At 41.9% G+C, this 144,179-nt stretch overlaps 1 long non-coding RNA gene across 2 annotated transcripts; it reads left to right on the top strand.

Annotated features, from left to right (window-relative positions):
• Positions 1–21,957: 21,957 nt before the first annotated feature.
• On the top strand, positions 21,958–118,530 carry LOC136789783 (uncharacterized). 2 transcript variants are annotated; one of them, XR_010828727.1, is made up of 6 exons: positions 21,978–22,546; positions 98,550–98,665; positions 101,006–101,286; positions 102,691–102,785; positions 102,884–103,018; positions 110,109–118,530. It is a non-coding gene; the product is annotated as an uncharacterized lncRNA (long non-coding RNA). The 2 variants fall into 2 exon arrangements; XR_010828726.1 differs by having other exon boundaries at positions 21,958–22,546; positions 101,006–102,785.
• Positions 118,531–144,179: the final 25,649 nt, after the last annotated feature.

The raw sequence follows: 144,179 nt of genomic DNA on the forward strand, positions 1-144,179 counted from the left end.
ACCTTGTCTATTGCCTTATCAAGGCTAAAGTAATATTTTTCTGATGTACTTAAACTCCCCCACCAAAAAGAAAAAAAAAAGTGATGGTGGGGAGAGATTCACATCTTTAATGCTGTGGATCATATTTTTAAACTTGAAAATCTAAAAGTGTTAAGATAAGCATTCCTAGCTATATTGTTGGAAACAATGAGACTTTTAATTTTAGTATAGTTACAATTTGAACAAAATTTGCACTCAAGAGCTTTGAAATGACAGGCTGATTCCACTCACTATGAATTTAAATTCTGATCTGCCACCACGGTAAGAGTCAAATAAGTCTGAATTAGTCAGCCCTAAAACTTGTGCTTCACTGGATATCTGAATCTGGTCCTTTTCTCAGTCATATTTGGTCCCCAGGTTTATCTGAAGCCCATCTAAATATGCAGACAAATATACAGTCATGTAACCCTGTCTGAGTATGCAATGAAAACATACAACTTAGAAGACTTGAGATCTGCCCTGCCCTGCCCTGCCTCCATGGAGGCTTTTTCACATATTTTCCAAAGACAAGGGAGGTTTCATACATCAACACTGTGACTGCATCCAGCCCGTTTGCATGGGCCTCATTGCTGTCTCCTTCACCCAGGGAACCACTAAGAGAAACCTGGTTGTTCTGAAAGTGTACAGTGCAGCCACAACTATCTAGTCTTAGGCAAGCAGTTGAGTGTTTCTTCAGTCTTCCTGTCTACAAAATAGTTTCATGTGTGGAACTCAAAAATGTCTTCGTACTATTGTTATACTATCGTTGAACAATTTGTTATTATGAAATCAAATTACAGTGGTTATAAAATTCCAGAAAATGCTTGCAATGTAACATAACCTAACATAAAACAATTTCTGAATGCATGAAGAAAAAATATTAAAATAAAAAACAATGGACATTGTTTCTCCACAAAAATGGTGTATATTAGTTTGTTAACTTCTAGATTCAGGTTTCTTCATATTAAAGAAGAATGAAATCATTGAGGAAAGACAAGTGTAAACCAGAACTAACCTAAAGATGTCTAACTGTTCTAACTGTCAATATCCAGAGACCACTGACAGCAGCAGCAGTTCACAGCTGTTCATAAAATCATATTTCTTCTTCTTCTTCTTCTTCTTCTTCTTCTTCTTCTTCTTCTTCTTCTTCTTCTTCTTCTTCTCCTTCTCCTTCTCCTTCTCCTTCTCCTTCTCCTTCTCCTTCTCCTTCTCCTTCTCCTTCTCTTCCTCTTCTTCTCTTCCTCTCCCTCTCCCTCTCCCCTCCCTCCCTCTCCCTCTCCCCTCTCCCTCTCCTCTCCCTCTCCCTCTCCTCTCTCCTCTCTCCCTCTCCCTCCTCCTCCTCTCCTCCTCTTCCTCCTCTTCCTCTTCTTCCTCTTCTTCCTCTTCTTCCTCTTCGTCTTCTTTGCCTTTTGATTTATAAGACTTAGTTTCAGATATCAAAAAGGTGAAATGATATATTTTAAGGTGATGAGAACATTGCTTCAAGCCACTGTATAGGAAGAAGGCTAAATGTAAATAGAGCTTAGGAGGAGGACATTCAAAATAAGCTTCTAACTTTGAGCTCTTTGGAGATTTTTCCCAGGAAAAAAAATGAATTGCTGAATTCTTGAGACTTTTAAAGGTGATCTAGATGAGACATAGAAAGTACAGGAAACAATCTTTCACTGGCAGGAAAAGGAGGAGATGACTTTTTCTTTTCTAGTGATTAATTCTGCTATTTTAAGTGGTTTCTCCATCTAAAGGACACAAAAGACAGCAATCATGATAAGCTACAAGATAATGATACAGGCCCTGTTTTATTACATGGTGCTTTTTCTCTAATAGGTAGCAAAAAGACAAGAATTGAGAAAATTCTTGCTTTAATGTTGCTTTAATGCTTTATTCATGAAGGACTTCCTGATGATGAACTTTGTGAAGAGCATCCCCTGTGCTGCAGAGACAGATGTTTTCTGTGGCCCTGATTCAATAAAGCAATCCTATTCAAGAAAGTGGTTAAGCCAGAGAATATCCCAACAACCTGAGGATGAGAACATGACAAATTTTCAGTACTAAAAGATCTAAAAACATATGCTTTAATGTGACTTTTTTGACTGACATTCAGCTTCCCTCAGAATTATCCGGGGAGGAATTGAAAACAGGTTAACTGGGGGCCTGAATAGATGTTCAAGCTTTTATGGATCTGATTTTTCCATTACCTATGAACTGCACCAAATCTCGGACTAACTTCAGGTTAGATTATTGCAAATTTGGCAATTATTTCTCTTGATCCAGTTCTAAATCTCCAGCTTGAGGCCTTCCCTGATGTGGATAATCAATGTCCAAGTGACTTGTGACTGCAGAGCTTCTTACTTTGTGTTGGCTCTTCTGAGTCCAAAATCAAGAGCTGGATGACTACACACACTTCTGTGCTGTTGCGATTGATTGTAATTCTAGGGCCTGTGTAGGGATCTGTGCATATGTCTATAGAGTTTTTACTAAAGGTTTTCTCATTTTTATCTTTTGAGCTCTGAAAATTTCAGCTGCATTGCCACAGCTGTAAGAGGACCAAGTCAAAGCACATTTTTGTGATCACTTTTCCAGCAGATTGTGCCATTGACTGAAAGACCTCAAAAGGAGACGACATAGCCAAGATCCAGACCCCAAAAGTTTCTGAGTACCTTCTGCTCCCAGCACCTGCTTTGGAGGATGAAAATATTCAGCACAAGAGAAGGCCTTTTCCCTTCCATAGCTTGTTTGTGGATTGTCGTTCTTACCACATATAAAAACACAATAATTCCTTTCCCTGCCTTAAACACATTTGCCTTCTTATTTCTATGGGCCAGAGCTGATGCACTTACTACTGCCAAGTTGGAAACATGCTGGCAGTGGCCGGTCTTGATGACTGACCTCTGTTCTGTTACAAACTTCATTATTTCATACGGGGTCCATATGGCAGTTTTCTTCCCTCCCCTTCCCCTTTTCCTTCTTCTGACTCTCCAAAGGTCTGGGGTTTTGTATGTCTTTTGCAGTGTCTCCCCATGAGTATTTCAGTTCTGTTGGCACTTTCCATAGCAGTATTAATAATGACATTTTGCTGGCACAGGGCCAGCTGTAAAAGTTTATGGAGTAATTTTGTAATAGAGCTGCAAGAGCTTAGCAAAAACCCAGCAGGTGAACAGGCTTTCTCCCTCACTCCTTTAAAATAAAAGCTCTCCCATTCCACAAGCTTTGCAAAGCCTTCGCACCACAGTTTCTTGGAGGCAAGATGTGCATATTTTAACATGACAGGTCTAGCAACCAGCGTTCTCCTGTGGCACTCCCACCTCCAGCTGCAAGGCTGTACCCCTGGTCCCCATCCCGAGCCATGCTCAGTGCAAACATTGAATATAAAATTGCTGCTTTCCCCTTGCCCTCCACCTTCCAGCTGCATATTCCCACCCTGGTTCCCTGCTTGGAGCAATGATTTAATAAATATATCTAAAATAATCATCAGTGCCTCTGTCTGCCCTCCCCCTCCCAGCTGCAGTTTCCCACCCTTATTTCTCTTCTCTGCCATGATTAGTACATATGTTTAAAATAAAACTCATCGTCTCCTTCTCCCTTCCTTCTCCCAGCTGTGGATTCCACCCTGCCTCCACCTTACCCAGATTTTCAGTCCTGGTTTGTAGGCATATTTCACAGAAAAACAGCCTCTGACAATACTCCCCTTCATGCTGACTGCCATTTCTCCATTTCAATTTGAACAGTGGGCTTTAATATGAAGTCAGATCATAGCCTTCAGTGTTGCTGTCATCAAGCCCATGAGCAATCTCAAGAGAGCAGAAAGATTCCTCCATATTCGACTCTTTTCTGCCAGTGTCTTGGCTGTGAGATCCCAAAAGGCGAAGCTGTAGCTTGGATTGCACTCCTGTGTGAAGGATGTGAAGGCTTTCCTGAAACCTCTTGTTTCAGCTATATGTGACCAATTTACAGAATCACAGAGTAATAAAATAGCTGTGGCTGGCAAGCACCTTTGGAGATCATCTGGTCCAATGTCATGCTTCAAGTGAGATTAGCTACAGCATGTATCTCAGGGCTGTGTCTAATCAGGTTTGAATATCTCCAAGACTGGGTCCCTTTTGGAGCCATCTGGAGCTGGCTCTGATCTGATATGGGGCAGCTGCTGGGCTCTGCTCACAGAAGCAACCCCTGCAGCCCCCCCCAAAAAAAAAAACCTTGCCATGTAAACCCAATACATTTCCAACCCAAGCCATTCTATGATTTTATGATATCCTCAGGATGCATCTCACCAGGTTCCATGGACTTTTGCACCTTCTGGTTCTTTAGATGATCTCAGACCTGATTTTCTCCTACAGTGGGTGGTTCTTCATTCTCCCAGTCCCTGCATTTACCTTTTGAGACTCGGTCATTGTGGCTAGAACACTTGCTGGTGAAAACTGAGGCAAAAAAGTCATTGAGTACCTCAGCCTTCTCCATATCCTGGGTAAACTGGTCTGCTGCTTTCTTCTGGAAAGAGCATTTGATATCTTTCAGTCCTTAGGAACCTCCTCTGATCACCATGATCTTTCAGAGGTAATTGGCAGTGGCCTTGCCATAACCAGCCAACTCTATGAGCACTGACGGATGCATCCCATTTGCTCCCATGAGCTTGTGTATGTCCAAATTGTTTAAATGTTCCCTAACCTGATCCTCCTATACCTAGGATTAGTCATGATAGAACACAAGGGAACAGCAAAAACCTGTGCCAGGGGAGGTTCAGATTGGATATTAGGTAGAATTTCTTTACTGTGAGTGTGGTCAAACACTGGAACCGGCTTCCTAGCGAGGTGGTTGATGCCCCATGCCAGTTGGTGTTCAAGAGGCTCTTTGACAATGCCCTCATTAATGTGCTTTCACTTTTGGTTAGCCCAGATGTGTCCAGGCAGATGTAGTTGATGATCTTTGTAGGTCCCTTACAATTGAACTATTCCACTCCATTCCATTCCATCCCATTCCACGTTGGTCTGCCTTGTAATCCTGACCCAGCAGCTACCAGGTGATCATCATCTGGCCACAGCCAGAGCTTCAGGTGATCCATGCTGCTTTCTTACAGAAAGAGCAACTCCCCCTTCTCACCCTCCCAGCCACTCCTTACTAAAATTCCTGCATCCAGCCATGGCAGTGCTCCAGTTATTTGAGCTATCCCCCCATGTCCTTGTGGTTCCATTGAGATTGTAGCTCAACAACTGCACGCAGACTGCTAATTCCTCTTGTTCTCCATGCTGCTTGCATTAGTGCAATGCACTAGTGCACTTCAGAGAGGTGCTCAGTCATGCTGATTACCCAAAAGAGGAATGAGAGCTTTTCACTTAATGCTGTCCTGAAGGTGCTTTCTTATTTACATGCGTATACTTGGGGTGGAATCACTTCACCTGTTTTGTTGATTACATTTCGTCAGATGTATCCCATCCCGTCCTAGAACTCCTTGATTGTTCCACGACTGTAAAAAACAGATCTCTGTTGTCAACACCAGCTGTTCAACCAGTTGTTGACCCACAAGGTCTGTCTTCCCTTATTCAAGCCCATGGCATATGAGAGTGGAGAGACCTAAGGAGCTTTCTTCTGGATAATAGTCAAGGATGAAGCATGTGAGACATTTTATGAAAAGCCTTATGAACTTGCTGTTGCAGGGAACACTCCCAAATTCCCTCAAAGTACACACACATACCAAGGAAGGGGCCTTCTCTTTCCTACACACCGTGCTTTGCAAGGACTCTAGAAGGCTGGTGAACTTTTAGGCTAGCACTGAACCAGTAGGAAAAATTGAAACCCAGAAATCTCTGTTCAGATTTTGCAACAGTAACACTCCTAACTAATCTCTACCTAACTTACTCTGAGATGCTGATAGCATGTGTCAAGCCAAGCTCTTTGTGGTAGGCACTGGGATGGAGCTCTGCACGATGCAGATGAATGAGATGAGTTGCATGTACAAAGGGACTTTTTGGGGGTGCAACAATCACTCAGGAATAATGCTGAGTCCACAGAAAATTTGGTTTGGGGTTAGATATGACCGGAACAATTTGGGGGTGTCCCAGAGGGCTTCAGTGCCTACAAACTGGGTGATCTATCTAGTGCTAGTGCCTTTTGGGAACAATCTCACAGAATAATAAGGAAAGCGCAACTATGATACAGTTGCAGAAATATATTGGTGTTGACGTTGATGATCAGAACCACACATAATTCAAAGTTCTTCACCCGTGCAGTTTATGTACTGTCCTCCAGATTTTGGGGAACGACAGAGCTGCTGGAAGCATGATCCCTGAACGGAAGCTGGGCGATACCCACAGCTGTGTCCCATGAAGAAGATCTGCTCTGCTGACATTTCTTGGAGTGGGGCCACAATCTCCTTGCCTCCTCTGGAGCGGCCAGCATTCCTAGTGCTGCTAATAAAGAAAATCCAAGACATTTTGCCCGCTGTATTTTATTGCATTTAATCAGTGCCTTGCAAAGTAAAGAGGGGCTGAAATTGCACACTGCCAGACAGTGTTGGGTGACTTATTATAATTGTTATTTAAAGGAACTAGTCATTAAGAATTAAAGAAAAAGAAAAAGCTTCTGTCCCAAAGTGTTTCTAGTGGGCTGGAATAGATCAATGTCTCATCTTTCACCTAAATAGGAATCCATAGACTCCCTCTACTACTCTCCTTTCTGAGTCAGTCTCTAGCTGAGACAGCATTCCAGAAAAATGATAAAATTATCCTTGATCAAAACAATGTTCTTATTCTCTACTCTGGCTGGACAAGCTCTTTGGAAGAAGTGTCTGCTGAGAGAGGGAAAGGAGAAATGCCAACATTATCCTGCCTTGGGACCAATCCACCTTCTGGAATGGAGAAAGCTGGAACAGCTCAGTGTCTTGCAGAAACATGCATTCAGTTCCACTAGCCTCTGCCGGCCGTACCTCACCTCTCCCTTAACATCTTTTCAGTGCACTGTTCTCCAGACCCTTAACCTGTGCTTGTGGAACAAAGATTGAATTAATGAGCAGACTTATGCAGTAAGCCCAGACAGAAAACTGTCTAATATTACAGTTTTCACCACAAGAGAGACCTTTGACTGTACGGTCCAAGTACAGCAGTGGAACAAACATTCAGTGGATGCAGAAAGCTGCAGGTCAGGGTAACCACAACGTATAGAAAACTCACCAAATAGTCATTAATCAGAAGCAAAGAGTCTTTTTTCAATGACCAGATCACTGTCATCTGGTAGAAATACTTAAAGTCCATCAGTATTTGTTACTTGTCAGTAATTTGTAGCTGGAAGAATAACACCTGCAATAGCTAAGGATGAACTGCAGCTCATATTATAATCTGCTTTATGGTCTCATCCAAAGCCCATCAAAGCTAGGAGGGAGTCTTTGGCTTCAACTGTCTTTCAGTCAGGTGTTAATCTAATGGACCATAACCATCTCAAACAAATTATTTTATATCAAAATGCCCTCTGAAACTGTCTTTTTTGTTTGTTTGCTTGTTTCATCACAGTACATCCAGCTGTTCCTGTGCCTGTATCAGCAAAATTTGACCCAGACATTCCAAAGGAAAGCTGTATGCGTATATGTGAGTAACAGCTGAATCAATTTTCTTCAAACTTCCCTTATTTTAAATCTAATGGCAATGTGGAGAATATGATTTTCTTGTCCTAACTTAATTAGCTTACTAATTTTAAGATTATTAACAATGGGCTTTTTCAATTCTGCTCAATATGTTTTGAATTCCACCTCTTTGTTTATAAAAAAAAATTAAGCAATGGGTTTTTCTGAATTATAAATGTCCAGCAAACTCTAAGTACATATTAGGGTAGCACAATGCAAGAGAAAGTGGCAGTGATCTCTTCACTACTTCCAGCTGCTATTGGCCACATGACATGATAATAATAGCTTGCATTTCTGTAGAATATTTAGCTTCAGGAAAAAACTTGAAGGATGTTGGGCTGCTCTTGAGTAATTTATGAATTCCATATGTTTATAAGTGTCTTTAAATACTGTGAGGGATTTACAGTACGAAAATGTGTTTGGTCCTAGGAGGTGCTGACTGTCCGTGGGCAAGGAGAAATACAATTGTGTTTAGGACTTGCTGCAAATGCCATCTGCTTTGATGTCGTACATCTGTGCAGCTGTTGAGTTCAGCAAACTCTGCCCACTGGGGCAGGATGTGTCACAGGCAGGATATGGAGGAGAACCAAAACTCCAGGCAACTGAGTCAAACAACTTCTGAAGGAGACAAGAAACAGGATTAAAAGAAAGTGACTTGCTGGGAAAATTAATAAAGAAATGCCATCCAAGTTCTCTGCTGAAAGATGGCAAACTTCTAGATAATGTAGGCTGTCTGCTATAATCTACAGGAAACCCACTGCTTTCAGAACCTTTTAATCTTTTATTCTAAATGATTAAACAGTGATGTGGTGTTCATAGAGGCAGTATTTCATGGTATTGAAAGTTCATGGCATACACACATGTATTGCTTGAAATGAGAAAATGCTTCATTTTGATCCTTTCAGTCAACGTGTTTCATTGTTCCTGTTCTCAAATGAAAACATTTTGGTTTGCTGAAGTGCCTAGACCACCTGAGTTAACGTTCACCTACATTTCTGGATGATACACAGAGTGCTGTATCATGGATGTTGCGGGCTGATGTTCACCACTGTGGTTTCAGGCACCCAGCCTTGTGCTTGGCCCTGGAGTCTGCTGGCTCCTGTGGGTCACCACAAGGACTTCTCAGAGGGGTGGACTATTCCCATTGTTGGGAGGGTGATCTGGCCAAGGGAAGCCAGAGAGAAAAAAATAGAGATGATCTGGTTTAAAAAAATCAGAGATGATCTGGTTTAAATTTCAGGTCAAATGACATAGACAAATATATTTCCAGATACCAATTGGATAACAGCAAAAAGCATCACCTACCATTTTTTTTCTTGAGTATGCTCTGTGAATAGGTTCCTGGTCCAGGAGTACAGAGGTTTGGCTGCCTTGACACACACTGTTCCTGCCCCTGCTTCCCCTTGCAGAATTTGTTCTGTCCTCTCCTGGAGGCAGCCACAGAGCTGAAAATACACAGGATCTCTAAAATGATGAGCAAGTGCCAAAGACAACTTCCTAGACAATACGGAGGGAGCTGGCTGTCATCACAGGTTTGAGATCTGAAGGTTACCTAGCATGTTCTCCTGTGTTATGGTCATGGTCCTCAGACATCTTTAAATTTCATTTTCTTCCCAACATCTTGTATGTGGGTTTTGCATACAAAACATTTTTAAAAGCATGAAAAAAGATATTACAAAGCCTTGCAGGTAAACTCAGGGTTTACTGGGACAGCTAGGGATTCCTCCAGCTCATCTTTCATCACCTCCTGCTGGAGTGTGGCACATCTGCTCTCCTCAGTTTGGTATGTTTAGGGTGCAGAGAGGGCACTAAGGCACTGGTGAAGATATTTTCTTAAGACTAATCTATTGCATGTTAAGTCAATCTACGTCCAGAGGGACACAGCTACTAGTCAGTCTTCTAAAACTACATGGATTAGCAACAGATGTTTTCTCAGTTGTACAATGGAAAACATTTTTTTTCTTCTTCTTCTGAAGGAAAGGACATATTTCTCTGGACTTGGTACAGTCTGTTATGGTTTGGGTATGGTCTTCATCCACAATAGCTTTGGTAACAACACATATAATATAAGACAACAATCTTGCCTTCAGTTATTTAAGAGTAACCTGACTCCACTCCTGAGACAATATAACTCTGGCCAAAGGAAGTTCAGTTGGCTTCTTCTTTCTCTGAAAAACAGACCACACAATTGTGGTGGATGAAAGAGTAGCCAAAAAATTAAGAGATCATTTTCAGACAAATATCTTTTTTTTTTCTCCCCCAATTCAGTATTTTTTTTCCCAGTCCTCCCACTCTTGCAATATGAACTACTGCATATGCTTCATGAAATTACCATCTACTGCTCAGTTGTTTATTTTTGTAATCACTGTATTTTATTTCATTTGTTTGCCTTTTGACCTCTTTTGATTATTGAGAAATTTAATGATCAAGGGATCTCTAGATTAGAGTCTCTTTAATGCAATATGCTTCCCACAGAAAATGGCAAGAATTTCACTGACAGTATTGATACTCTGATTTATTCCCACAATCAAACAAGTACTAAAGTTACAAGTAAGGGATTTTGAGTCCTCTGCTAACTTTCCTTCTGATGCTGTTTTTCTATCACATCACTTCTTTGTGAAATTCATTTAAAACTTGAAACCCAACAATGTGGTTTATCTTTTCTTTGTTGTTGTTGTTTTTTTAATCTATCAGCTTGGTTTCTTCCAGTAACTTCATAGCTGAGACAAGTTTGTTGACCCTTGTAGCTGCTTTTTGTTAAATAATCTGCTGAATTGTAGAATGCACATTTGAGCAAAATGTTAGACTTGAAATGCCACCAAGTATATTCTGTTTCTCAAACACCCTGGTATTCTAAATCACTCAGTGATTTGAAAGTCAATGGAATGAAACTCAGGAGAAATGAAAGAACTAGATTTACTGTTAATCTGATATTTGGAAGTGACATTTCATTCTGTATGTGGATGCTGAAAAAGCTGCCAAAACCAGACTTTATTAAAACATCATAATTACTAGTTCCTCTAATCCCCAAATACAACATTGTTTGATGAAAACAATATAATCTTCTGTCCCTTTGCTCCACCAGCTATTGTTTTATACCAGTTATTTATAAAAGGAAATGTCTGACTTTTAAAAATGGAATAGTTGGGTCACTATTTGATTAATTTCTTCTCCCTCTGCATTATCAGTCTGGATTTAAACAGCAGGTCATTGTGCTCTGATTATCTCATGTTTTAATCCTTTTGCTTTGGTCTTTTCTCTATCAAAATGAACCTCATTTCTCCCCATTAGAAACTCTATACTTGCTACTCCACTGTGCTCAAAAAGTGACCCTTGTCCCGTTTGGCATACCAAGAGGAGCCCTGGGTTAGATGGAGTCTGAGGCATGTCTGGGTGCAGATGTCTGTGGCCAGACCCATTGTCTTGGCTGGAAATCATTCCGACCCGAGAAGCCTAACAGTTCGCTTCCTTCAGTGCTAGCTGATAGCACTGTGTGACAAGGGCTTCTGCCCAATAAGAAAACTGGCTCCAACTGAATTCTGCAAGGGATTATTAAAGGTAGATAAAGATAGGCACCCTCTTCCTCCACCTACTGTAAAAATTACAAGAAGCAAAATGTAGACAACACAAGATGTCAGGCAGCCAACCAAGCAGCACGGTTTAGTTAACCTTTGGAGACTGTGGTGTTGTGTGGAGCCCTCTGTACCATGTCACGCTGTGGGACACAGCTATCTGAATTCAATTTTGATATTGTTTATACGAGACTCCCTTGGGCGAGACTGTCAACCCTTTGCCCTACACTTCCTCGAGGCTAGTGGTTTTCAGGTCTCACCTGACCCTGAGTAACTGGTATCCGATGATATTATTGCTGTATGTGACCAGTGCTTTCTGCCAGAAAAACAAGACCATGCTGATGCTGATAGCAGGGCCTCACAGGTGCCTTCTGCTGCAGTTCTCACGCAGCAGTTCTGGCCATCGTGGTCTCCCTGAAAAGAGACAAGGCTTTGACTCATCCGGTTGGATATTACATAGGCTGTTTCAGACTGAGGACCTCCACATTTTTGTCAAATGCTCCAGACTATTCCCAGGCTCACTGGGTTTGTGCTCAACTGCAAAACAGTCCTTGGAAGCTGAAAAAAAAAAAAAAAGCTCTGTGTGTTCTTGGTGAAGGGCTTGGCAGGGCATAATTTGTAACAGCAGCATATTGTTCTTGCTTTGAGCAACTTCTTCCTCGAGCAAGCATCTGAAACCCCAGAGCCTGGGATGAAAGATGATGGCCCTCGAACATCTGATGGTGTTTGGTGGTGGTCGTGGCCCGGAGCTGATCACCCTCCAGTCTGGACCTGCTTGCTGTGAGGGCACTGCGCCAGCACCATGTTCGCACACACACTGGCAAGTCTGATGGACATTTAGTGCTGGGCTGCCTCAGAACAGAGCTCCCTCTAACAAGATCATTTTTCCATGTTTTTTGATAAGGTATTTCAGCCATACATTTATTTCCAGTGCTCACTGCTATGAGGAATCTGTCTATCCTCTGCTTGCTGGGGCAGGCATGTTAGTGACAGCCCAGCTACACTGAAACCTGTCTGTATGCTATGCTGTCAAAACTTCTCCTCCAGGTGTGCTATTTTCATTATATAGTACTTAGATTAGTGTTACTGTTTGTTTAATTTCTTTGCAGCAGATCTAGTTATTTCCAAATTTGCTTGGAGCCTTTTGTCTTGTTATTTTACTATTTCTCCTCATCTGTTTAGGCTTAAGCACTCTGTATATGATAAAAAATTGTTTTATTTTCCTGTAAAACACCTTGGATACTGAATACAACCCATATGGCAGTTTGAGGAAACAGCATCTCCCAAAGAGGGTGTTGAATGTGCACAAATATGTGCTTGTTTTTTGCTAAGGGCACCTGCCAGAACCCTGCTGACACATCAAGTGTAAAAAAATATTTGGCACCAGTAATCTCCTCCAAAATTTCCTTGTAGATATTGGAAAATACTCTCTTTTATGTATTTATTTAATTCTGCATGATATTTCCTGGTTCTCATGGCCACATCTATATTGGAAAAGTTAAACGTGCCAAGGCACGTTCTCTGGTAGCAAGGCCAACTGGACTGGTATGGCCAGAGTCTGTGCTGTTGAATTTGCTGTCCCTCAAAATAGTGGCAAGGTAGTAGGGACAGATCCTGAAATGATTAAATCTATTTATATAAACATAATTTGAAAGGACTAAATCAGAAGTCAGGCTGGGCACTAGTCGGCTGCCTTATAGCAAAAGGCAGGTGGCAAGAGCAAGAAATAGGTAGGAGATGGCAGGAGGAGAAAGGAAAATGAGACAGATCTTCATGTAAGTGGCATCCTCTCCTCCCCCAGCATGGAGGCAAACTGGGACAGCCTCCATCACCCTGAGCATGCTCGTGCTGCCTGCACATGGCAGGTGGCCTGCTCCACCGTGGGAGCAGCCATATATAGGTACCATTAGGTCTACGTGGTGACTCAAGGGACAATATAGGCCAGGGATAATCTAGGCAATGTGTAAATTCAGCTCTTATTTCAGTCCTTGTATTTATAGCTATGGGAACTTTCCTAGGGCCTGGCTTGTGATGTTCCTTCATCTTTGTTTTATGACACTATATCCTAAAAGTTTTTCTTAATCTCCTAAGAATTTTGTTCTTTGGCCTCTTGGTGAGACCAAGAATTTGGCAAATTTTTAAGCCAATGAAGGTTTGACCAAAACACAACATATTTTAGCTAAAAATGTTGAGTTGTGTTCTGAGTGCAATATTTTGCTGTTTTGCTTTTTTTTTTTATATCAAAATGTATTAAAAATAAAGTGCAATCAAAGCAATTCATGTTAAAACAATTTATTTTCAAGTAAGAGGTTTGATCTAAAACATTTGTTACAGTTTTTTTAAAGTAACCTTGCATACTTTATGCAAGACTGACTAGAATGTGAATAGGCATTGATTTAAACATTAACTCCTTTCATTCTGTTTCTCTTTTGTACTTCTTATTGTCTAAATGCCTCTATATAGATATTCATTCATATTGCTGGCAATCACCGAATAAGAATGTAAAACTACACACAACGGAGTTACACTTGTCATTTTAAAGTGGCTACTTCTAGTAGAAATCATTTAAGTAATAGTAGCTCTTACATCTAGCCACATAATTTTTTGGTGTAGCCCCACATGATGATATTCAGCCTCTATATCCAAGGGGCTGGATATAGCCCAGTAGCCCGGTAAGGCATGCACACCAAGCCCATCACATATGGGCACCTGAATCCTTACTTAAGGCAAGCCCCAGAAAGCCCTGTTTGCCCCACTTCAGGTTTAATAATAAGTGTTGTGGAGGAGCAGGATGCTCTTCCCAAAATACTGCACCTGTTCCAGAGTTGGACTGGGAGCTACCTTGTGCCAAGCCTGGGGTCACTCCTGCACTGCGGCTGCAGATAGTGACTCCTCTCCCAGAAGCGGGTTCCTGGAGGGGCACCTGAGGTCCCCCTGGGACAGTCTCCATACACAACCCCATCTCTGCCCCACTACTCCAGTGTGGCCAGCAGCGTGGGCTGCAGCCCGTGGCGGCGGTGCTTAAGGTGACATAGGCTGTGCAAGCTCTGGGGCTGGAAGCAGCGCCCAGGAGAGTCCCTGAGCAAGCAAGGCTTGGATGGCACAGCCTGGTGTGCTGGGCTGCCCCACCTGCGCCATGCTCAACGCGGGACGATGGTGTGCATTTTCCCTCGCTCCATTCCTTAGGCCGTACTCCTGTTTCCCATACATGTTATTCGTGAGGAGACATCATCTTTCTCTGACTGGTGTTTGGAATGGTTTCAGCCTGGATGGGTAAATGCATTCTTCATGGAGACCCAGGACTTCTTATGGAAACTCACATTGGCTTCTACCTACTAAATCACAGATAATAGGTCTAATACTAAACAACTATCAGTACCATCAGCTATTCCTGACCCAGAGTAACGTGAGACAGGAATTTAATCCTCCCCTGCAAGCACGAGCTGCTCCTCAGCCCTGGTACCTCCACTGCTGGGCTCAGAGCAGACTGCTGAGCTGCGGCGTGGTCTGTGGGTCTCTGTCTGGGTGTCTTGTCCAGCTGCCAGCATTCACTGACACTCTCTCCATAACCCTCAGCAACACATTCAGCTCTTCTGCTTTTCTGGGCCCTGGTTGCTTTGATGATTTAGTGTCCTCTTTGATTCTGGCCCCAGGCTTGGAAAAGTGAATGCTGCCAACCTGCTTGGAGCCTACAGGGTATTTTACAATTAATAGCATCCCTATTGTTTCCTCAAAGACCACTTGGTATTTTCAGCCTGAACTTATCTTTGCCATTGTTTCATTTCCTCTTTGTTTCCCCTAACAGCCTGTTTTGATTTAACTCTATGTGGTCAGGCATGACATGGATTAAACTGAGTTGTGCAAAACATTTGAAAAGAGCACGAACAATTGTTTTTATGTGGTTGCATTTTGCACACTGATACCTGCTTTGCATATTACTCTAATTGAATTGCCATCAAACCCACACCTGTACTTCAGCTCTAGCTGGAAACCTGTGCGTTTGCACCTCGAAATGCCTGGCAGCAAGCAAAAAGCTGAGCTAGTCAGTGTTTGGGCTGATTGCTTTCTTTTAGCACTTTTTCTCTAAGGAAAATTGGCTTTGGTCTAAACATTTTCTGGGAATGCCTGCTTTTTTCAGAGACTTTTATTGAAGTTTATTTTTCCCAGTTTTCACCACCATTACTGCTCACTTTCCAACCAATATGAATCACCCCCAACCAAAAATACCGACCTCAGCCCTTGAAAGCATACCCCCTTAGGTGTCTTCTTTATGAGCTACGAAAATCTGCATGAGGTTGCCCAAACATATGTTTGTGTATTTAACATCTTTCAAACCCTGGCAGATGTTATCCGCTCTATCATGTTACAGTGCACAGTTTTCAGGTGCAATTCCTACGTCTGGAAAACTTTCCCCTGCATGAAGTGTGGGCTTGCAGCAGACCTCAGGCTGATCCTTTGCTTGCGCGATCTAGTGCTAATCTCTTGGCCCACGTCCACGAAGCTGACCAAATCACGGAGTCCTCTCTTAGAGTTATTTAGTCTGTTTCTTTAGTGAGGGATAATTAATAGGCTTTGGATTCCCACCAGACACTGGAGTGAATAGAAGGGACAGCAGGAAATAAGGATGAGTAACGCCGGAGTCAGAAGTTCTTAGAAAGAGAAGTCCTCTTCTGTTCCGACATCGTTTTGGTTGCTTATCGCTTCTTGATGTACAAAAACTGGCTTCCAAGCTATGATGCTAATAAAGGGCTGCATTTTTTTTGTGCCTCTAGCTCCCCTGGCTTTTTCTGAACTTCCACCAGGGATTAATTTGGCCCGAAGCATCCACTCACAACTCCGATGGTTGCGGGGGTAGGCAGGCTTTCTGGCATGTGCTCTGCCGAGTCATTACAAATGTGGTCTCTGGGACACAGCTGTGCTGGGGCTGCTGCTCTCTCTCACAGACACTTCATGCTGCCTTAGGCTGCTGACACTGCTCGCCTCCTCATTGCATTTCTACCTTGCGTTCCCTTGCTGGACCAAAATGCAGTTGTCCTTCTGCTTTTTCTCCTGCCCTTCTTCATGGTGTCAGCAGCACAGATTGCAGGGCTCCTGCACTCAGCCAATTTCTGAGACAGCCCTTCTGTGATATAATTTGTTTTTATATGGAAATCCATCGTGATCTTGATAAGAAATAAGTCATAATTTGAGCAATTTGTTCCCAGCATTAACAATTCTAGATTAAAACAAAAAAAACCCAAACCCTTAAGAAGTTTACTGCTATAGTAAAACCCATTAATTCTTCAAAAAGTAAACAGCCCTTCAGATTCTATCAAAATCTCTTTACCACTGGGGAGAAAGGAGGGAAAGATGAGGGAAAGGTATGGCACTTCAGACATTTACCCTAAGTTCAGTGGTGGGGAAAGAATAGAATTAAAAAGTAACCAACACTACATTTCCTTGATCTGAGGGTTTACATTAGCAAAATCATAAGTTCTTCCCAAAATTTTTTAAAATTGCCATTCCCCAATTTTATCTACTTTTAGTTTTGTAACTTTTCCATTGTAAAGCCAAATTTTGGTGGTAGAAGAGAAATCACAGTGCTTTCCCCAGACTTTCTCAGATGTGCAGGTAAGACCCTCTCTTAACTAAATGCTAATGATGACACCCTCTTAATTAAACTGTGACCCATGATCTCCTCAAGTCATGGGTGTTAGTCACCACTATATATTGCCATGTGAATTACTACAAACACAATTTATACTATCGCTTTTCACAGAGATCATGGAAGAGAAGGAGGCAGCAGTCTCTGAAGGTCACCACTCCTTTCCAGGGCAGATGCCAGCATTAATACTCTTGCTTCGTCATTTGACTTTGTCAAATGACTTCCTGTTATGAAGATGGTAGGACAGGGTCCTCACCTGTGCATGTCGCTTATGTAGCTGTGTCACATATAAAAGCCAACCAGCCACTACTTTGACATGCAGTTCTCACAGTATGTCTTGCTGTAAGGATCTAGGAAACTTCTCTGCAATGTATTTGTGCTACAACAAATCATCTCATTCTCTTTCCTCTTCCTCCATCTAAAATATAAAACGCCCATGCAACCCCAGCATAAATACCCATGGCACCAGGGCCACAGGCTGCAGGCTACAGTGGCAGGTTGTGAGCAGCACATTCTGTTTTCCTCATTTCTGCTGCGCGGAGATTCTTTGAACAGAGTCTGTGCCTCCAGAGTAAAACCTAAGATATGTCAGGCTAAGTTAATTTGTGGGCTAGACGAGCTTAAAAGTATCCCTTTAAGGATTTTGCACAGAATGTACTGGTGTCTCCAGACTTGGAAAGAGTTCATTTTTCTGAGTCAGGCAATGGAAGCCAAATTCAGATGTGAATCTGAGTTCTGCAATTCTGGAGGGAGTCTGTGTTGGTGTATTTTACACCTTCTTCCGCCTCCCCTCCTCCCAGGAGTGCATTACACTGACCCAGCTTCCCTCAGACTGAGTTTTCATTTATGTTCACTGAGATGCACTCAGGCTCACATCCACCAGCCACAGTATAAATCCCTTGGCTTCTCACACGAGCTCTGAACCTGGACATCCAAAGCTGCATTTAAGGAATTTAAGGAAGTCTTAGGTTAGTTAACCCCCCACCTAATGGGAGGGAGAGGAGCAGAGTAAGAAGATCAGCTAATAAGAGAGCATAAGTCAAAATTTTGAGGCTTCCTGGCTCAGCTGCTCCTTAACACTGGTGAGTGAGTATTGTCTGGCCTAAGATATTTGCATTTACTCCTAAAAGTATTCTAAGACTAATTCTAAAATGTGGAGCCAGGGAACTTTCTGATGTATTTTTGGGACCCGGGTCCTGTGCTGACAAATACCAAAGCTCCCAGCCTACCTGGAGTGGCAGAGGAGAGCTCATCATGCAGTCTCCTCCCACCACCCAAGCCAGGATGGGCATGGGTTGTACACCCCAGGGTCTCAGGGCCCAGGACTTAGTCCAAGAGTAATCATTTCTGTGTGCCGTGGTAATATATGTATGTTAACATACACATCATTATCGACAATGTTGTAATTATCAACACTGTTCACATTATCAACGATATTATCATAAATTTAATTATCATCATACCACTGATACCCTGAAGACAGCTATTTATCACTTCAAAAGAAAAGAGAGAGCTATTGAAGAACACGTTTACAGCTAAAAACTTAGCATATGTAATCAAGAATATAACCCCGTTCCTATCTAACAGTGGCTAAACTTTAGGGCACCTTGGATGTTTAGATTTAAATAACCAAATGACCATTATCATATACTCTGAGTCATATTTGCTTTGTCTTCACATCTGTGCAACAACACTGTTATAAGTAGAGAGAAGAGTTTCAGTCTACGTACTGTTTAGCAGGTAGAGGATTCACAGCATGCATGACAGAAACTGCTCTGTAGGACTTTGAAATAACAAGGACTTCAGTATTAAAGCCTTATTGCAAATATTTGAGCTGTTTGTTGATGGTAGCATTTGAGGGGGATTTGGAAACATCCTGCATAGACTGCAGTTGTCCTTTAGTTTAGGTATGACATATCTAGTTTCAAACACTCTGCATTGTATGCAGCATGTACCACGGTTAGTCTTCTACAGTACACAATATCTCCATAGAATGTGTTCCACTGACTTATCAAATATGTAGGTTAGCACATTGTGAAGCAGTGCATCTTTTGAATTGTTTGGATTTTAAGGGGCACCCAAACCCAGAAAAAAATTCACCACCAGAACACATTCTTTATTTTTTACTTTTTTCCATTGAGAAGTGAATTTGAGCCTGAATATAGAGTCACTAAGAAGGTGACTTTGCTGTTTGACTCTCCAGCATGGAGGCACATTTAGACTGAAATCAGGCATGTGAGGCATACTAGATGCTTGCATGCTGCACCTGAGCCAGCTTTGAATGGCCATTTTGTGGAGCATAACTGCAGATGCATGAGATTACAGTCTGAAAATGAAATCTGGACATCATCTTAAGAACAACTTCTTTGGGGGATATTTGACATTAAAAAAATAGCTACTTGGAAAGCTTCACCAACTGATTTGTCAGTGAAATAGTTATAGTCACATTTGCTTTGTTCACATTTTGACTTAACAGTCCTGATGAAAAAGTTCTTAAATTTTTTAGGCAACCATTTTTCAGGAACACTAGTGGGCTCAATGTTGGCCAAGTCCCTGGAGAGACTAAGAACTGTACATACCTTGGGAAGGGAGGAACATATTGTCTGGCTGAAATTATTTTCCCATCCACATCAAATTTGATTGGCTTTGGTGGTACTCTACAGTATGATTACCTGTGTTGTTCTCACTCTCCGGATGAATAACATGCTTCAGCTTCCTGAGCTGCTAAGCTGGTACCTTTCATCAGCACTAAATTCACACTGAAAAGAAAAGGAAATGAAGCCATTACAATTTAGTTAAGGAAATGTGCCAAGAATGAAAATAGCACAGCCTTAATCCTTTCTCATGACAAAAGGACAGTTTTCACAGGTTGTACATGATAAAAATATCACTTTACATTGAATATTACTGTCAGACAGCCATATAAAGGTTTTTGTAAAGGGTGTGATTTATTTATGTAGCAGAAACAACTTTCCCCTCCAAACATGAATTAAAGTCAAGGTTGTATGTTCTTGAACTTGGACCAGTTTTTCTTATATCATCCTCTCCCATTGCTTGCCAAAGTGGAAGAGACAGAAGGCCCCATGAAGAAAACATCTCTCAGCATCAGCCAAATTACGGAATGCAGACTTTGAAATGAAGGAAAGGTGATCTCTCAGGGTAGTTTATTCCATCAACAATTTCCAGCATTCTCAGGACATCTGTAAGTAGTGTAATCTCAATTTCCTTTTCCTCAGCACTTTATAAAATTGAATGTACGTGAGGAGAGAAAGAGGGAAGATAACCCGATCATGTTTAGGTGTGATTACACAACTGCTGTGACTTGGTGATTGAGTTTGAACAATGCTTTGCAAATAGCAAACACAACAAATTCTCTATTACTTTTTCTTTGCTATAATCATTATGTCTACCAAAGATCAGGGAAAAATATTCTTTTCCTTGGTAAACATCAGGTCTGCTTTTTTCCCTTTCAGTAAAAAATGGTGAAATTCATAAATAATTACTCCTTTTCCTCTTCTGATTCTTTTTTATTCCTTCTCCTCATGTTCTCCTCTAATTATATATGAAAGAACTAGTTACTCTGAAAACAAACAAACAAGACCAACAGTTTTACCTTTTTCTGTTGCTTTTAAATGTCAGAATAAATATCAGTTTGAAGTTTAGGCCAACATGGAAATCAGGTATGTGTTCTGTTCTGCACTGCAGTCTGTGACAAGTCATTTCAACTTGCTGTGTAGAGTATCCACCCCTTCCCAGTTCTGCCTTCTCATTGCTTCCTTCCTGCAGATATTACTGACCATTGGGTTTGCTGGTGGGGCTGCTCTGGTGTGTTTTTGAACCCGTTCAAATAGAAAAGCTATGTAAAATACTTTACTGTTTGCTAATGAGGATGAATCAGATGAGGTGGTGCTCTCAAGAGCAGATCAGCTGGCAGACTTGAACTCCAACAGGCTTGGAGCCTGAGAATATATATACATATATTTCACAAATGTGAGCTGGGGAGGGAAAAGTATGCTGAAATAAATGGTAGTCAGGTAGCTTCTGAAGAAGCAAACAGGAAAATAGACCGCTGTGGTCAATAGGATAGAGGTCATTCACACCAAAATCAGTCAAACTCAAGTCCAGAACAAGTTTCTGTTTCATACCCTGTTGTGGCTCTAGTCAGCTAGCAGCATAGCACTCTTTGGTGATTTCAACACCTGTTCTCTGTTATCTTGGTAGCAGAAGGTTTTCCCTGTGGAAGTGAACTGCATTTTCCCACACACCACTGTGGATAACAACTTCTGGGCCCTGAGAAGACTCCTAACCAGAAATCAGCATCAGAACAAACACAGCTGGGATGAGCTGCTTCCTAACATGAGTCAATATATGGCCATTGTAAAGCTCAGCCAAATTCACATCAACAGCCCAGTGCATCGTGTGTGAGTCTGCCATACACATACTCAAAAGTTCCTCTGTTCCCATTCCTTGTGCACCGCAAAAGTGAATGAACCTACGAAAATATTGAAACAAGATTTGGATCCTATAGGAGTGTTTTTCACTCCTCCACATCTCTCTTCTCCCTTCACAACAGTGTGGTGCCTCAGCTCCATATGGCAAATCATATGCAGATGACTGTAAATGGAGTTTAGTAGCTGCAGCTCTGGATGCCAGATTCTTGCCTTGCAAGGGAGCTTATATGAGCTCTCAAAGGGCAAGAGAAGCCATCGAGCCTCAGTACAGCTGAGCTTGGGATTTCTGCCAGCAGTGGAAGCTGTAGTTTGTTGAGGGCTGCCCAATCCATCCAGACTGCATGAGCAACAACAGATTGGGGTCAGACTCCAGAGTCTCTGAGGTTCAAGGTGAATTGCCAGGGCTTGAAGGTTTGTATTGCGGATGATTGGTCAACATGCCCCTGAGAGAAGGCTCACACATCCAGCCAGAAATGGGTCAGAGCCTCCCACACGTCCCTGAGCTATGCATCTTTGTAGGTCCTCTAATCTTTTGCTTCCCTGCCAGTTTCCTACAGTGGAAGGAATGATATTTCAGACATTTGAACATCACTCATGTTTATGAGTAAGCACTCTCCCTCTGTCTGTTATCAAGCAGGAGTTCAATGCTAGGGCTTGAGTCATAGGGTCTCCCAAACACTTTAAATAGTCAGTTCCAAATCTGCAGCCTGAGCAGCTCAGTCTGCTAGAACAACTGTTTGGTCCTATTAGAGTGCCATCTCTGCCAGACATTCTCTGAATGTACACAGCAGTGCCACGAGAGCTGCTCTTACCTCTGACTGCTGAGATGAGAGCCACGGTTAGAATTGGTTTCTAGCACAAAGGCTTAGATACATTTATTTATTTTTTTTTTTTGTTCTTTAAGGCAGTATTTTAGGGCTCAGAAACTAATACAGTCACTGGTCTTGACCTTCAGCTGCAGCTGAAGATCTTGCTGGGGAGCTTGGGACAAGAGAATGTGCAAAGGTTGATTTATTTTTCTTGGATTCCTTGATCTTGAGCTAGTTGGCTGTGGCCATTTGTATAACTGTACTAGCCCAATGTATGCCATAGGACAATCATTTTAAGTCACGTGGATTATATTCAATGGGTTTTCCAGAGTTCAAGAAAAGTTGCATGCTGCTCTGCTGGTGAGTGGGAAAATAATTGCTTTTAGCTGGTTCCTCAGTCACCAGGTGATGTCTCCTCAGCCACGAAACAGTCCTCTGGTGAGCAGGTAAGACAGCTTTAACTTTGTTCTGCACTTGTCAGCTCTAGGCAACTGTAGTCTGCTAAGAGAAGCCTTTGACTAAGATGTGTGGTCAATTCCAGAGTACTGATAGTTGTGTCTACTTGATATTTGTAACCACTAAAAGGCAGAGGATGACCCGTGCAAAAATAGTTCAGTCAAGGCAGATGAGAAGCCATCTAAATCACTTCTCATCAAACATGTTATGTAAGACAAGCAAATAGATCAAACTGGTAGACTTCAGTAACGGCATTTTCCAGCTTTCAACTGGTGCATCTTTGCTCTAACTCACAGGAGAAATATGTTCTCAGCTGGAATGTGCACGTATCCTTATTCTCTGTGGTACAGCTCATTCTCATTTGGAGACTTTCTTGCACAAACTGGAAATGGTCGGACTGAAAAGCTTCCAAGTGTGACACACTCCAGGTTTTTCTTGTGGTGTGTCATTCTCCTCTTTTCTTCTCTTTTGATTACACTGCCCACTTTTTCTAATGCTTGAACTAAAAAGAAGAAAATAAAGGAAGAATTTTGTAATTTTGATAATGTCAGAACAAAATGTTTCACATTTTCAGAATTCCACTTTCCTCCCCCACATTGTTTGGCTGAAACAATTTGCTGAATTCAATCCAAGCTCCCAAATAACTTCAGTCATCCTGCATTTTTTGGCGAGTAAACTATTTGTCTAAAATTTTTTTGTCCAGCTCTAAAATTTATCTCAAAGTTCTCACAAAAACGATTTAAAACAGAGCAGTTACCACTGCCATATTTGGAGGGGAAGAATGACCGTCCACTTGTGGTTGTAAGCATCACGGAGTAGGGACCCCAAGTGCTTTGATGTTAAAGGTGATAGCTCAGCCAACCATAACATAAATAATTACAGGCTACCTGCTTACGTGTTCTTGAATTTTCATTGACTTCCATCCTCGTGTCCTCTGAAGTTGTGGTATTGCACTCCTACTTCTGAATATGTGCTGTTTTCCGTCTCAGTGGAGTCTTACAGAGCTTTAGTTATGCATCCTGTCTATCTCTCTAGGTTATGCAATATACAATTAAATAATGCTTTTCAGGTGGTTTAGGCTCCATGGGTAAAAGACAATAGAAAAATTCAAATTGTCATTCTCACGAAGTTTATTACTTTGTATTCATGAGATACTATCTCTGTAGACTTTACTTGCATAAATAATTTTGCTTTCTGTAACATCTCTAACTAATCACAGTTGCAGTATGACAGATCCAAATTGGACAGATGTTTCTTAAAAATAAAATGTCCAAAGGCAATAGTGCTGAAGTTGCCAATGAAAAAACAAAGACATCTGTACTTTTAAACTAAATTTGAAAGTTTTTTCATTCCTTCTCTTATGTTTCTATAATTTTAGGTCACATTAGAATTAGTCTGTATTACTGATTTGTGGTCTTTTGTCTAGTAATGTCAAAAACTGACAACGAAATCTATTTAATTTGGTGTTACTCTATGAACTTCTCTATGCTTTGCAAATATTTCTTCTTGGAGTGACAATTTCTCATGGACTGTTAGACCAGTAAATGCATATTTCATGCACTTTCATGTGTTTATCAACTTAAACCACAATTCCTGTGAATTTCTTTTTCTCTTTCTATTCTTAGACCAGTGTTCATATCAAAAAGGCATCATCGCATTTCTGTATCACGTTGCTTGGTCTTTAAGTATGTTCTTTATGTTTTAACTATACTGTTAGTTTATATGTAGTTAAAGTATTTTTCTGAGCAATAGATTTGATGTAATCCCAAGAGTGTTGACCATTTTTAATATGATAGAAAGGTAGAGGCGAGAGCCATATTACCTAACAGAATCTGATTATACTCTATTTTCCTTTTTCACAATCTACATCAGTATGATGTAGTGGAAAATTCAATTTATTAGTATGTGTGGTATAAATGCCTAAGTACAATAAAAGTGAAGTGGGAGAGAAAGAAAAAGAAGGAATACTTGTCCCACGTTGTATAAACTTAATTTATTTTGGGAGGTGTCTCACGGAAAACAGACTTGCAAGCTGTTATCCCTATAAAAGAAGATCATTTCCTTGCAGGATAAGAAAGATGACCAGAGTGACAGTTATACTGCAATATAAAACATAAAAAAGTCTGTATATAGATACATATTTTTCTTTCGCTCAGTTTTTCAACCCACATAGCACAACTGAATTTTGTATGTATTCTGAAAAGACTAAGATGAAGCTTATCACAAGATTTCTGCATAGGCTGGAAAATGGATGGACCACTTTCTCAGCAGTAGTCTAACACTCTTTCACTGATGTTTTTTAAAACAGCCTGTATTTTGCTGTTATGTGGACATGCCGCAATTTGCTTTTCAGGGTCTCCCTTCCAGTGGTGCAAAGTCTCTGAGCACATGCAACAGAGGAGTGGGTACCCTTGCCAATGGGAGCCATTGTTTTCCTCTATTATGAACACACCCAAACTGTTGGCTGTCTAAACTGGTGGAAGTGAAGAACAGTTTACCTTAAGGTACCATTCTTTTATTAGTTAATATGTCTCACAATATAAATACACCCATCAAGACACATAGGTATTAATACAGCTTTCTGAAAGCAACACTGACTTTGTTTTCCTTCTTAAAGCTCAGAAAAACTACTCACATTTTAAAATATACCATGGGTTTTCAAACTATGAAACTTAGACACACAATGTTAATTCTACACTAAGATTTCAGACCTAATTAATTGCTTAAATTATGCTTTGTTATGTTCGTCATTCCTGTTAAACACATCTTTAGAGATTGTCTATCAAACTATTAGAAATTCTATGAAGCCTTTGAGAATGGAAGTGACTTTAGTGCTGCATTCAAGAAGCATTAATGGGGTTGGGCACTTAAACTAGTCTTATTTAATGAAGTTCAAGTGCACATTCTTAGTTTGTATATTGTCTTTAGGGTAAATTTAAAGTCTCATTTGGATGATTTTGCATACTATATTATCAAAATAACATTATAAGTAAATGAGGTTTTATAAAGATAATACTAATTAGATCATGGCTACCTTTTGAATGATGGAGTAATACTTCATGAGATTTTACTGAGGTTACATGAGATTTTTAATCTAGCATGATAAATGGAAGTGAGAGAACATCTCAGAGCAATTATAGACCTGCTCATCAGCTACAAGGAAAAAAAAAAAAGAGGTAATGAATGTTCATTTATTTAGTGCTGTCCTACAATAAAGACCCGAGAGCCCGTGGCCTTGTCAATCATACATGGTTGGCTCTTTGCAGCAGCCAGCAGGGCTCTTTGCAGCAGCCAGCAGAAGAGGACCCAAACTGAGTAGGGTTCTGCCTGATTTACCTTCAGTACCCAGGCACTGGTAAAAGTCCTGTCTATAATCAGAGGCAAGACTAAATTTACATCCAACTTTTACCAGAGTTTGATGTCTGGGAGGGGTTCAGGCTTAGGGCTTTAGGTTAGCTAATGCTTCACAGTGCACAGAGATTTCTTAGATTTGAACCTGGAGTCCAGCTCCACAATCTGTCAGGGTCCTGATCTGAAACTGTGACTTAGGCACCACTTGAACTATTTCATCACACACACACACAAAAAGCTAGGATAGCATTCAGCAAAGAACTTTTTTGTCAGGTAATATATACACTGTATATTGGACATACTTCTTTCTTTGGCTACACAACAATACTTGTCTTTGTTTCCCATGACACTTTTTGTTGTTATTGTGCAGGGCTTTCAAAAGAGTTAAATGGTAGTATGTTTACTTGAAACCGATAGAAAAGTTCTTTTAGGGCTCAAAAATAATTTTTGTATTTCTAAAGAAGCTTTCAAAATATGATGGCCAAACTATTTGAAAAATGTGTCCCTGTGGTGATGTCATCCTCAAGGGAAACATACTTCTGATATGAAGTATTCCCATCAGAAATCTTGGAGATCTTACATCTGTATTCTTAACCTCAAGAGGTTATCAAATGATAATAGTTAATTGTAAAATGGGATGTCATCTAATGGAGTGCTGGCAGGCATGTTGGCCAGTAGTTATAGGTCATTGCACAAATATTTATAGAGGAAGTGAAGGCTTCATTTGGCCTTAATAATCAGACATCTTAGACAAATATTCATAAAGTGAAAAATGCTCAGATTCAGGCAGAACCAGATTCTTGCTGATCATTTCAGAGTGGTAAGAAACACATCCAAGTGCACACACCAGAGGGGCAGAAATGCCCTGTAGTTGTAGGAGAGCTCTGCAATCAAAGATTGCAATGTTGTTCCTTGGTTAGTGGTGATGCCCAGATACACTTCTGGGTCATCTTGACCATTGGACTCATCACGTTTAGGAAATATTGACTTGCCTGTGCAAGGGTTTGGGAAGTAGCAGTCTACAGAAGCATCCATGTGAGTGGGGAATTCCACTGCAGGGATTACCTTGAAGGCTAAAGAGGACCCGTGGTGTACCTCCCTCCTCTGCCTCGGAAAAGGGGGTGCTGCCAGGACAGTTTTCCTCCCCTCAGCTGGGAACCTCCTTGTTTCTCCACAGCAACAGTGTTAGATTGTCCCATCCCAGGGTGGTGGCACCTCCTTCTCCCACATCACTGTCCTGACCCTGAGACTCTGTGGTACCTGCCTAAGGAGGCAGGTGGTGATAAAGCTAGAGAGAGAAGGGCTTTGAGTGTTGACTTATGGCAGTAGTCCACAGTAACTGACCCTCTTCTGCTCCTTCAGCTTGTGGCAGGGAGCACTCCACCTCCTGGCAGTGACAGTGGCAGGGGCAGCAGCAGAGGCTTTAACCCGAGTTGGCCACCAGCAGGGCTCAAGCACGGATGGTCCCTCTGGGAAGTTAATCCAAATTAAGCAGAGGTGCAAAGCAGATTTACCAGCTGTAATAAAGCATTCATCTTAAGATTTAGGTTAACCACATTACGAGTGGAATTAAGTTGTGCTGAAATCAGGTCACTGTAATTCTGAATAGCAACATGCACACAAGAGTTTGATAGGGTGTAACTAATCCACTTAAAGCTAATTCAGATTGTAATTCAGGGCTCTCCCCCTGCAGACAAGGCTATGCTGTATCTCACAGCATTACTTCAGCAGCAGAGCTGGTGGCAGGGAGTCAGCTCCTGCCCTGAGGCACCCCCACCTTCCCCATGCAGCCTTGTGTGAATGGGGGAATCGTGACTACGGGACCGAAGCTGGCCCTAACAGTTGTTTTCCTGACAAAGCAGATAGGAGTGCTCAGGCCTGCCAGTGGCACTGTCCTCCAGCAATGCAAAGCCCTGTGCGACGTGATGCAGCTGTGCTGGAGGAATGCGAGCCCATGCTGAGAGCAACAGCGGAGGCTGCAGGCTTGGCTCCAGAGCCCGCTCCTTCCTCGCTCGCTCGGGGCGACGGCACTGCAGTGAGAGTAGGATCCCCGTGACGGCACCAGAAGTTGGATTCCTGCAATGAGTCACTCAGCAGAGATATCGAACCAGCTCCGGTCTCCGTGCTGCTGGCACAGCTGGCTGCGGCTCCAGGCGGAGATGCTTGTGTGGAGGAATCCAGAGCCACCCAAGTCGCGGCCATGGAGGAGACCACAGGCACTCTGGGTCCTGCCGTGTGTGCTCTGTGGAGAGCATCCTTAAGTGCCAGGAAAGTTTAATCTGGGTCCTGGTCAGAAGTTCACAGTCTGCTCTTTTGGCATTTTCATATCCCTTCTTCAGTCCTCACCCCAGTTTTTGGGCCAAGGTGCAAGAGCTGTGCAGCAGATGGGGCCTGCGATCTGCAGTGCAGTGCTTGGGCGGCTGGGTGTGCTTGCACCTCTGGGCAAGCAGTACTTGGAGCTAGCTTTGCTTACCTGGCCAGGTTCTCTACGGGCAGAGCAAGATTCACCCCTCTGGCTCCCATCTCTGTCCCCGGAGGTGGGTCTGTGCCAGGCCCATTTGCAGCACACTGCTGTGGCCTCTCTCTAGGGGCCTCTCTCTCTGGGCCATTTGGGTTGCTGTGTGTCATGCATGGGAACAGGAACCACTGCAAGCTCTCCTCCGTGTCAGAATGACCCCTGCTCAGCAGCACACTGGTCCACCATACCAGCTCGAAGTAGCTCTCAGAGCTCAAATCCGAAACCTGAGCTGAAATCTGTTAGATAGACTGCAATACCTACCCTGGATCTGCAGCACACTGTGCTCCAAACACCTCCATGTCCTGGCTGCACAGGCCATGTCAGAAGATGTCCTGGTGTCCTCAGCAATCTCTTCTGCACTCCTGGAGAGGGGGAGAAGAGGCGACTGCAGGAGCAGCAAGTTTTGTTAGAGGTTTCCTTGCAATGTCGTAAGAGCTGCCAGTAGGCAGCGCCATGACAGGCTTGAAGAGCTGACACAGCAGCCAGGCAGCTGGCAGGAGACATTTAATGGAGCAAAAAGAAATGTGATTTCCTGGGGCATCCTGGCCAGGGATATTTCCTGGTACTGCTCCTTGAATCATATGCACATCCCTGAACCTTTTAAACTCATTCTGTGCCAGTTCAATCCACCTATTAGCCCGTGTAACTCCAAAACCTGACACAACTCATTACATCCATTATAAGGAGAAGTCTCCTGGTAATTGTGGGTACCTTCAGATATTCAAGTCTGCTGCCACCTCATATCTGAGACATTTGCATGGCACTTCTGTTTTCATCTCACAAAATGTTTTCTAATAGCTCCCTCACATCAGCAGGCAGAGACCTAAGCAAGCTTTATGCCAGGAGTTGATTTGTCATGGGATTCATTCCCGAAGTTAATCAAATAAATTATATGTGTGCCTCAATAGTAGATATCATACAGATAGATGTCTTGGCTCCCAATCTCCAGAGAAGGAGACACACATAATGGTTTAGGAGGCTGGACCTTAACCTTAGATTGTTAAACCCCATGATTTTGCCTTAGCAAAACCTCATTTCAGTAGACACAATACCAAAGAAAATGTGTTTTTCGTACCTCACTTACATAGTGTATTGCATGTAAAATAAAAAGACAAAAAGCATGCTGGTGGTGGGACTTCAGAAAGTTTCTTCTTATGGACCTAGAAGAATAGCCTTTTGAAATCTTAATTGTAGGGAAATTTCTCCATTCTTCCTCATTTCTGAGATGCACGTATATTTATTCTCACTATTGAACAGACACTCTGATGCTTATAAACAACAGAAACATCCACGTACATTAATCCAGAAACCTTAACTAAACCAAAGTGCAATTCTTTTTTACATTGTAAACTCTTAAAAACAGCAAAGTCTTGAATTGTCAAGATGGCTAAAACATGTGAGAGACTGATGCATGCAGAGGACACGTAATAGTTCAAGTTTGGGCTTTTTGTATACATTAGGAATAGTTAAAAATATGTCTCATCATCAGTTACTGTAAATCTCTGCTGGAAGAAGGCCTCAGAAATCACAAATGTGTCACTTCTCTACTTCTGCACATTCTGCTGAATCATCCGTGGAAGTAACCAAAGTGCCCTGTATAATGAGATAGTGACACTCACAGCCTTCCAGACTCATCCATAAGATCAGAGCTCAGTTTGTTTGACAAAAACAGAACAGACAAAACATGTCTGCCCTCCTTTTTCCCATTTGAGGTATGAAAGATGCAGCAAGTCTCCTTTATTGGGCATCTCATTTTTCCATGCAATGTGTACAGCTAAAAATAACCCATAAGTAATATTGCTGATAGCTGTTATCCCAGATGCAATCAGTTAATTGCTGTGATAGTCACATCACCAACATCACTGGGAAATCTACTTACATTTCTCTCTCAGACTTAGAAAAAACAAAAAGCAGTAACGAACAGTTAAGAAAATATGAGATTTTGGTTCACTGAAATATGACATTACAGACTTCTTTTATTGTATATATGCCACTAAGGGAGACCTCCAGAATCTAATGGCTTTGCCATGAGGTTGTCCAGCCTTTTGAAGGCTGAGCGATTAGGTGTTAGATTTCAGTCATGGCAGCCCATGCTTTAAATACCAAGTCGTGGCAAAGCATTTGAGGAGCTGTTTGGCTCTTGGAACCCTCATGTGTGCTATCTTTGCTCTGGGTTAACCTTCAGTCCTTGACATCATCAGCAAAAAAGGCAGTGGGGTGGGCAGAGCTGCATGGTATACCAGATGCCCTTTGATGGCTGCCACCAATGCTCTTCTGACCTAGAGAGTCGGATCAGAAATCTCTGAAAAATAAAATCTTCTTTTGTGATATAGAAAGGTAATTTACAAAACAAACAAACAAACAAAACTAACCAAGCAAAAACAACAACAACCAACCAAACAAACAAAAATACAAAAACTTTTAAAGAGCAAAAAACTGTCAGGTTGAATTTCTGTTTCTGTAAATAACGAAGTATTAAAAAAAATATTTTAGTCACATTCAGTAAACCACTGAAATTATCTGGATTTCTACACTAGAAGTTAAGAATCAATCATGCAGAACTTGACTGTTGTCATTATTTTCAAAAGGACTTAGGGCTTCACTCTAGAAATTTATTTTCCTTAAAGTCATGTCTGTGTTAAAAATATTTTCCTTTCCTTTCCTTTCCTTTCCTTTCCTTTCCTTTCCTTTCCTTTCCTTTCCTTTCCTTTCCTTTCCTTTCCTTTCCTTTCCTTTCCTTTCCTTTCCTTTCCTTTCCTTTCCTTTCCTTTCCTTTCCTTTCCTTTCCTTTCCTTTCCTTTCCTTTCCTTTCCTTTCCTTTCCTTTCCTTTCCTTTCCTTTCCTTTCCTTTCCTTTCCTTGCCTTGCCTTGCCTTGCCTTGCCTTGCCTTGCCTTGCCTTGCCTTGCCTTGCCTTGCCTTGCCTTGCCTTGCCTTGCCTTGCCTTGCCTTGCCTTGCCTTGCCTTGCCTTGCCTTGCCTTGCCTTGCCTTGCCTTTTGCCTTGCCTTGCCTTGCCTTGCCTTGCCTTGCCTTGCCTTGCCTTGCCTTGCCTTGCCTTGCCTTGCCTTGCCTTGCCCTTGCCTCACAGCAGAACAACCTGGAAGTTGTATCTGAAGAGTTTTTCTTCTTTTACCCCTTTATATTATTAAAATTATGAGTAAAATTTTGGCATTGTCTGTCTTTTCAAAGAATTACTGGAAGGTAAAAGAAGTGTTTACTGTGAATCATAATACTTAAAATGGTTTGACTCTTAGTTTTTCAAGGAAGCCTTCTCTTTTCAATGCTAAATATTGAAGTTAAATGGGAGTAATAAACTCTAAAAGTCATTTTAGTTACCTTAAAATACCTGTCTCAACAAATTCTTCAATGGTGTCACCACTCTACTAGTCCACCAGTCACAGTATCTTTCAGCCTGGTTGGAATATGAATATCTGATTTTAATTATCTATCTAATATCTAATTTTAAATATATATGTTTAAAAATCTGAACCAAGCTAAAATAAAATTTTCCAACATTCATTTTCAAATAAAATGGAAAGAAACAAGAAATCAATACAAGTTTGAAATTCCTTTTTTCATCTTTAAATCACTGGTATGGAGATGCTTATGTTTGGGTCATTATTATGTCCAGATTGATTTGTTCCTATCAAGTTGCAATTTTTGTGATAGGTAAGAAGTGGTAGAATTTGATTCACCTCCCTCTTCAGTTCAAATGTTACTGCCCTCATCTCACTCTCACCTACTCAGAGAAGGAATGTCATGTACAGCATGCTATTATTTTTTGCTCAAGTGAAAGGACATGTTATTTATAAAACATACTCACTTTTCCACACCTAAAGGGCAAAACTGAGCCTTTTGACTTTCCACCTCTCCAGATGTGAAATTCCAGATCAGACACCAACCTAGAACAACCTTTTTTATGGGCCATCTCTTCACCTCTCTTCCATTCCTTTTCGCTGCCAATAAATTGCATAAAAAGCAGTTCTGGCTGTCTGAAGACTCTGTCTCGGAAAGAGTGCAGCAAGTCTTGAATGGCCTTTGACTTCTTTGTGTTTCTTGGTATAGAAAGATTCAGCATAGACAAGAAAGAGAAGGAAAGCAAATAAACAAACAGATAAACCTATTTCCTAAATTATTGGACAGTCTCATAAAGGAACAAGTCAAACCTGATCAACTCCCAAAGTTAAAAGAATTTTTGTCCAATTGACCCAAAGTTTCTAACTTGAAGTTCAGAATAATTCTGCTTATGCCTCAAGCATTTTTACAATGTTGAAAGTCTTATTCCATTAGACTGCCCATGTTGTACTGTCTGGCGATATATATCAGTCAGTCTAATTCCAAAACCCCCTTAGTCATCTGTGGACATCTTCCAGTGGCTGTTTCATATTGTGGTCAGCTTCACTGATATTAGAAATATACAGGAGTTTTACATCAAATTCCAAAAATAGCATGTTGATAGGAACAAAACAGGCAACAAACTCAATTTTCATTCATTCTCTGAAGGACATATGTTATCTTCTTCCTTCTGGTTCATTCACATTCCTCCTCAAAGATTCATGTCCTCTCAGAGATCAGAAAAAAAAATGATACGAATTAATATTTTGCAATACTTTTTGTCCACCTTTCATTCCCTTGCACCTCCTCTGTGGTGGTGCATGACCTTATTCTGTGTGGCAGACACTTTAAGACAGTATTATTATGCGTTTGGTGAACTCGTTAGAAAAGGTTGCCTTTGGATAAAAACAATAAATGACACTTAAGGGCACCAGACTCTCCTGCCATCACTGCCCTTGATACATTTACTCCAAAGTATCTTTCTGTGTGGTGATTCCCAATGATGGCAGCTAAAAGCAGGCTGCTACTTTTGATCATTAAGCACCCTGGAAAATCCACACAGTGCCCCTTTCAAGAAAACATCTCATGGTGCTTTAAGAAAATGTGTCATGGTGACACAGCATGAAAAATCTGATATGAATACATTTAACGTGTTTCAAAATAAATAACAAAACACCCACAGCAGGAAGAATGAAAAGCAAAGTTTTGAACATTACTGTATATTGGAAAGTACTGAATATTGAAAGATATCGAGTATTTTAGGTATTGAAAGTTCTTTAAACTTGAACCATTCGGGAAAGGAGACTGCAAACCACCTCTAAGAGAAGAAACCATGGTCATGGGTGGAAAGAAAATTTTGGGGGGGATAAGAAAAATAAATTCCTCGGGAATGATAAAAAAGTGTGAAGGGAAGCCTGACTCAAGTTCAAGTGCAAAAAAACACAGAGAGTGGGAAACAAGCAGGAGGAACTAGAGCTCTGCATGTGGTTACAGAGCTACAACATTGTTGGAATAACTTGGATGAGCAGGGGAAAGTTCAGATGACTGCACTGCTATGGTGGATATCAGCTCTTCGGGAGACACAGAAAAAACAACGGTAGCTTATCTTCTATGTGAAGAAGCAGATCTAATATATGAAGTGCTTGAATGGGATGGTTGATGGGCTGGGTGAGAGTTTGTGCATCATGATCAGAGGAGAGCTCAGTGAGAATGGCAATTTGGTGTGATGGAGTTACAGACCACCCAAACAAGGTGAATAAGTGGGAAAAGATTTCTTTAAACAACTCAAGAAAGTCCTTGGATGAGAGATGCTATTTCTTATGTAGGATTTCAACCTCATGGCATCTTCTGGAAGAGCAGCACTGTGGACACAAGCGGTCTAAGAGGTTTATGGAGGGCAGGGTCATTTCTTGGTAGAGGTACTGGATGGGTCAACCATGGGTTATGCACAATTAGATCTGCTATTACAAACAAGAAAGAATTGGTTGGGAATGTGATAATCAGTGGCAACCACTATTTTAGTGCCCACTAAGTTGAAGATCCTGAGGGGTGTGAGGAGGAAGAATAGCTGAATAGGGGCAGCCAGAGGTTGGCTAAGTTGGGAAATGGACAGATGGGATCCCATGGGAAGAGCTCTGAAGGTAAAGATCTTCGGGAAATCTGGCAGGTGCTAGGGACAACCTTCTCCAGACTCAAATACAATCCCTCCCAACACCCAGGAAATTAGGTAGGTGTATCAGGAGGCTGACTTTGCTAAACAGAGAACACAAGTACAAGCTCCTGCAGGGAAAAACAGCACACAGGAAGTGAAAGCAGATAGAGGCCACAAAGGGATTTGGAACCCACGCCCAGGCATACAAGGGAAGTGCTATGAAAACCAAGGCTCACCTATAGTTGATGGTTGCAAAAGATGTCAAAGGCAACAAGAACTTCTACCATTAGCTCAGGAAAAGGCTAAGCAGAGAAAACAAGGTTCTGTTGCTGAAAGGGGAAGGTGATCTACTGCCAGCAGACAAAACGGAGCTTAGGTACTTGCTGCCTGCTTTGCCTCTTCATTGGCAAGGCCTCCCAGACATCTGTGTTTATTTAATGGGTTCAAGGGTGATAAGAATAGCCAGCTCTGGCTGAGGATCCAGTGAGGAACTATTTGCAAGGACCCAACCTCTACAAGTCCATGAGACCAGATGAGTTGCATGGTAGCAGGACAACAGACAACAGACAATTTTGTTTTCAATTAAATTAAAACAACTGAATTTCCAACTGGATACAAGGAGAAACTCTTTTCCCATGAGGGCAATCAAGCAGGGGAACCAACTGCTCAGGGAAGATGTGCAGTGCCCATCCCTGGAGGTTATCAAGACCTGACCTGAGCAACTTGAGCTGACCAGAAAACAGACCCTGCCTGGAGCAGCAGATTGGGCTAGCAGCCCCCTGAGGTCCCTTTACACCTGAATTATCCAGTAATGTTCTGATTGTGGTAGCAGTCTGGTGGTATCAGTTGACTGTGAGAAGATGTAAAGCCAAAGCTGTCAGTTCTGTTCCCTCTGACTCCAAATGTTCATCTTGATCCAGCTTTCTGGCAGAATAGTGGTACACAAATAATTCACTTTTGAAGGTGATAAACAGCCATGCAAATCTTAAAAACAATGAAAGTGGTAGGAAAGAATCAGTGGGGGTCTGTCTTTTATTAAATAGATTACAGGTGAAATTCTTCACTTGGTTGTTGGGTGAATGCTGTGACTGCTAGACTCTTTTGTCAGGGGATTTGGAATTGAGTCTATATCCACTGCTCCAGGACAAGGAGAACCAGCTGCTAGGGAGACAGCTGTATCTCTGGCTTTCATAGATTTAGGTGTTCACACACCAGACTGTTACAGTTAGTCACTGAGTGACTGTGTTATACACCCTCAAGCAACGGGTCAGACAGGTTGAGTGTTTCAGTTGCAGACCATCTCTCCATCACATTTTCATGTGTGGAGATTTTCAGATCTTATATTGACTCACCACCTGTAAAAGCAGACAACCTAATGGAAAAAAAGAGCAACACTTAAAATGTTGTTTTTCTCCACAGCTCTGTAGCATGAAGTTATAAAAATACTTGAAGCAGGACTTGTTTTTTGTTGTTAACTCTTTCTTGTGCCGTCACAAAGCCATCATTAAAGCACAACTGGAGATAGACTAAATAAATATGGCATGCTTTGTTTCTGAATGTCACATCAGCAAGTGAGGCAACCGATTATCAATCTTCCTTGCTTGTTTGCTGAGGAGTTACTGTAGCAGTGAATTCAGCACCGTCAGGGAAGTAGGGCCAAATGATTCTGAGCACTCCAAGCTCATACGGGAGGCTGAGATTAGAAGTTTCCTAATTTAAACCGGGTTGTTGAACAACCCCCATCCTGGATTTCTGGTGTTTTGTGTTGTCAGCAAAGGTCTAACAGGCGGAAGAGAAAGGAGTTTAAAATGGAGGGAAAAAGTAATTCTGAAAACCTCAGGTTTCTTAGGTGTCCTCCAACAGCGTGTAAGGTTTTAGAGAAAACCTTGGAAAGAAACAATACAAGTAAACAGAAAGTAGAATAAAAGACATAAGGGATATAACAAAAGTGGATCAACCAGACTTAAGGCAATACTTTCTTCTGTGACGTGATGTATATCTGGAACAAGGAAAACATACATGATACCTTTGTTGCTTGCTACAAAACTGCTAGGATGGAGATTCTCTTTTGTATGAACACATTTTGTATAATTTTTATGCTAAAACTCTAAAAACCGGCTAAGCAGACCATGTAATCACTAGTTATATTAAAACTGTTGGGAAGATGTTATTGACAAAGTATATGGAAGATACTTTTAAACTCATCTTACAAAAATTTTTACATTAGTGACTTTAACACAGAGACATAAATGTATTGATGGCACTGGCTGATAACAAACAGGGAAGCATCATCAGCTCAGAGGAGGTCTGAAATAAGAGTAAGAGGTTAAAATAACACAGGTTTTATGGCAAAGTCACACTTTTATTTTCAAACTACAAGAGTTTTCTGCTGTTTTAAGACTTCATAACTATGAAACAATAGAAAAGAAGGAAGACCAGGGGGTGCTAGTCAACTACAGAGCATCTGTGAGCCCTCAGCATGGTCCAAATGAAAGAGATTTACACCCAGAATTTTCAGTAATGGGATGGAAAGATCGATGCTGGTGGCGAAGCCTCCTACAAAGATTGTGTGCGAGTCCTCTGCTGCCACAGTGGCAGGGATGGCTGGAGGAGGATTTCTTCTTGTATGAGGTGACATAGGGCAACAAAGCTGGTGAGGGGTCTGGAGAACAAGTCTTATGAGGACAGGCTGAGGGAGCTGGGATTGTTCAGCCTGGAGAAGAGGAGGCTCAGGTGCGACCTTATCACACTCTATAGGTATCTTAAAGGAAGCTGTAGCGAGGTGGGGGTTGGTCTAGTCTCCCACGTCCCTGGTGACAGGACGAGGGGGAAAGGGCTAAAGTTGCGCCAGGGGAGGTCTAGGTTGGATCTTAGGAGGAACTTGTTTACTGAAAGGGTTGTGAGGCATTGGAATGGGCTGCCCAGGGAAGTGGTTGAGTCACCATCCCTGGAGGTCTTTAAAAGACTTAGATTTAGAGCTTAGTGATATGGTTTAGTGGAGGACTTGTTAGTCAGAGGTTGGACTAGGTGATCTTGGAGGTCTCTTCCAACCTAGATGATTCTGTGATTCTGTGATTCTGTGATGTGGGCAGTTAAACCTCATTAGCTCAGCAGAAAGAAGAGTGAGAAGGGATTTAACTAATCTGTAAAAATACATCACAGAAACATCAGAGTGGGAAAAACAGTTTGTGTTAGAAGAAACTGTTCATGTAGGAACAGGTGGGAATACGCTATACACATATAAGTATTGGGTGGAAATGAGAAGAAATTTCTCTGTAACAGGGATATTCTGAAACAGACATCCAAGCAGAGTATAAAAGGCAGATGGCTGGTCTAGTTTTGTATTTCAACAAACATGTCTTTCAATCAGCACTCAGGTTAGACACACACAAATTGATGTGTTTGCAAAAATAATTGTGTGGTGGATGCTTATTACAGCAGCCTTTCTGACTAGCTATGTCCCTTTCAATCATCTCTTATGCTAAATGAGCTCTTATTCTAAATGACTTAGAGCAGTGACATGGAGGTTACTTTCCCAGATTTCAAGCCAATGACCTAACTACAGAACTGGCTTTTACAATGTAGTTATTTTCTTGATTTTTGTTGTTCTTTCTTTTCATTTCAGAAGGTCTTGATTTCCCTCTTCTCACGGAAGCATAGTGAAAAATTAAAATATCCACAGCAGTAAAGGTGGGACTATAAAACTGCTTCCTGTCCAACTCCAGCCTGAGAATTGCTGCTGGGCTCAAGGTGTGCTTACTGGCTTACTGACATCCCATCTACTGCAACTCCACCTGCTAACGTGACGTGTCAGTGCAGTTTAATTCCTTGGGGAGCACCATGTAATTGCCAGTGCTGAGGTTGGACCCTGGGGAATCGCACAGAGCGCTGCTGGTGGCTGCTGGTGGTGGGATTTAATCATTCACTCTCTCGTCCTTTGGTACAAGAGTGGCCGGTGCTGGACTTAGACAGTCCTTGCATATCACAGCCAATGAACCATGTGGGTAAGGCCTAAAGTTTCCAGCTGAAACTCATGGCAAAATTTTCATTATGCCCTATAAGAGCTGGTGATCTGATAAAATAATCCACACGTCCTTTTTCCAGAAAAGTAAAAGATTATCCTTTCAGTCAACACCAATGTTTCACTGAGTAACAGGCAAGCTTAAGGAAATTCCTGTGAATTTTTATTTTGTGTTGGTGTGTGATTTTGTTTTGATCCCATTTTGAATATCTTCTGGAGAATTTTATATCATAAACAGTGACAAGGAAATGAAAATCTTAATGCCAGAATCCAGCAGAGTGAAAAATGAGATCTAGGAATCAGAAATCAAGACCAATTCTCTTTTACCAGATACTGAAAACTATATAAAAATGCACAGGAAGCTTTTACAGCTTTCCACTGTCTGACCCATCAACTTAAACTTTCACTTATAACTAGGATCTGATTTCTCCAGAGAATTAAGACTACAAATTTCCAAAGAGAATGGCCAGCCCTGAGGAATATATAATGCTCTTAGAATTTCTAAAATATTTAAAAATATATTAAAACTGTTCTAAAATCTGTCCACTTCATTTAAGTATTATGACTGCTTGGCAAATCTAGCTCCACCTGTGCTGTCAATACCCTTTGCATCTGATTCTCCAGTTCTTCAGAACCTCAGCGGGTACCACAATGAAGCACTCATTAGAAAATAAAAACATAAAATAAAAAAAGCTTGGTTTGGGTGAATAATTTTATGTTTGTGATCTCATCTGGTCCAACGTCACCTACCACTGTGTGCAGTCCAGGAGCATGCTGTTGAGTTATAGCCCTTTGGTACTGTTGTTGCTTCCACTTCAGCTATAAATTAGTCATCGGCAGAGGGTCATTATATTGAAATAATCCTGCAGGCATTCACCCCGTAACATCACTGGGAAATAAAAGTATTTGCTGAATGTCAATCTTCACTTCAAAATTTAGAGCATTATTTCACTTTTGTGTTCCTGTTAAAGGTGTGGCTTATTAATTTTTCTCAAATGGTCTTCTTCTGGTAAAATTTAAAGCAATGTATCTGACAGAAAACATTTAACAATAGCTAAGAAGCAGGAAAGTTAGGATTGAATCCGTGTCAAAGTCACCAATATCCCCTGGAGAAACACAGCCCTTATATCAGCTATATATTTTTATTACACCCAATTTCAGTTTTCTTGTTAAAAGAAGGTCTCCTTAAGCCCTTGCATTTCTCCTGCTCCATTCCCCGTGGTTCACAAGTACAATAGTGAATGTAAGCTACAATAAAAAGGTCATTTTCTTCTTTCAGCAACAGTAACACAAGTGGCTGCATTTCCTGATTCTGGATTAAGTTCAAGATTTCAAATACGACTGGGCTAGTTTCTGATTAGAAAGTTTGATATTTATCACAGACTTTCCTGTCTTCCATATCCAGTGCGAGTGAGGCTGTAAAAAGGTAAACTGAAAGGAACCATTCTTTTATTCAGCAATTAACCCCATCTGAGTAAATAATACGATGTTGTGCACTTGAGCCTTAGCTGTTATGCACCGAATTCAGAATTCAAAACGGCTTCAAAGCCGCGTTTGTGAAATGATGACAAGATGCTGCAGAAACAGCTTTTCATGTGGAATATAATGCAAGTATTGTGTTACATAGTACAGTAACAAATAGAGTATAGTTGTAATGATATAGCAGATAAAGTGTCTGGAAGTACTTACCTGAGGGAAACTCAATCTTATTTTACTTCAGGGCCTGAGGCTTATAAACACAGTGTATGGTCTTGGAACTTAAATATTAGAAGAATCATTTTATTGGGGGGAGGAGAAGGTAATGTTTCTGATTACAGGCAAATATAATCTCAGTGCCCAAATACAAGGCAGAAATAGTCCAAATTCCTTCATGCAGTCTCGCAGCATGACTTTTTTTTCTGCAGCAGGCACACCAAGTCCAAAAGAAGTAAAGCAGCCCTATGAGTGATCCAGACAGAAGAAAGCCATGGATGGGCACAGGGCTCCAGCAAGGTCTGGAGTGTCCTACCAGCTGCAGGGTGCACAGAGATGGTAGGGGGAAAGGGTCTGTGGGAAGGATTGTGTCTGCAGGGGGTTCCTGTGGCCCCTAAGGAGGGTCCCACATGCCAGAGCATCTTGCCCCATTGCCACAGCATCCGTGGAGATGTCTCCAGGGCTTTAAATTACTTCCAACAGGGTGTGAGGGCAGTTTAAGCACAGATTGTGGCAGCAGGAGAGGGCAGCTGCATCTATTACAATAAATAATTAAGGACCGGGGTACAGGCTCCCAGAGACATGGGTTGTTTAATTTTTTATACGTATCTTAGCATAATTTTTGACCTGTTCTGTCCATCCATAGACATCTATCTCCAGGGCATGCTTCAATATTAACATATGTCAGTGACCTCTGCTGAGAGAGGCTCTGGGCATGGCTGTGCTGCCAAGGAGGGGACGTGGAGCAGCCACATGGGAGCTCACACAGGTACTTGCCCATCAGCCACAGAAACCTCACCAGTCTGGTTTATTTAATAGCAGAAAGAGAGCCCCAGTGCACTCTCTTTTCCCTCCCTCTCCTTTGTCTCTGTATTGAGCCAAACATCACCTGGAAGGGAAAAAACATTGGCTGAAAAACTGCAAAAGCTGCTATGCCTGCTCTGAGCGTGAAGAGAAGCAGAAGTGCACTGTGTGTCTGTATGGATATTTTCAGGGCACGTCCATGGCTGCACACGTCTGATGGGACTGACAGAAACCCCTGCTGGGATTTCCCCTGTGGCTTTCCCAGAGTCAGGCCCTGTAGTGTACACTTTTTTTCTTTAAGAGTATCTCAGGGGTGTGTGTGTGTCTCACGGCCCCTCTGGGAGCATTTGTTTCCACAGAAGAAGAAAGGACATCTACCATGGTTTGGCAGGGGATGCTGCTCATGCAGACTGGATGCATACTATCCCCTCCACGTGCATGCAGGCAGGCACAGCAGAAGGGTCAGCACAATTGGAGCTTAATGGACAAACACCTGGGAATGCAACTGCATGACCTAAAACATAACAGCTTAGATATTAGTAAAAATTTCCTTACCGTGAGGGTGGACGAGCACTGGAACAGGCTTCCTAGCGAGGTGGTGGATGTCCAATGCTTGTCGGTGTTCAAGAGGCATTTGGACAATGTCCTCATCAATACGCTTTAAGTCCTAAGGCGGCCAGGCAGTTGGACTTGATGATCTTTGCAGGTCCCTTCCAATTGAACTATTCCATTCCATTCCATTCCATTCCATTCCACTCCACTCTATTCTGTTCTAGCAGCTCCCAGCCTCTTCTTGCTCCCTTCTGTCCATAATCTGCTGGGCATTCTTCTCACTTTCCTAGTCAGCAGATGAAAACACACAACTTAGCAAAATCACAATTTTGTTATCAGAGGCTACAGGCGTGCTTCTGGGACTTTGGCTTGCTGAGGAAGATGTGCCAGTGCAAGTTGATGGCCAACTGATATCTAGGACAGCCTTGGTCTCAGCATCACAGTCAGTATTTTAGTTTGATCCAAGTTTGTTTTGTGGGTCAGCGCAGAGAGAAACTCACAGCTCACATCAAAAGGTAATGCTTATATCAATTATATCAAATATATAGCTTATATCAAAAGTATTGTAAGGTCCTGGCAGATCATTCTTCCTTAAGCCATACAAGACTTAATTTGAGCCTACATGTGACCATGTAACCTCTACATGTGACCTTATAAACATCAATTTAACTGAAAGGAGGGATAAGACCTTTTGAAATATGACAGTAATTCTCTTTTAAATTCTCAAACCTTGTGAACCCTTCAAAATGCTCTGCTTGGTTCCTCTCTGTGTAAGCATCACTATATAATGACTGTACATGACAGTAAATAAGTGCACAAAATAAGAACAAAAAAGAAAGGAAAGCCCCCAAACCTTCATTTGCAAAGGCTGTTATGGTTTAAACTTGCCATTATTTGTTCTTTTAAATGTCGTATAGATGTTAAGTAAATTAATATCTTGTATTCTGGATGAATTCTTATTCTTATTTTCTTATTCTTATTCTCATTCTTATTTTCAGATACGATGGGACAAAGCAGAGGTGTTAAAAGTTTTCAAACTTGATTACTAAGCATCTGTCTATTTTTACTGGCTGATTTAAGACGTTTTAAGAAGTTGCATCATCCTCCTCTAATTCAGGCTGAAATCTGTGGAAAAGATGTTAAAGCACTTTCTCTGCAAATTGAGTCCTTGGTACCTGGCACCTACCTAGCAAACTGAGCTCTATCACTGGCTATTTTTCAAAACACTGATAATATGCAAAATTTTTGAAATGTAACTTGGAATGGTTCACACTTTGTTTTGAAATGCCCCATGCAAATGGTTCCTTTAGAGACAGAAAACAGAACATCTCAAAAAGAAAAGGGCGGGTTTGAGGGCAGCATAGGAAATCCTGCCAGGTGGAAGAGTAAAAATAGCCATATAGGAACATTTTGTGGCTGTTGTCACTGTAGCTGGGCACTATCTAACCAAGGTCTCTTGCAGGCATTTGGAAGAGTGCTCCTGCTGTGCACTTATCAGGTTCACCAGAAGCAGTGTCCTGGCACACTAGCCTGCTTTGGTTGAAGCAACAAAGCAGCTTGAAGGTAATTAATATAGACACAGGACACCGAGCGAGTCTTGGTTTTGGGTGATGGGATATTGTCAAGTTCTGGCACTGCAGATCTCTTTGAAGGAAGGGAGAATTTTGGCAAAATGTCAGTTACAGATGTGATCTCCCACACAATTGGAGAGAACAATCAGTTTGGTCTCTACTGCAACTATCCAAGCTGCAGGTTCATTTTTTAAAAAATATTTTTATTATTATTTTTTTCACAGGGAGGCATTCTGCTTTCTCTGCTGACCGTGTAGGTGATCTGCCCATCTAGACAGGGCTGGAGAGGGGCTGGAGCATCAAGGCAGGACAGGTCCTCAGCTTGTAGAAGTTGTACTGACTTATGACTGCCTTTGGCAGTCTGGATCGTTCTGTGGGAAGTTATGACAAAGTTACTATTAGTGGAAAACAAAGCAATTTGTTTTTAAGGAAAATCATGAGATGCATTTCTTTTCTGTTACCTTGTGCTTAGGATTTTACAGGAGTGAAGAAAAATGATGAATAAATGTGGCATCTCATTCATTCCCTCTCCTCATTTAAGTCTTTGCGTAGACCAGACTACTTCCCAAGATGTTTCAGACAACTGAAATGTCCCTATGTATGTTGTTAAATATTCATTGAAAAATGTGTTTCTCCCCTTGAGGCATTTTCTAAGTTTGAAGTGTGAAGATTTAAAAAAATATTGCAGCACACAAGTAAAGATACCTAATATCTGTGTAATTATCTGATTGCATCTTCTAATCTTGTTAAATTCTTGGCATTTTGCTATAATTATAGGCTATATATATTCTAAGTGCCTGAGAAATACTCAGGAAAAGACTGCCTCAATTATTTAGATATGGAATATTATTTCATGAATGGATACAAGCAAATAAGTCACAAAGAAAAACATGCTCAAGGAACACACAAAGGGAAATTCCATTACCTCGGACTTCTCGTGAATTCATTTCTCCCATTAACTTGTTTAAATAGTTTGCTTTACTCTCTAAATCAGAAATGAATTCAAGTGTTAAATCAGATTCCCTGTTTGTGATTTGTCATTCATCACATCAGGGTTATTTACTTCAGAAACACTGAGATATGTGACTTTGAAATTTTCTTTCCTAAAATATTTTTCTGTGAAAACCTGAGCACTAAACTCTTTGCAACACACAAGCAGAAATGAGTGAATGTAACTAAAATAAAGTCACTAAACCATGTGTGCTAGATTTATGCTCAGAATAAAATGTCATCTCCCAGAGCTGTTTTAGGATTTTAAAATTTGCCTTCAGTTTGTAAGGAAAAAATCAAAAAAAAAAAACCAAACAACAAAAAAACCACATACAAACAGACAAAAAAAAAGCGGTCTAATTGCAAGATTTTTATTTATAGAAATAAGTTTTGTTTCATTTTGAATTTGGAAAATGTTTTAAAATTAAATGTCAGAAAGGATTAATTCAGAAAATATCAAAACTGTCTTTTTCAGCATTCTCATCACAATTTCTTCTTTTAATTCTTAACAATAGTTTCAAGAGAGCTGAAATGGTTCTAAGAAATCTTTCTGTTTGGGCAGACCTTCATTTATTTCCGTGGAAATCGTGTCCATCCAAATTTCCTTAATAACCTTACTTGAACATGTGTTCATGGAGAGACACATTTTGTTATTCATACTTTTTAATGAAAAGGATTTCAGGTAGTAGATAAATCAAGCTACTGTCTTTGCCATAGCTTGTTAGCCTGAATCTGGTCTATCAACATGTCCTACATATAATCCACAGTTTTAGTCAGTGATTATGCAAACTGGTCTATGAACACAAAATAAATATTACTCTACGTTTGTTTGCCTAGGCAACACAAAGCAATTGTCCTTGTGCTGACTTATTGCTATAATCGGCTCTGGTCTGGAGGAATAAAAACATTTTCATTCCATACTTGTTCTCTCCAATGAAGCTATTGAAAAGGTGTTAGATAGTGACCGTGAGCAGTTCTTCAAAAACCGAACGAACGTCACCATTTATTTTTCCCTGCACTCCAGAGATGGCGTGCCTGTGAGCCATCATACAACAACGGCATTAGCTCATTTCTGGACAGAAACAGGCTTCAAGGAAGGCCTTCAATGTAAATCCAATGCCTCTAGTTATCAGTCCTTGAGTCACACAGCCACTGGTATCTGGATCTGTTTTGCAGCTTCAGTTGATTTTACAGAGAGGGACCCAAACCTCTCATCCTGCTAAACTCCAGATGTGGAAATCACAGGTGTTCTTAAAAAATAAATACATCTAAAACAGAAATATCAAAATAAGATCCTTTATGTGTATGAAATAATTCTACCCAGATTTCCAAGGTGTTTTGGTTATTCTTTTATATACTTACATTGTTGGCCAATATTTTACTTCCCTTTTATCACTTGTCCAACAGCTGCTGGGGACCCTGGAAAGGGGCAAACACGCAATTCCCAGGGGAACGCCAGTAAAGCTGGCAGTGGAATGCCTTGCAGATGAAGGCATAGCAGAGTATAAGGCCTGAAAGTTGATACTAGGTGAATTCAAAGTAGGAATAGGGTGAAAACCTTTAGGAAAAACAAACTGGCCACTATGTATGGCTTGCAGCCTCTGAGGACTGGCCATGACACAGGTGAAAGTGATGTTGCTGCTGCTGTGGTCTGTGTGGAGGTGTCCCCAAAATAAGCACGGCTGCAGTCACAAAGGCAGGTGCTTAGCAAAATGATGTGGTGTACACTGGCAGGGAAGAGGAGGGAGAAAAGGATTTGTTTGTCATTGTCTGTGCTCCCGGAGTGAAAGGAGGGGTGATATAGCCAGAGGTGGGACAAATCCAGGCCTTCTGATTCCTTTTCCCTCACCACCAAAGGATGTATGAATGCATCCTATGCCTCAGCTCCTGCCCTCCTATAAGCAGTTTTGCCTCCCACCTGCCCTTCCTTTCAGGTAGGTGCAATGAAGGCAACTGCAGGTCTGTGTAAAGACACAGGAGCTCAGTCTGGGGCTTTGCATCCTTCCCCAAGTGCTGTTACCTGGCTCCTCTTGAGCAAAGGCAGTCAACAGCTGGGTCAAGCTTCTGTAAGTTGAGTGCTAAGATTCTAAATGACTGGAGTTGGGATTTATAAGGGGATAAACCTCTTACTAGGAAAACACATAGAGCTGTGAAAAAGCTAACTATTGAAAAGCCAAGTAGCATGAAACGATCACCCCACAAAAGACATTGCAAAGTATTTTTAACACCTAAAGATAGCAGCTCTTACATACTTTCTTCAAACATGTTATCCCACTGAAATTCTCAAAATACGTTATTATTATTATATTTATTTCTAGTGCTTACTTATTGGCTACTCCTCTTGATATTAAAATTGATAAGACCAGATATTGGACTTTTCTACTAGAGTTCATATACGTGATTTCTCAAACTCATCAGAGCTGAAGTAAATTCCATAGGAGACAAAACTATTATACACGTATCCCTGGGCAGGGGGCATGCACCAGGCGTGCTGGTGAAAAATATGGATTTTTCCTAAAAAATAAAATAAATAATGATGCTAATTGATGCTTTTAGTGCTGTAATTTAAATGCATATGAAAAAAGAAATGTCTATGCATTTTAAGGAAGAAAGAAGGGGAATGTCTCTCTCAGTACTGCAAGATCCACCCATTTGAGATGAGGCTATTTCTATATTCCCAGTGAACTGGAAACTCAGCTAATACTGAGAACATATTTCTCCAGAAATATGTAGAAACACTAAGAAAAGATAAAAAACATATAACCTGTTCCAACAAGTACCTGAGCATGTCTGAATGGCTCGAATGGGGGTCTTAGCACAGGAGTTTAGCAAGGTTCAAAAGAAAAAGTTCTGTCTTTTCTGCAACTTTCTCTTTTGCTCAGTACCACTGCAAATACTGTAAACATCCACATGGTTTTGGTGTACTCTGATGAAGCTGGCCCTAGCACTGCCAGGTCTTCTCTGAAGTGGGCAGGAGGCTTGGCCTGTTTCACGAGGAGCTTTTCACAATGGTTTTCTACCTTGTTTTTCATCAGGCAAAATGATGAAAGCTGGAGCTGTTTTGGCATCTCTCATCTCTTGAGTCTCCAGATCCTGGGCATCTCATCCTCTCCTGTTCTTTGCTTGTAGCAGCATATGGTTAAGCTACCTGAAGTCTGAAATGACTTAGTTTATTCAGTCTTTGTTCCCAAAGAATGGAAAAGGATTTGTGACATCCTCTATCTTATGAACTAGCAGAAGTCAGACTTGTCGATCTAATAATTGCTTTTGTCTCCGACTCCTGTGAGGTCTGTATCAGGGGTTTTGGTTCCTCTCTTGCATAAAGTCAGAGTCCACAGAAGGTATAATACAAGGTACACTGACGTTGGCTTTGTGGGGAGCATGGAGTTACATAGGGCTGGGTTGTCCTCATGGACATGTGTGGAAAATGGCCTCCACACGCAGGTGGGAAGGAAGAGCAGGCTTGGGTAGGAAGAGCAGGCCGAGCCACCACTTCTGACACAGCAGTACTTTCTTTCCAACATGTTCCAGCAAATATGCACTCACTTTCTGGAGGACAGTGAGGCGGTAAGGAAATCCTACCTTGGGATTCACACTGCCTTAGATGAGTGCCTTACAGCACAAGCAGATCCATCTTGCAGGAGGTTTGTGTCCATATGAAGCATGCAGAGTCCTAGGGCTGGGATGCCCCGCAGATGGTTGGGTAAAGTGTTTCCACAACAACACCATTCAATAGTTTTTTTCTCCTTCACGGGAACAGGGTTAAGAGAGAGCCTTCTTTGAGTCTGGTCTAGGATGAGTTTCTTACTAACTGCTTGCTCTTGTGGCGATGCAAGGGTCATGAGACGTTTTGATGCACATGCAAAAGGGAAAGACTTACAGGATCTCTGCAGCACTTTATCTCTTAAAGGAAGTGTTGCCTGATCCCTAATCATACATGACCTGGAGCCACCTCTCCTCTCCTGAAGCCAATCTGTCTTGATATCTGCAGTTCTTTCACAACTTACTGGCAATGTACTGGTAGGTAAGTCCTGTTTACTCCAGGAGTGGCTCATGGGGATGGCAGACTGGAGCGTACAATGCTCTTAGAGCTCTTCTCTCACAAATATGCAGCACTCAGCAACATGTTCAAGCTCATCACCATTACTTCCATGGAAGTGTCACCAGGGGACAATGAGGAGGGTTAAATACTAGTTTGATACTTGCGTGGGAGTTGGATTTTGAGCTCAGCCCAGGCCACTAGTGATTAAAAAGATCTAGCTGAAGGAATAATGATATAATGGTTTTCACTGTGACACTGGCAGGCGATTTGTAAAACAAGGATAATGATAATTCAACCTTTGTAATGCACACAGGGACCTTTGCATAAAATGCAATTTATATGTGCGATGTATTTTTATTACTAATAGAAGATACAGTTCTGTCAAACATTGGAACAGAATACTCTTGTTTTCTTTGTGTGCTGATGAGAGATTGCCCATCTCCAATGGCAATAGGATGAGTGATTATGTTTGTAATGCCTCTTTTGCACAGGTAAATTTGGAGTTAACACTTGGCTTGGAAATAGAACAGACACATAATAGGCCTTGATTTTTGAAAAATGAAAATAGCAAACTATGTTTGAAAGGTGCAGAACAAAAAATGGCAAACAGAACATTTGCTAGTTCTGTTGTTGTGGTTTGTCATAAGATGAACAGAGAGACAGAATAATGGGAATAGGCAATGATAAATTCTTCCTCTGCAATGTGGGATCCAGGAGTGTTTCTCCTGCTGGGACAAGACTCAGATGTGCACCATTTCCAGGCAATCCTGGCTAGCTTTGCAGAGGAAACCCAGGCTCAAAGTCAAGAGGGAGCCTCAAAATGCTCCAGGAGGGCCCCAGAGCAACCTCTCAGGGGACCAAAGCTGTGGAGGACACCTGCCACGCAATACAGGCCCCGCCAATATGACCAAAGAGAAGTTGCATTTGCATTGCTTGGGTTTGGCAAAAAGTGCATATCACTTGACTGAAAATATCATTATCTTGAATATAAAAGTGTTAGTGTTTGGAACATTCCCAAGTGATCGTGCTTAATGACAAACCTTGGCAGTCTCTACTAGACATAACATCTCAGCAGTGACCCTTTGCTGCTAGGACAGAATAATGAAAGAAACAAAAGCTTTTGCATGATTTTCCCTGAATCTCATGAAAGAATTAGCTTTCAGTTAAAAAAAAAAAAAAAAAAAAAGTGCAAAAAACAGACCAACAGACCTTTCAGCTGTTCCTTACCTGGAACCTGAACCTTTCCCCTTGGAAGCTGATGGCAAAACTCTGTTGACTTAGCTGGGAGCTGACTCAGGCACTAAATTCTCTGGCCACAGGAACTCAGTATTGCCAACATGAAAGAAATGGCTAGTTATTGCTTATACAAACAGTCACATTCTGCTGAACAACAGGCAGAAACTTACAGATTGTTTTAATATTGAAGAAAGTTATCAAAATAATTAAAACTTATTTCCCTTGATAAATCACTCTTGGTGATTCTTGCTGGAATATCAGAAATAGGAAGGAAATTATCAGCCACTGAAAGAAATTCTGCTTCTATTTGGGGAAAAAATGTCATTCTTCACGGATAGAGGAATGAAACACAGGCTTGGCAAGGACTAACTGAGAGATAAAGAAATTATGAGGTAATCAGACAGTAATGCTTCAAAGGAATATTTTCAAAAAAATACATTATTTCCTTTTTATTGTGATTAAAGGCTTGTAATAACAGGATTGTTTTAACCCTGCCAATATGCTGTCAGTGTCAATTTTATTTAAAAGAAGGAAATAAAAAAGGCTATTATTAGAAGGAATTCAAGCAGAATTGTTGAACCTTTATTGCTTATATGACTATATTTAAAATTAAAGCTTGCATGTCAAAGTGAAATCCTGGCACATAGTCACACATTTCATAAGAGCTTTTGGACTTGACGTATGTATCCCTGTGACAATAATATTGTCGAATAATGGAAATACTGTATATCTATTAGAGAATAGTAATTTAGTAACAAATTTATATAGACTTATTACAGACTGTCAGAAACAAGAGTAATGGACATAGTACAAATCCAAACCATATGTTCCATGAAAGAGTATGTCCTTCCAGCATTTTTTAAAGCTATAAATTATCTATCACACTACCAATAAAGTACTGTAGAGGTAAGGTCACTGACCCCAAAGCACTGACATTTAGTTCAAGATCCAACCCCTGCAGCTTAGCACTTCATCCAAATTTCCAAATGTGGAGGGGAACTCTTTTTTCCTTTTCCTGTGATGTTTTCCCACAGGCTACTCTGCTTGCCGATGTTTCCATGATAATATTCTTTGCATTCTGTCAATTTACATTTAGTAGCTGTACTGCAGTAACAGGAAACTTTTAGATCATCCCCTCTGTGCATATGTACAGGCCCTGTGTATGCTCTGCATCCTCATAAGCATTTGCTTGGCTGGACCACTGGAAAATTCCCCCACTTGCAACTAGTTAAACATGATAGCCTGGGGGTAGCGGTGCCCCAGGTCTGGTCTTCATATGTGAGGAAAATAGTTGTAGGGAATGGTTTTCCTTCAGCAGAATAAGGGGAAGAGAGGTCCCCACTGCAGCAGGGACCCTGAGCTGTCAGGAGCCTGAACATCTGCAAAAATGGTGCATTGATACCATGCGAGGAAGAATGAGCAATGTACCCGGTCATCAAATACATGCAGAGGGAAAAATAAAAATAAAAATAAAAATAAAATAAAAGAGAAAGAGGTGAAAGGAACTGCAAAGGTTTGATAGGGATTTTTCACTGTGTGCAGAAGAGGCCACAGTAACTTTTCTACCATCACTTTTTATTTGTGCTCACCTTGCTACGTCCTAGTTTTGGCCAAATCCACCTGTGAAAGATTATGGATCACATTCTCAGGTGGGGAAAATCAGCCTAGCTCCACTTGGCCCATATGGCAATACCACTCCCTGTTGCTGTGATTACCCCACCATGTGCCAGCAGTGTGAGCAGCCAGCTCCGAGACGTAAAAACTGAAAAATAGAAGGTGCTGTTTTAACAAAGCCTGACTTTAAAAGGGTCCTGCCTTCTAAATGCTTGAGCCTTAATGTTGCGGTAACCCTAATTGCTCTTCATTTCAAATATTTCTGCATTACACATAGCACTGGAACAGCACTGGCCAGATAGTCTGTGGGTTAAATAAGAAACCTAAACATAGGAACAGAGGCACATCCAGGAGAATATTGCTCTGAAACTCTACAGTTAAGAGATGTTTTGCACCTCACATGCTAGTTTCCTTCCTCTCTCCAGACATAGTCTACTGACAAGCCAGATGTCTTACACTCTCAGAATTTCCCTTCCTACATGATAACATTTTTCCTTCTCTTCTTGAATTTCTAAAATCCTCCCAGAAGCAGCTATTACTGCATGTAGCCTTGGATCTGCAAATTTTATGCTGGTACTGATCCATCATACTCAGTGCCACGAATGAAAGGCCTTCCATCCCAGAAGCGGCTGTCAATTTGAATCCAAATGTGCATCCCCTCCTGTTAGCCAAAAGAAGACAGTCAGCCCCCTCCAGTTAGTTAATTACTTACAGTGTTGTATCATTTTCCTGTGGCTATGGATGGTCTCTTGTGGGAATGACTTGTTTTTTTCCTCCTGACTGTTATTGCACACGATTACCTCGGTTTACGTTGCAGGCCAGGAATGCTCCAGGGGTAGCTCTGAGAACAGTACTCCAGCTTGCTAACAGGATCATCAGTTACGTGCAAAACGTTTGGAAGAGTTTTTGCCATTCCTTCATTTCCCCCCCATCTTGGTGGTGGTGGTGGGATATAGAAATCTCTGATTAATACAATCTTTGGAAGGTTCATTTGGGGCAACAATAACTCTGTCAGAGAGGTGCCTCTGGAGTACTTTGGGAGCTGGACATTATCAACTTTGTCTCTCATTCCCGAAGCCCAAATATTCACAAAGGCACCGTTCACACAGAGTTATGAGACCCATCTGCACATTTTTCTTTCTTTGGGTGAGGGGGAAGAGACTCAGAGGTGAGGAGCTGAAGGGAAGGTTGGTGACAGACACAGTGAAGACGAATGAGATGAACAAAGGCTTGTCCATCCTTTGCGATTAGCCCCTTCGTGCCACCTTGGCATGCGTTGGCGCTTCTTGTAAGTCTTTCTTACCTCATCAGAATTATGGAAATGTGGATAAGTGTAATGGGGACAAACATATTTATAATTACTAGGTTACTTTAAATCTCTTTCTCTCTTCTTACAGGTTTTGCAAAGAATATAGAGCCTCTGTAAACATTTTTTTTTCTAAAGAAAAGTATCTTCTACTGCTATTTTATCTACGATTTCACCCTCTGATTGATAACAGAATTGAATTCAGGTGGCCTAGTATAATCTGATTTGGTTTTATTCAAGCTAACATGGTAGCATTAGGACTGTATCGGGTTTTTTAATTCACATTACTCAGATCAGCAGACATGCCACAAGCACGACACTATTTCTGCGTTTTTCCAGTGGTCTCATGCTCAGTGGTGGGGAGTGCTTACAGCCTTCAGGAAAGCAAGATCAGTAGGAAATAAGCACTTCTGAAGTAAGGCTACAAGAAAATGGACACTAAAATCCTGATGCATGCCCAGAGATTCTTTGATGATGAATAACAGGCAAACAGCACATAGATCGTAACACATATAAAATATTCATATAAATAAAACACATCCATATATAGTGAAAATGTTGATGAATAATTTTTGTCGATTGTAGCTCTCTCACGCTTGTTTTAGGTTTCAGCAGAGCTGCCAAAAATTCAGTCTTCACAGGAGTTCATGGGAACATTTTCTTGGTTTTGATGTGTGGGCATTTCTACCCGGTAAACTTCGGAATACGGCAAAAATCACAGAACAAAACTTATTCAGAGCTCTTGAGCTCTACTCATTTTTCAAAGTGAAGCTGACCTAATCTGGAAAATTCATATGTATATTGGTGCACAGCTGGAAAATAACCCAGGCTCTCCTCAAAGACTCAGGAGTCTGGGAGCACATCTTTATCACCATGTTCTAATTTTGGACCATGTTTTGCAAAGTTGTAGCCTAAAGAACCCTAAATAGCTGTAAGGCTTCCTGAATTTCTTAACACCATGCAGTAACTTGGTTTCATGATCTTGGTTTCAATGATCTTCTGAAGTGTTCTGGGAATCTTGGAAGGGAATAATTACTACAAGCTGTAAACACCTCTTGTGTGAAGAACAATTGTATAATTCTTTTTCACTGTCTTGGGTACAGCCAATTAAAATTTTCAAAATTTGATAAATTACAGGAATGATGTACTTTTTATTGACATTTATCTTGCAAATTATAAGATGCACTGATCATGACCAAAAGCAACAATATTCTTTAATTCATTCTTATTGGATAAAATGTCAGAGTATTTTTTTTTAATAATATGTCACTGGCTTGCCAAAAATGTAATGCCAGAGCAACAAAGTGAACACAAGCAAATTGTGTAAAAAGAATTGTGCATGTATGTGTGTGTGAAAGAAATGTTAAAGCAGGTCACTTCAGTGTCTGGATGGTTTCACTCTAATACTCACTTGATTGGAGCACTTGGTAAATTCTTTGTTATTAACATTTGGAGTGTCTTACTTGGACATGAACTTTATTATGTGGAGTGAAAACTGAATAAAAGATTGGAAACAAATGCTAATGGTAAACAGCCATATACTGAGTCGGAGAGAAATCTGCAGGGATTATAACTGATCCTGATTTTATTTAATGACTTTATTTACACTATAAAAGGAAATTAATTTTTTTTTATATATAAAAGCCCAACATGTTGAAGTAGTTAACAAAACGATTCTTAAATTACTGGAGGTTGGTAACATGTTACCAGCTCTCCTGTCTCCCTCTCCGTCTCAGGGATCAGTTGTGTTTCACATGCCTGCATGGTGCTGATTTCCCACTGCAGACCTCTCAGTGCATATGAAATCAATGGGACCTGAGAACTGAGAACCTTTATTACTTTTCTCCTTCCTGTTTTTCTGCCCTGGGCGATTGCTTAGTCTTCCTCACGTGTACACCGGTGAGGACAGAGAAATCCTTTCTCCAAAGGGACTTTCAGGGTTGGAAATACAGGCAGGAAACAGCACAATTAGATTCAACTGAGAAAAAAAACTAACACACAAACTAGTATATCTCAGGGAAAATCATCCTAACTGCATAATCAGCAGGAGGGAAATACTTGGATGCCATTGAGTTTATAAAGATTTAGGAAAGATAATAGGTAACAAATCAGATGTGACCTAGCAATAACTTCTCAGGGCAAAGACGCAATTGTGCTTGTGGGTCGTGTGTGCAGAGCCATCTTGTCATTTCTCAGGGAGATAGTTTTCCCTCTGGAGGTGCTGCAAAAGGCTTTCCTGTGGCATTAGATGCTCAGGGCAGCTCTGGGATCCTTGTCTTGAGAGTGAAGTCCCTACTGCATTTAGGACTATGTCAGTGGAACCTACCAGTGAGCCACCAACATGGTCAAGGATAGAGAGAGAAACTGGAAGGATTCTGAGAACTAAATTTTGGTAAGCAATTGCTACACGTGGTGGAGGGGGGAAGAGGCAGAAAAGGATATGTGAAGCCACTTTAAAGACCTGCAGGACTTACTATGGAGTTACTCATTTTTGCACCTTGGCTGCCAAGGAATTTTCTCTCTCCTCTCATACCTACCCTGACCTCCTGCATGCTGTTTCTTCACGGTGAAAGCAATGAACATAAGTATTCAGGATGAGGGACTGGGAGTAGGCAGGGGGACTTCTTAAAACATTGAACCAGTTCATGCCTGATTTACACTGGAATGAGATTTCTACTCATTGATCAATCTGGTCAATATTTGCTAAGAACAGTGAATAAAAGAGGGAAATTCCTTACTGTAGCAGGACAAAGGTAACAAATACAGATATGCCAACACCATTATAGAAAAGGTTTATGTGTTTTTATTCTTCCTGCCAAAATCATCACAGATGTTGTGCTCTAGCCCATGCGTCTGGGTTGGAAGTAGCAAATGTTGCATAAGTGCTACCTAGGATCTCCTAATACCATGGGATTAGCCATGATGTTTGGGGTGGCCCTGACCCCATGTTGAACACAGGGAGGAATGGAACCCTTTGACATTGCTTAGGAGGGTCTAGCAGAGAAGATCACAATGAAACCCATAGAAAATCAGTGACAAGTGGATGAAAAAGAGAAAAGTCCTGGTGGTGAGGTCTCCTGGAATGACGCTTAAGGAGAGGCCATCAGTCTTATGATTTGGTAAACTGTGAAAGAGGTTACACCCTTGGAGGCATCCCAGAGGAACATTGTTTTTATTTCTAACCTGTCCTCCCTAAGAGAAAGGAGACACCACAAATATCTACATTGTACCCTGCCAGGAGGCAGTGTGAGGGAGGCTTGAGGGACATATTGAGGATGTGCTGAAAGAAAGCAGCATTGGGTGTTGGCTCTTGTCTGTCACTAACCCACATTCCCCACATCTGCCATTTGTTATGAGTCGCCCCATCGGGGCAAAGGTGATCTCTTCTTTCCTTTATACTCAGCCTTTCTCAAGGACATTCTACTGTTTGCTGTACTCCCTAATATGTCAATATTACATTTATAACATACACTGCTGATACAGTAGATTTGGTATATATAACTATGACTACATGAAGAGTTGTATATTATTTGAACTCAGGTCTTGAGTTAGCAAATTTCAACATATTCCAGCCTAGAGCTACATATTAGCCAGGTTGGATGGGGCTTTGAGCAACCTGGTCTAGTGGAAGGTGTCCCTGCTCATGGCAGGGTGGTTGGAATTAGATGATCTTTAAGGTCCCTTCCAACCCAAGCCATTCTATGATATTCTATGATATTCTATGATAACACAAAGCATTATGTGATTCTGTGATTTCAGATCAGATGCACATTGTGCTACTAAGTTTTATCTCTAAAATTAATATCATTGTGCAATTCTATCTCATTCTTCATCTAATAATGACTGCAAAACATGTACAAAAATTGACAATTGATAAATATGAGTGATTTAGATAAAACTCCCAAGAAAATCTATGAAGATCCAAGACAAGGTATTTTGACTTCATTTTAACGAGTCCCAGTTTTGATATTTTTTGAAATTTCCTGGTGTTAATCTGAGAAGTGTTGTAATACATAAAATTACTAATTCAACATGTGCGCGCATGTATGCATTGTATGCTCTGGTCAAACCCAGAACTAGACAGCATTCAGAATTTCCTAACACCTAATTCTCTTTCTGCACTTAATGCTTAAACTGTCATGATCTAACGGAAAAGGAGTCCCCACATGAATATTGGGGCTGGACTGTGTCTCACCGACATCCTTGGACATGCCAGAAGTCTTTCTCCAGCTCACAGCAACACATCAGTTCTCTGATCTGACACTGAGAGACATTGCAGGAGTAGCTGCAGTGCCAGTTCTCCTGCAACCTGTTCTTCTGCAACCATGAGGTTCTTGAGACGACAGCTGGGAGCTTGGCATCATCATGTGCAGACTGGTCTGCATTGTGCCATGCAAACTGGAGTAACACCTGGAGAGTACAGACAAGGTGGGTTAAATGTTGTATTAACATGCAAAATATGTAGGCAAATTTCGGAGAACAGGAAATGCCACTGCTCCCATTTTGCAGGGGAAAATTAGGAACTGAAGGCTCATTTTCAAAGGAGCCAGAAGAGTTTTATAAAAAGCCTGCATGATTTCTTCAAACTCCTTTAAAATTTCAGCTACCGAGATGCTTCAGCTATCAGACTTAAATCCATCTGGAGACAACTGAAGATACATGTGCTAGATAATGCTGGAAAACAGACCTGGGGCAACTTGTCTGAGTTACGCAGGAACTCTGAATTGCACCATCCATACTTTTCCATGTGCACTTGGGTTGGGGTGTAAGTGTTACATTGCTCATGTACAGCACAACACGCTTCCACTAAGAAACTTTATCCTGCACACTTAAAATGTTTGCAGTGTATTTTAAAACGTTCTTCTTTGCAAAATGTTACTGATTTAAATAAAGTGTTTCAGTCACAAGAAATAACATTGCCAATTAAACTGCACTATTTTCTTCTACTGACTCTGAAAATATAACTTCAATGGTCAGAGCAAATTTGGGTTTGAAGGTGTTTAAACAAATGCACACTTCAGTTGAAAGCAGTTTGCAATAACGAGATTCAATAAAAAATTCTAATTGTAGGCCTCATGTTAAGTCCTGAAACACATTTTTGGGTCCCCATGTGCCTTGTTTCCAAGATGGTAGCACCTGGAAAAACATGCAGTTTGATTTTTGTAATAGATACGAGCTCCTATGGTCAGGACTGCATTATGCTGCCTGTTTTAGAAGTGGTGGCAATGTTGCTGCAGTTTAAGACTTTTATGCAAGGGCATAAGAACGTGTTGGGCCATGAAAAATAGCAGCCGTACACAGTTTCCGTGCAGCAAAGTGAAAAAACTAACAGCCTTTCTAAATAGCCAAGCCAAAACTTCCTGAATATTGTGCCAGAAAAATGTTGTTGCTTTCCTTAAGCCTGTTTTTCAACTAACTGTCCATGCAACTGTATCCGTAGATTCCTTCAGGAGAAAATGGGAAAAATGGAACGGTACTTTTTAGTACATCCCCGAGTTTACTGACCTCGCTGCAGAAAAATATGCAGCCCTTATGGTGAATTGAAGTTTCAACGTGATTTGACTAATTGGAGGTCTTTTCCAACCTTAATGGTTCTATGATTCTATAATTTCCACACAAAGATTGCCTTTTGCTTCACATCATTTCCTATGGTGAAAATAATCTCAGTGGTCCATGACATGTTCTTCCTCATCACTCAAAGCTTAAACCAAAATCAGGTGCAAAGTGTGAGAAGCTAATTTCATGTGTAACACTGCTAATTTTTATTTATTTATTTATTTATTTATTTATTATTATTATTATTATTTTGAGAACTACTCTTGTTATTCATCTTTCTGCTTCTGATTGCAGTGATAGCGAATGGGATGAAATGAAAGAGATGGGCAGCCCCGCTGGGAATCAGGTGAGGGATGACATCCCTGCTACGGCCCTACAAGCCGTAGGATGCTAACAAGCCATTCCTGCAGCCCTGTACCTCCAGTGAATTAGTGCAATGCTTGTATTCTCATTTTCACACCTTCTCCACAACCAAACCACACGCTGTAATTAAACTGGATGATTAGTCAATGAGGAGCTTTTACACCGTATGCAGCTTCTAGCCATGAGGAACAAGAAGCACCAAAAACGCTGGGAAAAGCTCCCAGCAAGCGGCAGAGCCCAGGCAAGCTTTCCCACACTGCTCTGCCTCCATCCTGATTTACAGCACTCCTGTGGCTCCCCTCTGCGCCTCTTCTGCTCCAGACACTGCCAGGGGTGTGAAACGGCTTTAGTAGTTTTTGCAGGTGGACTCCTCTCCACCAAGGACTGCTCTGACATGTCTCCAGGCTGTAACATTAAAGGCAGAGCCGGGGAAAGTATCCTGCAGGGACTGATCCTGCTCTCTGCTTTGCCTTGGAAATCCTGAGTGGGTCTGGATAAGCTTCATCATCTCTCCAAATTCCTTGCCTGTAACCTGGGGACGGGACAAGCAACCTACGGGCTGCATAGCTGGAAAGGCGCTGGTTAATTACTGCGTGTTTATACAGTGGGGTCAGCAGGGAGAGTGCTATATGATAGCTAAATATTAGTGTGAAATCGCAGAAGATAACTGCACGTATCCTCCCTTGCACAGCACAGTGATATTTTATCTACTTGTTATTTCGAACCACATTCTCCGAAAGCTGAAAATACTTAGTGTCTGTTTAAAAGAAATATTTCAAAGAACACATGCTGGTTTGGGTTGTTTCCCACTGCGCATAGCACCTGCACACAACTGACACTGGTGAGCTCTTTGCTTTAATAGAAAAGGTAAAATGAAGTGTTACTTCTCTTTAGGCTCTGTTAAAGGGAACACTATTAAAAATACTTGTTCCCTAGCCAAGTTCCCTCCCCTCTCTTTTTTTTTTTTTTTTTTCCTGTAGTCATATCTGTTTTGGTGTACATCTGTGCTTGAATGTGTTTCTCTTGTCTGTGCCCTGACACATGTCTCTCACCAGAGCCAAGAAAGAAAAGTTTATGAGACGTGTGCCACTTCATTTTGGAAGAGGAGCAGGCTTTTCATAAAAGATGGGGCCAGTTCCAGTTGTCATCACAGCTGATGTAGTGAGCCCCTGCAGGCACAGATGGCTGCAAGGCAGTCGGGGTGGGTGAGTTAAGGTTGATGGGTCCTAAGTTGACTGTACAGGTCTAGGAGTGATAAACACCTTTTATCACACAGTTTGCCACACCATTTTCTGCACCACGGAAAGCAGTGCTGTAGCAGCTGTTGCATTAGCAATTCCTGCAATGTCCCTGTCATGGTGTGTCAGCTGCCCAGGGGTGCTAGTCCTGAGGGTTAAGAAAAACCACATTATTATTTTTTTGTTGTTGTTATCAAGTCTGCTGATTTGATTCACAAAGTCCCAGAGTGGCTGAGTCCAGCAGGGCCCTCTGGAGGCCACCCGGTGCCAGCCGTGCCCAAGCAGGGACACCCAGAGCAGGGTGCCCAGCACCACGTCCAGGCGGCTTCTGAAGGGCTCCAAGGAGGAGACCCCACAGCCTCTTTGCAGCCTGTGCCAGGGCTCCATCACCTGCAAAGAGCTCATGCAGAGTAGCCACTGGCAAGACAGTTTGCTTTCAGCCCTGCTCTAGAGGAAGTCTCTGTGCCTCTGGTGAAGGTAAGAAAATCAAGAGGTCACACCCAGGCCAGTCTTTCTTCCCAAGGGCTGTGGAAGTGGCTCAAAGCACAGGAGAACCTGAAGGCAAGATCAGCACATCTCGCTGGGGCTGGCACCTGGGCCTTGGAGCTGCCAGCTGTGGCATGGCATTGCACCGACCACCCTGCTTCACTAGGCAGGATCACTTCAGGATTTATTTATTTTTTTTAAGAACAAAGATCAGGAGAGACCTCTCTTTATTACTGACCTGCAAAGCAGCTCACAGATCCAAGTCACAGGTGTGTAGCAGCCCTTACAGGTATAGAGCTTTGGGGGCTAATATTACCAGCAAAACAGAGGAGACAAAACCTGGCTGTTTTCTGTCTTAGCCATGAAAGGCACCAGATGGACCAGCAGCCTGCAGAAATAGAGAGAAGGGAAGTAAGTGCAACATTCACTTGTTGTAAAGGACTCATTATCACCGCCTGTGGAAGAGCAGACAGGATGTTCTGCTCTACACCTGGTAGAAGTCAAGGAGGGATTATATCAGACAGATGTTGCCCATGCTGAGAACACCATGTGGGTATACAAGGGCTGGACTCCCTGCTCCTGCATGGCACAAATTCTATGGAGAAAGTATGGGACAAGGACTGGGGGTGAGCATCGTTGGGATGGCAGCTCTTCTCCTCGTCCCATAACAGGAAGACACGTTTGACTTCTCCCAATAACAAAGAGAAATTTTCTTCTTTAGTCTTGATGCAAGTCAGCCTTCATTCAGCCTTGGACTTTGCTTCTTCAGCACATCAGTCACCTCTGCAGTGGTTTCTGCATTTGTATGGCATTTTGCAAATTTGTAGTGTCCTGAGTGCGCTACTCCTCTGCAGAAGGAAGGGCACAGCACTCCTTCTGGATCCATGTTGTCCTCCCAGGAAAAAGCCTAGGGGCCACTGTCTTTGCCTGGCCTAGCCTGAGGCCACTGCTGTAAACAAGAATCCCATGCCTCCTGCCTGTCCGCAGGTTTTGGACTAAACGTGGCATCCATGAGCTGACTGCTGAATTCAGTCAGAAAGGTGTGGAGAAGAGGACTGGGGACAGGAGCCAGAAGAGGTGTAGTACAGATTTTTCGCCAATACTTGTCTCAGGTGAAAGATGAACCTGATTTCATCTTGCTCAGGATCCTTGTGATCACTTGCTGCAAGCACAAGATTTTACTAGCTTGAGAAGTCTCCAGAAACATTGCTGAAGTACAACAGATTGATGAATGTCAGGCAGTGTGAGAAGCTGAGCTAGGTTCCCCAAGCATCCCCACGTAGGGCAAACATTCCCCACTTTCTCCTCATGATGGAGATCCCTTTCCCTCTCCCTCTGACTCCTTCCCTTTTCCTCCATCACTTGGCAAGACTCCTTGGCACTGTGGTGGTTTAACCCGGCTGGCAGCTAAACACCACACAGCCGTTCGCTCACCCTCCCCCCTCCCTCTCTGGGATGGGGGGAGAGAAACGGGAAAGTGAAGCCTGTGAGTTGAGATAAAGACGGTTTATTAAGACAGGAAAATAATAATAACAATAATAATAATAATAGTGATAATGGTAATAGTATTAACAATAATAATGTGTAAGAAAACAAGTGATGCACAATGCAATTGCTCACCACCCGCTGACCGATGCCCAGCCTATTCCCGAGCAGCCGGCCCCCCCACCCCGGCCAGCCACCCCTATATATTGTTTAGCATGACGTCAGATGGTATGGAATACCCCTTTGGCCAGTTTGGGTCAGCTGTCCTGGGTCTGTCCCCTCCCAGCTCCTGCTGCACCCCCAGCCTGCTCGCTGGCAGGACAGAGCAAGAAGCCGAAAAGTCCTTGGCCTGGTGTAAACACTGCTCTGCAACAATTAAAACATCAGCATGTTATCAGCGCTCTTCTCATCCTAATCCAAAACATAGCACCCTACCAGCTACTATGAGCTACTTAACTCTGTCCTAACTGGAACCAGGACAGGCACCCAGGCAAGGGAAGAAGAGAACACCCCGCTGGCACTTACACCTCTTGGAAGTGGCAGCTCTCAGGCTGTTTTAGCACAGAAAATAAAGCCTGAGAATTTGTAACCTGTCCACAGAAAATCCACAAAGAGGAAAAGCGGCTGCACTCCCCCAGCACAATCTGAGCAGCCTCAGCCATCTGGATCAGGCACAACAAAATGTTGGAAAACAGTACCTGCAATGCAGTGTCCTGCTCCAGGCCTGGCTTCCCTTATTTTTATATTAATGGGAAGGTGTAAAAGGGAGGAGTTGAACGTCCTGACTACATCAGGAGGATCCTTGCTGTGACCAGTGCTGGAATATTATACCCAGCTTTTCTGAACACATTTTAAAGAAGTTATTTAAAAAACAGTGAGGATAGAAAATCATGGAAATTGCTCAGGTCCCCGGGAAGGATTCCTTCCAGCCAGAGACCTGCAGAGCAGGGTTGCCCAGTCTGTCAGTGCAGGAAAAGGATTTCACCACCCACCGTGATGGCAGACTGGAGTCAGTGGCCTTGGAGAGTCTGGGGCCTTCTCCCAGGACCGCGATCAGTCAGAAAGGTTGAAAAGTGTCTTGTGTACACTGTGTAAGCACCTTTCAGGGGAGAGAAAACTGGGAACATTAGAGCCAAGACATTAGAGCCAAGGTCTGAGAGCTGCAGACAGACAGGCTAAAATTAGAAATAAAGACACAGATTTTCAGCAGGAAGGATGACTGGCTAGTCTGGGAAGCTAGCAGCGCAAGCAGGTGTTTGTTCTCCTGGTTTCCTTCAATCACATTAGAGGTACTTCTGAAGTGAGTTTTTAATCATATCAAAGTTACTGGATCTGGTGTGATAATAAAGTTTAAAGGCCTATGATATACATGCCCTTTATGCCCTTGACAGCAAAATTTTGGCCTTGTTTCTCGGACATCTGTGGAAGGGATCAACCTGGTCACCCTGGCTGATAGGGCAGGGAGGCTGGCAAAAGAAACCTGTCCCACTAAAGCAGCTTCAGGGAGCTCCAAAGAAGCCAAAATCAAGTGCCTCATCCCAGTCAGGGACATCCCACAGATCCACAGGACCCAGTGTCTAGGAGTAAATAAAACAAAAAGCTCACACAGAAAATACACATAGCAATAACTTCATCTTTTATAGTTCCAATAGAGAATTTTGCTCAGCTGTGAGCAGATGTGTATTAATGGTTGGATTTAAAATGGCTAAGCTCAGACAGATCACAAAAGTATTTTGGCAATGTAATCCACAAAGTAATACTTATGACAGAACATGCACAATAGCACTAATATTTCAAGAGGGATTTAGAAATAGATGAGATTTACTAGTTGAGAATGAAAAATAAGATTTGATATTTAAATGTACAGGGACTTAAACATTTGGAGGAGGAGGTAGGAGTAACACTGTGAAAGGTTTTCAAAGTTCAGAACAAAAGAATCCTGAACTCAGATCTTCTTAGCAGGATAGGCTGAAGTGAGTTATGTATGCTCATACAAGTAAAGTGATTTCTGTACTTGTGCAAGAAGTCAAGCTGCTGCACATTTGTGTGCACTTGTGGTCAGTTGTGGCTTTTGTTGGTAGCAAATCTTTTGATGGTTCTCAATAACTTATAGACACCAGTATTAACAACCCAGTGGCTGTGATGGGGTTACCTCTGTTGAATAAATATAAGTAGCAATGAAATTATCAGTCCCAAGTAGTTTTAAGTCTGTGTGTATTCCTTGGCATCAGTAGAGTATCTGATCACCACCTGAACAGGAAAAATCTTTAAGCCCCAAAACAAAATTCAAGTAGTGTAATCTTTCTGGAGAGATGAAGCTAGAAATGGCTGGAGGGCCATGTCAGGAGAAAGTCCAGTTACAGAGATGTAGGGCTAACGTTAGAAGGGTCTATGCCAATGGAACTCTATACACGGTGATGGGTTTTTACATGTATTCATAATATGTGGCATGTAAAAAAAAATAAATAATCTCCTTTAAGAAACATAGATATAGACCTCATAAACAAAGAAACAAACATTTTAAGAATATTTCAAATTGTGTTTAACAGGCCTGAATAACTACTGCAAAACATATTCAAATCTTTCTCTGTATTTCTTCCGTTTTATTATTATAAGCACACAGTTCTGTCTGTGCTGCTGTTAGATATTTTATACAAAAGATTGACTAGCAAGTGCTTTCATGGAAATAATGACTGTTGCTGTGTCTGCAGCTACCCAGAAGAATTAGTGTAAGTGTTAGGGCCTGGATTCATTCCACCTAAATGTAGGCAACTAGCATGAAGTCTCCCACTTAAGAGTTCAGCTTCAGCAGTTGACCTTAGTTCCCAATGGAGAGAGGTGGGTTGTTCTAGGAAAACTTATCTAAAATTTGAGTAGTTCTGAGCACATGGTTCTTCCTCACACATGAGAACACATGGTGTCTCTGTGCAACTCTGCAGCAGAGAGGTACTCACTGAGGGTCTGGTCCATTAGTCCAGACTGGCTAGGATACACTTCTCTCCCTTCTGCATACTGGGAAGTCTCCTGCAGCCACAGGTTAGGCAGCACCAGCATTTCTCACTTTGGGAGCAATACTGGGATTGACAATACTCCAAAAGCTACCTCCATCCAGATCATTTCTGTACTCATTCTGACTTAATTCATCCCATTACAGTTCTGAGTCTTTTACCTTGCTACTCCCAGTAAAACTACCCATGGGTAGGTCAGGTCCCAAGAAGTACTTGTGGGTCATTTAGAAAACCATTTTGATTACAGAATAGCATGAAGGAAATTCTAAGCATTGAAAATCTGTGAAAGAGCATTAGAAGCAAACCTCAGCTAAGAAGTCACTCTGTGCAAGCTATTCTCTTCCCTCTAGACTTTACAGTGACTAGGCAAGCAGAGCCACACACCACTGGCAAGAGGTCCTCCAGGGCACCAGAAGAGGAATTCCATCCTAAACAAACACCTTTTCAGAGGCTTGAGAAAGATTAGTAGCCCTTGAGTTAGGCAGAGTTTGATTAAGTGAGCTTTGACTAGCTCTCATCCTTGAGTTTAGAAGGAACCGTGCATAAAAAAGAATTATGTTTCTACTGATAAATGTAGGTAGGTATTCACATTTGCAAGGATTAGAAAATATGGCTGTGGTATATGTGATTAGAAAGAGGCAGCAATAAACCAGTGTATTCTGCATTATTGGTAAGGATATCAATGTAAAGACTTTAAGAGGACTCAGTAAGTGAACAAAATAAGAAGCGTAACTTCATTAGAGATGGCCAATATGGTTTTATGAGGTATAGGTCATACTTAATTGAGTGACTGATTACTTTTCAAAGATATAGTTGCCACAGTAACTATGGAAAAACAGAGACATTATACAGCAGAATTTTCAAAGACATTCAGTAATTTCTCATGTTATTAATGAATGTACTGAAAATAGACTGTTCAGAGGAAAACTGGGTCAAAAGGGTAAGGTTTTCTTAAATAATCCATTTACAGGCTATTTGGGGGACATACAGCTTCTAAAAGGTCAGAAGCACAGTTATCTTGACATTTTCAACTTGTTCATGTTCTCCATAAATATTACATAGAATCACAGAATCGTCTAGGTTGGAAGAGACCTCCAAGATCACCTAGTCCAACCTCTGACCTAACACTAACGAGTCCTCCACTAAACCATATCACTAAGTTCAACATCTAAACGTCTCTTAAAGACCTCCAGGGATGGTGACTCAACCACTTCCCTGGGCAGCCCATTCCAATGCCTAACAACCCTTTCAGCAAAGAAATTCTTCCTAATATCCAACCTAAACCTCCCCTGGTGCAACTTTAGCCCATTCCCCCTCGTCCTGTCACCAGGGACATAGGAGAATAGACCAACCCCTACCTCGCTACAGCCTCCTTTAAGGTACCTATAGAGAGCGATAAGGTCGCCCCTGAGCCTCCTCTTCTCCAGGCTGAACAATCCCAGCTCCCTCAGCCTGTCCTCATAAGACTTGTTCTCCAGACCCCTCACCAGCTTCGTTGCCATATTGTGAGGGCACATGTATTTACACAGTTAACATCAACAGAAAACAGGAGAGTTTCAGAGAGAGATGGTCAGGAGATATCACTGCTCTGGGTTTTGATGGAATTTTGAGATGAATCCCCACATGTTTCACAGGTCCTGGTGTGCCCCTTGCCAATGCTCTGAACACTAATTAGTCATTGTCTTCTCTCTGTGGTGAAATAATGTCCCCAGTAGAAAGCAGAGGTCCAGCCTGGCAAGAAGTTGAGCTGAGCAGTGCCCAAGAGAGATGTCTTTGCCCACAGTGCATGCTTTGGTCTAGCTACCAGAGATCATAGAAACATTACGGTTGGAAAAGACGTCCAAGATCATCTGGTCCAATCATCACCCTACTACCAATGTCACCCACTAAACCATGTCCTTATGCACCAGGTCCAACCTCTCCTTGAACACCCCCAGGGATGGTGACTCCACCGCTTCCCTGGGCAACCCGTTCCAATGCCTGACCAATCTTTCTGAGAAGAAATGTCTCCGAATTATTTTAACTGTTGAAGAGTAGTGCTTACACTGAGTCAAGAACTTTTCAGCTTCTCACATTGCCCTGCCAGCGAGGAGGCTGGGGGTGCAGCAGGAGATGGGAGGGGACAGAAGCAGGACAGGTGATGGTCCGGCTTGGAGTTGCTGCTGGGTTTGGAGTGGCCGTAGGGCCTGTCACAGGGCTTGGAGTATCTGCAGGGCCTGTCACAAGACTCAGAGTGGCTGCAGGACTTGTCGTGGGAATCAGAGTGGCCGCAGGGCCCGTCATAGGAGTTGGAGTGGCTGCAGGGGTTGAAGTGGTTGCTGGGCCTGTCACAGGGCTTGGAGTGGCCACAGGGTCCGTCACTGGGGTTATAGTGGCATCGATTGCAGCTCGATAGGCATAGGCCAACCGCAGCACGTGGCAGTGATTTGTGTCTCTCTGGAATTGCCAGGGTGATGACACACCTTTTTCAAGCATTCTACCATTTTTTTAGGATTTTGCAGTTGTTCAGGGGTGAATTTCCAAAGCACTGGAGGTGCCCACTGCTCTAGATGCCTGCCCCTGTTCTCCCACACTCCCTGCCACTCATAACTATCCTGCCTCAGGACAGATCTCTGGATGGCATTCCAAAGTAGTTGTTTAACCTTGAACAAAACCTGAAATGCACTCAGGACACATAACTATAAGAGCATGCTGGTCTGAACATCCCAAGGATATTCAAAGACCTGAAGGGCTATCATAACTAGCCTGGAGGAGAAGAGAGAGGTGAAGGAGAAAGAAAGAGTGAACAAGTGGGAAAAACATCTCCCCCTGTCCCATTCATAAATTGGCTCTCTGAAGAAAAAAATCCTCTCCTGAGACAGTCTATATCAAGGATGCACGGAGCATCTGGGCCAGTCACAATAGGGTGCTTTTGACACTCATTCCCAGTTAGGCTCACACTGGTATAGGCCTCACGCATTTATTGATGCTCTTATGGTATCTTCCTCTTCGTCTTCCTGTTCCGCTGATGGCCCAGCCACTTCAGAGTAGCCTATCTTTTCTTCTTCCTCCCCAGTCTGAGTAGGAGTTCCTCTACTTTCTAAATGACCTGACTTTCTCATCCCTTTTTAAAAAGGAGCATGATATTTCCCTTTTTCCACTCACCAGGGACTTTGCCCAACTGCCAGGACTTTTCAACTGATGGAGAGAGGCTTGGCAACTACATCAGCCAGTTCCCTCAGGATACTGGGATTCATGTCGATAGGTCCCATAGACTTGTAGCTGTTTAGATTCATCAGGTGGTCTCGAACCTGCTCTTCACTTACAGTGGGTGGGACTTTGCTCCTCCAGCCTCCATCTATGGGTTCAGGGAAATGAAATACTTGGGAAGCCCGTCTGCCAGTGCAGACAGAGGCAAAAAAGTTGTTGAGTACCCCAGTCCTCTCCACGTCTGTCATTACCAATTACTCAGATATAGAAACTCAGTCCTAATATAAGAAATTAGCCAGCCATAATCGCTTACACACTACTATTTTCACTCCTCAGTCTATTTTCACAGATGTTAAAGGTACATGGTGGCCACCGGGGACTCTTCCTGTCACCCCAGCGCAGCAGCCCGAAGGGAGCTGGGTCCTCTCTTGTGCTCTTCCTTGAGGCTCTGTGCAGAAGGGATGCCACCTCTCGCACAGGGGCTGGAGGGTGGGAAAGAAGCACTCACACAACCCCTGAGAATCGGCAACAGAGTTCTTTATTGTTGGGACATCTTGCAGGTGAACCTGCAGGATGTCTGTGGTGTTTGGTGGCTCCAAGCTAATGCTTGGGATGGAGCCTGCGAGATGAGTAGGGAGCTCGCCGGGCACTGCTGCGACGCTGTTTGAGCGCTCGGATGGCAGGTAGCAAAGACCTGCTGGGGTAGTTCCAGGTCTGCTCTGGACGAGGTGGATCCACTTTCATTGATTCCTCCACATCTGGTGGATCCATCTCCATGGGCTCCATGGTGTTTGGCAGAAGGACAAGCCAGTCCTTGCCCGGGACTGCCCAAACGGGATGCCTTCCATCGGGAATGTTTTCAGGCCAGGGTGCCGAACCAGGGGGTCGTCCAGTTCTACGCTGAGGTCCCATGCCACTGTCCAGTTGATTTCCATGCATGGGTTCAACATTGCCGTCTGTTTCATGGCAATGGCTGGGTCCCACACTGTGTTCTGGATGATTGGCATGCCTCCGCTCCATGCGGCTGTCTGCCTGGCGCTCCTGCCTTCGCCCCAAGCCACCATTGTGGTGATGATTAGGCCCAGGCCCCCTGTCGCTGTATGTTTGAGGGGCCGGCCTGTTCCCTGCGTCGTTGTGGTGCCAATGGTACTGCCTGTAAGTGTCTGTGGGCTGCGCGCCAGAGGTCCCTCGAGCACTGGTGTCAGTTGTGCTGCAGGCGCTTTCCCTCTGCCCACGACACTTCTTCTCGTTAGGTGCGTTCCTTCTCGGTGCTTCCTTGGACTGCATAACTGTCCTCTCACACCGAGGAGGCCTGCCACTCACCTTGCTGTTTCTAGTCGTCTTCCCACCACACAAGATGGCTGTCAGAGTGCCTAGAAGCTCAGAGAATGGTGGGCCAGCTGCAGGGGTCCTGTTTTATAGGGCCCAGAGCAAAGGCGGGGCAGTGGTGGCCACTGTGACCTCAGCAAGGCTCTGTGATGGAGTGGCCCACACGTGGCCAAAGGCGGCTGTGTTGGGAGCAGCCTGGAAGATGCCTTCACGTGGAAGAAGGAGGAGGGTTGGGGGGGCTGAGGGCCCCTTTTCGGGGGCTGGGTCCCCCAGGCCATTTGGCTTGCTAGAGAGAAAGGCTGCCCCTCAGCCACAGGGTCTGCCCTCCACCTCCCATCCTGTGCCCTGGGTTTATTTTTAACACTGTTTTTTAGGTAATTTCATTCTATTCTTTATGGAAAAGAACAGAAGCAAGGTGCATCTTCAGTCCTAATTCCCATGTGTGCTTTGTGCTCCGAGTGAAGAATTTCTTCCTCACATCACATCTAATCTAAATCTCCCTTCCCTTTGTTTAAAGCCATTATTCCTTTTTCCATCACTACACTACCTGACAGAGTCCCTCTCCAGCTTTCTTTTACACCACTTTTATGGGTTAGGTTAGGTGGCAAAACTGCAGGACCTTGCAAATTACAGCCTTATCTACCTAGTTCCACATGATGTTTTCCAGCTCAGGCTCTAGCCTCTGATAAGTGTAACATAGAATCAGAGAATCATTAAGGTTGGAAAAGAATTTCAAGATCATCTGGTTCAACCATCACCCTACTACCAATGTCACCCACTAAACCATGTCCCTACGCACCACGTCCAACCTTTCCTTGAATACTCCCAGGGATGGTGATGCCACCACCTCCCTGGGCAACCCCTTCCAATGTCTGGCTACTCTTTCTGAGAAGAAATGTCTCCTAATGTTTAACCTAAACCTGAACTTCCTTTCAGGTAGTCATAGAGAGCAATAAGGTCTCCCCTGAGCCTCCTCTTCGCCAGACTGCACAATCCCAGTTCCCTGAGCCACTCCTCATAGGACTTGTGTTCCACGCCCTTCACCAGCTTTGTAGCCCTTCTCTGGACACATTTCAGGGCCTCGATGTCCTTCTTGTACTGAGGGGCCCAAAGCTGAGCACAGTCCTCGAGGTGAGGCCTCACCAGAGCCAAGTACAGGGGAACAATCACCTCCCTGCTCCTGCTGGCTACACTATTCCTGATATAAGCCAGGATGCCGTTGGCCTTCTTGGCCACCTGGGCACACTGCTGGCTCATGTTCAGGTGAGCATCGATTAACACCCCCAGATAATTTTTCTCTGCACAGCTTTTGAGACACTCTTCTCCAAGCCTGTAGTGCTGCATGGGGTTGTGGCCAAAGTGCAGGACCCGGCACTTAGCCATTTGAACCTCATCCCATTGACCTCTGTCCACCCACCCATCCTGTCTAGGTCCCTCTGCAGGGCCTTTCTACCCTCTGACAGATCGACACTTCCCCCCAACTTGGTGTTGTCTGCAAACTTACTGAGGGTGCACTCAATTCCCTCATCCAAGTCATCAATAAATAAATTAAAGAGGATGGTCCCCAACACCGACCCCTGGGGAACACCACTGGTGACTGATCGCCAGCTGGATTTCACTCCGTTCACCACCACTCTCTGGGCCCGGCCATCCGGCCACTTTTTAACACAGCAAAGAGTGTACCCATCCAAGCCATGGGCCACTAGCTTCTTCAGGAGAATATTATAGGAGACTGTGTCAACGGCCTTGCTGAAGTCACGGTAGACTACATCAACAGGCTTTCCCTCATCCACCAGCTGCGTCACCTGGTCATAGAAGGAGATGAAGTTGGTCAGGCAGGACTTGCCTTTCATGAGCCCATGCTGTCTGGGCCTGATCTCCCAGTGGTCCCGCATACATTGCGTGATTACGTTCAAGATGACCTGTTCCATCACCTTTCCTGGCACCAAGGTCAGGCTGATAGGCCTGTAGTTCCCTGGTTCCTCCTTATGACCCTTCTTATAGATGGGTATCACATTAACAAGCCTCCAGTTATTCAGTACCTCTCCAGATGACTATGACCTCTGATAGATGATGGAAAGCTGCTTGGCAATCACATCTGCCAGCTCCCTCAGCACCCTTGGATACGATCTGGCCCCATGGACTTGTGACAGTCCAGGTGGAGCAGCAGGTCTCTAACTGTTTCCACCTGAACTGTGGGAGAGTTCTTCTGCTGCTTGTCTCAGACTTCCAGGTCAGGAGGATGAGTACCCCGAGGATAAGTGGTCTGGCTAGTAAAGACAGATGTAAAGAAGGCATTAAGTACCTCAGCTTTTTCCTTGTCCTCTGTAGTCATGTTCCCCCCTGTGTCCAGTCAGGAATGGAGATTCGCTTTGGTCCTCCTCTTTCCATTAATATATTTATAAAAACATTTTTTGTTATTCTTGACCATAGTGGCCAGGTTGAGCTCGTGCTGGGCTTTGGCCTTCCTGATCTTTTCTCTTCATATCCTGTTCCTTGTATTCTCCCCAAGATGTGGCTTACAAGTCCCTGGTTCACTCCTTACAGTGAAAATTGGAGTTAAAAGAAAGTATGACTGAAGAAATAATATGAATTTTTAGTAACTGAATATTATTTTTCACGGTCCCAAACAGATAGTGAACCTACATGCCAAATGGACTTTTAAAGAAAGTTGTTATTATGAGAACAAAAAAATGAATCAAGACTTAGGAGTTTAACAACAGTTCACTTTTCCTTGCATTTATTCTGATCTTTGCTTTCAATAGTAGCCACTTTCTAAAGTACTGAGCAGAAAGTTTCCTTCCTGTCATTTATTTTATATCTGCTTTTCTAAGACTAGTATTTTACAGATTTTAATGTCCAATTCTTTAGCTATTTCCCACCTGTCTGAAATTTTACAGTGTTGGCTAGCAAAAGCTAGATCAGATTTTTTTGTTTTTATTAAACAGATCCTCAGTCAAATCAAGAAGAAAACCTTATGAAAGATACAGTGGTAAAAGGCAGGAAAAAGGGAAGTATAACCCCCCTTCCCTAAAATTCTAACAACATTTGGAAAATATTAAAAAATCCAAAATTTGGAAATATTTTATAATGTTCCAGACCATGGGGAAAAGAGAAGTGGATATAGAACTGGTAAAAAATAAAGCAGCTCTGTTTAAATTAATCTGAATTTGTGACATATGATGATCTGGCCCAGAAGTAATATCTTTTAAATGATACTTTTTGTATTTTTGTATGTGGTGATGAAATCACAGCTTTGTACCCGAATTGTAGAATGGCTTGGGTTGGAAGGGACCTCAAAGGTCATCTTGTTCCAACTCCCCTGCCATGAGCAGGGATGCCACCCACGAGATCAGGTTGCTCAGGGCCTCATCTAACCTGGTCTTAAACACCTCCAGGGATGGGGCAACCACAGCTTCTCTGGGCAACCTGTGCCAGTGCCTCACCACCCTCTGAGTGAAGAATGTCCTCCTAACCACTAATCTAAATCTCCCCTCTTTTAGTTTAAAACCATTCCCCCTCATCCTGTCATTATCCAATCAAGCAAAGAGTTGCTTCCCGTCTTTTTTTATAAGTTCCTTTCAAGTACTGAAAGGTTGCAATAACGTCATCCCAGAGCCTTATCTTCTGTAGGCTGAACAGAGTATCAGTTTGATTTGAAATGAATCCTTCATTTCATAGAAGAAAACATTGCATTAGTCCTTTGGATTCCTACAAGGTATTACACTTTACATTGCAAAATAATGGATGGATTTTGACACTTTCTGCTTGCCATTTTATTTGACAAGCTGTGCCAATCTATTATGCTGATCAGACAGAGTATCAAAACAATGAACAATAATTTTACAGTCAGAAAAGACTGTAAAGTTTATTTAGAGAACTGCTTCCAAGGAGATACCCCTGGCTGGGAATTACCCTGCTGTTGGGGCTGGGCTCCTTCCCAGCCTACTGGGAGCCAGTTCTGTCCTCAGTGACGAAACAGGAGAAGGAAGCACAAACTATCTGCCAAGGCTAGGGGAGGTTGCTTTCCTAGAAGAAGAGGAGTTTTGAATGGAGTTACCTTGGGAGTTAGTGTGGGTACAGCTGTTGGTCAAAAACAGTCCTCTCACATCTTCTACAAATATGTCAAAAACTGAGCAGTGATGTAACTTTTCTGTAATATGATGTGCATACCACCCTGGAGAGGCATCATATTGTGTGGAAAACAAGCTTTATTTAACATTTTCCTCTAGCTGTTGGGTTAAGGTAAGTTTTCCCCATTTTCACCCACATTGCACAATAAGTGTAGAAATGCAGGGAAAAAAAGCATAATACAGTCCATGAGGACACATTAGACAACTTTAAGATATTTGTCTGGTAATTTAGACAAAGTCTAGATACAATCCAGTTGGACTTCAGTGTGTCATTTGATACAGTCATGTTCAAGAAGATGGGAAAGATCAGAACAAGAACAGTGATCAAGCTGGGAAAGTAGCTTCTGAGGAGATATTAATTGTTTGAGTATAATTAAGTATAATTAGAGACTATTGGCTAGAAGGTGGCACCATTTAACACTGTAGGCTCAGAATATTGTGCAAATAGCACTAACAACATGCAGAAGGTGGCACAAGGAGAACACTAAGGTCCTTAGTACAAAAAGCACAGTCAGATATTCAAGGATGAACATAAGTAGCATGTTAAAACTGGAAGCTCATGAAATGGGTATAACATCAGGCAAGGATGATGAATCAGTTCCAGAATGATCACCATGCACTAACATAGTAAGAGCATGAAAAAATAAAAGGTGATGCATTTGCAGGAGGGGTATGAAATGCTGCTAGATCGTACAGGTGTCTGGTAAGTTTGAGAAAACTGTGCTACCTCTCCCTTCAATAACTGCGAGTTGACATAAGTGAACTGCTATTTTCAAATGATTAGTAGGGTTTGATAAAACTGTTTGAGATGATGCTGAATGTTGCAAATCCATCTAGTCAATTTGTTTATATATGCTGTTTTTTATATTTTACTCATCAGATTTCTCCATCCTCGACCTTCCTGCTTTTTGCATGCAGCTATAAAGTCTTCTTACACAAATCAACTCTGATTTTGGTCTTACTTACATAGTATTCCTAACAGCTCAACTCTTGACTCCATGGTGAGATACAGCTATTCACACATTATGTAGCAGATCTGTGGACCTGGTGAAGTCCCAGTGGTATCTTGATAGCTGAAGAAAGAAAATATAATTTTTAAACGTGCTTTCTCAGGCAGCAAATCTTTTAAATTACCCAGCCACAGCACCCCTGTGATTCAACAGGGTAACCATTTCTCCTGCATAATTTAAAAGGAAGAATCTTCTGTAACAGTCAGGATTTTTTTGTCTTTTCTTTTTCCTTTTTTTTTTCCCAGTTGTAACATCCCCTTTATCTGTCAAAAGGCAACTAGTTAGTGATACAGTAGTGCTTCTAGAAAGTCAAAGAAAGGACTAAAAATGTTCTTTTGAATGAGAAATCACTCAAGGGGCATGGTTCTATCACAGAAATAAGACAAGAATTCAAGACTGCAATTTTAACGGTGAGTTTGTGAATTTGGAAATAGAATTGCCCCTCCTTGGCTACTTGCTATCTCTGCTGCAGACTTTTAGAGCTCTCAGAAAACTGAAGTTTTTGCTGAATGGGAAAGCTGTATACTCTAACCTGTCATCTGGAACAGGGACCAGGCTTGGATAGAGGATTTGGCTTGCCCGCAGTGAATATATATTTTATTTTAAGAATATATATTTTATTTTCACTTCAGGACACACAGAGACATGCTAGCTCTCCCTTACTACTAGAGTCACAACCTCTGTTGCATATATGAGTGGAAAAACAATGCTTTAAGACTGATTGACATGCACTGAGTTGGTTTGTAACTGTGATGTTGTGTCATGTTGACCCTCACCGACCAATCAGCATTACAGGTTGAAAACATGAAGCTTTGAACCCACCTTTATTTTGGTTGACATCAACACCATGGAAGTTGGTTATTAAACAGAAATTTTGCCAATGAAATATGCTTTTCATTGGCGAAAAGTCTTATAAACTGTGTACAAGATCATCAACTACTGCACGAGGAGGAACATTCAGTCCTCTTAAATGAAGAAAAAAACCCACCTAATTTCATAATTTCATCATATAGATACTTGTTATCTACATCATCTCTGGATATTGACTGCCACTCAGTGAGAAACCTGAGCATGTTTCCTGCAGTGCATTTACAACCCAAACAGAATGCATAAGATTGGAAGTGACCTGTGGAAGAAAAAGACATGGCAAATTCTGGTTATTGAAATAATGCCTTTCTTCCTGTTTTTCTTAAAATTAGCTCTTTAAAATATTCTATGTCACAAATTTTTGGAGGTCTGTTCTAAACAGGACAAAACAGTACTATAATAAGACTGACAAAGCTTTGCTTTTTACCCTCGACAAGCTTGTCTTTCCAATGAGCATTGTGGCATGGAGGAATGCGTCTTTCTCCCAAAGCTACGTCCATCTTCAGGCTTTTGCCTTACTAATGAACTCAGCTGCAGCCAGTCGTTCCCTTCACCTTTGTGCCTGCACTCCTGTTTGCACCCTGAGGACTACTGGTCTTCTCAGGCAGGATCTTGCTTTGGGCAGCAGCTTCCAATTGCTTCTGTTCTCACTATGCAAAGAGGCTCTTAATTGCTGCTTGCATTTAACACAAGTGAAAACTAATTTGCATGACTGTGACTGATCCCTAAAATTAAACCATATGTTTAGCAGCTGCCATTAGTTGCTTTGAGCTAAGCAGTGGAGTAGTTTAGGTGAGGTCTGGGGAAGAAGTGACTATGCAATAGGGAAAGGAGGAATGTCCTCAAGTGACCCCAGGTCCTATATTGATTGCTTTATTGGACACGCACTTTTGAAAGTGCTGCTGACAGCTCAGAGCATGCACCTGGGAAAGTGCTAGCCTCCTGAGCAGCTGAACAGGACTGATAGCCTGGAAAGTGCTGGTCCACAGCAGGCTGGGCTTGCAGGCTGGGATGTCTCTAGGGTGGATGGAAAGTGCAGGGCTGTGTGTATAGGGTGACAGCAGTAGCAAGGTGTGCGTCCCAGGACAAAGACCTGGTGAGGCTGTGATGGGGTTTTCCAGCCTGGGGAAGCAGGCTGTGCAGACCATGACTGCAGAGCTCAGGCTCGTCCACCAGATACTGCACCTTGGCAAGTCACTTCTAGTGCCAGGAGAATGTGTGTTAATTCAAGTTATCTTTGTTCACACTCAGAGAGCTCCTGTAAGCTGTCAGCTCTCCTTCCCTTTGCCCTGGGTTAGCAGCAAATCTGTCAGCAGTTCCTGTTGCTTGGATGATGTGTGGTGACTTGCTAATTGGTGACTCCTGGGTGACTCTGACAGCCTCAGTGCCATGAGGTCTGCTCTGCCCCCAGAGCCATCAGGCCAGGAGGGGAAGTATACTGGACCTTAAAGACAAGTGCTTCCATTCCCTTACAAAATACAGCTATGCATTTTTTTACATATTATATTTATATAAGATATATATTTACATAAATTTACGTGGAAACACAGAAACTCACTTTATGAGAGTACATATATGTAAGTATAAATATGTGTGTATGTATGTGTGCATGCATATATAAAAATATATGTGTACACCTGCGCAGCACATGAACTAGATGCTCAAATTCAAAGTATTTGGATTCAGACTGCTTGAGCTAGGAGTTAAGTTAGATGAGGATTTACATTTATCAGCAGTTCTTGACTACCCTTTGCCATAGGAATGAGAGCAGTGCTTGGCTAGAACTACTAGGGTTAACTAAGCTGACTGCTCCTCTGAGAAAAGCTCAAGCCAAAGAAAGTCAAAAGGGGGTGGAGGAATGGAGAGGAAGATATATGAATGATTAAAGTATCTAAAAGGAAATCGGTAATTTTGAAAAGCCAGAGCTGGAAGCAATTAGTGGCTGGCTGGCAACTCGCAAGAATCAATAAAAGAAGGATGCAATTTCTAATAACTCAAAAATAAAATCTGCTGATAAGTTAAGAAGGAGCTATAGGGGAAAAAAAGAGGTGAATAGGAAACCAAATCTGTTAACAATTATTGTCAGTGCCAACACTGCCTTGGAAGAGTCACGTTTGTTCTACCACCTCCACCCGGCCAATTATAACAATATGTATTCACCAGGCTCTCATGACAGGAGCACCCACCAATCCCACTAGCGCTAAGGAGCTGCTGGCATTTGTTTTTATTTTAATTTATCACTCAGCTGTTTCGAATCACATAAAGCTAAAACTTGGCTTACAAGTTGTCAGTTCCAATGCTAATCTTTTATGCTTACTGCATATGCGTGTGTGTGTGATATGTATATTTTCTGAACTGTAAAACTGCCATGGAAATTTCCCAGTCTGGGTATGAATTCTCCTCTCAGTCCCTTTACTGTGGAGACTGATCATGTTAAAGATATTGACATGTGTTTAATTCCCAAACAGGAGCCTGCCAGACGATGCAAAGTAGCTAGGTCTATTTCTCTGTCCCTTTTCACAGGTTTAAGAAGCTAATCCAGAGTAGTAGATCAGATTGTATGTGTGTAGGGTCATCCTATGCAAAGTGATGATATCCATGCTATTTCCTTAATTTCTCTATCGAGGTCATAAACACCACAGCCACACGATAAATTACGTTTATTTTTCACCTTTTGATCTCCTTACTTGTTCTTTGCCCACTAATCCATTTCTGCTGGGACCACTTCTGGCACTGCAAACCTCTGAGCAGCACTCAAACAGCTCATGCTCAACCCTGAGCCTATGCTAAACCTTGTCACAGGAAGTTTCCTTCTTTCCATTATAAACATGGAGTTTCCATTCTTATCCCCCTGCCCCAAATTACATCAGTCTACAACAGAGACCCGTAATAGATACAGGGCACTGGGTTCTGGCTCATCAGCCAGATCTGGGCATGCCTGTTTGAGGTGCTCAGTTTAGGAATACAATTTTTCTGTCTACAGTTATGCAAAAACAATGGATATGAATCTTGCAACTCCCAGGATAGCATCAAAAAGTTATTTTAGGGCAGTTGGAAAAACTCTTTTTTTTTAATTTCAAGGGCTGTGTATAGTTCATAAAAGCTTCTGGACTTCCCAAACATACATAATATCAATAAAAATGTATAAACAGTAAATATCTAGTGAAGTGCTTTCTCCAGAATGTGGCAGAAACAAGATATATGATGGCTGGTGCTGGTATAAATATTATGTTACAAAAATCACTCATGTCTTCAGTGCTCCAGAAGAATTTTGCTGGTTTTGGCCCCAATCCTGCAATATGCTCTGTATGGGCAAGAAGTCCTTCCTCATGGACTAACTGAATTGAAGCTGTATTTGGACCGTGCAGTTGAAAGCATTCAGCTGCTTCTGAGCACTCATTTCATTTGCTTCTAACATAGCTGCAAGTTGCATTTTAACTCATGTACTGGGAATTTGCATCCCATTTGCTCTAAGACAGAAATGTGCCTCACTGGGGTCCCACAGCCCAGAGGTAGGGATGAACCGTGAGCTTCCACGTACCTTTTTCCAGTGTTGTACTCTGAATCATTTCATCCTCCCCAGTGTAAGGCTATTTATCTCCTGATCCTGATGTAACAAGGGAACCACTGCAGTAATATGAACTTGCAGCAAATCTTTGTATGCTGTGCTAGGTAGGTAGGTAGCAATAATGATACTCTGGATGCCAGAAACACTAGCTTGTGAGTGTGGATTATGCTGCTGGAGTGACTGCATACATATGACATGACCCATAAATCTGCACAGACTAATGCCAAGACATACAGACACTCTGCCCATCTTTTGCCCAGCTGAATGTATTTTCTTAAATAAGCTGGTAAAAGCAAGTATTTTATTCAGATAGAACCATGTGTTTTATCTTGAAGAATCAATCTACAGTCATTTGCACAGCAAAAAATTACACAGGCTTTGGAAATTATTATTATATATATATTTTTTATATATATATTTTTTTCTGAAAGGTTCACAGACCACTCACCCTATCAATATCCCAACAAACATGCAAGAAGTAATGGGCACAAACCAAAAATGGGCCCCCAGGAGGCTCCCCCTGAGCACCAGGAACACTTCCGTGCTGTGCAGGTGACGGAGCCCCGGCACAGGCTGCCCAGAGGCTGTGGGGTCTCCTCCTTGGAGCCCTTCAGAAGCCGCCTGGACGTGGTGCTGGGCACCCTGCTCTGGGTGTCCCTGCTTGGACACGGGTGGCACCAGGTGGCTCCAGAGGGCCTGGCCAGCCTCAGCAACCCTGGGAGTCTGAGAAACATGCAAAACTAAACTGAACTAAACTAAACTACAGTGACCTGGTGTTTATGGTTCATGATCGTGGTTTCATCTGTGCTCCTAAGCAATCTATGGTGTTAGATTCAAGAGTTCACTCTTGCACATAGCTTCTCTTTTGAACGTTGTGTTGCTGTTTTCTGTCTCCCTTTGCTGTTTCCATAATTCAAGCACGCCTTTCACCAGGAGCAGCTTCAGCCTCATTGGTCATCACCACACACCGGTCTCCTTGTTCTTGTGTTCTGTTCTCCAATGTCAGACTATTTTCCTGAAGAGATCCCGGAGAACAGTGGTTGCACCTTGCAGGCATCCATGCATTTCCGTGTGTTGCTTCTGTCTGAATGGTGGCATTTTATTCCCACATTTTCTGGGCTAGGGGAGACGTGTCACAGGCAGTCCTAGCAGGGTAAGGCTGATTCTGCCTAACCCGTGCCATACGAGGGAGCAACATTTTTGTAAGATGAACTGTTACTCACAAGATTTTATGCATACAGGCTCCCAGCCAAAACAGCACTAATTCTTGTTGCACTTAGGAGAAGTTTGCAGGAGGCTGTGAAGTTAAGCATTTTCCTACCTGCCCATAGACTGGAGCACATTAAGGGGAGGAAATACATGCATTGACCTATATGGGCTTTTTTTAGCTTGGATTTGTTAAAGGTCACTCAGCATGAAACGATTAAAAAATAACTCATGTCTGATAAGTGTATTTGGATTTTTGGAGGTACATTATCCCAGCTGGATAGACATAATTTCTTTGGATTTCAGGAATGCATTTAGTGTTGTACCACACATCGGTGCAATCCCAGTAAGTCAGAAAGCATTAGAGGGACGGTGAGGCAGGAGCTGTCAAAGGCAACGGTTCAGCAGTGGGTCGGGGCACCGAGAACCCAGAGAATACAAGCAAAAGTGTGAGATATTCACACACTTTAAACTATATCAACATTATAACATTACAACATTATATAACCCACCTACTGCACAAGATTTGGAAAACAAGTTTCGCAGACTTGGACCCAAGCAGCGATTCCTTGCATGTCAGTGCAAGGATAAAAGTCCGAGGTGCTGCCCAGCTCCCCAGGTGAGTGACTTGTGTCACCAGAGCTGGTCAGAGTGCTGGAGGGGCGCAGAGCCTGCCAGCTTCACCTCCAGGCTCCTCCGGCCAGCGCTGGGGCAGGAGAGGAGCTGCGAGGCTGCAGCTGAGTGCTTTCTCTCTCCCACGCCTCAGAGGGGAAGTATCAGATTTTCAGGCACAGTCTGGTCAACGGTCTGCTTCTGGGATAGCACAGCCACATGCTGTCCTTATTTGGGCTGGATTGCAGGGTTACGAGCCAGTCCGAGGACTTTTTTTTCCCTTTTAACAAGTTCATTTTGGTGAGATGCTTTTTTTTTTCCCTGTAAGGAAAAACCCCCAAAATATTTTTAGAGTGGTTAAATTATTTGTTATAAACAGAATGCCCAATGAAATTTGGCCTTTTTCTGAACATGAGTCATTCACAACCTTATTTCAGTGGGTGCATTTGTTATTCATAAATACTAAAGGGATAGTTTATGCAAAGGAACTTCAATCTCTGGATTATTCCAGAGCTGCTTGTTTCTTTATTAGTGTCTGTTTTTCCTGGTACAAGATGGTCTATCTCAGCTAAGAGGCACCACATCTTCACTGTGAATAGTAATAAAGGACTTTGAACAGGTGAATAGCAGTAAAAACCATTTGAAGGAATAGAAAAACAATTTGAACTAGTGCTTGTGTTTAAAAACGTTAATATTTGGTTTCAGATGTTTTTGTGGATATGGCTGTGGCCATGGAAAACATTGCAAAAACACAGCAGTATCATTCAACAAACCACATCAGGAAAAAACACCCTGTACATCTAGGTACAAAAAGTTTGGGTTGCAGACGACCTGAACAAACACAGTTTCTGCAGGGCAAAGGAGTTGAACTCCTGTGTAGTACATGGACTCACTTTAAGTCTCCTTCTTCGGGCCAAAGTTTTCTAGATCACCAGAGCTTTGCCCTTGCCTCTAAATGGACTGCTTAGAGCAGTTTGGCACTTGCTTCTGGCATGGGTTAATAAACTGGATGTTCTTTCAGCAGCAAGAGCTGAGTGACCTGGTCGGATTATCACTTTCTCCTTACTCTTATCACATGCCAATCAGATTATACTCTGCACTCAGAAGAGGTGGGGATACTTTTTTTTCAGTCACAGTCTGAGGTGTTTACATCCTCATGGTTAAAGCATTCACCCACATGCGGGCGACCTGTGTTCACTGTCCTCCATAGACTGAGATGGCCCAATCCTGCAGCACCAGCATTTTCTGATGCTGTGGCAGGTCTTAGTGCACGCTCAGTAAGTTCTCAGGTGACACCAAGTTAGGCAGTGTTAACCTTCTCAAGGGTAGGAGGGCTCTACAGAAGGATCTGGGTAGGCTGGACTGATGGGCCGAGGCCAATGTATGAAGTTCAACAAGGCGAAGTGCCGGGTCCTGCACCTGGGGCACAACAACCCCAAACAACACTACAGGCTGGGGGAGAGTGTCTGGAAAGCTGCCTGGAGGAAAGGAACCTGGGGGTATTCGTTGATATCCAGCTGAAAATGAGCCAGCAGTATGCTCTGGTGGCCAAGAAGGCCAACAGCATCCTGGCTTGTATCAGAAATAGTGTAGCCAGCAGGACTAGGGAGGTGATCGTCCCCCTGTACTCGGCTCTGGTGAGGCCGCACCTCGAGTACTGTGCTCAGCTTTGGGCCCCTCGCTACAGGAAGGACATCGAGGTGCTGGAGCATGTCTGAAGAAGGGCAATAAAACTGGTGAAGGGTCTAGAGAACAGGTCTTATGAGGAGCGGCTGAGGGAGCTGGGGTTGTTTAGCCTGGAGAAAAGGAGGCTCAGGGGAGACCTTATTGTACTTTACAATTACCTTAGATTACACCTTACCTTACCTTACACCAAGGTGGGGATCAGTCTCTTCTCCCAAGTAACAAATGATAGGACAAGAGGAAACAGCCTCAAGTTGTGTCGTGGGAGGCTTAGGTTGGAAAAAATTCTTCACTGAAAGTGTTGTGAAGAATTCGAACAGGCTGCCCAGGGAAGTGGTTAAGTCACCATCCCTGTAGGTCTTCAAAAAACATGTAGATGTGGTTCTCAGGGACGTGGTTTAATGTAGACTTGGCAGTGCTAGGTTAATGTTTGGACCTGATGATCTCAGAGGCCTTTTCCTACCTAAATGATTCTAAGATCCTATGTTGTAACCATGGGCTCTAACCCTAAGCTGATCCTTAGGGATACTCATTCATCCACAGCCCAGTAAGTCCCACTAGCCCATTGAATAAGTTGGAATTAGTGGTGTTTCACTTAAAGCTGAGCCCATGCTTCATCTTGGTATTAGAAAACAGAAAATTTCTTAGTATACAGAAACAGAGAAAAAGATGTTGCAAGGCTAAATTAATTGCTGGATCTTGAAAAGCATGTATTCAGAAAATGGATGGTGATTTTAGTGCCACTGGTAGCTATAGAAATGGCAGGGGGAGCAGATATTACTGAGGGATGGTGCAGATAGTGTTTATTTCAGGCCAGCTGAACATGGAAGAGAGCAGGTAAGGAGGGCGGTGACTAGTAGGACTGTTGGCCTGGAGATATCTTTTAGTGTGACTCTGTCTTATGTGCACGACTTCTGCTTGGGTTGAACTACTCAAGTATAAAGCTCTAGTAACTAACACCAGCGAAAACTTTCAGTAAACTGGTGACTGTCTCTGTATCAACATCCACACCCATGTTATGGCTTTGCATGTGTCCTGGACACACACAAAGCTGTTATTTGCAAGCATATTCTCCTTGGAGTGGTTCTCACTTACAGTTCCCATAATTATCAAGTACAGCTCTCGAATCCAAATACTAATACCAATTTCTGTACACTCCAATTATAGCCACCGTAATAACAAGAGGCCTAAGTATATCAATAAGAGCAATAAATTGCTAAGATTCTCCAGCAAGACTTCAGTTCAAATACTGTTAAAATGATTTTAAGTTAATACACTTGTAAGCTACCCTTCAGAATGCACAAGGGATAGCTTCTAGCTGCTAATTAAATTACTTCATCTGTTTACTCTTGCAAACTGTTTTCCTTGCTTATTTTTAACCATATATGCTATAAAATCTAAAGACTTGAAAGACCTAAAAGCCTTTAAAACACTAAAAACTTTTTAAAAGACTTGAAACCATATGCTCTCTACAACTAAAAAACATAAAAGACTATATTTATGTAGATTTTTATCTTAAAATATTACATAAAGATTAATGGCTTGAGTTTCACCTATTAAACTTGGTAATTTATATATGAGCTGTTCTTCCTTTCCAACAGGTTGCATGCTGAGGGCTTTGGCTAGGATGGAATTGGATTGGGTGTTCTCATCTACTGGTCCTGTATTCAACTAGGCCTCTCATTTGCCTCTCTCATGACGAAATATAACTTTCTTGGTAGCTTAGAGAAGGCGAACGCTATAGAAAGGTGGAAGTGTTGTGTCTTCTTAATTTGCAGAAATAACCAGAAACCTGGGCTTGATGAAGAAAAATACCTTGGGGATTGTTTTAATATTTAGACCACCTAGTAGACATCAGAAACTGTACGTATCAATCAATGTATGCTTAATTTTCCAATTAGGGAATGACTATATATGAATTGTTATTAAACTGTAATGGCATTATTGATGCCCTCCAGATAGTATTTCCCTTAAGACATGCTCCCTTGCCCTTTTCAGTTCAAGTAAACATGGAGAGAAAAAGACAGACTTTAGAAATATGGGTGGCTAATAAGAGTGCTGACCAAAATATTCATTATGTTAATTCTTGTATTAATTCTTCTTGTTGAGAAGTAATGAAAGGTCACTGAGTGTTTCCCTCAATATTTGTTGCTCCTAGTTGGGTTCAAAATACTGAAAAAAAAACCACCAGCCTTGCTGCCTTTACCCTGACTTTTCTGCTTCCTGATCCATCAGAAGTAGGCATACAAATGTGAGACTGCCAAACACAGATAATTGCTAAACACTCTCTGACTTTTTTACATCTGAGGTCTTTCTAAGTTGCAAGAAGCATTTTCTGCTCTTTTTTGGCTGGAGCTGACACTTTGCTTTTCTCTTACCATTCAGTCCATCGAGGCACCTTCTTTTAGTAATAGGTATAGACCATTCCCCATGAAGACCCTGGAGACTATTCCTAATTCTAGAATAAGGAACCATAAGAATTCAGGGAGCTTATTTTAAAAGAGCTTGACCCATATGTGCAAATGTCCAGATGCCTGCTTTTGATGAAGTTAATCTAAGCTGAAAAATACAGGCAGCTCAGACACTGAAGCTCAGCTCCTGGTGATGTGCAAGTGTCAGTATGCTTCGGTTACTATGACTATTGCACACATAATGTAGGTTATTGCAACATCTGGACCCATATCAAAGTTTGCAACCCAGAAAACCTCAGATTTCATCCATTTTCAAGCCTTCTTACCATGTTGTTCAGCCCAGTGGAGAGACAGCCTTCAACCTGCCACTTAATGCCAGGTCACTACTTGTTTTCTGTGTCCTTGCTTCTTTCCTCTTCTGCACCAACATCCACAGCAGGCTACCTGTGATGACTCTTAGAGGTGAGCCCTTGCTCACAAGATGTAGTATGCTCTTTTTCAGACTGAGATTATTTCTAACATGTATTTTCTCCTACCACTGTTAAACATCTTTTTGTTAGAAACCATACAGTAAAACAGACCTGTAGAGTTTCAACTTACATGTTGGCATTTAATCATGTATCAGATACAAATGTCATGTACCACATCAGACAGTCTTTCAGCCTGCCAGAAATATATTGCCTGACTTCTCTAAACCAAATAGATAGATAATATTTACCATTTTATGTCTTACTTTAACAAGTACCAGTAACAGTCAGGTCTTCTGTACTCCCTATGCTGTATCATTTGTGTATATCACAAATGGGCAGATGCCAGAACAAAGATAGGTGTACAAGTCAAATTACCTGACATACCCACAGCCTCTGACATGCTTATCTTATGACATATTTGCAGGTCTGAAATTCTGTTGAACCCACTGCTACACCAAATAAATCTGCAGTGCTGTGAGCAGTATCATGACTACAGCACAAAGATCTTGCTTAATACAGCTAGAAATTTGTGCTTGACTGCTTTAAGGAAGGCTTTGGATGCTTTCCAGGTGACCTGAGTACATGCATATAAATGTATATGTCTCTTTAAAGAGTACCTTAGCCTGTGAAGCTGACCAGAGAATCTGTGAAAATGTTAAATTTATTAAGAGTGGGTTGACTGCTCTCTTTAGCTATGTGAAACTTTTATGGATGATCCCTCAAATCTGGCTGCTGGTTGGATTCCAGATATTATATGTAGCTATGTATGGTTATAATAATACTGCTACAGGATTTGCTGTAGGAGAGATATCTGGGGGGTTGCTTATGATTGCACACACATGTGTCAAATCTGCAGCAATATGGAAGGCCACGTTCAGGTCCGAATTATGAAGTAGGTCTCAACTATGTTAGCTGTAAACCTGCAACTTCACAGATTCAAGGCAAAATGCAACAGGCTGGGAGATGATTTTTAGGTCCTGTGTGATCTGCACTTGATGCTTTTGTCCTTTCAGTAACTTGAAATGCTCTTAAATAAACATAAATGCAAAAAATCTCTTCAGGCTGAAGGATTTTTTGAAGTAGTCAAACATCAGTGGTCCCAGAGTACACCCCTCTGAAAGCAGTGTACAGAAGTCTTCCCTAAAATACAGCTATGGTACAACACTCTGGAAGGAGGCAATAAACCAGCTTAGGTTAAGATATAGAGGAGGTCATATACACCTGTGAGTTCTGGTGAGTTAAATTGAAAAACCGTACCAGAAACACCTCTGCTAGGTTCATATTTGCCCATGACTTGGTGTATAGACTCACACAGGAATTTTGATAACCAAAAATGTTAAGAATTATTTTAAATCAATTTTTGCAAAACTAGTATTTTCAGATTTGCATTTTATATATGAAAATCGGAATATGACAGGACTTGAATCAGATCTGTATATTTATACTAGGTGTTTATGAATGCAAACTAAGACACAAAACTAAAAGAATATTTCTTGGTCACAAAGTACTTCGTTTAATTTAGGTATTAGAGGGGTACTTTTAATCTGTATTATAACTGAAATGTGCTGTGTATTTCTTATTTCTCCCTATCTAGTTATCTTAATAAAACTTGGAAATGTTTTCAGTGATTTCTTGAAGAAGCACTTGGAAGTGATTAAGTCACAGAACAGAAGTTTGAAACATTTTGGTAATGTGAGATACTGAAATAATGTAGTGGTATCTTATGAAAGGTTAGTTTTTAAGTTCGGAATAATGGACAATAATTACCTAATTAACTGGAGCAGAATAGAAAGAGAGGGAAAATAACTTTCATTGTTTAACGGACTCATAAAATACAAGTATTACTTTTGCAAAATGCAAAATTAAATAAATAAAATTTTGAATGTAGATAATTTGTTTCAATAGGAAATGACATAAAATTTCTCTTTGCTGCCATAAAAAAGAAAATCTGAGAATGAGTCTCCTCCTAGTTTTACCGGGTCCTCCTGATATAGCTATAACCCTAACAGCCTCACTGGTGTTAGTTCTGATCTTGAAGACAGTAATGAAAAGAGGCAAATGACCGCTTCTGTCCTGTGGTATGGGAAAAAAAAATAACCCAAATTTGAGATTCAAATGATTTTGTTGCCTAGCAGGATAATCTATACAAAAGAAAATGTCCACTGGATGCTCCTGGTGAGCCCTAAACAATTCCTCCTCATCCTGACTTGCAGGATCCTATGTCTAGCATGCAAGCTTTGAGAGCTGGACACAGATTTCTGTAGAACTGAATACACTACAGCAAAGAAGCTTAATGAATTGGGACCACATAACGTAAAATTTAGGTAACATCTTCTCTGGTATTTTCTAATAATTTAGAAGACAAACTAGAGTTTAAACTGAAAAAGGTTTCAGCTACATTTTTCTCATGAAATCACTCAATGGATATTATGTTATTGCACAGTGTGGAGCTTTTTAACTTTAAAGATAACGTGTGCTCTCTGTGTTTTTAATGTTTTTTATTTTCTAAGAAAATCCTACTGCCTCATGCCTCGTACTCAAAACTGAGCTACTCCTACTCAGCTTCATACCCTGTTTTTTTTTGTTTTTATTTTTTGTTTTTCTGTTTTTTTTTTGTTTTTCATGATAGTTTTTGGACATACTGAACACACTGACCATGGAAGAGAAAAGCGAGAAAATTTTTAATTCTTTTCCTGATGAAATCCCTTGACCTGAAATTCCTAGTAGAAACATAAGGAAGGAAAAGCATGGACCTTTGCTTAAACAGAATTTAGCTTTAGGCAAGCAGACCCTACTGCAGTGACCCAGGGTTAACCTCTGCACTGGAGTTTTGTTTGCAGTTCATGGGGGAAGGCTGATGTACCAATACTGTGGCTCCAAAAAGGTGCTACTACAGGGATGGAGAGCCTCCATCCCATGGACCCAAGTGAGCACATCAGAACAACTGCAGTGTGTGGTCTGTGGTCTGTGGTCTCCTCCCTAGCGACATGTGCTGGTAAGATTGGGCTGCAGTCAAATGCTTTTTAAATAAGCTGTCACAACAACTTAGAGGGACTTGGAATACACTGGAGGACAGGACTGGAATTCCAGAAGAACTGGAGATTTAGTCTGGAAAAAAAAAAAAAAAAGGAGGATGCTATCAAGTGAATAGTACTTTAAGATTCTCTAAAACAGTAATATTATGGATGCTTTCATGAGATAAGACCACAAATGCCGAAACACAATGTAAAAACAACTGGCTTGACAGCTGTTCTGCAGAAAAGGACTTTAGGCTGTAGTGGATCATAGGATCCTTGACAGTAGATGCACCCAGTTTTGGTGAAGATCCAGTGCTGCACCCAGACTTTGAATGGTGACCACCATTACTGGACTACCATTACCAGACTTACTACTGGGCTAAGCGCTATTTCTGCTCCTCTCAGCTTTGGCAAAGCCTCTGTGGAACTGCTGCTTCCCACTGTAGTGCCATGCTTTGAGATAGATGTGAATCAACCAGAAGCAGTCTATCTGGAGAATGATGGGGGTCTGGAAAACAGGAGAGGGAAGGAAGACTGAAGGAGTTGGAATTACTTACCCTGAAGGAGAAAAATTTGAGGGTAGAATATGACAGCAAATATCAAACATAAAAAAGGCTGCTGTTGGCCACAAGGGAATAATTTCTTCTTTCTGTCTGTTGTGGTTAGGAAAAGAAGTTATGGACTTAAATTGTAGCAAGAAAGGTTTTGGTTAGAGAGAAGAACATATTTTTGTCAGTAAGGCAACGAAGCCCCATAATAGATTACTTGAAAGGCTTCAGAATGTCCTTACTGGGGGAGTTTTAAAAATATACCATACCAACATCCATCAGAATGACAAAATGTATTTCTTCCTGTGTTGGAGCTTTGGACATCCTCTCTGGAAGTCCTTTTGAGGCTTCTGAGTCTACCTCGGAGGGAAGAGCCATCTGTGTGCACACTTATTCAAATTGGCCTTCCACCTCTCTCTTGTGGGAGCTGGGCAGAGAGCACTCCACTGTGCGTTGCATAGGATACGGTGCTGGTCAGACCAGCCTTGGCCTCTCTAGCCTTGCTCCTAGACCTGTTTCTCAGTATCACTCTGCACAAAAAAAATAATAAAAAAAAAAAAAAAAAAAAAAGGAATACAGCATTACCCTTGGAAGCAGACAGCCCCAGGGCTGAATGCCCAACAGATGAGCCCAAGGATTTGCTTGCACTTGCTCCCTCTGTACAGCACATGGAAAAGTCCTCTCCTGCCCAGTTTTATCCTACCCTGTCCTACCCACAGCAGTCCTGCCCTGCTGTGGTGTGCAAGAAGGTGCACATCTGCCATCACACCTCCCAGCCTGCCCTGTGAGAACAGTGCTGCCTGAATCTTGCCTTCTTCCAGCTGCACATGGAGTTTAACTTTGGGGTCCCACTTATTGAATGGACTCTCTACATGCTGTCCTAAGTTACCAGAGCACTTTTACCCACGGTAACTTTTACAGATTCAGATATGGACTCTGATAATGGTTACGAAACAGTGCCACATAAAACCTCTGAAAGTGCCTTTGTCTCTTATAATACTCCTCTAGTAAATAAACCTGTATTGCTTCCCACACAGACAAAAAATAAATCTTCAAAAATGTTTCCCAAGTTCCCTTTGTATCATTAATTATCATTAATTGAGTACAACGTGGGCTAGGGGTCTGCCTTTTGTACCTGTTGTTTCTCGTCTCCCCAGGCAGCCTGCACTGCCTAGCCTTGGAGATTTGTGGGCAAGCAGCTTAGATGTCTAAATAATGTATGGATCAGTGTACTGGGTCTTTCATGTGAAGTCTGTGTTGTAGGCAACAGTAGCAGTCTAACACAGGCATTCAGGAATTCTGGGTTTGCTCATGTCTGCTGCTTTGCTTGTTGCCTTTATGTGATTGCGTGGGATTTTCCTTGGCAGAGAGTGCTGTGTTAGAGATGATGTATTAGCAATGATGCAACTTCTTTAATCATTTGAAAAAAATCCCTGAAATTCTTGCCCTTATCTAGTATAGCGTACAGTATGTTTTAGTAAGGAGCTCCTGGAAGAGGAGCTGGGAGTGTTTGCAGCTGGGTGATGGCACATTTCAGAGGGCAAGCAGCTCCAGCGCGGGCATGACTCCCCTAACTGCACAGAGCCACCCCAAAGGAGCCCCTGAATTCTGGCCCCAGGTCAAGATGCCATTTAAATGCATACCTCAATGCAACAAAATCCTTGGATTCTGTCCCAAATCTGGATGGAATAGTCGTTTAATGCTAAAAACACAGCCATTAATATCAAGAAAGTTTATCTGGGAAGAATGTCCAGTCCTTCCATACGTCTACATATTTCACTGTGGACATATTTCCTGGACCCAATCTTTTCCTCGGCTAAGCTCCACTTCACAAGTTAGTAACTCTTAAAACCTTCTATCTTTCCCCCAGCCTTTTTCACAAGGCAGTGAATTCCTACGGCTACTTTTTAAACTTGTTTTCCATTCTGACAATATGATTTATGCCAATATTTTTGCATAAAATAAGTTGTTGGAAATAAGTCCCAGCCACTACTGCAGACAAGTAGTGTGAGCACAGGAGAAAGTAACTGGTAAAATGAATAAACACACCCAGTGGTGATGCTCATGATGCCTTTGCAAAGTCAAGACATGACTCTCAACAGAACATCTGGGTATCTGAAGTTAAAGAGGATCGATAAAAAGGACTTTATTGAAACTGCTTCTGCAAATATGAGATGGGATTCAGCAGCAAAGGTGATATAGGATCACCTTTTTCAAGACCGAGAAGAGTTGAGATGACAAAAATATTTATATATTTAGAATAATTAACACCCTTTGTTCTTCTTTGTAGCTCTGATTAATAAATTAAATAATGTCAGTTAGGAGTGTCTTATTTGTATTGTTGTTTCACTGAAAGTCAGCTACAGAGAATGCAAGGGCAGAATAATGCAAAAAATAAAAATAAAAAAAAATACCACCAACCCCTAAGTATGAACACATGCAATGTTTCTGCTGATTTGAGGTCAGCCGGTCAAAATCAGCCTTGCCATAAAGAAGCACAGTGGGAGAAGAGCATGTGTTTGTGAGTACATAATCTCATCTCCAACATATTTTCATTTGAGAAATATGAAACTGAAAAGAATGACAGCCTCTTGACAACAGATTCATCAAATCACATTTACAGTGCTATCAATGAAGAAGGGGGGGTAAGAATTTTAATACATAACAGAAAGGACAAGGCAGGTAGTGAAATCTGGTTAGCGTACCCATCAGGAGTGAGCATAATAGTTGGCTTAGTTTAAACCCACAAATTTAGAAAAATGAGCCCTGACAGTTTTAACAATGAACATAAAATGCCCTTTCATCATAAAAGAAAATATTTAAAATACTTAAATGCGATAAGGCAGTCTAATGTCTTGATTTGTAAGTTTTGCCATAAAGTTCCAGCTTGCCCCTGGATGTACAAAGAGTGTCAACAGGCTAACCTGGGCGGGAGCAACAAGGGGCAACGTCTGGAGGTTACAGGAAAGGAGCTGCAGGTAATCCCAGCAAGGCAATCTGAGGATCAACCCCTGAATTTTACATTGCATTTACAGCACAGTTCTCACATTGGTACACTTTGCATGAGGATCTCATTGGTTCTGTGTTTGGGTTAATGAAAGACCAGCTGTCCAAAGATGGTTGAAACCAGTGGGTGCATTTCTGCAGATCCACTCACCTCTGGTTCATTTTTGATATCTGAACCAAAGGCTTCAGTATTCCATGAGATCCTGCTGCCTTCTTGCTCATGTCTGCCTTCATCTCTTCCTTGAAGGGCAGACTCTGACCCAGGACTGATTTGGGGTCTTGGTTGCTCAGAGATGTCAAAGGGAGAGATGTCTGGCCAAATGTCTCCATCTGAGTCTAGAAAGCTGCAGGATTCACAGTTGCAAGGAAATTGTATCTGAGCTGGTTTACAAGTTGCTCAGAGAAGGTGTAAAAAGGTGAGACTCCAAATAAGCTGGATTAAAAAAAAAAAAAACAACAAAAAAAAAACCAACAACATGACTTGCATGCTCGCTCCTCTAGTTGAGTTGTATGTACAAGCTTTAGCTCAGGTAGAAAACAGGAGCTTCTGTAGCCTTTTATGAGGCAGATGTATCATGCAAATGCCATATCAGGGACTTCAGTGGGTTATAGACTGACACACCTCTCTGCATCTACCAGCACCTGTGGAATGTATAAAGGTCTGTGATTTGTGACAGTTTGATAAAATATTCCTTTTAGTTAGAAAAAGAAAAAATAGTAACAAATTTATTTCACATAAGGATGAGGAGGATGGCATTACTGACTTAACCCAAAGACTTTTCATAGTAAAGAGGCAAAGGATTTTGTGATATTTACTTGTTCCCATTGTTCTGTCTTCTGATTCTTTTTTTTTTTTTAATTTATTTTAAAGGAACCAATTTAAGCTAGTAATGCATTTATAGTGATTGACAATCAATACAAAATGACATTTTCAATGAGGAGAAAGCATTTCCCATCTGGTGGGAAGAGAGAAAATATATTGTTTGACTAAAACGTATCTTGTAGTCACTCCGATAGACATGTATGCAGTAAAACAGAAGAAAACACTTCCTGATGGAAATAAGAGCAAAATTCTGGATAGAAGTGATTTCAAGTGCACACACCTCCAGCAAACATGTTCTTGATTTGTAAAATATAGACCACATTTATTAATATTGCCAAGTGCAATAAATTGTGAGGGATTTCATGTCAATTTGTTAAATGTAACATATTTTAAATAGCGCTTAATGATATTTTTATTTATGCAAGACTGAGTGAAATGGAGATCTGGTTCTCCTTTTGGCTGTGGCAGTCACAGCGAGAGTCAGAGGCATGCATACGAATCAAGAGAAAAGAAACCACTGATGGGGTGCTTTCCTGCCTGAAGATGTGAATCTGTTCATGCTTATAAGAGTCAAATTAAAGTAATAGCACATTGAAGTTTGGCCACAAGCACAGCTGCACCATGAGGGTATTTTTGGGTTCTTGTTTACAATTCAGAAATGATCCTGTGAGATGTGGGAGGGCTTACTGTAATCTGAGCTAGAAATTCATCAGGCTTAGTCAGACTGGGCAGCAGCAGAGTGGCTGAGAAGAATGAACAGGATTTTTTTATTATTTGCAGTTATGGACAAAGTGCTTCCTTTCAATATTTAGGGTCCAGAAATTAAGAACAGGTTGTTAAGAATGATTATTTATTTATTTATTTTGAGTTTAAGAAATAATCTTTTTTTTTTTTTTAACGTGTGTTTGTTTTTTGGTTGGTTGGTTTTTGAATGATCATAAGAAAACTGCCTTTAAAAACAGAATCACAGAATCACGGAATAGTTGAGGTTGGAAGGAACCTCTGGGGCTCATCTGGTCCAATGCTCCTGCTCAAGCAGAGCCACTTAAAGCAGGCTGGCCAGGACCATATCCATGCAGCAAAAACTCTCAAGGGTAACTAGCTCCAGACAAAAGGTTATTTCAAACCTGGTTTTAAAAATCTTAAAAGAACAGAAGAAACATTAAAGATGTGCCTTGAAAGTTTTACATTCTACTCTATGTGGCACATTTTGCACAACCAAGGGTACTGCAGACCTACCATGCAGCTGACTACAGAATTGCTGATCACATCCTCCAGCTGATGCAGTTTGACTGTTTTGTTCTAAATCTGCCTGGTCCTTGTGCTGGCTGGCTAGGAAATTTTTATAAATATCTGGATGAGGTTTTGGATGCCTTATTCTTAATGTTGGGAATCTCTGCATCCTCTCAAAATGTTTTTCATCTGCTAAGTTATATCACAGAAACATACTGAAAACACATGAAGAAATGGGGAACCATCGTTCTTCACTCAGGTAGTGCAGTTTGAGGTAATTATTGCTTGTCTTGATTGCAAAATATGTGCTATGGGTTTTGTTAGATGATTTCTATAGCTGGTTATTGTAAGTGGGAGCTAAGAAAGATATGATCAACCACTGAGCTCCTCTCCTGCAAGAGCACAAGGTCAAGTTCAGCTCTGCAATTAGCAGAGAAAGCCTGTTGCACTGGGGAAACTGTTTTCTGCTGAAATGTGGCCTGTAGGTCACAGGGAGACTACAGCCAGCATTTCAAGGGCCCATCCAAGCAATCTGAGTGGAAAACAAAGCAGATCAGGTCTTGGTTTTGAGAAACATTTTGCAGTGGCCACAGCCTGGAGCCTAGGCTTCGCTTTCACATCAAGCACTACTGCAGAAAACATCTTGATGGCATTTCCAAACAGTGTTGGCCACGGTGGATTTCTGCTAACACAGCAATTAGAAATGACCCCTCAGCTCAGTGATACAACTGTGAAGCTGCAGTCACGTCCTAGTGTGATGGAACCATGCTTGTCGTTGTTATTTGAACACAGCTGCAGCTAGTATCCATAATTCAAATTAAGTGCTATTTAGGAGGGTGTTTGGAAACCCGATTAATGTTCCAGCATCGAGATTTATTGTTTCCAGATTGGCAGAGACTTTTGGTTTAGTGTTTTAACAGTTTAGGGTAGTTGGAACAAAACATCAAGTGTAGAATTTAGTATTTTAAAATGTCTGAATAGAACAAATAACAAAAGTCAGACATACCTTGGTAAGCCTGGCTTTACAATTTCCACTATTTAACTTCCTTTATATGGGCCTACAGTTGCTGCCTACCATTTCCCAAGGGGCCTGAGGGTGCACCTCTCTGCAGAATGGCTGATGAACCAGAACACAGGGGTCTGGTTCGTGAGCCCCTGAACCAGATCTGGGCTGTCCTGGTATCGTGCCCACCTTTCGTGCACACCTCTTGTCCAACAGTGGGTAAGCAAAGTCTGGCAGGAGTCATCTCAGTCACTTCTACCTGACTAGAAACTAGTCACTAGCACTCTTCGGTGCTAGGTTAAAGGTTGGACTAGATGATCTTGGAGGTCTTTTCCAACCTAAATGATTCTATGTTTCTATACTTGTGAGATCTGTCAAAGGAGTCCAGACTGGCTTACATCAGACTTTACTTTTCAAGATAGCTGAAGACCAAACCTGGCAGTTTTTATTTCCCCATGTTGAGCAAGAAGACAGAAGACTGAATGTCACCTGCACAGGTTACCCATTCTTCTGTGCAAGAGAGTATCTTGCTCTTAAGTTTTATAGTCTGTCCCAAAACCCTAACATAGCTTGGACCTCTGGGCAGGATGAATGACTGTGAATGCAGATAATGAGAATGAATTAATTTACCAAAAGTAAGCTGCTTGCTGAAAAGGCACAGAGAGACAGGTGGCAGTTGCCTAATCTGCGTCAAGGAGAGGAGCTTGAGGAACAACCTGCCCCATTTATGGAATCATCTGGGCATTTGAGTGATGGACTTGGGATTTGGGTGTTGGACTTGGGATTTGGGTGCCTACAAGAAAAGCAGGAGGGAGGCTCTTCTCACTTTCTGTTCAGAGCTCTAGGTAGAGATTTCCTGATGATTCAAAAAAGAGATCCTGGTGACGGTTTCCCAGCTGTCAAACCCATTGTGCACTAAGTGAGGGTAACATGTCCTGATGAGACAGAAGCCAGCAAACAGACATGTAAGGAAGAGAAGCTATTATATACTCCAAAACAAACAATAAACAGAGGTCCCTACAGCAGCCAGAAAGAAGAAATGAATAATAGCAGATTCTTTTTTTTTTTTTTTTTCCTATGATCTGTGTTTGGTTATCCAGACAAGATGGAAAAAGATGGAAATATCAAAGGAGGCCAGTTTGGATGAAAATATATCTGCAAATTCACTTCCTCTGGCTAAATTGGAGTTGAATTATAATTGCAATATGTGTATTTTTGTTGTTCATTCCTCACCCCCCATGAAAATAATTTAGAAAGCAAATGTGTTGTAATTTCTAAAGAAGAGGACATGAGCAAGAGATGTTTATAAAAATTTACAGTGTTGTTTTTTTCCACAGCAACCCTGGGCTGCAACGGTCAATGATACTGTATAAATATTTGTTTGTCTGATTAAAATCTTCAGCTGATTTGCAGCCCTGTCTGATAGAGGAGGAGAGGGAGTCTCAACAGGCACTCCAACACCATGTGCCCAGGGAACAAAGCCCATTGTTCTGGCAGGCATTACTCACTTGCAGATTTTGACCACTGGTCTGTGTTCACTGGCTGAAGACTTGAGAAGAAGACGCTATTGTGGGGATGGGCTCGTGCATGAGAGCATGGAGAAGTTCTGCAGGCGTAAGGTGGCTGAGAGAACCATAGAAGGTAGACAGAGGCTTTTATGGTGCTACTTCTCATGTCTTGAGTGTGCACAGCTGTGACTAACTCTAACAAAATCTTTGTTTGTGGGTATACCAGGGATAGCACACCCACACAATTCAATCCAGATGCCACCAACAAGTCACTTCCTTCTCTAATGACAGAGGTGCAAGTTGCAACCATTTGACTATTTGCTATTTTATTATCTGAAGTAAACCACCGTCTTCCTAAGTAACGTGCAACTTCCTATTTCTGCTCTCTGCCTGAGTGATTGGACCTTCAAAATGAAGAGGAGAGGGCACAGACTGACATACAGAGCCCTCTGTGAGGTCTTGCAGAGAGGGGTACATGTGCACAGCAACCTTTCTGTGCAAAGAGATACTCTTTCACACCAGTGGTTATGAAAGAGAAAATAAAATGGCTAAAACACACTTACATGAAGTGGCTTTTAAATGTGGTGACAGAGAACTGGAAGAGACCTTGCTGTATTACTAAAACGAGTCTCCTTGGGGTCACAGTCAGCTACTTGTTGTAATTTCTTTCTCAGCTTATCAAGTTCAGTATTAACAAGATATATTTATGGCCCTCCACTATGCTTCCTAGAAGTGCTTTCTAGAGTTGCTTTTTCCTGTTCACAGACCCACTAGCTATGGCTCATAAGTGCTCTTTAGTATATGTCCAGCTCTGCTGAGGAGTTTAAAAGACAGTTACTTTAAACATATTTTCTTACTTGACCAGATTACATTTCCTCCTGTCCTTCATGCAAGATTCCCCACTGATTTTGGCTTCTATGCTTCTGTAAAAACAACAGAATTCAGTATTTTAGGCTGGAAATCTTTCTTCTTTTTAGCAATTCCCTTCCACTGAGGAAGGAATGGTTCCGGCTGCTGTTCTGGCTAGAAGCCATGCCAGCTGTAATTTCCCTGGAAGCAAATCCACAGAAAAGCTCCTACCTCTGCAGAGAAACTTTCTCCATGTATTTACTGGCAGGGGAGGTGCTTTTGACTCATGACCAAAAATTGAAATGATTGCTTAAAATGGCTGTGATGCAAGTGGTGAGGAGGGTCAGGGGGTCAAGGATTGTGGGGGAATGCTCAGAGTCTTTTGAATGTGATGTTTGGAAAGAACGTTTCCTAGGGGCTGCATCTCACATTTTTGTAAATCCTAAAATAAAGGCTGCTTAAAGAGTACTATCTCCATAGAGTGAATTTAGCTTAAACTCATACACAGATTTCATTAGTTAGTCTAGCTAAAATGACCTGTTAGTAAATGTTTTAAGGACTAGATCATACTGGAAAGAAAACCAAAGGCATATTTGAGTTTATAGAGCTGCCTAATTTTCCATCACTTAATGAGTATCTTTTTAATCTCACAACTTATGTTATTCATCAAGTAATTCATGACATTATTTACTGGAAAGTAATGGCACCATTTACCAGAAAGCTAGTTTAATCTGCTACTCATTGTTTTCATCCATTATATAAAATTGACCTTTCATCTTTAGCATTGTGCCTTTCATGAAGCCTTGCCAGAGAAACCAAGAAATCTGTCTGATCAGACAGCTGTGAGGCATCCGACATAAGTAAAGGGTGGTGGTATCATCACCATCACATTCAGTGATAAATGAGTCCATTTCACAAAACCGCAGAGCTAGTGTTGTTTGCATGAAGCCAGCAGCATATAAATGAATGAGGGAGGCTCGTGTCCTGGCTTGGAGTTCATTTAGGAAACAGTTTACTATGTATCTGAAAAGGGTTATTGGGAAACATTCAAGGACAGTGTAATAAACTCACACAAATCTGAAGTTGTCTTGGAGGGCTTGAATACGGTTGCAGATTAGGCATTGCCCCAGAGAATCTGGGCATTTTGGGTGAGTCAGCCTCCTTGGATGAACCCAAGTCAACGGACCAAACTCTCCACCGCCCTTCTCTGAAGCAAGTGGAACTAGAGAAAGTAGGAGAAACTGCCAAATCAGCAACGTGACAGCTTATATAATCATCCGACTAAGCCAGGACATTGGCACCATTGCCGGTAAAATAACGTACTTCAGAAGGATGCAAAGGCAGGTTTTACTTTCCTTCTCTACTACGACTGAATTCATGCCAATGTATGAACCAAAATTTTTGTGTGGCATGATGTAAATCTGAGCCTCCATTGATAAACTGTCCTAGAAACAAAACCTTAGCAGGAAAACAAATGGCAATAGTGCAGAAAGGCTGGTTCCAGCCCCGCTGAAGTCAGGGAAAGGTTCCATGATTTCCAGGCTGTGGATTCACCTCTGAGTGGGCAGGCTTTCTCTGAACTCTGCAAAAGCCTTAGGAGCTGCCTTATTAGCCTTATTAAGAGAAAACTTCATGGCTTTTACACTTTCTGTTGCTTTAACTTTTGTCTGAGCTAAACTAAATTTCAAGTATTAGTCATTTTCATTTCAGGCATAGTCTGAAGGAGCTTGAATATTTCTGCAAATGGAGAAGTGTAGCTGTCCCAGCCTCTGGGAAATCAAAAGCCCGGGTTTAGCAGCAGCTGCAAAAAAACTTGAACCCAAAAGGTAAGAAATAATATAGTAATTATTAATAGAGAGATTTAATATTTCAAAGATATGAGTATATAAAAATAGGATTTAGCAAGTCACCTGCAGTATAGACAGTTACCATATCTACTCCACTGCAGTAGGCAGGGCAAATACCTGAGTCATTCATTGCCTATTTTATATTGGAGGAAAGATCTGAAAATTAGATTGCTCATGCAAATCAGAAAGTACTAGTTTAATATCAAGTACAATAATTTTAATGTAGTTGCATTTCTCTATATTGTAGCTACATTATTTTGCTCATAGTGACAGTCCACAGGTTAAATCTTACTTTCAACACCAACCTCATGTCCAGGATCATGAGTTTTTCAGAAGACTGAACTCAGTGGTCTAAGAGATCTGGGCTGCAGCTCCATGACCCAAACTCTACATTTCCATTTGGGTATTTCTCACAAGCTCCAGGTTTCCTTCCCTTGCTCTTCCAGCTCCCTAATCCCAGGTTTATCCAGCTGATCTCTCCACTCTGCTAGCAAGAGAGTGGAGACAGCAATCCCTGTGCAGTGCTGTGCAGGTCTGTCTGGGGTAGTTACAGCTAACATCCCATCCTGCTCTTTGCTGGCGTGGCCTCACCTCTAGCACTGGGCAGTTTTGAGCACCACAGTATAAAAAGGGCATAAAACTATTAGACAGTGGCCAAAGGAGGGCTTCTAAGCTGGTGAAGGGTCTAGAAGGGAAGACACATGAGGAGCAGCTGAGGTCCCTTGGTTTGCTCAGCCCAGAGCAGAGCAGGCCAAGGGGAGGCCTCATGGCGGCCTGCAGCTCCCTCACGAGGGGAGCGGAGGGGCAGGCGCTGAGCTCTGCTCTCTGGGGACAGCGACAGGACCCGAGGGAACGGCATGGAGCTGGGACAGGGGAGGGTCAGGCTGGGGGTTAGGGAAAGGTTCTGCATCGAGAGGGTGGTCGGGCACTGGGACAGGCTCCCCAGGGAAGTCGTCACAGCACCGAGCCTGCCAGAGTACAAGAAGCACTTGGACAACACTCTCAGACATAGGGTCTGAATTTTGGGTGGTCCTGTGTGGACCCAGGAGTTGGACTCAAAGATCCTTGTGGGTCCCTTCCAACTTGGGATATTCTGTGATTGCAACCTGTCCCAGGCAACTAGCTGATCAGTCCAATGACAGCACCGTGTTGCTTCCTCCAGGTAGCCTAGGTTTGCAGAGCAGTGCATTGGACAGAGTGTTTTAACTAGTTGAGCTGACCTTGACAGAAATAGCTTGGATATCTGTCACAGCAGCCTGCATGCGGGCATGTTCACATGGTCGATGTAAATCCTGCCTGTGACGGAGAGGCTGTGCAGCTGCGTGCGTGGTCACTGCCCACTCATACATACCACATAGTGCAGCAAGCAAAGCAGAATGGGGCTAGCCTTATTAAGGGCTATGTTCTTATCAAGCTCTTTCCAAACTGAAATTATGGATAATTTTCTTGTAATTAGAAAAAGAATCTGTCCTATACCTGGACTGTACAATTCAATTGACTCCAAGACATTATGAAGACACCTGCTGTCTCAGCTGTAAAAAGGTTCAATGTTGCTTTCTGGATAAATCATAGTGATGGAATATTTAGAATAATACAAAGCCACATTGTTCAGAAATTGCATGTATTTTTGTTACATGTCAAAGTAAATATTTTATTAGACTGTAAGTGCACACCTCAGAACTCAATATTTTAATTTTCATTGGGAAATGCAAAATCATTATTTTTACAACTGACCAGAGAGATATAATATGATTATTACCGTTCAAGGAACATTTATTGTCATGTTGATTTCCTTACTGAAATCACTATAGCAATTTATTTTGGGGCATTTTCAGACTTTTAATTGACTTCAGTTGGAGCTTTGTGTGGTATAAAGCACTTTCGACATAAACAGTATTTGCACACAACATATGGATGAAACATATGGGTGTGATGAGTGAAAGTTTTGGAAGACTTCAAATTTTTTTGTTTGGTTCACCATGTGAACTGTGTGCAGAGCTACTGGTTATTTGAACTTTGCACTCTGTATACTTTAAGAAGCTTTAATTAAAATAATTGCGTCATCTATTCCAGTTCACACTTTCAAATTTTGTGTGCAAGTGCAACCCAGTTGAACAGTTCCCAATAAAAGAATAAATCCAGATGACATATACATACGGCATGGCATATGTTTCGAAATACCTTAAACCTCTTATAGAGTGTTTCTTTCATTAAACAGTCATCCTTTCAGATTTTGGACTCTTTCACTGAGTTGATAATGCTTTAGTGCCTCTCTATATAGGGCATAATATTAACTAATTTTACTCTGCTATGACACAGTTTTTCCAGATCATTGGGAGGATATTCCTATCCTGCAGATGACTGAATAGATTGGAAGAGATTGCCTACTGTTTCAGATCCTCCTGGGGAGATCTTTGTGCTACTGCATCAGTGTGAGATGCCAGTCTGCATAGCCTCTGTAAGTTATCTCTGGAGATAGAGGCAACCGAGGGCAATTCAGACCACCTGGATTAGACTGCTTCTCTGACTCACCCTCTGAATCATGTGCTCTGAATAACCTGAGACCCATGAAATAAAAGACAAACCCAGAGAGGTAATAGGTATGTATGTCAGCTCTCTGTCAGCAAAACATCTTGTGCAATCCAAACACATTGTTTCTTATGGTGGTAAATGTGTCAACCAATGAATGGAGCAAACAATAAAGATCAATAAAGGTCAATGAAGATCAAAGATCAACTGGTCCTAAAGATCAAAGAAAAGAATTCTGAAAACATCTGAAGTGAAATCCAAGTCCTCATCACTTTCAGAATTCTGCCAAAGTTTTGGATACAGCCACTGGAACCAAGTTTGGGTCTAGAAAGTGGTAATATCCAAACATTTTTGGTCAGGTACTCAAGTACAGCAGGTTGGTGGTGTGGATTGTCTTTCTGAAATAAAGCTATTAACCTAAGGCAGGAACTGTGCCTTTTGCCTCAGCTGATGATGCTGCCAAGCAACTATTTTCAAACCAAAAGCTACATCTGAGTGAAAGCAGTGACTGCCAGGAAGAGCCAGGACAGATCTGACTGTGTGTGTGCCTAACCCTTCAAAGATGCCTTCACTGGAGTTTTCAGTCCAACCATCTGCTTGCTTGAGTACTGCTACTTGAAAGCAATTCACATGAATTCAGTTTGAGAAGCACGCATTTTCCCTGGTGCTAGGCAGAATAACACGTTCCTTACAGTCCTTGAGGACGTGGATCCAAGTGGAAATTGGCTCGGCATCCCCTCAGATCACATAATGAATTATGTTTTGAAACTGTTTTTAAAAACAAGCAAAACTACTCTGAGGGTGGGAGTACTTACAGTCTCATACTTTAATATATTAATTACGTTCATTTGTCATCACTTGAACCTAAATACCCTTGGACATCACTAAAGTTGCCAGAATCCCATTCCCCTCCCACAGCTGAATGTCCAGAAGTAATCTGCTTAAAGGAAAATGAAGTGAGAGACTTTTGGAGTCCCACAAGACCCCGGGGCAACAAAGGGGGAGAGGGGGAGAGACTGCAGTAGGACTTTGATGCATGAAATTGCCGCAGGGCTGCAGAAATAGCAGAAGCAGTGTTAGAGCCTAGATGCACTGTCAGTGCCTTCAGGAGAGCAATGACAGGGTCAGTGCCATAAGACCATCAGCGCTAAATTCCTGCCAGGCACCATGCTCGGGACAGCAGGTTCTTGCAATGCTAACACTGTTGCACAGAGCATATACAAGAGATTCACTGTCAGCTTTTATTCAAATAATTTACCATCAAACACACTGCCTGTGTCTATTCTTTCTCTGAGCCCAGCATTTTGAGAATGGTTACCACATGCTCTGCCTGCATGTATGTACATCTGTACTAGTCTCCTCGTCCCTGCCATAACACTGCAACCCAGCATGCTGCTGGGAGGACTCTGCACGGGCTTATTTGTGTGAAGCTGGTTTGTTGCTGTCTCATTCCCAGTGATATTCTGCTCTCACAGGGCACCTTGCTCCCCACCACCCCTGGGAAGGATCCCAGCGCAGGTCTCCTCATGACTCTGTGCCTGCAGTTCAGGAAACCTGCATTCCTCCACAAGTAAGTCTGACAGTGTAACACCAACCAAATTTTCTGAGTTATACTTACAGCATTGGCACACAGATGGAGCTGGGAGGGCAAAGTTCTTTCTCTTGCAGGTTTTCTGTAGGACTTCAGCAAGGCTTTGCAGAAAGAACAACTCTGATAAGGACCTTTGCACACTGATGTCCCTTCAATGTCTCCTTCTGGCTACTCCATTCTGCATTTATTGTACACAGTCAGCTGAACGTGCTGTAAGTACATGAGCCTCAGGCTTACAGAGAAACACTTTCACAGCTCTTTCGTCGCTGTCCCTCTTTGTTCAGTCAAGTATCAAGCAAAAAGTGTCCCATAAATAGGTCTGCTCACCATCATGTTGCTCAGCTCATATTTTACTTATGCCATATTCATATTGCATATGTATCATCTTAATTGTTTCATAATGTTGTAAAAATTGGCCAGTATAATCAGCAATGCTGGATTGCATTACGCCAAGTCTTTTTTGAAATGTACTGAAATATTAGTTCCATATGATAAAATCCATAAAATACAATCTAGATGCCAATGAGATTAGGAAAATGGGCTCTTTTCCACTTACCTAAATACTGGAAAGATACACAAGTTATTAGCTTTATAACAAACTAATGATCCCTTGAGACTCTGGTGAAGGATTTAGGAAGTGGGTAAAAATGAATAAGTAGTACATAAAGAGACACAGCCTCACCTCCCACCCTCATACACTCTTCATTACACACACAGACTCTCCGAAGAGCACTGAAACATTCTTAGGTCTAGGCACAAAAAGACCCAGTGACATGCACCAGGTGCTTTAACACCAGAGATATTTATCACAGCCCATTCAAATTCTGTGCTGGCATCTCCAGACCTGAGTGGTCCCAGTTTCAGGAGCTGCTCAGATACACAGTTCAGATGTAAAATTTCGAGTATTCATGGAGGAGAACCATTGGAGGTGACGTGTAGGGGAAAGGTGGCAAGAAAAAATACCTTATTCCTAAGGCATCTGGTCCTGATGAGATAAAATGTACCTGGTCAAAACAGGGCTAAAAGATGCAGGTATTGTATAACACTCATACTGCTCCTGATTGTCCCACAGGGATGGGGGAAGAACAGGTTCATGCTTCCCACACACACAGATGAAGCAGTAGCTCTTGCTGGAAGTATTTAAAAGCACACGAGATGCAGTGGCAAAGTGCCCTGGTCATTTATACGTTCCTGCACCTCACAGTGTGGAAAATGAACCCTACCAGCCAGAGTTCTTCATTTCCCTCCATCCTGGGCAAGCACTCATCCAGCCAATACATGGGAACACAGCAAGGTTCGTAACAGAGGAATTTCTTTATGAATTATGATTGCTGAATTTTTCAGCTCTGGAACCCAAGGATCTTTTTTCATATCCCCTCTAAAAGTTGTCAAAACTTGTATTTCTCTAAAAGTTGTCTAAGCTGGCTTGGTCAGCTGAATTATACTGTTGGTTTTGTTGGAAAAAAAAGTGAGATATGAATAGGTTTGGGTTTATAAATACAAAATAGTACAATCCACTTCCTCCTAATGAAACAGAGAGACTTTGAGAAAATTCAGCTGGTGAACAAAAGTTTTAAAATGGAAGGCAGGGGAAAAGTTTGCCTATTTGCAAGAGAAGTTTGTTAAGAAACATGTATATTTCAGGAAACATTAAAAAAAAAAAAGATATTTCTGTTCATTCAGAATAGATGATGCAGAAGAGAAATCAATTCCAGCCTCATCTCTCCAAGCCTTCTTGGCTCTCCCGCAATGACAGGAGTAAAAAGCTATTTTTGTCCTCAGTCTGCAGAAATGACTCAGTGCATTCAAGGAATAGCTCTGATGAGGAAGCCTAGGGAAATTTGACATGGTTACCTCTTAGACCAGAATTGACCATTATTAGGAAGTTACTATTATTCTGATACTTAAAAAAATGAGATCATAAATTCAACTTGAAAGAAAATTCAATTAAGAGGAACTAAATGCCACTTTTTTTTTTTTTTTTTTTTTTTTTTTTTCCCACCCCAGGCCATTAAGAGCAAATGGTGCAGTGTAATTGTTGCATCTTCAAGGGATTCTCAGGTTCTAGAATATATTCAGGACCAACATCAATGTTGACCCTTAGGATGATTTTTAAAAAATTATAAATTCACATCAAATAGATTTCAAGTCATTCCATTTTAGCAAATATCATTTTCTTTTAGACAAGAAATATAATTAGTGTTGCTAGTCCAGCTGTGTTCTCAGAATAGAATACGAGCTGCATATAGATAATTCCATGAAAACACTACTGGAAATTCAAATACTTACCTAATCTTTACGTCTGGCAATCTATACTACATTACTGATTGTTGGTACCAGTGAAGCATAGGATAGCTTTTACTTCCAAAGGAAATTAAGCCAAGAAAAAGAGTGCCATTTAGTTCAGAGGAAAGATGTTCATACATTTTTATACTTTAAATGACTCCATTTGAGAGCTTGGAAAATTAAAAGGGCACTCAGCCAAAAATAGCTCAATGTAATTCTACTGAATGCAGGCTAAATAAGGATCAGCCTTATCTAACTTCTCAGAGGTACATTAACCAGAGACACTGTATAAAGTTCCAAAACTATCATATGCCTAAAAGGGATTAGGGGATAACTAAAGTGAAGAAAACCAATTTATTCATAATGTGAAACAACAGGTCATAGAAACTAGTGCGAGATAGTTCCAAGAGAGAGAGCAAGAGCAAAACAAGAGTGGAGTCCATTTGTTTAAAGAGGGATGAAATAGCTTTATGTTGAATCACTGGACAAAACGCCCTGGTTTAAACTGAAACTATTTCCAGGTGCACAATGTAAGTAGGGAAAGGAAATTTTGATAATCTGCTTTTAGTAAGGGGCAGGGAAAAAATAGAAGAAGAAGAAAAAAAAGGACTGTATTCTGTTCCCTTACAACTAATAACCCACCAAGAGGGGGAGCCAAACATCGCATGTTCATGTGGTTAGTTCCCCCCCAGAGCAACACTGGCGAGCTTGGTTGAGACTGGTGCCCACCAGGTCGCCCTCCCACCTGCCACTGGTGCCTCCAAGTTGTCCTCCCTCCTCTTACCTGGGATCTCAGCCCCTGTAAGATCTGTTCAGTTTCCATTGCTTGTTGTAAGTTTCATAAGTTGACGGAACGTTTATTAGACGTTCTCTTTCGACAGCAAGATTTTTCTTGAGCTGTGTAAAATTCAGATTTTGCATGTACAGAATTTTGCAAGAAAAATAGCAATTTCCTTAATGCTTTAATTTGAGGTTGAATTTCTACCTGGAGAAAATAGCTAGTTTTATATTGACAATGACAACCTGGCACTATTTTTGTATTTTCTTTGTGAAAGTCATTTTTGTTCCAAAAGGAGCATGATTTCACTTGCTTGGGCTTTTAAACTGACCCATCCCCACATGAGAAAATGATCTGGTTTAACTCATAAAGAAATAATTAGGGAGCCTTTTGCTGAGTTCCAGCAAAATAGGGAAGCAAGGGAAGTGTGATAAGCATCACATTTCCTAACGGACCTTTCTTTGTGAAAGGTCAGATATCAAACAGTAAAGGGATACTCTGTTGGCAAAAATGTTTATTTTATAGACGAAATGGGGTCAAAATGAAGATTCAGAAACATTTCTATGAGGCATTACCATGAAGAAGATGGCCCCCAACTACTGAAGATGATTTATTTAGAAATGGTGAGAAGTCACTGGGATTATCTTTTCAACCATGTCCACAGTGTTGCCCATTCCTGTAGCAATGTGTGTGAAGTGGTCACAAAATATCTAACATATTGACACTGCAAGCTCAAAAAAATTGAAAAGTCTATACATTTTTCTTTCAAAATACACAGATTGACAAATATCTAAAATACAAAGATTGAAGTATAGCAAGAATTGCACATGATGCAGAGATTTTATTTAGAAAAAAAAAAAAAAAAGAAATTAAAAGCAGAAACACCTTTAGTGCTTAGTCTGATCTATGCATGCATGTCTGAGGATTTCAATGTATCATTCCAAAAAGCAACAAGAGCCTGGATAGATAAAAGTATATTTCTTTATAAGATGCCTGTATTTAAAGACTTCAAGGGTAAAAAACCCTACTATGTACCCAGGTAAATGCCAGTAATTCCTTACTTTAAAAATGTCATTTTTCGATGGCTGTGCATCTAGATTCTGTTTCCAACACATGGATTTTTTTATATGAAAAATCACATCTCTACTTGACAGTTACAAACCAGGGTTCTTGGTTTAGTCACACCATGGTCCCATTTTATCTTCTATAGCTCATATGAAGTCTTTTACCTGATTCCTTTGTCTTTTTCACTGTGTTGGTGCTCTTGGATACTGTTTAACATCAGGTAACGTGAAGTACAAACCATAAGGGGGAAGGAGTCTTTCTCCTTTGAATGCATGTGAGAGGTGGACTTCTGAAGAGAATAGGAGCTTTGCCACTGATTTCAATGGGGCAGGCTTTAAACCAAATGTTGTTTATACATGAGCAAAGGAGATCAAGGCTGGGCTGCAAAGGAGAGCTCTATGAGTCAGGCAAGGCACATATTTACTGGGATCAAATGGTTACTGCATTTTGCCAACCAAAGCAAGTGCTGGAAAGATGCATTCACTATACAAAGCCTCAGCACTCTTTGTTAACAGGATGCAACAAGTTACTGCAGTGAAGAAATAACTTAAACTTTTGGTGACTCCAAGTCCAACAGAAAGCCAGTGAAGTAAGCGTGAAAGCAACTGCAACCTTCTAGGACTATGGTGCTATGATACACCCAAAAGGCTTAAGAGAGCTTGGGTTTTTGATGCCAGTGCGTTGCAAACAGTCTTTGCTTTCTAATAAATCATCAAAACACAAGATAGGTAGAGCTGCCAGGGTTCTTATGGTGCTTCAACGTATGAAAGGAAGCGTTCACAGGGCTATCACAAAAGCAACACCTTAGTTAGATGGAGGAATGTATTAGGAGGAAGTTGCTTACCTTGCAACAGTGACAACGAGGAATACTAAATTTGCAGTGACCCAAGATTTTTCTAATCCCAGTCTACATCTTCTTGGCTCGTACAGGCAAACTGTTTAACCTTGGGGTCACTGCAACATCCTCCATGTGTTTTATTAGATCATGAAGCCTAAGGGCTCCATTAAATCACCACTTTGGTCTATCTATTCAACTCTTAAATACTTTGTTTCAGAAGTCATTTTGTCAAAAATAAGTTGAAATAATTTTCTACAGAAATGTTTTCTGATTCTTTTCTAATCCAAAGGGACATAAACTGGGTTGGGTGAATAATGCCTGTTTGGCCTAGAGAGCCATATAGGCAATTAAGGAGAAGAGGAAAGGAGCAGAAATCATGGAGCCAGCTCCTGCCAAACCAAAGTGAAGCACACAGCAGGGGGAAGGACAGAAGTTGGCAAAGCTAATTGAAAAGAAAAAGCAGTCATCTGAGATTAACTTTAAATGGTTCCCTTGACTTAAAAGGGAAAGATCTGTATCTTTTTGAAATTGCAAAACCTGGTTTTAAAATATTTTTAAACATTGTTTTAGAGGTGACATTTCCAGTAGAAAATATTGTTCTAAACCCAAATGTTTCATTTCACAAATATCACAACCAAATAAAACACTGTGGCATTCTTAAAACATTTCTCCCCTTATCCAACAGGAACTAATCATGAAATTCAACCCAAATTCACAAATAGCTGAGAGCTTTCCTAATTTACTCTTCAGCAAATAATTACTTTGTTTTAACCCCAAATATTCTAATGCTATGTAACAGGGAAGAAGGGGCCAATTTTTCCTCCTCCCTGCTCCGCAGAGAGAAAACGAATGCCAATGAATAACCTGCTTTTGCTGTTCCAGGGCCTGTGAATTGAAGTCTTTTCTCACTCTGTATAAATAGGCTTTGACCCCTCCTGGGAGGCTGGACTTTGCAGGGGTTCATTAGTTTATTGGTTGTGACCATACTTCTGGCTGATTAGGATTTGGATGCAGCTCGCTATCACCACTCACCACTCACGAGATACATCATTTACAGTTCAGATGAAAGACAAGCCAAGAATATTCCTTCCTGGCACTCCTGCATTTACACAGGGTTTACTTTCAGGGGAATAAAACTCCCTCCTCCTTCAGTGTCAGATCTCATATGGAGCAGCTGCCTTGGCAGAAACACTCAGCCTCCCAGGCGGCAGAGCAGCAGAGCGGTTGGAGATTCCAGGCCAGGAAGAGAAGGGAACGTGAACCAAGGCGATGTAGGATCATGGTGTCATGGGATGAAGAAGACCTACTAGGCCATCAAACCCAGAACTTCACGAGGGCGAGCCACAGTTGCCTGCAGAGAAGACTCCAGAAGGTCTTCCCTGAGGTTTATTTGTCTCTATAGGCCTCATCTCCACACAGTCAGAGGAACAGCTGGTTGAAGAGAGGCCAAATTTGGGGTGAAATCTGGATGGAGGCTAAGTCAGTTCAATGCATGCTGTTGTCTGGCTTTCTTCAACACATACATTGAGCTAGCTTGGACTCCCTTTTAGTTATATCACATTGGTACAGGCCATGGCCAAATATAACCTGTTCTAGCTCCAGGTGCAGTGGGGGAAGACATTGCCCTCCTAGGGTGCCCCTCATCAATCACCAGCTGGTGGCTGTTGCCCCCACAGTTCTGATGGCGGTCAAGTTGGTTTGAAAACTGGGGCAAAACTGATACTCCAGCAAGCTCTATGTGAGACAATCAGCTTGTTTGTTCACTAGCCAGCATAGGCAGTGTTCTCTAAGGAGCAGTGAGGAACGCCTGAACAGCATCAGAGCCTCCAGCCAACAGCTGTCTGCTGAGGGGACATCTGCCCATAACCTCAGAGGTGCATGGCCAGGTGTGATCCAGCAGGGAGCTGCTGGACACCTCTCCTCTTCCTTCCCACCAGCCTTGTTCTGCTTGGCTCCCTTACTACAGAGGGAGGTCATTCCCTGCACAGTGCCCAGCATCTCTGCCTGTTGCCACCACAGGCCTGCACAGCACCCTGTTGTATCTCCGGGTTCCATTCTGCAGCTCTGAACAGGAGAGAAGAGAGCCCTCTTCTGACCTGTGCGGCATGCCCAGCTGTATGGACCTGTATTCCCATCTAACTTCATCCACCTATGATTAAGCCAAATGTATTATGCCCAGCCCTAGTATTACAGCTGAGTGTTGTGTAGTGCCTATGCCCCGTAATTGTCCCTAGGCAAGACGCAGAAGTCAGGTCTCTAAAGTTTCCAAGGACAACTGAAAGCTGTATAAAGAAGCTCATTCCAAGACTCCTCACAAATTCTTTTCTTTCTGCAGAGATCCCAGGAACTCGTGGTGTTCTTGCCCGGAGCAGGAGTGGTACCAGATGGGATGTCCAACTTGAACCTCCCCTAAGGAGGAGTCAAAACATGCTGTTCCCTCGGGTCCTGTCGCTGTCCCCAGGGAGCAGAGCTCAGCGCCTGCCCCTCCGCTCCCCTCTCGTGAGGGAGCTGCAGGCCGCCATGAGGCCTCCCCTCGGCCTGCTCTGCTCTGGGCTGAACAAACCAAGGGACCTCAGCTGCTCCTCACACGTCTTGGCCTCTAGACCCTTCACCACTCTTGTAGCCATCCTTTGGCCGTTACCTAATAGTTTTAATTCCTTCTTATGTTGTGGTGCCCCAAACTGCACACAGTGCCTGAGGTGAGGCCGCGCAGCACAGAGCAGAGCAGGACAATCCCTTTCCTTGACTGACTGGCGATGCTGGGCCTGAGGCACCCCATGCTGACCCTCCTGGCTGCCAGGGCAAACTGATGACTCAAATTCCACTTGCTGTCAACCAGAACCCCGGATCCCTTTACACAGGGCTGCTCTCCAGCCTCTTGGCCCTCATCTGTATATACAGACAGGGCTGTCCTATCTCAGGTGCAGAATCCAGAACTTGGTCTTGTGGAAGGAGTAGAGGACTAAAAAGCCCACTCCATGCTGAGGGGATAGGCTCTCTTTCACAGGCTTTCTCTCATGTTACTTGTGTCACAGGATAACTTGCATTGATGTTGAAGTGAAGAGGATTTTGACAGGTAGACTGCAAGCTATGCTTGTGAAAGTGTGGTGTCATGTATCTGTTCATGACTGCAGCTCACGCCCTCTGCAACAAACATAGCAAATGAACCCTGGGCTTTCAGGTGAACTGAGGCATGCTTTCTCTTTAAACTGGCAACGAGATTGTGTACCAGCACAGCAAAAATTGCCTCTTCCAGTCTTCAGTCACATCTTGGTGAAGCGCTTCGGGATCTGACAGACCCAGATCTGAGGCACTCCTCTGCCTCCACATCAGTGCTGAGCTCCCCATCATCAGGACTGTTCAGGGGTTTTATGGAGCAGTTGAAAATCCTCAGTGACCAAAGGCTAATAGAGAAGGGAAAGTGGAAAATTGGATGTGATGGATTGGCAGAAACTACAAAGGATGAAAGTGTCTAAAAGCTAGCCGACTTTCTGTATTCAGGAGGGTGTACAGGATGGGGATATTTTTAGTGGAGTCAAAGTCTGAAAGCTAGAAGCCTGGCACCTTCAAAATGGAATGAATAAATAAATAAATAAACAAACACCTTGTACAGTCCTCTCAGTCTTCCTTGTCTGTGAGTTTCCATGACCATTCATAGTACTATTCTGTTACAATATTTTCACTCTGTGAGTTTTCAGGAGTTAAACTCCATTTTGACAAGATGCTAGGCACCTCCACTCCCTACATGGTTGATCTCAATGGGGATACTTTGAGTCTCAAGTTAGTGCACTACATTTGCCAGACCAACACTTGTCGGAGAACTTTCTTCTCGATTCAGTGTGAGTCCGCTGTACAAAACATTTCAGCTTTCATGATCATTCCACCTCAGTGCTGGTTTATTTCTCACAGTTCTTTAAATGATATAAATTAAAACCAGAATTTTTGGGGGGAATAGCATATTAATATCATTGGCCTATTGCTATTTCATTTACCTCACCAGATGCTTCAAAATGAAGGCTACATAAGAGTTGAGTACCTGTGATGGCTTCCTACAGCTTGCAGGTTTGTTACATGCATTACAAAGAATTTTTAAACACATTTATAGAATTAGAGATCAGGGTCAGGGCTTGGATATAGAATCATAGAATCATAGAATATCCCGAGTTGGAAGGGACCCTTAAGAATCATCGAGTCCAACTCCTACGTGTGTCCCTAAATTCCATCTAGTGGATCTTCAGCCAGATCATGTTAAAATCTGCTTTACAGCCAGTCACACGCACTCATGATTATGTTTAAGTCTGATCTTGAACAGCAAGGGAGGTGGTTGGCACTGCAGAAGTCTGAATGTCAGCCTGAAACAGATTGGCATGCAGTTCTGGTGTCTCTGTAGCTGTAAACCCCCTAAAAAATACATGTCAGATGGGTAAAGGCAAAAGAAACAGATCAAAATTCAGCACAAAATGGTTGCTGGTGGTCCCTGTGGTCCCTGCCTACATGAGGCTGAAAATGGCTTTCAGCAGGGGTTTATTTTCTTAATGCTAGGAGGGCTACAGCTGAAAGCCACTACATTTAATGTTAACATTGAGGCTAGAGACTTCATATTGTAGTGATTAGTAGCAGGAACTTCAGAGACGGTAGCGTGCAAACTAGCGGGAACATGTATATTGGGTGTAAGGAGACTGCAAGAACTGCAGGTCAGCTTTAAGTAATGGATTTTTTATTTTTTTATTTTTATTTATTTATATATTTTTAATGCATTTCCACTCTGGTTAGTTTCTGAAATACAAACAAAATCTCACAGGATTTAGGATCTCTCCTTCCTTTGTTTTTGGCTCACAAAAGTCTTTTGCCCTCCTTGACTGGTCTAAATTGGATTATATACAATATATAATCCGAAGTAGGAAGCAATGTCAACCACATTGATGCTTTGGTTTTGCTTGTTTAAAAATTGCATTTCCATTCTCAGGGTTCAGTTTACTCTCCTCTCTCACGCAAGTACCCCCTTGTCTCCAGGGAACTGCGTCCAAGCAAGGATGACACACATGAGAAAGCTTGTAGGACTGGGCCTTTAGTTGCTTAGATTTCTTTAGAAAAGCAGACAAAAATCCTAAATATTTAGCAGCAAATATTTTTTCTCTTGTAAAAGAAAAATAAACCAAAAGAAACATATCACTTAAAGTAAATTTCAGTGTTCATTTTTTATGCCAGAGCCAAACCCCAAGGAATCTGTGCAGATAAAAAAGAAACAGACATACACAGGACCAGGCTTAGATGTCAATCCTCATACTACTATTTCACATCTTGAATAAAAGTTGTTGTTATCCAAACTATTTTATTATGAAAGCAGCAATGGTACTTTGGCATGATATCATGCCTATAAATTTCCCTAGAAATGGATGCAGATTTTGAAATTACTAAATTTCTAATAATAGATGCAACATATTACATAGATTCAGGTGAGATATTTTTAGGGACAGTAGTGATTGGCATTGCTCCACATATCCCCATGGGATATTTTTTCAAGTGTTTTGGGGCCTCATGCAAGGAAAGAAAATGACTATTTTAATAGGATGGTGTGCCAAACCACTCTGAAAACCCTTGCTCAATTGCTCCATAGCCCTAAAGATACCTGAAGCTCATATATGCATTACTTGGAAAACATCAGGTTCTCTTGCTGTCAAAAACTCTACTGTGAGTGCCCAGGGTTACCCCATTAGCCAGATCTGAGCAGATCATATGTAAATACCATCCCCCAGGTACCTGGGATGGCTCAAGCCACTTGACCATCTCCTAACGCACGTTGACTGGAACAAAACTCTCTGAAGGGAGGACTCCCACTTTAAGCAGACGGAGAGGAGCAGCAGCTCTGTAAGACACTGTCTGGGTGAGCAGGGAACCCACCTGCACCGTGGAAGTGCAAAGGTGGGTTAGTGAGAACAAGGCATGTCCCAGAGTGTGGGAACTGGAGGAAGACACACACCCCAGAGCTTTGGGGCCACAATCCCAGATCTACCAGGGACATGATGGACGTGAGAAGGAATGTAACTCCGTAAGTGCCTTACTGTTAGGGCATCTTCTGCAAAAATGGGGCAAAGGCACGCTAGAGACCATGCCAAGGACTGTTTCTGTGGAAGTAAACAAGGGCTGTGCCTTGGTAATGGCATGGCCCACCCCCCTGTACATTGACGGGGGAAGGGACCCCTGCCAGTCCCTACAGAGAGGCTGTAACACCTTCTTGCAGGAGCCCCAGGACGGCAGCTAGCTCCTCCTTACTGCCACGTGAATGGGAGCAGGTTTTTAACACCCCTCATGTTTCCTCTTGGCCAACTCCTAGCAGCTATTTGTTGAGTAGATTTTCAAGCTGCTCCCTAAGCTGTGATCCTGAACTGTACTGTGTGGCAGACAGCTGTAGGCAGAGCCTAGAGGTGTAATAGGGGCTGCATTTCATTCGTGATCCAACAGCATGAACTACCTTTTTGCAGAAAGAAGTCAGCAGCAGCATTACTTGGGCCTCTGCAAACTCAAACAGTTGATGGACTCTTTAAATATCAGATCTCCTAAACTCATTAATACTGCATGTTCAGATATTTGACTGAATGGACAAATCATTAGATTTAATATTAACTGGGTTGTGTGTCTTTTTGTTTGGATAAATGATACGCTGAAAATCACCGTGCTTGCATGGAAGATGTTAGGGCATAAGTGATCTGCTGTACAACTAACTCCAGCCCACCACACCTGATCTCTACAGATATAAATGTAAACAGATTTAAATATTCCATTTAAAAAGCCTTGCCCAAACTGTACAGTGTTTATCCCATTATCAGCTGTAGGAATTCTGTTTCAATGTATAACCACCATAGGCTGTGCATGCACATGGGAAGTGTTCCCTGAAGGCATTGCTGGGAATTAGTCACTCTCATGGACAATTGTTTTATAAGTACAAGTGCCAAATGTTGGTCTTGGATTTTTCTAACAAATCTGGAAAATCACAAATCTTTGTCAAATTATGGTTTGTAATAAGTCTGAAGTGGTTTAATCAAGATTCCTTCATGGACTCAACCACAAGCCACTTCAGGCCCTTGTTCTGGAGCTGGAGCTGCAGCTGTGGTCAGTGAGACCCCGAGTCTCCTTGGTATCAATTAAGTTAAAGTTGCCAGAGGCAGATATGTGCCCAGAGAAAGTGGGAGAGGAGAAAACTGGCTGGGCAAGGCTCTGTTGCTCTCAGGGATTCCCCAACTACCTCAGGCAGGGCAGCAAAAAAACAAAAACATTCCCACCCTCCATGGAAAGGAAAGCAGATGGACATTCTCCTTCAAAGTAATATGCACAATTAATAAGTGACATAAAATTAGCCACAACAGGAATTTGATGAGGATGGTGATGTGTGGTAAAGCTTTACAAATGCCTTTTGGTGGTCAGGCTTGGAGTTGTGCATGTTGACCCCAGCTCCTGAAAATGCAATACCCTGCACAGAAATACTGAAAGCCCTCATGGCTTGGGAGTGCCTGTTGGGAGGCAGCATCTTCCAAATGCCTAAGCTCTGAAATGAGGGGTGGTATGAGAATGTCAGCTTTCGCTTAGAGGAAAAACATAGCATCAGAATGACAGGAAAAGAATTCTAAAAGTGGACCACTGAAGCCTGCACGCCAGAAAACCAAACCAAACAAACTTGATTTTATTTTAATTTTTAAATCAAACCAGTTTTGTGAATGTTTCAGTTATATGGCTTGGCAAAGCTGCAATACTGTTTACCCGTGAGTATGCAGGTCCTGAGTTCAGCTGCAGCCTTCCAGCTGAGGCTGTATCCCATGGCCAGCAGCAAGACTGTGCTGGTGCTGAGGATGCCGTGTAACCCAGACCTCTGGTTACTGGCGGAGGTGAGTCAGCCAGAGCTGCTGCAGCCGAATCTGCAAGGGCTCCCTGCAGTGAGGAGGTGCACGGAGCTTGGCCTCATCCTGAAAAGCAAACGCAAGTTCATTCTCATCTCTCATTCTTGGATTTCATCATCCTGTAAGACCTCTGAGGGATGCTAGGTCCATCGGGACTCTCAATGTATGGACACTTTGGTAAGTGGCTACCACGAGCAAGAAGGCTCTTGCCATAGTTAAAAAAGATCCATTACCACTAATGGCCATAAGTGTTTGGAAAGATGAGGGGGACAGGAAGGGACCTCTGAAACTGTTGTTTGAGCTTTCTTTATGCACTGTACTGCAAAAAAAAAAAAAAAAAAAAAAAAAAAGTAAAGTAAAATGAAATAAAAGAAGATACAAAGGCAATCTATCCCTCTTCAAAGTCATTTTAACAACTCCCCCAGGTGAGCACTGCTGTCAGGTCTTTACCAGTTTACTCAGAGCTTTGCTGCAAGTGTGTTTTTTTGTTTTGTTTTGTTTTGTTTTTAATTTGTCAGATTTTTGTCAGTTTGCTGTGTTACTAGAGTGCTCTCCATGACTTATACAGCTGTATTCTTAGATTCCGCTGTTTTCTCAAGGTTTTTGTGATCTTCCTCTGCTCTTAATACAGCAGTGACACATTATATGCAAATGACAGTGCCGTGTGTTCTGTGTATCCTTACTGTATACAGCCCAACCAACAGATGTTTTTAAACCACAGCATATAACGTATATTCAATTCATGCAAGAGGACCCTGAAGTCATACATACTTTGTTTTGATTCAGAAGTTGCCTGTGTTTGAATAGTGTAATCGCTGTTTTGGAAAGATCTTCCAGCTACTAAATAGCTGGTATTACTGTGGACAAGTAGGAAATGCTTCGATTACCATCTTAGAGTAGATGGCTAACAGTGACAGTGTTAAAATAATGTCATATCGATGGCACCGTAGCCCAAGTAGCCTGCTGTACACATGAGCAACTGTTAGTATAAGTAACCTGTGTTTGCATCCACCTTCCAAAATAATGCCTCTTTTTTTTTTTTTTTTTGTCCTGATGTTATTCAAGACATAAGGAAATAAAGAAAGGCAAAGAGACCTTCCCCGGAAGGCAGAAGAAAGGAATATAGGCAACAAGAAAGGAAAAACAACTGCTGAATAAAGCAGAGGCATTGCCTACTTCAAAGAAAGAAAACAAAATATTGTAAAAGGTGTATGTAACAGAGAATTTATGTCCATTTTGTGTTTGTGGATGCTATAGGCTTGCAGATGCTGAGTCTGCATGGCCACTGAAGCATACATACTACAGCTGGTCCTGGAGGATACTCCGTACCTCTGCTTTGCTATGCATGGGTGTGTGTGTGCAGCCCATAAAGAGAGGGATAAGCCTGTTAAGAGGACAGAATCTCCTTGTCTGGGTTGCTGAGTGCTGAACTTCACCTTCACCCCACCAAGTTACCACTTTGCTAACATCATCATGATTCAGGAATTTAGGATGCCTGGAAGTTAGTAGAGGTAGGCATCCCTGAACAAAGTGCCCTGAATCATCCCATGAAAGATCTATTGACTCTACATGTGGCTTGGACGTTTAGTTCAGTACTTATGTTACCAACAGGCACAGATTTGCTGTCAGAGTGAAGATGGTTCTCAATGCTACCTTGAGACTCTTTATCAGCCCCCATGGGCTGCAGTGTCCTTGCTGTGACATGATGCTAATGCAGGCGCAGTATATATACTGATATGCTGATATTTATGTGTGCAGGGCAAATTGGTGCTTAAAAAGCAACCCAGATTCTAATATTTCCTAAATTTCAGATACTTGACATTACAGTCTTAATACTTCCAAACTATTTTATGTGCAGTACAGATACTGCGAAGACACAGGTTTTATCCACATGGCTGTGCAGTGTTCCAGAAAGGATACAGATTTCAAAAAATGTCAAAATGAACAGAGGAAACATCAGAGGTTAATTTGATGGAAGATTCAGTTTCAGAGCAGCGTGAATTCCAGTCTAGCTGAATTAATAGCCATTTTGTCTTCCTTGGATTGCTTTGACCTGGTAACTTATTCTGTAAGAGTTTGTTATTCTATAAACCTTTGTTCATCATTGTCTTTGAAATTTTATTTCTTCACTTCTAATTGAATTCAGTTTTATTGCTGTAAGAAAAAAAAAAAAAACCCTCAACACTTAGCACCAGTCAAAGAGAATTCATTTTCCAGTAACTCAGAACACTCTCTTTGAAGGTAAGCTCACTTTGCCAAATCTTTGAAGTTTGCCATATGTACCAATCCTGCTGCCAAATGCAGTGATGTGATTACAGACGCACAGCTTTTGGCAAATTTTCACTAAGACTTTGTCTTGATCAGAGGTGTCTAAAGCTCGCCAGAAGTGTACAGAAACACGTAGACTGCTAATGGGTCAAGTTCCTAATGGGAGGACTGGGAATTATCTGAGAATACATATTTCCAAAGGATGAAAAAGTTTTCATTTAGCCTTAAATAGAAGAAGGCAAATCCAACAGACCGTGCTGATCCAGCATAACTGGATTCTCACATCTCTTCCTAAAGATGGTTCTTCAGCATCCTTCTGCTTCCAGTTTGGGCATGGATGCTCCCACAGGCAGCTCTGATGGGGATTTGGTGTCAGGAATAACTGCTCACTGAATTCCGTTTTCACCTACAAGTCTCTGTACAGAAATATCCATGCCTCCTGTTCACGTAATGGCTTAGATACTGGCTGCCGAAATGCATTGTCTGTTGGTTTGTTTAATTTTGAGACAGAATTGACTAATTAACCAAAATCCATCTGGATAAAATCCAGCTGGTCCAATGCCTTGAAGCTTCTGCAGAGCAAAGGATAGGTGGACTGTTTCGGGAAGACCCCAAAACTTTTCTCTCCAGTGAAAAAGAAGAACTCTTCTCTAGCTCTGGATAGGTCGACCCAGCCGGGCCATCTGGGTCTCTGAGTCTCAGTGCCGGGGAGTTCTGGTGCCTTCTGGTAAACTCCTGCTTGTGCCAAGTCACAAAAAGATGAAACCTGAGTTTGGGTGATTCCAGGATGAAAATGGTGGCTGCGATGTCCCCTGCCTCAGTGTCCCCTCCTGTAAATGATGCTGACAACACTTAGTAGGAGTTAGGCTGCTCAGCACGCTCAGTGCTGGTTGGATCTGCTGAGATCTTTACACAGGTGGTTAATCGTTTCATACAACATCACGCTTCAACAATTAAGTTAATGAAAGAAGTAATTAATTAGCAATTTCCAATAAACTGCATGGGGGGAAAGGGTGTATATTTTAGCATTATTGTACAGATAACATGTGTGAAATTAAGGAAACTGCTAGACTTTCTGCACATGGTAAGTAGTGAGTCCTGGCTTTGTATTTCTAGTGACACGTCCTGTCCAGCACAAATATTTCTCTTCTCAGGCTGGCTTCTCCTCCTCCTCTCTTAATTCCCTGAGGAAGAACAGCAAAATTTTCTGCATGATTTTTGCCACCTCTCCTTGGCAGTCTCCCCTCCTGCCTGGCAGGAAACTGAACATGGATTCTGCTACCTGAGAGTCCCTGCAAGTGTGAGCAACAGCCGTAGCAGCAAGTCACCCAAAGTGGCAGGCACACGTGCCAGATGGGTGAGGCACAGATTGAGTCACGGGTCTTGGGATGAGGATTATTTCCCCAAAATGGGCATGTGTCAGCAGTGTTCAAGAAAACCAATCTCCTTTCCAACCAGCTTACCTTGCAGCTGACGGTCATGTTATTTTCTAGGGCTGGAATATGGGAACCTCGCCTTACAGCTGCAAAAGCCAGACAAAAGAGTGAGCTCTGTAGGAAGGGCAGGTGACTGTGCGGAGCTGGTCCAGCTCGTGTAGCCCTGCAGAGCCACCAGCAACAGCAAAGGCTGGCTCTGGTGGGAATCATCACTAATATGGTGCATGTTGATGTCTCTCTCCAGACCCTAAAGGGGTAAAGGAAAGGCAGATGATCGGTCTGGGCACAGGAAAATATTACTTCTACTGTGTTGGATGGCTGTTTGTTTCCAGCTAACGGCCATGCACTTCCCGCATAGTCCCTGTCACTGCCATGCCCACTTTCTGCTTTGGTGACCAGGGGATGAATGCAGTGAAGGACTAAAATCCAATATAAACTTAGTGCTTCAGGCTAGTTTTATGGGCAGTCAGCTCACTGCTGAGCAGGTCCTGTGGAAATCTATCTGAAAAGGAGACACTGCAGGTAGGAGCAGGTCTCAAATTCAGTTCTCCAGACTCCTTCCTCTGACCTCAGGCCCTAACCTCATAGTCCATCATTGAAGAAATGAGAGCAAGTGTTCTCCATTTCTCCAGGGCAAGTTGATGATGCACCTACCAGCTTTGTAGCAAGTGCATTGAGTTAGACAAGGAGAAGAGAGGTGTTCAGAGACCCCCTCTGGGATATAACCCTCGGTTTGCTAAAATAGCCCCCTGTAAGTCAGTGCTTTCTCAACCATGTTTAGGTTCCCATGTTTAGGGAAAGCTGTGTATAAACAGAAATGGCAACACTGAGCTGTCAGAGAGCGCAGTCACTCAGGATCCTATATTCTTCTCTGTTTTTGTATCTTCTCCAGTGCTATAATTCAAAAAACCTGGGTGGTTATTAGGGCAGGTATGAGAAGCCAAGGCCATTCCAGTCTTGGCTGGTGATCTCCAGCAGCACAGTCCTGGGTTTGCCCTCCTCATCTGTTGAACATCTGAAGTCAGCATGAGGTATCCACTAAACTCTTTTCTAGCAATACAATGAACCTCTTTGAATTCTGCTCTAAGTCCCATTCTGAGTGTATGTATCCTTTTAAAGAGATATCTCCCCTTAAAAAAGTGAACTGGCTTGGCTGCAAAATCCAGCTAGGAAAGTTTCCAGTCAGTGATCTCCATGTCCACCTCCTCCTGGAACAGACATCACTCCCTTGCGCTTCCCAAGGAAGCGTCAGGAGATGCTGCACCTTGCAGGAAGTGCAAGGGTCTGCTTCCTCAGGCTGCCTGAATTGAGGGACTGAGCGTCAAGTGCATCTTCTGACCCATCAGCATCCAGATGTGCAACCTGGCCAGATGTGTCACTGCTCCCTTCTGCCCACACACCTCATTTCATTTCTGCACCCTCAGGCTGGGGCACATCCAGGTCATGCATTGGTGCTGGGATGGGACAGAGCCAGGAACTGCCTGGTCCATCAGCTTAGACATGGCCTAATTTATCAACATTTTGTGTGCTACACAGTTTTCTAAGAAAAATATCACTATTAATTAGAAAGTTTATCTTTAAATCAACAAGAAGTTCAATTAGGTAGTGCTAATGGCTAGAAGCTGATACCCTCCACTGGTCACTCTTTGTCTTTGAGACCTCAAGCATGCACAAGAGGCATGACTCTCAGCGCTGTCAGCTCTTGAGTTCATCAGGACACTGAGGGTTTTTTTCCGTTCTGAACCTCACCTATTCCTATCCACCAGCTTCAGCAGCACCCAGATCTGCTCTTGGCAGGAGCTTGTCCCCAGGCTCAGGTTTGCCAATAAGTCCATCAATGCTGAGCACTTCATCTCAGCACTTCATTTCAGATTAGAATGTGAGGAAATGTACTCAAGTTGCAACAGGAGAGGTTTAGAATTGATATCAGGAAGAATTTTTTTCCCAGAAAGAGTGGTTAGGCATTGAAACATGATGTCCAGTGAAGTGGTGGTCTCCATCCCAAGAGGTATTTAAGAGACACATGGACGTGGCACTTAGGCACATGTTTTAGTGGTGGGCTTGGTAGTGTTAGATGATGGTTGGACTTGATGATCTTATGGGTCTTTCCAACCTAAATGATTCTATGATTCTATGATTCTATCAACTGCAATGAGTCTACAAGAAAAAGCAGCACCAGAAGCAGAAACCAAAATTATGTCTTGCTGTTCTTTTTCCTTTTGAGTGATTTTGGGGTCTTTTTATACCTTCAAGGAAATAAGACAATCAAAAAACTAGGTCCTTGCTCTTTTTTTTTTTTTTTTAAATTCCTTTTCTCTCAGAATCATCCTTTCAAAACCTATCCAAATTACTCTCAAGCCAGGAGTTTTCCCAGACATACTTTAGAGCTAAAAGGACAGAGAACAGTTCTTCCATTTCAAGCCTTATTTAGGCATTTACATGTGGATTTTTGAATTGTTTTCATTTCTTTTTCTATAGCATTAGTAAGACATAGTTCCCAGTGCTTGATATGGTGAAAGCAGACTGTCAATGGCTTGACACAGCACCCAAGATCATTTTTAACCATCTGACACTTTGACACTCAGTGGTTCAAATTGTTCAGCAGGCTTCAGCATTATGTAGCAATGGGCTCTAAAGCTTTGAGTCCTACTGGGAAAATTCAACAGAGCAGATTATTTCAATGCCAAATCTTCATATCAAACTGGGAGGGAAGACAGGATGGGAAGATGAGAAAAACAGACACCCTGATCCAACCTAGATTAGCTTGTCCCAGTCCATACTGTATCACAAACCCCATCTAAAAAATTGGAGGTAGTTGAAGACCTCAATTCTTCAGACATTCCTGCTCCCTTTTTTTCCTCTCTGACTCCTACCCAGGTAAGAGAAAGACCAGGAGGGCTAGGAGTGTTGGAGGCAATCCTTTGCAAAGTCTCTGAGACATTTCTAGGCTACCTAATCTTTGCAAAGTGGTCATGGGGCAGATCAGAGCCTGCAGTCCTGCAGGACTCATTATAACCCATACTCCAGCCTGGACCATTATTTGTCTGTGGGGCCAATAAAACCCAGTGTCTAACAGCAAAGTGAAGATATAAAATGAAACCTGAACAGCAGCACAGAACAAACTGGTTCCCAGCACACATTTCCAAACTCTTTTTTCGGTCAGCTGATCCTTAAAAAATGCTGTGTTTGCCTTTCTGCACATCCAGTCATTTAAAATATTATAATAGGAGATACTTTTGGATTGCAGCTCCTTTTGGAATCAAATCAAACCTCTTTGCTATTTAAAAATAAATGCCAAAGTGTTTCAAAGACATTTATAATATTATGTCCAGTGGAGATGTACTACACTTTTCAAGATGCCTAGTTTGTACTGACAACAGTTTGAATATATTTATGTTGTCCCATCAAAAACTCAGTAGTTTCGACTTTCAAGAGGATGTTTTTTAAACATCTTGGGTAAATGTAGAATTTGACTTTCTGCCCGGGACACCCTGAGAGCTACTCCTTACAAAAAAGGAGGGAAAAAAGCAACTAATAGGATAATAAATCCCAACATTTTTCTCTAAACAAGAGTTGTTTTAGTTAAACTAGCATTTGCTCCATTTATAATAGCGCCCTATGTTTCTTTAGGCTATTGTATTTAATAAAAAACTTTGGACTCATCCATCATTATGCACACTTTACTGATTTCACTTTAAACATCACTGGCTAAAACTTCCATTTATCAAGCCTGTTTTGCCTAGCAGTTGTGGACTAATTTATTTTCACTTTGAAAGATTTGGTATCTCTGCATTACAGTGAACGTAGTGTTTGTCAGAGGCTCGCAATGTGGGGAATGAGTCTTGGTGAAATCAGTGTGTCCATCCACAGCATGCCAACACAAATTGCTGCCCCTTAGGAGGACCAGCTGAAGTTGGAGGAGGGAGCCTGGGGGGATGCTGTGTTGGAGGACCAATGCTGCTCTGCACTGCACCATGCACAGGCAGGGCACAGAGGAGACAGGAATGTACAGGGAGAGATGGAAAAGACTCACATGTGGCATCCAAGGGCTGTAAGGAACAAACATCAAGCACAGGTAGGTATCAGGGCCAGCAAACAGTAAGGAATTTTGCCAAGCACAAAGATTTTTTGGGCTTCTGCTAGCCTGAATGATGCCCTGATTTTCCCCTGTGCCCTTATGGGCTCATCCTTCCCTTCTGTCTCTACAACATGGTTTCTACATCAGCAGATAACATAAACTCCAGTGAGAAAACACATGAAAGGAAGACACTTCAGAAAGCTTCCTCTAGGTTTGTTCCATCAAGAACAGGACATGGGCCAGAAAGAAATCCCTGCTTTTGGCAGCCCAAAACAGAGCCCCATGCTCCCTTTCTCCTCATCATGCTGAGCAGAGAGCAGACGATGACCAAAACCAGGGCTGCAATGGAGTGGAAGTAGGGACAGGAAAGAGAAGTAGACTATCCCTGCAGGAGACTAAGGAGTTAGTTTGCTTTTCCCCAGTACATTCAAGAAGAGTGCACATTCATGATGTGCACATTCATGTGCACATGCTACTGTGCATGATGTGCACAGTAGTGTCTGGCTGTGCAGCCTTTCCATGTCATCTACTGCAGGCTGCAAAACTTCAGAAATTTCATTTGACCCAGCACTGTAAAAAAAAAAAAAAAAAAAAAAATCTATTTTGCATAAAGCCAGCATTGACCAGCTTACAACTCTGCATCACTCCAAAATTACTACTTCTCATATTTAGCTTTTTTTTTTTTACCCCACATTTGAATTAAGTTGGCCCAAGCATTTAAAATATCTTCTGAAAAAAAACACAGAATAGTTACATGTGAGAGGAAACCATCTCAACGTTAATCAGGGTCTACAGATTTACTCTGCAAAATCCTTTGTTAAAAACAGTAATTTTTAGCAACACCAGCAGCCACTTATCAGGTTTCCAATGCATCGCACCCCTCCAGGAGCTTTTTTTTTTTTTGTCTTTTCTTTTCTTGGAGGGGACTTCTCTGCATTGCCCTTGGCTCTGTCAGTGCCCCCACCAAGACCCTGGGCACGTCACTCAACCTTGTTGTTCTCCCATCCATAGAACAGGCACTCTAACATGAGTGTCATCCTCAGACCTGTCCCATGGACCAGTGGTATAGTGTTTGGAAAACACATCACAGGTGTAAAGTACTCTGTGCAGGCCAGGTACTACTGGGTGTCCTTCTTCACCATCATCTTTCAAGAAAGTCTGAACAGCAGAGCACCTAGCCCCAGATACCTGTTTGTTTGCTTGTTTGTTGCAGTGTTCTATTTTTTACTGCATTTGGTGCAGGTCTGAGGACAAGGACATCTTTTTTGTGCTAGCATGAGAGAGGCAAAGAAAAGAGGGGCAATGGAGAGGAAGGTTGATGTCTCCTTGCTTCAATGTTTTGGGGTTCTGGTCTGTTTTCACCAGTTCATTGCTGCTGTCTGATGCAGGGAGGGAACAGGCAACAAACAGGAAAACAAATGTTTGTCTTCAGAGGATGATGACTATAGCAGTTATATTTTCTGCCTAATATTTTGCTGGGAAGCTTTGTCCATGGAGAAAGAAAGGCACAAAACATCTTCTGGATTTGAACAAGAAGGGAGATCCTGATAGCTTGTTATGCACCCTCTGGTTAGCAGATTCTCATGGGCAGATGCAGAGGGCTACAATCAGTGACTATGGAAAAAAATAAAAATAAATAGTAAAACCTTATTCTGAGGAGAAGAACCCTTTGGCCCTTCTCAGTCGGCAGCTAGGATATACACAGAAATAGGAAGACCTACATCTCCAGCACAGGAGTAAATCCAGTATTTAGTAAGCGGTGTTATGCCAAGTATTACTATTAGTGTGTAATGCTTCTTTTTTTTTTCCTTTTTTCTTTTTTCCAAATACCACTAATATTGTGGCCTTGTGATAATGACATCAAAAGGTTAAAGATGCGTAGAATTAGGAGAAGATTTAACTACTTTGGTTTAAAATACAAAGTGTTAATACATAACTATTGGTTTAACTTTGGCAATTTTCCTGGAGATCCCTTTCTTTTTTGCTCAGTGACAAAAAGAAAAAGGTAAATAGGGTTGTGTGAACTTCTCTCTCTCTCTCTCTCTCTCTTCTTCCATTACAGTTTTCCTCTCTAATAGGTCCCATTTTATTCTCTGCCTCTTTCTAATAACTAAATAGCCACTATCCTTTAAAATCTCTCTATTCCTTCTGTTTTTGTTACTTGTTTCAGCCAAGTCAGCCATCTGGCAGAAGAAGGGGTGACCAGAAGTGAATGTGAAATCCTACACCCTTGGTTTAGTTGCATTCTTATACTTCAGCATTATTTTCCATTACTTTCCTTTTGCGTCCCAACATTTGGTTTGGACTCCCCACCTAGGCTGCCTGCTCAAAGGAGGTGTTTATTGAGCTGTCCACCATGGTGCTAGGACTGTTTTTTGGAGTGGCTGCAGCTGATTTAGGACCCTATCATGGGTCTGAAAGGTTTAATATATTTGTCTCCGGCATGCATTTTTCTGCCTTTGTCTACCTGGAGTTTTACTTCTCAGTGAGTTGACCGATGACTGAGCTTTGCAAGTTCCTCCCAAATATCAGCCAACCTACCTATCGGTTGCCCAGTTTCCTTCACTTTTGCCCTTTTCCCAGGGCATTAATGAATCTGATAAATCATATCGTAACCAGTTTGGCAAAGTGGTTAAACATAGGCTTGTTAGCTCTGTTCAGAGGAATGCCTGAGTGCATGTTTGGCCCTGGACCAATTCATACAGTGGGACTTAAGCACATGCTTAAAGCTAAGCACATGCGTAAGTGTTCTGCTGAACAGAACTGGGGTTGCATGGTGGGCTTCATTAGCACAAACCTCTTGTGTTGTCCACCTTACCATCATGTTAAAAGCTTAATTCTTTGCTTTTCATTTTTCAAGTTCCATTGCTTCTTCCATAGTACTATCTCTGTCTTAACATCAATACTGCTGTGTTTCCAGAACAATGGCTTGCATAAGCAGTCTTGAACAATCTTCTCAAAAAAGATCTGCTCTAATCTTTACTTTTTTCTAGTCTTTACATTTCTAGTTTTTACTTTGTCTGTGAGCCCAGAGAAGCAGAGCATTCAGAAACATGATCACCATGTGAATCCACAAGAAACAAATCTGAACAATTGAAAACAGAAAAGTTTATTATTCAAATCACTCATATTTTAAATGCTTTTTAGACAGTGTTTTTCATTCCAGTTTCTAATGAATGGATGTTGGTGTATCCATACTGGATATAGATTGCAAAATGGTTATTGTTGTTTAAACTCCAAAAAGCTGTGTACCTTTTGGAAGAACTTCTCCTGAGCATGCCAAGGCATCCATAGTATTGCCAGAGCAGGCTCAGCTGATGCCCCTCAGCCCTTTCTAAAGTAAAATAAATGAGGAGATAGGAAACTTCTCCCTTTGAGAGGGCTCTTTTTGCATGTCACTACATTTTATAAAGCTCAAAAAAACACACACAAAAAAACCCCTGCAATTTCTGTTTAATCCCTTGCCAACCAATACACATATTATTGAGAAGCTCATTGGTTTTATTGATTGCCCAGCATATCTGTGAGGTTGGAGAGGTAGTGTTTCTTAAAAAATGCTGCTGTAAAGGCAGTGCTGTTGAGCTACTTCTCTCATGAATGCCTGAATTTTTGGCTCATACACACATGAACACTCTCTGTTAGTTCAATGCAGGATGCTGGTAACAGCAGGGCAAGTCCATGCCTGAGGTCAATATCCCTTCTAAGTCACTTTTGCTACATCAGTTTTGTCTGGTTTTCACCCTGTGATAGAATGGCAGCAATAAAAGAAAATGCTTGCATGGTTTCAGCTTGGGTTTTCATTTGAAATCCAAAAGGCAGTGCTTTCATGAGCCTTTCAGTCAAGCCTGGGGGGCCTCTAGCTGAAGCTGTTTATTGTGCCTGTGACTTGGGTATTTACACGGTTGTGACTGTGAAACAGAGATGGCGATATTTTGGATATTGGTTCTGTATGGGGGAATTCCTCCCTAAAGCCAAAGAGTCATATCAAGGGGAGCTGCTCAGAAAAGAGAGATTTCTACATCTGGCAATATTGGATTTCATGTCTGTAAAGCAAAAATGATATTATGCACATAACAAAACATAAACACGTTGTAAAATGCATTCAGCCCAGATTCCAAACACATTGAACACTGCATGATTTAATGATGGATAAACTCAGAAAAATATCCCAGTGGGGGGAACTACAGACTCCAGAATGACAGCTGCTATCATTCCAAAACAAGTAATTGTTTATAAATGAATATTTTTCATGATAAATTATTGAATTACATGAAAATCAGATGACTGCCTGCTGCCAAATTTGTTTTCAGTTTCACAAGACAGAATGGAATGTGCTGCAGACGGTAAGTGAAATTAAAAGCTGCTGGTCTTTTCCCACAAAGGGCTGATATTTTCCCTTAGACATTCCCAGTATCTCATAAACCTGCAAAATAGTGGTCCTGGGGAATGGCTATCTAGTTAGATATCCAAAATATTTTTGATATATAGGATTTCAGGGAATCTCTGCCTAATCTGAGCCAGTTGTAGTGTAAGATGCTATTTCATATTTGTCTTATACTCATTTCTAGTTCAGACCCACAGAGCCACAGTATCTGTGAGAACCACTAGCCCTCACAGGGATACTCTCAAGATATTTTTAACCGTTGCATTTCTCCTTTTTATTCTCTCCACTTGCATTTGAATCATTTGAAAATACACTTTTCTTCACATGTTTTGGTCATGTTTAAGTTGGCAAGTCTTTGCCTTTTCCCAGTGTTTTGAACAGGGGTGAAAATAACCTGAAGTTGTTGCTTGAGCTCAAACACATCTTGAAGTTCTTGCTGGAGAAAAGCTTCCAATACAGCTGAGGCGTTTTCTGGGAGCAAGACAGTCAAGACTGAAGAGCCCAGCTCATCTTTAATAGCAATTTCAATTTCAATTTTTTCAATTCCCTCAGTGAGGTGGTTCATCCACAGTAACTCATTAACATAGTGGCACAGGCTCTCTGGTGGGAGCAAAGTATCCTGCGTAACCTATCTGTTCCCAGAGAGCCACTGAGGCTGCTGAACTAAATCTTTTACTTGCAGCCCTAGCACCAGATCTGAATTTTGAAAGACCGCACAGCCATATCACATTTCTTTATGCAGCCTTGTGTATCTTCTTGACTGATGCAGCTTCTGGATTTCCACTGCAACCTGCCATCAAGTAAGTCAAGTGACAATGCACTTGTGCACAATGTGCACATGAGCACATCCCTACTGACTCAGGAGAGAAATGTAACTGGTCCCCATCCTGGAGTGTACAGTTCCTGCCTGTATGTGAGCCTGAAGGCCACTCAAAGTGCACAGAAATTAGTCCATTCCAGCTCACACTGGTTTTGTTAAAACACTGCAATGAGTTTGGCTTGCTAGGACTGAAGTCCCATGAGATGATATAAAATTTAGGATTACATGTCAAGGTTTCCCGTGTTGACCATGCCATTCCTTCGTCTCCCTTCTATGTCTCCATTTTTACTATCACATCAAACATAAGCTCATTGTCTTTATTTCCCAGTCTCTTCATCATGTAGCCCTACCATGACTTTCTACCTAACGTGAGAATGCCCAAGTGGATTCAGAGCAAAGGTTCATCTGCTCCAGCATCCTGCCTCTGGCAGGGCAGCAGATGCGGAGGCAAGGCTATAACAACAAACAGGGTGCATTGATCACTCCTCTGTCAAATCGTCTCACTTGCTCTCAGCTCGTGGCTTGGAGACTGCCTGAACCCGAAATTGTAGTTTTGTGTTCAATAATCCTTGATGAACTTTCCTGACTTTTATTCTTCCAGTGATTTTTGAACCCTTCTGTCTTTCTGGATACTGTAGTGTTTTACACAAATGAACTCCTTGGTTCAACTACGTATTGTGTAAAGGAAAGGGCACCGTTTCCTTTAAACCTGCAAGCAGACGTCAATGATTACATATATATGTGTGTGAATTTATATATATAGATGTACATAAACACATGTACTCTCAGAGTTTGTGTATCATATGTCTTTTAAAGGCTAACTTGTTTGTCTGTGGCATTTGCCAGAAAAATAACTGCCAAATTTAATCAAATTAAGGCAGTTTTAGGAAAAAAAAAGCCTCCATTTTTTCCCCCATCTGACCTTTTCCTTCACGTCCTTACACATGCTAAATTCTAGATTCACTTTTCTCTTCTGTATGTATCTAAATGACTACCACAGACAGCATGATGAAGAAGTAAAATGAGGTCAAGTAGTAATAGCAAATTAATGTAAAATACACAAGCTTGTTACAAGGAAATAAAAATAAACAGACAAATAAACACACAAACAAATAAATAAAACTCCTCTGACATTTGGCTGGCTGTCACAAACAAAAGCAGCAAACAAGAGTGTTAGAGGTTTTCAAATGTGCATGAGTGTGGATGCAGACTCTAGCTTTAAAGACCAAAAGATGACATCTGTTGGCCATTTCTATTGTCTTTTTTCTTCTTTTTTCCCTCTTTTTTTTTTTTTTTCTAAATTAAATTCATTGAAGATTACTTTCTAGAGCTTGGTCATGCCGTAAGTGAATTCTGATGTTATTATGTCAGACCTCAGTGATACAAATCTCCTCACAATTCAAGCATTCACCACCTTAATAGTTTTTGCTCTGTGAAAGCTTGTATGTGATGACCCTGCCTGTCAATTGCTTCTGGATATGGAATTCGACTTCTTTTGATGTTTTTTTTTTCAGCACCATTTGGACAGATCACCTTGCGTTGAGCTTCTGATTTAGGAAAACCTGCTGGCTTTCCCTGATAAAGGCAGTGGGCCCCAAGCAAGCAGTTTTCTGCCAGACTTGACTCTGTAGCACAGGGCTGGATAAAGAGGGCTTAGTTTCTCTATTGGGAACTGAAGTGAAGCACAGGAGTAGTACGGCAAGGCTTTTAGTCTCTCTGATTGATAGATAAGAGCCTCACAATCCCTAGTCAGGAGTGTTCACCTTGCATTGTGCAGAAACAAAGAAGATCTCCAGATGCAGAGATAATCAGTCCCATGGATGACATTAAAGCAAGCGATGACTGGAAGAAAGTCCTGTTATTAAATGACAGTGAGCCGAGGGCTATAGGAGTTGTACATTTGGCATTCAGATGCTTTCACCTTTCCATAACTGAGCACAGCTCACTCTAGCCAGGTTGTGGAATGTTAATTTGTGCCTCATCAATACTAATGGACCAGGAATTATGACATGTTTTATGTTATCATTCATTTAAAACAGATAGTTTAGATTTCAGCCACAAGCTAAAGTTTATATATATTATATTTATTACAAACAACAGCGAACACTTAAGAGCCATTATTTTAAATCTAAATGACATTGTGTTTAGTATCCATTTCCTCCGGCTCTGAAATGTGCAGCCTGTGGAGTCTGTCATCTTTCCCTGAAAATCTCCTGGATGCGAAGTGACAACTCCTCACAAGTTACCAGAAACAGAAGAAAATATGGAGCCCTGCTCAGATGAGCTGTTTCACATTATAAGAATTTACAATGAGCATCTGACAGAAGAAAAGCAATGGGGCTTGAGAAGGGAGTATCACGCAGTAAATCGTTAGCTATTATCAGCGTTGACAAAACTGGGTGGAGAGGATGGTATTAAAACAGAGAACACTGGAGGAAACACATTGAATCAGGGAGTGAGTCCCTGGTGTATCAAAACTGAATATTTGCTTCTGAAAATCTTGCCAATGTCCTTTTTATAAATGATGTTGCATCTGGAGATGCAGCTCTTGCAAGGAACAGTAAATGGTTGTGGAAGCACAGGGAAGAGGCTGCAATTCCTTTGCTGCTCCCACGATGTTTGCCCATAGATGCCAACAGGAGATATTCCTCCACCTCTCAAATGGCTGTATAGTCAACCCAAACCCAGGCATTCTGAATTATTCATGGTTTAATGACTTCTCTGAAGGAAGGCAGGAATCGGTTGTCCCCTCATTGTGGCTGTTGTGCTCTGCAAGTGGAAGCAGTCCTTGCCCCCTCGGTGCTCACAACGTGAAGAAGTGTAAATGAACTGGAGTTCAATAGGTCTCAGTTTGCTGCTTCAAATAGAAATAAAGAAGGCAATTTAGTGAATTTTCAGGTGCTTCATATTTTCATTTTCAGCTTTCTACACAAATAGAAAGGCTTAACCTATTCTTCAGTCTCCACTTGGAGTATAATTTTGACATTCGAAAATCTGATTTGGTGATCAGAAACACATGTAGAATAGCATTTAGAAGTCAGCGTAGACTCCAAGCACGATTTTATTGGGAGTTTGGGTATGCCCTTCAGAGTAATTGGGATGTGGAATGTGGAAGTAGTTTTTACAGGAAAATGGGGATAAGGCCTCCTGTAGCCAGCCTCAGGCAACAGAGCAAGTAAAATATCATGAAGAATTCACATTCAACTTGATAATAAGGTTTCCGAGCATGTTAATTAAATGAAGTCTCACATCCCTGGCCCTGTTGTTTTAAATATTTTAAGGCCTTAATGTTACATAATAGAAACATAATTTCCCCCCCTCCAGATGCCTATATTCATTTGATTTTCCTAGCTGTTAGCTTTAAACTTTCTATGAACACGACAATCTACTCTACCAGCAATGCTGTTGTATTTTTCCCCTTCATTTTTCCCTAATGCTCTTCTTGGGTACTAATTGGCAACAGTGGTTTTAAAAATAAGTTCTTCAAATGTGACAGCTTCATGGTTTATCCTCCACCAAGGTACTGTTTTCTTCAGTTTTGGAGACACAGGAAACCATTTCACTGGCAAAACCCACATCTTCTATATTAAATTGAAAATACTAAATTGAAAAGTTTTGAAGACTATAAACATATGCATCTTTTTCACTCTTGGCTTGTCCAGAGTGCCTTGATTCTCTTGTAGGAACAAGACTTGAGGGACAGTGTGGAGATCATCCGCCTCAGAGTAGGAGAAGAGTAAAAGATCTAAGTACACTGCCCAGAAGGTGTCCAGTGGATATGAAATCCAGGTTGAGTGTTCCTCCTTCATCAGGTCAAGCCTGCATGAAAATTTTAACAGGGAATCTCACTAGGAGAGCTTTGAGGGAAACACATTTTTCTGTATAAGCAGCAAACCTCTGGCACTTAAACCACACAGTTTCTCTGTAATTGAAATGCAGTGCCCAGGCCAAAGCCATTCCACAGTGGTAGATTTATAGTGTTAACAAGGGACCTTCACAGCTATGGGAGAAATCAAGACATCCAGGGCTCATCTTGAGTTGCTCTGGCTCCAGATGCGCTAGTAAAATAAACAGTTCAACAAAACTAAATTATATTAATAAAGGAAGCCAAAAGGTTGACTACCAACCATACTGTTTAGTTATCTGTCATCTTCAGTTGTTACCATTCTGCCTGATACAATTTTGTCCTATGCTGCCATTTTTTATTTAACTACATAAGTTGACCTCAGGCCCACCACTGGATGAAGCAGAATCATAGAATGGCTTGGGTTACAAGGGACCTTAAAGATCACCTAGTTCCACCCCCCCGCCAAGGGCAGGGACGCCACCCACTAGACAAGGTAGCCCAAAGCTCTATCCAGCCTGGCCTTGAACATTTCTAGGGATGGGACATCCACAACCTGTCTGGGAACTGTTCCAGTGCCTCACCACCCAATGAGTGAAGAATTTCTTCCTTATATCTAATCTAAATCTGCCCTCTTTTAGTTTAAAGCCAATCCCCCATATTCTGTCATTGTCTGCCCAAGCAAAAAGTTGCTTTCCATCTTTTTTATAAGTCTCCTTTAGATATTGGAAAGCTGCAGTGAGGTTACCCCTGAGCCTTCTCTTCTTCAGGCTGAACAGCCCCATCTTTCTCAGCCCTTCTTCATAGAAGAGGTGCTCCAGCCCTCTGGAGAGCAAGTGACAAAGAACATGTGACAAAGAGCTTGAAGAAGGCAAAAGCATTTAATGTTTTCTTCACCTTAGTCTTTGCTGGTAAGACCCATGTCCCTGAACAATATTAGCTTCTGTAGCTGTAGCTACAGATCCAGTCCCAGGTCGGTTCCCATCCCGGATCTAGCCTGCTACAGAGTGGTGGGGTCCAAAAAAAGTCATTACCACCTCCAGCCCACAACTACTTCTGGAGCTCACTTTCCCCTTAGCTCTCCAAGAAACTGAGAAGACAAACACTTAATAACTGAGATTAAGGATCCCTTTCTGCTCCTAATCCTGCCCATTGTGTAGACTACTTGGCCAAAGTTTTCCTCCGAGTGTTACAGGTGGACAAACATAAATAAAACTCTACACTGAATTGTCTCTCTGTCCATAACTCTTCCTGGATCTTGTGCAAGTTCAGGGCCTGAACAGGCTTTGGCACTGATTTGTTGTGGGAGAAAAGTATTTTAGATTATTAGCCCCATATATTTCTCCCAGATTCATAATCTTGATTACAAGTAGAATCCTGTTTCTTTCATTTCTGACCCAGCCCATACTGGCAGAATAACACCACAGTTTTCACTGGAGAAATCCTAGGAGCTTTTCAGGAATATTTCAAATGAAAATCATGCAGGTATGACTTAGAAAACCCTGGGAACTTCTGAATGCTCATATGAGTAAGGAGGTCCTTTTCTTCTCCCACTTAAGTCATTGATAAAACTTACTGTAATATATAAGGATGCAGGTTTGATTTGTACTTTATTTGGAAAGGCGTGTGAAAGCAAGATGAAGTGACCTGTCTCATGTAAGAATCAGGCCAGTAGCAAAGCCCAGTCCCCTGGCTTTCAGAACCATACTCTTTCCCCATCAGCACAAGTTGAAACATAACAGAGAACTCAGAGTTCAGGAGCATCCTCCTCAAATGGGTGTAGACTGAAATGACCGCTCAAAATGAGCTCATATAAGTAACTTTATCCCAGTGTAGGTAAGTTCTTCAAGGAGAGGTCAGCAGCAAGAGATCAGAATTGCAGCTTTCAAAATGGGTACAAATTTTGTTTGTGAGGTATGGAAAATCAGATTACTGACAGATTTGTTGATAAATGAATTATAATGTGGAAATACAGTTAATGAAAGCACTGACATTAAGAAGGAATTAGAGCATTTCTTGTAGAGTACACAGTACTACAGACATGACATTATTAGCATTTTCAGACACATAAACTAACTAGGTCTCAGTGAAAGTAAGGAGGAAATTCCTTCCACTGTAAAGGTAAATGTAAGTGTTTTCTAAAATGGGCTAGAGAAGCCAAAGACCATCTACAGTTGCAGTAACAGGCAGCAAGAAGGGCTTCTGCAGGCATACCAATTGCAAAAGGAAGACTAGGGAAAAAATAGGCCCACTGCTGGATGAGGTAGGAGAGCAGGTGGAAAAAAACATTGAGAAGGCAGAATTACTTAATGTTTTCTTCACCTTAGTCTTTACTGGTAAGACCAGCCTTCATTAATCCCAAGCTCTTAAGACCAATGAAAAAGACTGGAGCAAAGAACTTGCCTATGTGAAGGAGGATCCAGTTAATGAACACTCAGAAAAACTAGACATACGCAGGTCTGTGGGGTCTGATGGGGATGCATGGTGAGAAAGCTGAATGATGCCTTTGCAGGGCCACCCTCAATTACCTTTGAAATGTCATGTCAGTCAGGGGACATTCCTGAAGAGTAGAAGAGAGAAAATGTCACTCCTGTCTTCAACAAGAGCAAGCAGGAAGATACAGGGAATTACAGACCAGTCAGCCTTGCCTCAGCCCCTAGGAAGGTAGTGGAGGAACTAACCCTGGAAACCATTTCCAAATGTTTGAAGGACAAGAAGGTGGTTTGAAGTCATCAGCATAGATTTACAAAGGGGAAATCATACTTAACAGATCGAGTAGACTTTTATGGTGAGATGACTGTCCTGGTGGATGAGAGGAGAGTAATATTTGTTTGTCCTGACTTCAGCAAGGCTTTCAACACTGCCTCCCATAACATCCTCATAGGCAAACTGATGAAGTATTGGCTAGATAAATGGTCAGTAAGGTGAACTAAAACTGGCTGACCTGTTGGGCTCAAAGTATTGTGGTTAACAGCATGAAGCTTAGCTGGAGGTCAGTCACTAGCTGTGTACCCTGGGTTCAATACTGGGTCCCACACTATTAAATATATTTCATTAATGACTTGTTTGATAGAGCAGAGTGCACCCACAGCAAATTTTCAGATGACACAATACCGGGAGGAGAGGTTGGTAAACCAGAGCGTTGTGCTGGAATTGTGAGGCATCTGTATAATCAGGAGAAATGGGCCAACAGGCATTTCATCAGGTTGAAGAAGGGGGAATGCAAAGTCCTACATGTGCGAAGGAGCAACCCCCATGCACCAGAACACACTGGGCATTGACCCACTGGAAGGCACCTTTCTGGGAAAGTTCCTGAAGGCCCCAAAGTTCTTGGTGACAAGTTGTCCATGAGACAGCGATGCACCCTTGAGGTTAAAAAATAATAATAATTAATAATAATAATAATAATAAATAAATAAACTGGCTCATCTGGCATACAACAAGAGGCTGAAGGAGCTGGGGCTGTTTTCCCTGGAGAAGGGAAATCCTGGGGGAAATCTCATCAATGTGTATAATATACATCAGGAGAGAATAAAGAAGAGGGAGACTGACTCTTCTCAGTGGTGCTCGATGACAGGACAAGAGGCAAAGGGTACACACAGAAATACAGAAATTTCCATTGAGGAATAAGATAAGTACTTACTTGTAAGAGTGGCTGAACTTAGGCACTGGATGCCTAGAGAGGTTATGGTGTCTTGGTCCTTGGGGATACCCAAAACCATGGTGGACACATCCCTAAGCAACCTGCTATAGCTGACCCTGCTTTGAGCACCGAGTTGAACTAGATAACCTCCAGATGTTCCTTCCAACCTCAGCTATTTTGTGATTCTGTGATATTGTGATTAGACTATAGCAATGAATACAAGGCAGGAGAGGCTTCCTACAGATCTTTGTGCCCCAGCCACACAGAGCCATCCCCACTGGAAGACCCAAACAATTTCATTGAAACTGAGAAACCCCAAAGTGTTTCTGAACTTTTATGGCTGGAAATGTCCAGATGAGACCCAGACACACACATATGGTGGGTTTCTGCAGAAAGGGACATAAAAGTGCAAAAAAGAACCATGGCAGCCCACCTGGGACAAAGAGAGGACCAGATCCTTGGGGACATCACAGCAGAGTGAAGGTACACTAACAGAGTCCTGCGCATCCCCACAGATCTGAAGGCCCCTTCTAGACTGCTACAACCACCTACATGCCATTCAGCATAGTCATGTTAGACTCGGGCTGAGAGCTGAGAATCAGAAGGAGAGCTGCCTCAGACTGGATAAAACCCTGAGCAACCTGGTCTGACACCAGAGCTGATCCTGATTGGGGCAAGAGATTGTTCTGGAGACCTCATGAGGTCCTTTTCAGCCAAAATTAGCACAGGAGTGTCCCCAGTTGATCCCCTGAGAAACCAGCAATATGTTCAAGCACCGTAGCACTGGCACAAGGTTTTCCACTTGCCTTTGGAGTCACTGCATGCTGGAAGAAGCAAGAACAGTTAACCCGTGGGGAGAGAGGCCGAAGGTCCGAGCACTCAATATTTCATCCCGTCTAGGGGCACCACTCAAATCAAACTGCTAAATACTTGCAGGATTTGCAGTAGTGACCAAAATGTAGGTGTGTATTTAAGTCCCTGGTGGGCGATGGAGCCCAGAAACGCCCCTACTGCTGACCGCTGCCCTGCAGGCTCAGTCTCAAGGAATTTTTCACCAAAGCACTTGGCTCCTGATGGCTTGTCTGGGCCTGCGGAGTGAGTCCTGCTGACCTGCCGGTGCTCGCAAAGGCCGCCCTGTGATTATTTTCTGTCTGGGAAAGTGACTTCCATTGTCTCAGCTTATTTATTTATTTCTTCCAAATGAGCGTTTCACTTTCAGTTCTGGTCAAAAGTCAGAAAGGAAGCATTCTGGCTTTTCCCACCAAAAGCCTTGGGCTGCATTCCCTGATGGAGGACAGCAGATTTCTGAAGATTCAACCCATTTTAAATTAGTTAAATTAAAGTTACTATGTGAATCCTTCTCACTTCACAGCTTGCTCCATTTCTACATACAGATAGAGTTGTGTGTTCAGAGCAAGCCTCCATAAAATGTTATATTGATATTGTCGCCATCCTTCTTCCTAGGACTTCTCCAGGAGCCGGAGCTTATATATTCTATCCCCATTGAAAATTCCTCCTTAAACCCTCAAGAGTTTTGTGTGAACTAGAATCGAGTCCCAGAGATTCTTAAGAAAGGAGTTTCATGTCCACATGCTTGTGTGTGTGTGTAATCAGATCTTTTAAAATTGGTTTGAGATACCGGACAAAATGTTCCTCACTAATAACTGGTCTTACACAGCAGAGGTTTCTTTTGAAGTACCAAGCATGGATACATGATCCTATTTAATGACAGCACTCTAAATTACAGGCTGGTTAATTCTATGTGAATTCTTCTCATCTGTTTCGTATTTCTCATACACATTACTGTAAAACAAGCTGTACCGATTTCTGTCAGTGAAACCACTGTCCTAATCTACCATTTTTCTTAGAATCTGATAATAATGGTTAACTTTACCTCAAGAGAAAAACCTACAGGCAAACATGTCACACATAGCACAGTTTGACTAAGAACAGATACATGCCACTGATCATAAAGGGTAAACACTTAAGACATTTAACCCAGCTGAGCGGTACTAAATGGAAGGCAGTGGTCATCTGGCTTTTAAATCACCTAATTGACATGTCAGAAAATAAGCATTTTATTGACAGAAGGTGATTGCAGAGAAAAGTCATTTTTCATTTAAATAGCCAGATACTTCCCTTCCTCCTTCCCTTTGTATTTCAGTGAGGGGAGAACATTATGTTAAGAAAGCAAAACCACAGTGCCCTGGACCATTTGTTACATTATTTTTGCCCACACAGCTACCTTCTGATAGCGATTTTCCTGACTACAGTCATCTGCTGAGGATTCCAACACTGAATAGCTTCCAAATTATTTTTGCTCTCAGTATCTCTAACTTCAGTAGTGACTGCTTTTCAAAAACACTGGCTTATAGAAAGACGCCTCTTGAACTCTTGAACTATATTAGTATTCAACTATCGCTGCAGAAGATATTCAGATCTTATGCAATGCAGTGATAATCCTTGTGCAGAAAAATCACCCCAGTCTTACCTCAGTGTGAACCAGGAGTAATTACACTGGAACTGCCATTTGAGGTTTTCTTTGGTCCCAGCTGCTGCTGTAGGATGGGGAGGAGAGGGGTTCAAAGCAGTAACTTTGTGTTTATTATAAAACATCAATCCCAACAGTGGTTTCAGGAATATTCTAGTCTGGGTCTGTGAATACTTTTGGGTTGTATTTGCCACGGTTTCCTTCCTTAACTCTCCTTATCCATAGCAATACCCTCATATCAGGGTAGAAGACTGACAATAGAAACCCTCAAGGGATGCTATCTGCCCTTCCAGTGTCTTCTGCAAGAACCAGCTGCCATCAGCGGGGACATGTGCCAATGTTGCAGTGTCACAGGCTCTCCCCATGCTAGAGAGCCACTTGACTTGGTCTTTAGCCCAGTTATCCTGAGGACAGGCAAGAATGAGTGCAAACAAGGAAAAGGTGTCACTGTAGATCACAGTGCTTGCCTGGATTCCAGCTACCTCATCCTGGGCACTTAGCTCTGCATTTGCTCAATAGGAAAAAGACAGAAACCATCAGAGACAATTAGGTGGGTGGATGTGAACCATCTCACCTCCACCCGGTTGCAGGACACTCGGGGACGCTGCGGCAGGGCAGCCTCAGCAGCTCAGGGAGCGGAGGCTGCAGTCTTCTGTGCTGCTCCTCTTCCCCACCACAGCACAGCTCCAGCTGTTTGTAAGCCCCTGCTTTATGCGGGCGAAGGCACAGAGATTTAAATTAATACTGCCTGGGAGAATACTGTGCAGTGCGGTCAGCCTGGAGAGCCACTCAGTGGAGATAAAGCACTGATTCCCTGTACTCTGAGCCAAATTTTGCAGATCTTGATATGCCTCAGGTCTTTCCTGGTCGGCATGGTTAGCAGTCCCTCATGATAAGGAAATATATTTTATCTTTCCTATTTAGTTGTGATAGCCCATCACAATACCTATACTTTTGGAAGAAATGAAGATCAGCTAAAACACTTTGCCATGCCACGAAGCCCTTTCATTTGTGTGCTGCCCCAATTGTGTTTGTGGCATTCATAACCTTTCCTGCCCTTGAAGCTGCTAAGAGGGGAGGTCAAATAATTTTATTTTAATTCTACATGCACTGAAAAAAAAAAAAAAAAAAGCTTAAAACCTACTCATGTTTATAAAGCCCTAACTCATCCTTTGACTCTATAGAAAAGTATTCCCTTTTGTTATTTTAATAGTGAAATGCGATATTTTTTAATTTCTGGTACTGGACCTCTTGGTCCCACACGCTTTGTTTAAAAGATGAAGAGGAGTTTTTAGAACTATCAACATTTTCCATGCTCCTTGCAAGTGCTGTTTTACAACGCACTGATTCAGAGGCACTTAAATAAGTGCTCAGTGGGAATCAAGTGAAACAGTAGTCATGTTGGCTTCAGCACATCAACTTATTTTTAGGATTAGAGGATTGAGCATGAGTTTTATTTTCAGAAGAAACATCCAATAATAGAAATGACTGTTGGTTTTCTATTCCCTTCAAGCTTGTCTAGAAAAAGCAGACTTATGTTGAGTATTTGAGCCAATTTGTATTTTAAGAAGCACTTGTAGAGTTTTTTCATCTAGACAAACTACAACATTCAAGTCAGTGACAAAAAGGTGTATGAGCAGAGAAATGAGAAAGTAAATCATTGCCAAAATAAAATGTTATGGTATTAATTAGAGAAAAAGACCCTTAAAATATCACCTTAGTAGTCATTACTAATAATCGGTGTTATGAATTCAACACAGTTTTGCTAGGTGATTTACTCAGTAAATACCTAGATGCTCACCCTGCCCTGGAGAGCTTTGACTCTACATGTTCTCAAGGTTTCTTCTGGAAATAATATATTTTCTGGACTGGACAAGGAGTTAGACTATTCATCTTCCATCCATCCAACCATAATTCATCTTCAGAATATGTTATAGCCACTCGTAAGGAGAAACTTAAACAACAGGTATGTTGGACTGTCACCATAGCTGTCTGTGTCCTGGAACAGGATCTCTCCTCGGGGCACTTCCTATGTGAATAGACATCTGAACGAGCCCAGGGGGCTATAACGAGAGCTCTCAGAACAAAGATAAGTTGATTATGTGTTCCAGATTTGAAACCCCCCAAAGACATCACGCCCCCACTTCCCAAGATCATTTGGTGTAACATCTGTGTGTAATGCTAGTGCGGTCTTGATAGTCACTGGAGCAAAATCTCAAGTAACATCTGTGGCCTCATTAAGAACCAGGCCTGCTTGCCTTCCTTTAAAAACCTACTTTTGGCTTGTGTCACCCGCTGATTTGTGACTTGTGTCTGTGCTTGCTCCATTCCCAGTGTTTTCAGCAAGTTGAAAAGTGTTCATCATCAGAGACCGGCAGATCCCTGCCCCAGCTCTGATCTCTTCTGACCTGAGCAAAACTAGAAAGAAATGCTTACTAACCCAAATCCAAGAGCGTAGGATTTCGGCAGTTGCAGAATATCCCTGCTTGTGCTTTGGTCCTGAATGTAGCACTGGAAAACAGCCTGGGCAGTGTTTCCCTGGAACTAATTACACCAAATTCTCAGAGGCATCTGGGGATCTAATTCCCACTGATTTCACGGGATGTCTAAATCTCTTTGTGAGTGTAGGTCTCTCAATCTAAGGATGAACATCTATTCTCAAATTACTAGTCCTGGGAGAGATGTCCAACAGGAACCATAGGTTCTGCTCACTTGCAAACTGTCAAGCGTCAAACATCTCATTCGGTTTCGTTCATTACTTTCAAATAAATCACACTTTTCTCTAGAAGCTGGCTCGATTCAAAAAGGTCTTGTGTCCAAATATCCACACAGCTTATCCTTACTCTTTCTCCTATAAAATATTTCCACTGCATTTTCAAGAGACAGAGACAGCTGATTAGGTGTCCATACTCATGTACCCCCTCTCTTTCTACTTTTGCCTTCCCTACCACAAGAAACATACACCTCCAGCTTTCTCCCCGACATCACATCTCACACACCAGCCAAACACAGAATACAAAAAGTCAAGCTCATTATTAATTTTCTGGTATTTCCCCTCTCCCTCTCTTTTCTTTTTGCATCTGATAACTGTTGGAGCTCCCAGTGTGGCCCATGCTCAGTGGTCTGGGATATAATAAATGTTGCTCTCGGCACCTCCAAGCTCTCCACCCTTGGGTCTCATCAAAACAAACTACATCTTAAATATCTCTGCCTGTGCAGGTTTCTGAAATGCCAGGGTTAGACTAAGTGACATCTCAAAGCATGAATTCAGTGAAAAACTAGGAAGAAATTTAGTTTGAAGTTATACCGTAGACTACAGCAGTATATTATTTTTGCTCATGACAGATATACTTGGTTTGGGGCACAGGTTCATTATTTGAAATATAAGCTTGTAGGGAGACGAAAATATCTTTTATTATAAGAATTTATAATAAAATATCATTTATTATAAGAATATCTTTTATTATTAGAATATCTTTTATTATAAGAATTGAAATAATTCTAAAAACAGACCTGTTTTCACCTGCCATCATGTTCAGGCACCTCTGTTACTGATCAACCATCGTTTCTGGCAGTTTCTTTGAATCTCTCAGAGTATTTAAAACTGCACGTCACACACCACAGTACAGGGTCACGGGCAGCCATGAGACATTAGGCTCCCCAAAAGTGGGGTGCAGGGTGCAGATATGAGCTGCAGCATGGGGTATGGTGGTGAAGATGGATGCTCCCCATATCTCTGGTGTCAGAGGAAAATTGAGGGAAAGGATGAAAAAAGCCTCCATCCCTTTCTTCCTCTCCACTCCCCCGTAAGGAAATCTGAGCCTGTATCACAGGGCTGGCACAAAACCTGGGCCTGATTTTTAGTCTGTTAATACGTAGCACAGCTCTCTTGAAACCAAACAACATGGTCGTTAAGAAATGTTAGAAAGGACCTACGAAGCAAGCAGGGTAAACTTTTAAAAACTATGCACTTTGTGTCATGCATCCATAGACATAGATTGCTCTCCAGCTCCCTCAAAGATGACCATCCTTGAAAACAAAAGGACCCCTACAAAATACTGTCTGTGTGCACAATAGAAATTAAAAAATTGGGTATTCACTTGAATAGAAAGTCCACCTCCACTGAGCAGGTCATATGAAATCTGGGAGCCAACAGGCAGCGTGGTAGTTCTGTTTTAGGTGATTAAGTTTTGTCAGTGAAATGAATCCACCAGAGGCAGAATGCAGCACCAAAGGTAAATCCAAATGATTTGGAAATAAGCTGTTTCAAATCCCATTATGAGGAACAACCCCAGAAACATGGCACTATTGCTATTCTGAAGTGGGTAATTGCCATGAGCATTGTCAGCACATCAGCAGCAGACTTCTTCTTAGCTTAATACTAGTTGCATGGGAGGAGCACTGATCTGAAGTCAGGGAGGGGAAAGAACAGGGGGCTGGACAAGAAGCCAAATTAAGCAAAACAAACAGGAGCTTTGAAATTTCTGGGGAAAATCCCATTAGACACTTTTTCCCCACTTTTTGTGGAGCTGGTGCAGAATTCTCCCTCCATGCAATGAGTTATGAACTACACCAGCTTTGTGAGTGTGCTGGCACTGAGCTAAGGAATCAGCCAGTTTTTCACTTTTGAAGTGACTACTGACTAATTTCTAAAAACGATCGCTTGGAGCATGTAGTAAGCACGTAGAAAGGAGTTCTTCTTTCCAGATCCATGGAAATGTTTACTCTCCCCCTTCTGCCTAAAATAAAAATTACGGGGCAAATTTCTGGCTGGTGAAGTTCAGCATAACTTTGCCTTTGAGTTTCTTGGCATTTGTCCACCTTCTGCCAGCTGAGAACCTGGGCCGTGTCCCCTCTGCTTTCCAGCGAAGCTGCCAGTGCAAGGAGGAGAGCAGAATTTGAAAGAGGCCGGTTCCCAGCTATCAGCTGCAAGCATTTCTGCACTTTTCCCATTAAAATGCAAGCTGCCTCAAAGAGATGAGAAACAGGCTGTTATGTACAGCTTCAGTCTGCAAATCAGAGTTTGGGACCACAAAAGTCCACATAGGAAAACTCAATTCCAAAATCTGGTCCTGATAATGCAATTAATAAATCAATGCATCTACAATACAGGTTAAGTTATAGTCCTAACAAAAGAGATATCAGAATTATAAATTTCCTTTCAGAATTCCTGTAAATACATACTTGTGTATACACGTGGATCTACTTGTGTAGAGTTTAGATAAATAAATACCTTTCGTTTGCAGTAATTAAAATCAACACAGTTTAGACCCATAAATTTTCTGGGAATGACAGAGCTCCTAGTAAAATATTTTCTCTGCTGTAGTATAGATGGAAACTGAAATTCTATGTCTATGCAATATGCAGAGATATAGACACATTCATGAATGGGGTTATCACACAGTATTTTCTTAAGACATATTGTTTCCTATTTTGTACAAAATTGCACACAACTTATATATTAAAGGAAAATAATACTGCAAAGTCAAAGAGCTAAAAGTTAAGAAATGTTAGAGTTAAGGATGCCAGTGAAAAAAATGTTACCCTGTA

This window comes from Anser cygnoides, chromosome 2, assembly GCF_040182565.1.
Source record: "Anser cygnoides isolate HZ-2024a breed goose chromosome 2, Taihu_goose_T2T_genome, whole genome shotgun sequence".
In the NCBI taxonomy this organism is placed as follows: Eukaryota; Metazoa; Chordata; class Aves; order Anseriformes; family Anatidae; genus Anser; species Anser cygnoides.